This window comes from Pseudochaenichthys georgianus, chromosome 17, assembly GCF_902827115.2.
Source record: "Pseudochaenichthys georgianus chromosome 17, fPseGeo1.2, whole genome shotgun sequence".
Lineage (NCBI taxonomy): Eukaryota > Metazoa > Chordata > Actinopteri > Perciformes > Channichthyidae > Pseudochaenichthys > Pseudochaenichthys georgianus.
Genome location: NC_047519.1, coordinates 20,828,616 through 20,935,181, shown reverse-complemented (window position 1 = coordinate 20,935,181; position 106,566 = coordinate 20,828,616). Strand labels below are relative to the sequence as shown.

The window sequence follows — 106,566 nt, the reverse complement described above, 5'->3', positions numbered from 1 at the left end:
AACCCTGCATTCTTGAAACGCAATGCCCTAATAGGACAGTAGGGTATAATGAGTTCTTTAAGGTAAGATGGCGCCTGCCCATTAAGGGCTTTGTAGGCGAGAAGAAGAATTTTAAATTATATCCTGTGTTCTATAGGGAGCCAGTGTAAGGCAGCCAGAACAGGAGTAATGTGGTCCCTTTTCCTTACTCTGGTTAGTACACGAGCTGCAGCATTTTGAATCAGCTGAAGCGACTTGACTGACTTCTTAGTACACCCTGATAATAAGGAGTTACAATAATCCAGCCTTGAAGTAACAAATGCATGGACTAGTTTCTCTGCATCGTTTTGAGGCAAGATATGCCTGATTTTTGAAATGTTACGTAGATGGAAGTAGACGGTCCTTGAAATTGATTTTATGTGGGCGTTAAAGGATAAATCCTGATCAAATATAACACCAAGATTCCTTACAGTCTCACTGGAGGCCAAATTAATGTCATCCATAGTTAGTATATCTTTAGATAATTTGTTTCGTAGATTCTTCGGGCCAAGTACAATAACTTCAGTTTTGGTCGTGTTTAACATCAAAAAATGTAAGGTCATCCACGTTTTTAAGTCCTTGAGGCAGTCTTGAATTTTATTTAGATGATTAATTTCATCAGGCTTGATTGATAAATATTGTTGAGTATCATCCGCATAACAATGAAAGTTTACAGAATGATTCCTTATAATATTGCCTAACGGAAGCATATATAATGTGAACAAAATAGGTCCGAGCACTGAACCCTGTGGCACTCCATGGCTAACTTTGGTTTGCGTGGAAGATTCATCGTTAACACGTACAAACTGAGAGCGTTCAGGTAGATAGGACCTAAACCAGCCTAAAGCAGTTCCCTGTATGCCAACTAAGTGCTCTAGTCTTTGCAATAAGATATCATGGTCGATAGTATCAAATGCAGCACTGAGATCGAGCAAAACAAGAATAGAGACAAGTCCCTTGTCTGAGGCTATTAGAATGTCATTTGTGACTTTAACCAGAGCTGTCTCTGTGCTATGATGTGTTCTAAAGCCAGAGTGAAAATCTTCAAATAAATCATTGTTTTTTTAAGTAATCAACTGTTTTGCGACCGCTTTCTCAAGAATTTTTGAGAGGAAAGGAAGATTAGAAATAGGTCTATAGTTGGCTAAAACCTCTGGATCGAGGTTGTGCTTTTTAAGAAGCGGTTTTATCACTGCTACTTTGAATGATTGTGGAACATAGCCTGATAATAAAGACATATTCATAATATTTAATAAAGAAGTGCTAATTAATGGAAAAACTTCCTTCAACAGCTTAGTTGGAATTGGGTCTAACATGCACGTTGATGGTTTAGAAGAGAGCATCATTGAATGTAATTGTTCAAGGTTTATGGCTGAAAAGCATTCTAGTTTACTATCTAGTGTAATATTAGAACTTACGTTTCTGGGAGCTGTTGATAACACTATACTGGTCAAAGGCAAGAGGTCATTAATTTTGTGTCTAAGAGTAACAATTTTATCGTTAAAAAAGCACATAAAATCATTACTACTGAGTGCTATGGGAATAGAAGGCTCAATCGAGCTGTGGCTCTCTGTCAGCCTGGCTACAGTGCTGAAAAGAAATCTTGCATTATTCTTATTCTCATCTATTAATGAAGAGTAGTAGGCTGCTCTCGCTTTACGCAGTGCTTTCTTATATTCATTGAGAGTAATATGCCAAATTAAACGAGATTCTTCAAGTTTAGTGGAACACCATATCCTTTCAAGTTGTCTCGACTTTTGCTTTATTTTGCGGGTTTCGGCATTATGCCATGGAGCTAATCTATGTTGTTTTATTTTCTTCTTTTTCAAAGGAGCAACAGAGTCTAATTTTATTCGCAGCGCATCTATAGCACTATCAACAACATGATCAATTTGGGGTGGTGTACATTTTGTATAAGTTTCCTCCCTTACATGCAGACATGCTATCGAGTTTAGTATTGGTGGAATCTCTTCCACGAGCGAGAGCGAGAGCTGTGTCCGGGTCCTCGGCAGTAAGTCGGACCCATTTCCGGTGAGGGTTGGCCTCCGCCAGGGCTGCGCTTTGTCACCAATCCTGTTTGTAATATACATGGATCGGATTTCGAGGCGTAGTCGTGGGGGAGGGGGTCTGCAGTTCGGTGGACTAAGGATTGCACCACTGCTTTTTGCAGATGATGTGGTTCTTATGGCTTCATCGGTCTGCGACCTTCAGCACTCACTGGATCGGTTCGCAACCGAGTGTGAAGCGGCTGGGATGAGGATCAGCACCTCCAAATCTGAGGCCATGGTTCTCAGCAGGAAACCGATGGACTGTCCACTCCAAGTAGGGAATGAGTCCTTACCCCAAGTGAAGGAGTTCAAGTATCTCGGGGTCTTGTTCGCGAGTGAGGGAACAATGGAGCGTGAGATGGGCCGGAGAATCGGAGCAGCGGGAGCGGTACTGCAGTCGCTTTACCGCACCGTTGTGACGAAAAGGGAGCTGAGCCAGAAGGCAAAGCTCTCTGTCTACCGGGCAATTTTCGTTCCTACCCTCACCTATGGTCATGAAGGATGGGTCATGACCGAAAGAACGAGATCGCGGATACAAGCGGCCGAGATGGGTTTTCTCCGCCGGGTGGCTGGTGTCTCCCTTAGGGATAAGGTGAGAAGTTCGGTCATCCGGGAGGGACTCGGAGTTGAGCCGCTCCTCCTTCGCGTCGAAAGGAGCCAGTTGAGGTGGTTCGGGCACCTAGTTAGGATGCCACCTGGGCGCCTCCCTAGGGAGGTGTTCCAGGCACGTCCAGCTGGGAAGAGACCAAGGGGTAGACCTAGGACCAGGTGGAGGGATTATATCTCTTCGCTGGCCTGGGAGCGCCTTGGGATCCCCCAGTCAGAGCTGGTTGATGTCGCCAGGGAAAAGAAAGTTTGGGGCTCTCTGCTGGAACTGCTACCCCCGCGACCCGACCACGGATAAGCGGGAGAAGATGGATGGATGGATGGATGGATGGAATCTCTTCCTTAAATTTGGCTATAGCACTAACAGATAGGTTTCTGCTGCAAGAGTTTTTGACTAATGCTTTGTAGTCTCGTAATAGTACTTCAAAAGTTACTAAGAAATGGTCGGATAAAGCAGGATTATGCGGTTCGACTAATAGTTGCTCAATTTCAATACCATAAGTCAGAACAAGGTCGAGAGTGTGATTATAGCAGTGGGTTGGTTTATTTACACTCTGACAGAAACCAACAGAATCTAATATAGAGTTAAATGCAACAGTAAGGCTATTTTTATCATCGTCAACATGAATATTAAAGTCACCTACGATAATTACTTTATCTGTTTTAAGAACCAAAGTTGATAAAAACTCAGAGAATTCTGATAATAATTCTGAATAAGGACCTGGTGCACGATACACTGTAACAAATAAGATTGGCTGCAAAGTTTTCCAGGTCGGATGCGTAAGACTAAAAACGAGACTTTCAAAGGAGGTATAATTTAATTTTGGTTTAGTATTGATAAGTAAACTTGAGTCAAAGATTGCTGCAACTCCACCTCCTCGGCCCGTGCCTCGAGCAATATGAGTGTTGATAGGGCTGGGTGGAGTGGCCTCATTTATGCTGACCTATTCTTCATGTCTCAACCAAGTTTCAGTGAGACAGCATATATCAATATTATAATCTGATATTAAATCATTTACCAATATTGCTTTAGATGCTAGAGATCTTATATTTAAGAGACCACATTTAATCTTCCTGTTTTGTTGCACTGTAGTAGTTGTTACATTTACTTTTATTAGGTTATTATGTATGACACCTCTATTAGGTTTTACCTTAAATTGTCCTTGGGCAGACACACACACCGTTAATATTGGGTATTTTATTGGGTTCGGGATTCCTATGGATGACTGCCTAGGAGAGAGCGCAGAGAAGCGTGTAAGACTGCGACTCCGCCTCCTGGTCTCAACTCCAGTTTGTCATGGATTAAGTCCACAAAGCCCTGAAATGTTTGCCAAAATTAGATCTGCACCTTCCAAAGTAGGATGCATGCCGTCTCTCTTAATCAGACCAGGTTTTCCCCAGAAGGTTGTCCAATTATTTACGAAGCCCACATTGTTTGCTGGGCACCACCAAGACAACCAGCGCTGAAATGATGACATGCGGCTATACATGTCATCATTGATCAGATTGGGGAGGGGACCAGAGAAGATTACGGTGTCCGACATTGTTTTAGCATAACTACACACCGACTCCACATTAAGTTTGGTGCATTCTGATTGGCGTAAACGAACATCATTACCACCGACGTGAATAACAATCCTACTGTATTTACGTTTATTTTTAGCCAGCAGTTTAAGATGCGCCTCAACGTCGCCCGCTCTGGGCTACGTTGAGGCCTGGGTTCTCATTTGAAATACCACGCCTTTGGCCTTTATTACTTTCTTCCTCAGGGACAATCATAACTGAACAAGGAGCAGTTGTAAATAGATTGAAAACAACCATTTTAAAATAACACAGGCCTTAAAAAAAATATTCAAGTACTCCGCACTCTGGTTTCTGATTCACTGAATACTTTGTCTCTAACAACATAGAAGCATGAATTCAACCCAGTCGTCCTGCAGCAGACAGATCTGACATCTTTGGCCCCAGCTATTGTTCTCACTGGCCTTAAAGCATCGAAGTGCAATTGAAAGTCTCTCAGGCAGCATGAAGCTGCCATCTGGTCATGTCAAATGTTAAATTAAATAATCCTGCTTTTGGACAGATTTAGCCCTTTGAAACTGAGGAGGCATTTAATTGTGGAAAAATAACAAATCTTTGGTGCAGGGTTTTCTACTCCCTTTGTGCCGACCTCAGGCTTGCTGTCACTGAGTCCTTGTGTCCATTACAGGACAGGGTTAGGAAGTACAGCACAGACTGTGGATCTTCCCAAAAAGATCACAGAACCCTGATATAGTTTATCTGACCGAGGTCCTTCTTACTGAGTTCAGATGGATTAGAAGCTGAAAGAACAGTTTGTTGAGTGCTATATAGTTTCCAACTCTAACGAGGGAGCCTGTGGACATGAACACTTCAGAAGTCGTTTGAGGCTGTGCTTTAGACCTGTGCCTCACCATTATTCTGTGTTCAGCTCATTAGAGTACATGGCTTTGAGGCACTCATCCCTCAGATATGTGTAATCATTTATTCCCTGTCGTTTGAACTGATCAGGTAGTACAGTTTAAAAGACTTATTTCTCCGGCCGAATCTCCACCTGCTCCCAATCTGTGGCATTAGAGGCCATGAACACGGTGCATTATCCTGCTGGAGGTATCCAAGTAAACTCTCGCCTTACAACCCTATTTGAAGCACACAGTCATCAACAATACATATATACAATACAATATTATACTTAATAGCATTCAAATCATGCTCAATTTTCATTAATGGGCGTAGGTTGTACATAGAGTTAAAGAAGTAACCCCAACAATACTGAACTATTGAAGCAAACTTAAAATAGATCCATGTTGTGAAAAATTATTGCTCCACACACATACATGCCTCTTTCCCCCAATCATTCACTGTTCAGTTTTAATGAGCCTCAGCCCCTCAGTTCCCTGCTGTGAGCCTGCTAAGACCTGTCGACTGTGATGTGATGCACATTCAGACCGGCTCTTCTGCGTAACACTGTTGTAACACTGTTATTTTAATTACTGTCGCTTGTAAAAAATCCTTTGTATCAAACTATATTACAGCACATTAGTATTTACGCAGAATCCCGTCAGGATGTGTGTTACGGATGCCGTTTGTCTGCTCATTAATCTGCCTGTGAGTGTTTTCAGCTGTGTGTGTGTTCATGTAAATGAGCTGTGTGGTTGCGCCAACATCATTGGCTGCTCATCTCCCGGTCCGCCTCTGAAGATGGGGATTGGATTGACGGCGTCCAATCGCAGCGCACAGCCGGCGCACACCTGCTGGGGAGGAGTATAAAGGCTGAGCAGGACAACACTCTGGAGGCTCTGTATTGTGTGACAGACGCCTCAACCCTCTCATTGTGACAAAGCCTTCCTCCTGTGATTCTGTAGACTGACTAGCAGTGTGTATTCTGTAGGGTTCTGTGCGAGCACACTGGTTAGCAGTGTGTCGTGGTATTCTGTGTTTAGTGTAGGGTTTGTGTGTGTGTGTTGCGTAGATCCAGGTTGCTTAGCTCCTGTAGACCCGCACCAGCTGTGTTTGCTCACAGTCCCATTTTGTTATTGTTTGTTCCACTTTAGAAGTGAGGTATTTTCTTTCTTTGGTATAGTACTGGGCTACTCTCTTTTGGAGACCCTTTTGTGAACAAGTGACACTGACAGCTTGACCCGTTGTTGGGCCAAGCTGTTTGTGTGCAACGTTTTGCTCAGTTTGCCGTTACCAATAAAACCACCGGTAACCAATACCAATTACAAACTGGTCGTGTCGTTTCCCTTTCTTACCCCGAGCAAAGAGGGAACGTAACAATGTGTTTGTTCCGCTGCCTTTAAAGTTTCATATTGAGTCTATAGGCATGAATGCAAAAGCTGCCATGAAAATGTTTAAGTCAAAGCCCTATTACATATGCATGCCCCAGGTTTGATGAACGCTTTGTAAAAAGTCAAAGTTCAGCCTGGCCAACACACAGACATATCTTCAGTCAAATCCTCATTGCTATCACCAGTAACGTAGGACAGGCGCATTATTTTGTGAAAGAAAACATACAGAGACGTCCCATTATAGCAGTTAGCAGAGATGGCTCCACTGCTGTGAGGATTTTGAAGTTTGTCCTTTTTCTATTTTACACCTTCGTAGTGTCACAGTAAGTCCGCCGGCAGATCAGTTTCTGCAGATTCTCCCTCAGCAACACACATGCTAATTGAGAAGTAGATTAGTCTAAGGCTTGCAAGTTTATAGAAGCTCAGGTTTGAAAACGCACATATATATATATATATTCATCTCAGATGTCTGTCAGTGTAGTATGATGAAGCTGACACAAAGCAAGTTGATGTACAGACAGAGACATGAAGATAAGGGTGGTGATTTGGACGGTGTAAGGACTCATTCACAGAGCAGGTCATTAGACTCCATGCGTGCGTTTAAGTTTAAGCTGTTGTGTTTGCTGGTGATTATATATTTGTCTTTTACATCTGGTGAGACAAAGTGCCTTAATGGACTGATGCATATTCAGCACCAGACATGCATGTTTACTGCAGTGATCATCTACAACACAAACACCTGTGGCCCATTGTACTGTCGTAGCTTCTTATATGAATGATTTTGCAAAAAGGAAACTTTTGTTTTTCTGGTATTTGGGTTGAAAGGAACAGAAGGATGTCTGATATTCTTCCCATGGACATTGGCTCTGAGGAGACAGTGAGTTTGATTATCATGTCCCGTCACAATGCAGGAAAGGATAACGGAATCGTATAACTACCCAAGTGTATAGAAGTGTACCTCTGATGATGATTGGGTTTTATAACACACTCATTATCTCAAATGAACAAATGCACACCATCTGAATTTCCTTTAAAACATTGGTTTACAACTGCAACTAGTCCACTTTTGTTTGCCAGAACACAACAAACAGCCAATATACACAAAGGGTTATACAGCAGGATCGGTACAACTTTACAATAAGACTACCTGGCAGGGTTTACCACACATAGACTATACTTGGGCGGGCCGCCCAGGTATATTAACGGCCGCCCAAGTAAATTTCGCGACCCATTTCGTTTTTTTGTTGTTTTCAATTATTTAGTTTTTTATTTAGTTTTTTATTCGTCCGTGCCCACGACGCCATCTGTGATCGATTAACTTGTGGACAATGATCCCTCGCTCTACGCCTCCTGTACCCAGTCCAGGACTGGCCATCGGGAGGACCGGGGGGTTTCCCGATGGCCTGGCCTGTTAAGTGGCCTGCCTCACACAGGGTGACTGGCTGTCTACATGATGTGGCCTGCCGACATGGCCACTGTCATACAAATCATAAATCAAAGCCCTTGATTGGTCTCTGTGTGTCATTCAAGCTTGGGATAACCTCAGCTCAGGTGAGGTAAAGGACTCTCTTGAGTGTTTAGAACTTTAGATAGTTAACTTAGTCTAAGTTCTCAGTGGGTCTCAAACGGTTTGGTCACCATTTATGTAAACACATATTTCCATTTGAGAGGGTAGTGATTAGTAAAATATACATGAATAAAAAATAAAAAGTTAACTAATAACTAGGTGAAAAAAGGCAAGATACACTTTTAAAACTTGTTGAGAGCTAAAACTAGTCTTTGCTGCTGCCTCAAAGAGGAGCAGGGGGGAGAGGAGGGAGAGGCTGATTCAGGAGCACAGACACACTCACAATTATAAATGAACCAAAAATAAAAGTTTCAGTGTCTTTTCATATTGGAAATGGTATGTTATTGGTTATGGCCATGATTTTATGATTATTGAAATGTATACAGTTCTGTTTCATATAGGTGTTTCCATAGATCTAGTCTCTTTATTTTCCCTTAAAAGTGCACCAGATTGATGCATTTAACTCCAAAATTTAAAAACAAATCTTACCGGGGGAGCATGCCCCCGGACCCCCCCGGAGGATTTGAGGTCCACCCCCACTTAGAATCACATTGATAGGTTCCTAAATATATTTACCTTTTTTTTTTTAAAATAGTAACCCATGTCCATATGTTTATTTGTGGGTAGTAGATTTAAACTATAGGGCTATCACTATGGGCCCTGCCTGTACCTGTTCGCTCTGCCGTCTGGTAACAAACGACCAAGAGAAAGGTTAATGTTAATGTTGTTGCACGCCACCTCAACCCGCTACCTACCACCACCCCCCAAGTATATTTCAGATCTGTGGGAAACACTGTACCTTATAAAGGATTCATAAAGAGTTTATAATTAGGTTATTAATTAGTTTGTAAACACTTTATTAATCATTAAGAACCATTTATAAACCAGTTCTAACATAGTTTTCATACATCAACACAGGCTCACTATTTGGCAAGATGACTAAGCTTTATATTGGCACTAGCTTACTTCGTCATCTTCATCAGCCAGCATCCTTGGTATCTGTTGGTCACTGAGTTGATTCCCCCCCTTCCATCTTGATGTTTCTTGCCATCTCTTTATAAGTTACTACCATTTATAATTTGTTTAAGTTATATTAAGCCTTAACGTTTTGCATACATTAGGGCGTGGTCACATTGAGTGATAGGTATGTCCAGCGATCTGCTAGCAGCTCTGTGATGCTACAGGGGCTCAACCAGCTCAACTCATCCGAGGAACATAACTTGAACTCGGCCGTGTTTGTTGTGCTGGTGCTATTCTTCATGCTTATATCGGACTATTGTGACTCGCTCTGTGGTTAAAACAGACGGTGCATGAATACGGTTTTGCGGTAAGTGAAATTCGAGTACTTTATTTATGTGTTGCTTATGTTTTTAGTCAGCTAACGTTAATGAATGACTTGGGTTAGCATTTAAGCAAGTGGTAGCTACATATGTGCTAACGATGCTAATTGTAGCCTCCAAGGTAAAACGTAATAGAGAAGTGTTAAGTGGGATAATACTGTAGAATAAACGGCTTCTGTTTGAGTTTGGTAAAATAAGGTCATCCTTGTAAGTTAGAGATATATTTTATTTGGTATGTAACTTTATGCATTGCTAAGGTTAATTTAAATTCGCTATGATCAATTATAGACAAGCTAACGTCAAAGTAGTGTTGAAGAGCGGCCTAGTGTATGTGAAATTAACCTCACAATAAGATGTGTGTATATTACAAATAATAATGTCATATTTCAAGATGATTACTTAGATATTACAAATATGGTTGGTTGAGCTGGAGTTCATTATTGAGCATACACTTTAATGAAACCTTGTTCTTTTTATTAATTGTATTACCAAATTAGTATCAAATAAATAGTAAGCATTGGTAATACCAATGCCGATAAAGTAAACTATTTTAGTATTTGTGTCAAGACTGTGCTTTCTTGTACAAGAGAATAAAAAACAATTAAAAAATCAATATGGACCATTACTGTATAATTATCCTTAAATTATGTTATACAATGCACCTAATAAAGTATGGCATTTTGAAACATAATGTGCAACAATTTTTACTGTAATTTGTGTGCATTTTGTTGTTAACTAAGATGATGTTGTGATTTATTTTTTGTTAGTATGCACGTGGACGCTTTGGACATACCTGGAGACGGAATAAATGGGTCTTCGGAATGATGGGAGTTAAAGACAAAAGGCGGAGACTAGTGTTGAAACTAGTGGAGAAACCATCAAGAGGCCACCTTGTCCTTCTGATTAGACGCCATGTTAAGTCAGGAAGTAGCATGAGTGGAGGGCATACAGGAGAGTGCTGAGTAACATGGGGTACAACTACTACACCATAAACCACAGCAGGTGGTTTGTGAACCCCCAGACAGCAGTCATATCTAACATATAGAAAGAGCTTGGTCGACCGTCAAAGGACATGTCCGTAGACTGAGAGGAAACCGTACAGAGGGTTTGTTGGAGGAACACCTCAAGGTTCTTGAATGGTCATCTTGGCTTGGCTCTGCTCACCCTTATGGACTGCTTGGACGCTTGTTCAAGGATATACACAAAGCCTTTTCCAGTACCATTATGTCTGAGAAAAGCTTTTATGTTTAAATATGTGTATCAGTCATACTAAATATTCATCTTTCTTTTCTTTGATTCTTCATGTGTGAATAAAATGTTTTGCTTGGCTCTTTTGCATCTTACTTTGCATTTCATGAGAAAAATGTGTATTTGGTCAGCGTGAATGTTATAACTCATTCATAAATGGAGATGTGTATTAAACTTAAAAACAACACATGACCCTTTCAGTAGTTATAAACGTTAGTGACTCATCAATAGATGGTAATGTGTTTTACACTTTACAATAAGGCTCCCTTTTGGCAGTTATAAACGTTAATAAGTCATTCATAAATGGTCATAAGAGATGCCAAGAAACATCAAGATGGAAGGGAGGGAATCAACTCAGTGAACAGATACCAAGGATGCCTGCTGATGAAGAAGACGAAGTAAGCTAAGTAGCCCATATAAGGCTTAGCAGTACAGATAAATGTTGGCTCACTATTTGGCAAGCAACCGGTCACAGTTGACCCCGTTATCTCACGTCTTGTAAAAGCTTATTAATGATTTGTAAAGTGTTCACAACCTAATTAATAAATGAATTACAAACTATTCGTAAATCCTTTATAAGGGTAGTCTTATTGTAAAGTATGCAATATCCCGTATGCCCTTTTTACTCTGGACTCGCTAATATCGAAGCATCGGAGCAGCCCCGCCCCCCTGAGGAGCGATGCGTCCAGAGCCCATGTGAAAAAATCATCTTCCAGACTGTTAATATTGTTACTGCTTTTACTCTCTGGTAACGTTAACATTAACCCTGGTCCTGAGTGTTTCTCTGCTTCCCTGCATCATTTGCCAACTCCGAAAGAGTTTAGCTGTAGGCAAGGATTGGGTTTTCTGCATGTTAATGCTAGAAGCCTAGTGCCTAAATTAGATGTTTTCAAGACCTGGTTTTTAGTTGCTAAGCCTGATATTGTTGTAGTTTCTGAAACCTGGTTAAAACCATCTGTCACTGATACTGTTATTCACATTGATGGATATAATGTATTCAGAGCAGATCGTAAGGGCAGAGCTGGTGGTGTTGCAATATACACTGCTGAGAAACTACAGTGCTCAGTCCTTCACTCAATTTCAATTCCAAGGCAATTTGAGTTTCTAGCAGTCCAAATAACTATAGCAAATGCTCCTCTCACTGTTATTGGCTGTTATAGGCCTCCATCGGCCATCATGGATGCAACTACTAGCCTTACTGAATTGTTGTCTACGTTTTCTTCTGAAATCATATTATTGGGTGATTTAAATTAGGACTGGTTGAGTGATAAATCTTCACAGTTTAAGCAGGTTTGCGATTCTTTGAACTTAACTCAGCTTATTGATAGTCCCACTAGAATAAACCCTGCCAAACCCAATAACGATACCCTTATAGATGTCATTCTAACAAATGCAGCTCATTAGTATGTGTCTGTTGGTGTTTTTCCTAATGATATCAGCGACCCTTGCCCTATTGCTTGCGTTAGGAGCACTAAGTTGCCCAAAGCCAAGGGCCTTATTGTGCTCAGGCGCTGCTTCAAACACTTCTCTGAGCAGGCTTTCCTTCACGATCTGGTGGAGGTTAAATGGCACTTCATATCGTTAATTCCATCTGTCGATGTTGCCGTCCAATTTTTTATTGATCACTTTTTATCGATTATTAATAGACATGCCCCCCTTAGAAAATTCAGAGTCAAGAATAGGAACACTCCATGGTTTACTAGAGAACTATCGGATCTAATTCATGATCGAAATAAGCAATGGTCCTTAGCTAGAAAGTCTAACACTAGTGATGACTGGCTTCTTTTTCGTGTCATCAGAAATAAATGTTCAGCCTTTATTAAAAAAGCTAAAGCTGATTACTATCTGAGCTTAACCACTGATTATTTTAATGACCATTCTAAGTTCTGGAAAACAATTAAATCACTTCAGAACAAGAAGGTTTCTAGTTTCCCAAAAAAACTGAAGGTCAGTGATTCTTTTATTTCAGATTCAGATGGTATGGCTAATGCTTTCAATGCTCACTTCAAAAAGGCTGGTCACATTTTTGATGAGCAAAGTCATGACTCTCTAAATGGTCGTACTCACAGCCCTAGTCAAGAGATGAACTCCCCTGTTTTTGATTTAGCTTATTTCTCGGTCTCTGAAGTCTTACAGGGTTTGCACTCAATTGATCCTAAAAAGTCTGCCGGGCCTGACGGCCTCGACCCGTTCTTTTTAAAAATTGCAGCTCAGATTATAGCACAACCAGTAACTGATATTTTTAATCTCTCCCTGTCCACTCACACACTGCCAGCTGTGTGGAAGCAAGCTCTGGTATCGCCCCTCTTGAAAGCTGGTGATCCCACAGAGTTAAATAACTATCGTCCTATCTCAAATCTTTCTGCGTTATCAAAGATTCTTGAGTCCCTAGTTTCTACTCAGCTAAAACTTTTTTTAAATTCACACAACATCCTTAACCCTATGCAATCTGGATTCAGATCAAAGCACAGTACTGTGACTGCCAGTCTGAAAGTCTTAGACGATATTAAGGCTGCTTTGGATAACAAATCTGTATGTGTTGCATTGTTTATTGACCTGGCCAAAGCATTTGACACTGTAGATCACCACATTATGTCTAATGTTATGTTGATGTCTCGTTTCGGTCATAAGGCCATTTGCTGGTTTCAGAGTTATCTAACCGACCGTACTCAATGCGTCAGGTTGGGTAGTACCGTCTCTGACCCTGTCACCTTGAAGAAGGGAGTTCCACAGGGCTCTATTTTGGGGCCTTTGCTCTTTTTATTATATGTAAACAATATTTGTAATCAGATGCAATTTTCTACCTATCATATGTATGCTGATGACACTATTGTATATTCACGTGCTCCTTCTCTGGATATGGCCGTTTCCAATCTAAAATCTGACTTTATCACGCTGCAGCATGCACTTCTTGATTCCAAACTGCTTTTGAACAGTAAAAAAACCAAAGCAATGCTTTTTGCTCTCAAGTCAGCGTCCTCTTGCCTCTCCATTGACACCCTTGATGGCGTCTCTGTTGAGTTTGTCGATACCTACAAATATCTGGGCTTTTGGTTGGACAGTAATCTCAACTTCAAACACCATATTGAAGTTCTAACTAAGAAATTGAAATTCACTCTTGGCTTCCTTTACAGACTTAAATGTTGTTTTTCAACTTCATCCCGTAAACGGTTGGTCTCTGGCTTATTCCTGTCCCAGCTGGACTACGGTGATACCATTTATAGATTTGCCTGTCCCACTGTTTTGGCCAAACTTGACCCACTCTACCATGCTGCGCTGCGTTATATATCAAATGCACCCTATAGGACTCATCATTGCAAACTTTATAGCCTAACTGGATGGTCCTCACGCATAGTAGGATGCAGCATTGGTTTTTATTAATGTATAAAGCCATTTTAGGTAAGCTTCCACTGTACATATGTGCCAGATTTGCTCCAGTTTGTGACTCTTACAACCTCAGATCCAGCGCCTGGATACGGTTCCAGGTTCCTGCTGTGCGGACTGAGGCTGGGAAAAGGAGTCTTTTTTATTATGGTCCTTGGTCTTGGAATGACCTTCAATCACACCTCAAACTGAGGGCACTTGTCTCAATAGTATGTTTTAGATTGAAGTTGTCTGAAGTCCTTACCACCAGCTGCTCTTGCAGTAATAAGTAGTGCACCTTTCTTACTGTCCTAATGTGCACAATGTAGTGACTGCTTTTTTGTCTTTTGTTTTCTTAGTTATGTTCTTTGTATTTTATATGTTTGTGTTATGTGTTATGTGTTATGTGTAACGTTGCTGCCTTCTTGGCCAGGTCAGCATTGCAAATGAGATTCTATCTCAATGCTTTTATCTGGTTAAATAAAGGTTAAATAAAAAAATTAAAAAAGTGGTACCGCAGGATCTTAATGTGTGGATTGTGAAAACATATGTTTTAAGATAGAAAATAACAGTAAAGGGACTTTTTCCATTAGAGTAAAATGCCTTGTTCCCGAGATAAAACAATTTCCTAGAAACGCCCAGAGCGATAATGGTCAATTTGCAGCCATAAATACACAGTCTCTAGAGAAGGTAAACACTTCTGTACCATGAAAGAAGTAATACAAATGCTATGGTTATTGTTGGGTTTAGATTTAACCTCAATTTCCCTCAGGTCTATGAGGCTAAGATAAGATGTACTAAGTTATTCAGACCACGAGATGTTCTATTGATAGATGTTTTGAGAAGTATCAAGGTATCTTTAAAGGATAGATCCGTAGGGAAAAGATCTGAAGTGCATGATTTAAATTAGAATGCGCAACACACCTCATTATAGGCTATATTTATAACAGTGTGTTCCCGATCTCACCTCAAACACATTAACTTCACATACTGTGTATTAGTATGTTTACTTTTAGGGCATGTTGTTTGACAAGAAATAATAAAAAAAAAACACTCCAAATGAGGTCTGCACCACGTAATGTTTTTTTATTGTCATTGTGGTGTCCCCTTGTGCAATAAATGCATCAGGAAAGACTGCACTTTGGACTCAGGAATTTCAAAAGTGAGCAAGAGAGTCATTGTTTCACTTTAAAATGTAAAATTTTACTTTTAAGACAAAAAAGGGTTCAAGAAACAGCAGTGTTCTTTTCTTTAACCTTTCTTTCTTGTTGTATTTTAGCCGTAAACTGAAAGGAATGCGGAACTCAGGACACTGAAATATCTGTTCATTTATCGCAAGTAATATCATAACTGTGATATTCAACATTATATTCCATACCTCCTCATATAAAGCCATCTTTTTATCTTAAACACAATCTCCTAGCTAAACTTGCTCCATGAGGATGTCAACTTTTGAGCCTTCAGCTAAGGAGTCAGTTTCACATTTCTGTTCGTCGTAGATGAAAGGGTGGGGGGGGGGTTTGTATAAAAAATGGGATTAAAAAAAACTACAGTCCAAGAGAAGTCTTTGTTTGAGAGGGTGTTAAGTGAACAGAACCTCTGTCCTTTGAAGCGGATCAAACCGAGCACCCTCGGTTGTAGAGTTTATTTCTGGACTGTTTGTGTTGTGAGGAAAAGTACCTGAGGCTATTTTCTTCACTTATCTCCCCCGGAGGGTCCGCTCTCTCCCTCTTTACCAAGACCGCCTCCTCCTTAACACTCCCATCGTCTGCCAATGCCGTTGTGTCTCTGTTCCTCTCCTCCTTTTTCAGGCACTTTTTCAACTTTCTCTTTGCTGTGACTGCACGTGGTGGTTTGACGTCGACGGAGGACTCATCGGGGTCTCCGGAGCACTCGCAGATTGTTGGACCCTCCCACTTTGGGATGTCCAGGCCCAGCAGCTCCATCAGCTGTTTCATGACCTCGTCTACGTAGTTGTGGATGAGCAGGTGCGCCTGCTTGTGCTACGAGACAGAAAATCATGAGCAAGTTAGCAAGAAGAAGCCGGACATCAACATATTACAGACATTATCAACATATTACAGACATTATCATTCCCCCTCATCAATAAAATGATCGCACAATACCTGAACCATTATGTTAGTAAGAACCAGTGCTTTACCATCCATGAAACAAGTACAAGTGCAGTGAAAACAAATAAATGAAAATAAATAAAGAGGTGCTGCTAGAGTTCTGGTGTTGCTTGTATTAAGGGGGAACATTTTTCTTCGAATGTATCAGTTTTCAGCTGTAGTCTTGATTTTTGCTTTCATTTGTGCCTTCATATATATGCATCAGTTGGTGAGGCTTGATTGAGACTCACATGTTTTGTGCGCTGCAGGTTGACAATGACCAGTTTCCCTCCTTTGCGTTTTGTGATGAGTGGAAGGTCTCCGCTGGGTTTGATCTGCAGGGAGGTGCCGAGCGTCAGAGCCAGGTCCGCGTGTCTGCAGACAGCAGAGAAATACGTCACATGCTGTTCACATTTTTTATTTGCCTGGTATTCATGGTTGTGCGTTGAGGAATACGCTGAGTTTCCAATGCTGGGAGAAATGTTTATTATTGAGTAAAACGTACATTTAAAGGGTTTAATGTCCTAATTTTGAATGTATTGTTACATATATTATCATTATATTTAAGTTACAGCTCTAAGCATCAGTTTGGAAAAAATAAAGCTTTCTGGCAACATTGGAATAAACGAAAAATAGTCTGTTTTGAAACATTGAGAAACAGGAGGGAAACAATATCATTAAAAAGGTAGTTTAGGTGTTTTAAAGTGGGGTTGTATAAAGTACTTATCCATCAGTGTGTTTCCTATGGTAGATGGTGGACGGCAGGACCCCTTTTCAGAGAAACAGACAGGAATACCGGAAAAAAACAAAACAATGTACTGCTGTGGATGGGGGCTGCACGTTATTAAAGCACGTAAAACCATCAAAATCAAATTTTGTGCATGCTATATTTGATATCCTTTAAACCCTTGTCATCAGACGGCCCTTCTCGGATAGGAAACTGAAGTAGCTACAAATGCTCGTGCCAAATCCAGACTCCATTGACAGAAACAGAACAATATGCTTGCAGGAGATGAGGGTCTATTGCTACCTCTATTGGTTTGTTTGTGTGGAAAAACAGAGACTATATACAGGGGTGCACATAACTTTTTTGCCCTGGTTCTCAAAGGAGCACCTGGAGATGTTGCTTGGTGCTCATCCTTAAAATGAAATAAACCGTAACTTTTGAGGGGGACTTGACTTTATTTGCCAGACACACGGCACTGAACACACGTGCAGAGGTGAACACAGAACACACATGCAGAGGTGAACACAAGACAACATTAGCACGACCAGTAATCCTACAAGCTGTCATCACTACCCTCCTGACTGTTCTCCTCACTGTCTTCCTCTCTGTCAGACATGGTAGCTGATGATAGGCCTACTACTTTCTCTCTGGTTGAGTCTGCGATTAGCTGCTGGTTTTGGGTCGAAAGTCTCTGTTGTCATCTTAGACAAGTGGATGTAATCAAATAACTATGTGAACATAACCAATAACCTACCATAGCCAATAACAAATGAATGTAACTTATTTTATTTATGTTGTTATATCTTATTTTACCTTAACATTTATTTATGCATTTTTTTTTTATCTCTCCAGTTTTAAAGGATATTTTTGGTTACTGTCCTATAGTATACATTGGAATGATTTCACACCTGTTTATCCCAATAATTATAAAGGATTGCCTTGGAAATATGTGTTTACATCAATTGTGATCAAACTGTTTGAACTTAGACTAAAGTGAACTATCTAAACACTCAAGAGTCCTTTACCTCACTGAGCTGTAGTATCAGCCTCTCAGTCTGACTGGAGAGGACTCTCCCTCCACATTATTGTAGAAACATCTTCTTCTTATATCCGTTAAAGCAGCTAGCACCAGATTCTAATAACAACAGCGCCGGTACCGGGCGGTGCGCCCTTCTCTCTCTCTCTCTCCCTCGCTCACTCGCACGTTGGCTGTGAGCTGCGGGCGCCAGATAAGCCAACATCCCCCATTTTCATCACTTACAGCGCCCATCGTACAGGGCAAATGAAATGTGTAACCGGGGTGAAAAGGGTGTTACATTTACTTAATTATGAATGTTGTTACATCAAGACCGAAAATTAGGATGAGCCCCAACGGTCAAAAATATTTTTTTCCCTCCCAGAACTGCCAGCGCAGCGCCTCCACAGATCTGGCGCCCTAGGCGAACATCTATAACGCCAGTGCTACGTGCCGACCCTGAGTTCATATGCAACTCGCAAATATCTTTTTCTCTCTCTCCTCTTCTCCCTTCCTCTCTCTCAATGTTGGTACGCAAATGCGCCTTTTTTCAAATGACCCGGTGCTCTTTTTTTGGCGGAGGTGCGCATGAGCACCAGTTATGTGCAGCCCTGACTATATAGCCTCTTGACTGCCAGGCACCTTATTTTAGGTGGGCCATTTTCCGGTTGATAATTCCTATTTTTCTCCAGTTCCTGTCCACAACAGTACATTGCTTAGCTTCCTGCAGTAACTCCCATCCGTTATATACTGACTGTTACGGCCCGTCCACACTACAGCTTCGACAGCGGTTTCCAACGCGTCTGCCCATTCACTTTGAATGGGGTGACGTCACGTTGCCTCACTTTTCGCCGAACTGAATTGTGGGTAGCATAGCGGTCCGTCTCCGCCGTCTCCGGCTGCAGAAGTTGAACAAGACGCCGGAGTAGCCACCGCCAGCCAATCAAATCCCGTTTCTGAAAATCTGACAGCTCAAGCCCTAGCCAATCAAACCGCGTCTAAACTGGGAGAGATATCCCGCCGGAGAACCGCAGTGACCCGTCCTAAAACCCGGATGTAAACTCCTTCCGGTTCCTTAGTCAAAAACGCAATGCAATTTCTCCATAGGATTTTGGAAAATAGCTCGAAATAAGGTCTGTGGTTGACACACATTTAAGAGACGGATCACGTTTTGTTCAGCCGGATAATATCCACATGTCTATCCTACTTTTATAATTTTTGAATCATAAATCTAGTCGCCAGAAGCAAAATGCTAACGTTATGCTATAAACGAACTACAAAAAAGTACAGCAGCAGGGTCGCACGACTTCAACGTCACACCAACTTTAGATCGTTTCAACTGACTTTTGCGCGCTTGCATATTTTAACAAAGCTTTTCATTTGAGCCACACTGAATTTCACTAGAAGTCATGGCTGTGTCAATTACCAGTCTGATATCGTTTTACAAAGATGACAAGAAGAGTGTAGATAGAGGAGAGAACCACTACAAGTCAGGACACGTACAGCAGTGCAGCCTAGATGAAGGTGTGCTTACCGGTGTTGTCAGGGCTAGCATGAGAGACAATTTATAGAGTGTCGGTGAGTAGTGATAGCAAGAGTACCGTTAACCTAGAGTTAATTTATTCACATTAGTGACATTAATTCCCATCAACAAATCCATTTTATGTGTCACATGAAATCTTTATTACAAATATTACACACCAGAAAACACAGAAATATCCATGAAATAAACATACAGTAGGCTATAAACAATTAAAGGGATAATTGGGAAGGCATTACAAATGTAAATATATTTTAAATAATAAAACAATCCCACCACCACAGGTATCTACAGGAGAAGAGGGAATTCTCTCCACAAAATGTGAATGCCCAGGTGGAGAATGGAAATGCAGTCATGCAGTTGCATTAGCCATCTTTGCCATCCACAATTTCAGCTGCACTGAGACCCCCTGTCAGTGGAAGAAGCCAAAGGCAGCTAAACGTACGCATTCAGTGGAGGAGCCATTTCCTCCAACCAATAACTCACTCAACCCGCTGACAAGAGAGCCCACCTCCGAAGATCGTGACTGGCTAAGGGACAGACTCGGGGGCAGGTTCTCAGGAATTTCTTGGCTTCTCTCCCCGAGCCAGAAGAGGAACACTACAGCTTGGAAACACTTACTGTTCCTGAAATTATCAAATATGTTGGGCATCAAGGACGTGAGGCAATGGTGGCAAGCATGGCATTGTCTGAGGAGCAACAGAGGGCAATTCAGGTGGCTACCACTGGTCAGCGAACCAACCCAAACTGGCATTTGTTCAGGAAAGGAAGGTTGACTGCCAGCAACTTTGGAGCTGTCCTGAGGTCAAAGCGTATGACTGCTTCCCTTATTGCCAGGGTGCTAGGGCAACAACAGACCCTTGATGGGGTTTTGTCTGTACAGTGGGGGACTATGAATGAATGTGAGGGTGTCAGGGCATTCACCACTGCAACCCAGATGCAGGTCCATGAGTCAGGTTTGTGGCTCTCCCAATCAGGAGTGTTGGGGGCATCTCCAGATGGTCTGGTAGGGTCTTCCGCTGTGCTGGAGGTAAAGTGTCCCTACGGAGCCAGGGAAATGACAATTAGTGAAGCATTGTAAATCAAGGGCTTCTGTGTCAGTAAGGAGGGAGAAACATTCAGCCTGCGTGAGGAACATCCTTACTGGCAACAAGTGCAAGGTCAGCTTCACCTCACTGCAAGAGAGACTTGCTACTTTGTGGTCTGGACTACGAAAGACAGTGTCATCATCCCGAGATGACAATTGGCAGCCTAACCTGTTGGCTCTTGAGGACTTTTTCAAGGCCCTCATGCTTCCAAAGCTGGCACTGCCGGAATAATCACCTTTGTCACTGTTGTGGTTATTTTCTGAAAAAGACAGAAAAACAAAAAGGCATATTAATTTACTTGTTCTGAGTTCAGAGAGCACTGCTGTTAAAATTAAAAAAAAAAATCTTCAGGATGTTATGGTTCCCCTTTGAAGATCTTTCTTGTAGCTGCTGCGATCCTTGTTTCAGTCGTTCATATGTTCGATGAAAAAGATCATAAATCTATTATTTTCAAATATAGTAATTGCGATAAGCTTTGTAGCCTGTGCTTCGCTGTGTGTCAGTTGGCCATGACAGAGGAATGGGGGAATGTTGACAGTGACTCCTTCAGGAAGAATGTTCTGGATTAAGAATCCCTTGTCAGCCAATATCAGATCTCCAGGTTTGAAATGCTGAAGAACACCAGAATCCCGTACTATTTCTTTGTCACTTGTTGATCCTGGGTATAGTTTGCTTCAGTATGTGATCACAGCATTTGGTGCTACCCCCAGCAGTAGTTTGAAGGAGTGCATGTCACGGTAAGCAGAGTAGGTCTCTTTCTGGATATCCATTTGCTTGGGGATAGCGATTTTGATGTCCGTACAATCCACTATCATTCTGCAGTTTTGGATGTGCCGAAATGAAGAAGGCAAGCTGGTTTTATTTTTCTCCCGGCTGGGAACAGTACTCATTATGTCCTTAAAAAGTAATTTATGGAGAACCTCTATAAATGTTACAATCACATTTCTGACAGTGCTTTCACTGCAGTGAAAGAGTGCAGCCAGATGAAGGTGTGTGTAATTATGACGCAGTTTCATGAGGGTCATGAAAACTTGGTCTTCAAGACTCAGTGATTTGGGGAACCAACCTTCTGGGTATGTAATGGAACCCTAAAAACGAGCAACATACTCACACACAGCACTGAATGTGTCTCTATCTAGCAATCCTGTCTCCATCCGAAGAACCTTTTCACTCAGCTGAGAGGCAGAATACTTGTCACGGCAGTAACTCTGCTTTGCCTTAGACTCCTCTAGCTGGATCTCTAGCTGCATTATGTGTCTTTGCTGAGATTGAAGTTTTTCTTCTACCGTGGTTGCTTGCTCCTCGGCATTCTCAGATAGTGGTTGAGGATCTTCATTAGCAGCCGCCTGTGTTGATGGACCTGCTTCCTCCTCAGTCATTAGACACGCAGCTTCTTCCTCCATTCTATCAATTATCCCTCTCAGACAGTAGGAATGCTCTTCTACATTCTGTGCTTTAAAGGAAACAGGCCTTTTTCTCTTTTGTAAAAGAAAATGACAGCTGCAGATGCGGGAACTGGCATTGGGCTTCCTGTCAGCTCGTCTGTTGGGAAGATATAAAATATTAGTTTCATGGAAGTCACACCGTCACATATAAGAGCATTAAGAGTAAGACATACAGTACATAGGCTAAAACAAAACATCTAAAGATGCACTTTGATAAGTCTCGTGAACATTTTCACTATTTTGACATTTGTATAGATCAAAATTGAACTAAAATAAATAAATGGTAGATTAATCCATATTGAAAATAGGTGTCAGCTGCTACACTAATTATAATAGTTAGATTTCTTAATTAAGATAATATATTACTTTATTGATCCCAATTTGGGAAATGTTTGTGTTGCAGCAGCATAAAAAGAAAATATAAGTTATTATATATACAAAAGTATGTGAGGGATGGAATATTAAATTGAATATAAATGTAAAATGTACATGTGATTTTACGTCCAAGAGAAACTATGGAGCAGAGAGTTCTCTGCCAGGCAGAGGTGATTTGTTATTAGTTCAATATGTCAAACTGATTTCCCTGACTACAATCTTTAGTTACATGGTGAAACGTTATGCTGCTTATACTAATTAGACTTATCATATAAGCGACACAGGTTTTTAATAGGATGTATTCATTATCTTTACTTATGTTGTGGTCTTTTCAGCAGCGCCATCTCTAAAACAGCGATACAGTCACTACCCATCATTTAAATTTCACAGTGACATGGACAAAAATGTAACGTCAGCTTACCTCATAGCACGAATCCAGACTCTCCTTTGGAAAACATTGGCCGGGAAACGATAGAACGAGCACGTTTCATGCGAAGACCTGTGGCTGCAACCCGGAGCAAAGAAAAAAACCATTGCGTAGCTAACTAGTAGCGCTAGCTTTAGCTAACGTTAGCTAACGAAACAAACTGCCGAGTAAACTTGGAAAACACTGGTAATTAATTATTCTATAATTTGTAAAACTACGGTGTTAAAAAAAAAATACAGATTCTAATGGTCAGATATAGATATACAGATACTAGAGATACTATAGGCAGGTACTTTCTTTCAAGCAGAACACGGGGGAAAACAAACTTAGCTGGAGTGTTTACGTGTTCGGCGTAATGACGTACAACGGCCTCGACAATTTCTGTAGTCCTATTCAGCCACTCGGTAACAACCATCGTTTTTCAGACACGTAAACTCTTCAAAAATCACCAGTGGGGTCACTGCTGATGTATTTAATGTCGTAGAACAAAACGTGATTTATCTCTTAAATTTGTGTCAACCACAGACCTTATTTCGAGCTATTTTCCAAAACCCTATGGAGAAAATGCATTGCTTTTTGACGAAGGAACCGGAAGTGCTAAAAATGCTAACTTACTTCCGTGTTTTAGGACGCGTCACTGCGGTTCTTTGTATGTCCGGGGCGGGACATTCATGTGATTGGTTGTTGGTCGCGGTGCTCGAATAAAATCCCCAAGCTTCAGACACGCCCAGCTCCAAGCTTATTTTGAAGCTGTAGTGTGGACGGGCTGTTACGGCCCGTCCACACTACAGCGTCGACGGGCCGTTACGGCCCGTCCACACTACAGCGTCGACGGGCCGTTACGGCCCGTCCACACTACAGCGTCGACGGGCCGTTACGGCCCGTCCACACTACAGCGTCGACGGGCCGTTACGGCCCGTCCACACTACAGCGTCGACGGGCCGTTACGGCCCGTCCACACTACAGCGTCGACAACTCCAATCTGCCCATTCACTTTGAATGGGGTGACGTCACGTTGCCTCGCTTTTTCGCCGAACTGAATTGTGGGTAGCATAGCGGTCCGTCTCTGCCGTCTCCAGCGTCAGAAGTTGAACAATGTTCTGACGCCGGAGACACCGGAGTAGCCAGCGCCAGCCAATCAAATCCAGTTTCGGAAAATCTGACAGCTCAAGCCGTAGCCAATCAAACCGCGTCTAAGCTGGGAGAGATATCCCGCCGTTCATTTCTATTATTTCAAAAAAAGTTGGAGGAGAAACTAATTATCGCCATAGCAAATCACCCGGTTTTGTATGACCAGACCCTCTTCACCTACCGGGATACAAACCGGAGGAACCAGGCATGGAGGGAGGTGGCAGAGAGAGTGGGTGAAACTGGTAGGTTTTCGCCTGTTTGGAGAGTTTATATATATATATATATTGCTCCCATAAAATCCCCAGAGTTTTTTGCTTTGTATGTCGGGGGCGGGAGATTCATGTGATTGGTTGTTGGTCGTGTTGCTTGAATAAAATCCCCAAGCTACAGACACGCCCAGCTCCAAGCTTTTTTTGAAGCTGTAGTGTGGACGCTCCGTTAGAGCCAGTATTTTGTTTTTATAAGAAAGGCCACCTAATTGTGACGTCTGTAGTCAACACACTATAAAAGACTACAATTCCCACGGCGCCTCCTCTAAACTGACAGCGATGGGCAACCTGCTAGAAAGACGCCATCGAGGCACACTTTTTAACCGTCCAATTATCCTTTAAGTTATCAAGTTATATAAGCCTTATCAAGAAAGAAAGAATACCTAGTTGTTTGTTATTTTATTTGAGTTTTGCCTATTTGTTTTGAATATTGTAAAGGCCGCTTTTCTTTGTTGCATGTGTAAAAGTTTGTTATTTTATTTTTGAGCAAACTCATAATATCATCCAAACCATCGGAGGCCAAGCAACTCTTCAACTCTAAGTAATATAAAGGAAAGAAAACAAGTTAAAAATGTCTGTTTAAGGCGTCTAGTGGCTTGAGAAAAAACAAGGAAGTAAGCCACGACATTGACTATGGATAAGTACCTCATAGAACCCCACTTCAACACATCTGAACTATCCCCTTTTAGCAGGCTGTGAATAATTTGCATGTCAGGACAGTTGACAGTAAAGCCACTCAGAAAGCAATTAGATCCCACATATTATTTCCCACGTTGGATCTGTGACTTGTACTATTTGTCCGACAATGAAACATGGGTGTCTAAGGAAATCAGGATAGATAAGAGTCTGTGTTGTGGGTCATCATGACAAAAAATTAAAATAAAGAAACACGGTAATAAAGAAACGACTGAGCACAAATTGCTGCAATTTGGTCCGACTCCCCCACCTGCTGGCATCTTCTGCTTTGTCCAGGTCTCTGTCCGGAAGAGCATCCTCCCAGTCCAGGATAGTGCTTATCAGCTTCCCTCTAGTAAAGAAGAATACACATACGGTCATACTAAGGAAAGGATCGTGGTTCAATATTTCCAAATGCACTGAAACACGTGTTACCTGCAGGCTCTGAGTCCTCTGGATCGAACCACATCACAGTAACGTCCCGTTGGCTTCAGTCCCATCACACCTATCACTTTGTCTCTGACATACTGCCTGTAAAACCAAGACTCCTATAGGTTACTTCTTTGTTCAGCTTTAGTAGTTACAGTTTAGAATTAAAGTTTGCCTGAAAGCACCATTGTCCATTTATTAATATGAGTATTTCAATCAGTTAGCACCACCACTTGGTGTTGCTTTAGCCATTTCCTGCACATTTAAACAAAAAAAAGAATAACACTAGACATCCAAAGACACTTGACTTGCCTAATTCAAAAAATGGAAAAACAACACAGTAACACATGTCACTGAAGAGCAGCTGCTGAGCGATTAGCTGCTGACTTCATCTATGATTCACCGCAAAGGTAACTTATTCCAATAATAACTGAAGACTGAGTAGGGGAGTGGAGGAAAATGAAGTCACAGCATGTGTGTGTGTGTGTGTGTGTGTGTGTGTGTGTGTGTGTGTGTGTGTGTGTGTGTGTGTGTGTGTGTGTGTGTGTGTGTGTGTGTGTGTGTGTGTGTGTGTGTGTGTGTGTACACATACCTGCCACACTTCTCACACTCCTCCACAAACATGTTTCCATGGAGCTCCGATAGCTTATCCCTGCCAGAGAAAATAAAATCAAACACAAAACCAGAAAAATCACTTTAAAAAAGTTCAGACTATTTCAGAATTCCTCAGTTCATTTCTGCTTTCAAATGTCTGCTTTACACACAGAGCCAACCAGTTTACTTTCCCAGTCTCAATGATTTCCTCAGAGAAATAGCATTTCAATGCCTGGCCTCGTCTACATAGAATAATGCAAGATTTCTTTTCAACACTGTAGCCAGGCTGACAGAGAGCCACAGCTCGATTGAGCCTTCTATTCCCATAGCACTCAGTAGTAATGATTTTATGTGCTTTTTTAATGGTAAAATTGTTACTCTTAGAAACAAAATTAATGACCTCTTGCCTGGTCAAAGGACCAACTGGTCAAAGGACCAGTATAGTGTTATCAACAGCTCCCGGAAACGTAAGTTCTAATATTACACTAGATAGTAAACTAGAATACTTTTCAGCCATTATCCTTGAACAATTAAATTCAATGATTCTCTCTTCTAAACCATCAAGGTGCATGTTAGACCCAATTCCAACTAAGCTGTTGAAGGAAGTTTTTCCATTAATTAGCACTTCTTTATTAAATATTATGAATATGTTTTTATTATCAGGCTATGTTCCACAATCATTCAAAGTAGCAGTGATAAAACCTCTTCTCAAAAAGCACAACCTCGATCCAGAGGTTTTGGCCAACTATAGACCTATTTCTAAACTTCCTTTCCTCTCAAAAATTATTGAGAAAGCGGTCGCAAAACAGCTGTGTGATTACTTAAAAAACAATGATTTATTTGAAGATTTTCACTCTGGCTTTAGAACACATCATAGCACAGAGACAGCTCTGGTTAAAGTCACAAATGACATGCTAATAGCCTCAGACAAGGGACTTGTCTCTATTCTTGTTTTGCTCGATCTCAGTGCTGCATTTGATACTATCGACCATGATATCTTATTGCAAAGACTAGAGCACTTAGTTGGCATACAGGGAACTGCTTTAGGCTGGTTTAGGTCCTATCTATCTGAACACTCTCAGTTTGTACGTGTCAACGATGAATCTTCTACGCAAACCAAAGTTAGCCATGGAGTGCCACAGGGTTCAGTGCTCAGACCTATTTTGTTCACATTATATATGCTTCCATTAGGCAATATTATAAGGAATCATTCTGTAAACTTTCATTGTTATGCTGATGATACTCAACAATATTTATCAATCAAGACTGATGAAATTAATCATCTAAATAAAATTCAAGACTGCCTCAAGGACTTAAAAACGTGGATGACCTTACATTTTTTGATGTTAAACACGACCAAAACTGAAGTTATTGTACTTGGCCCGAAGAATCTACGAAACAAATTATCTAAAGATATACTAACTATGGATGACATTAATTTGGCCTCCAGTGAGACTGTAAGGAATCTTGGTGTTATATTTGATCAGGATTTATCCTTTAACGCCCACATAAAATCAATTCCAAGGACCGCCTACTTCCATCTACGTAACATTGCAAAATCAGGCATAGCTTGCCTCAAAACGATGCAGAGAAACTAGTCCATGCATTTGTTACTTCAAGGCTGGATTATTGTAACTCCTTATTATCAGGGTGTACTAAGAAGTCAGTCAAGTCGCTTCAGCTGATTCAAAATGCTGCAGCTCGTGTACTAACCAGAGTAAGGAAAAGGGACCACATTACTCCTGTTCTGGCTGCCTTACACTGGCTCCCTATAGAACACAGGATAGAATTTAAAATTCTTCTTCTCGCTTACAAAGCCCTTAATGGGCAGGCGCCATCTTACCTTAAAGAACTCATTATACCCTACTGTCCTACTAGGGCATTGCGTTCCAAGAATGCAGGGTTGTTGGTTGTTCCTAGAATCTCTAAAAGTACAATGGAAGCCAGAGCCTTTTCTTATCAAGCTCCACATTTGTGGAATCAGCTTCCAGTTTGTGTTCGGGCGGCAAACACCCTATCCGTTTTTAAGAGTGAGCTTAAGACCTTCCTTTTTGATAAAGCTTATAGTTAGGGCTGATTAGATTCAGCCCCTAGTTTTGCTGGTATAAGCTTAGTTTGTCGGGGGACATCTTACTTCTTCCTTCTCTCTGTCTGTACCTGTGTACTCTCCTGTTCCGATTAACCCAGCTTCCCCACATTTCTTTCTTTTTGGTGTCTATATAGGCCGGGATCCGGAGTCATGGATGATCCTGCGGTCCTGTGTCCTGGATCGCGAGCCCTGGATCATGAGTCGTGGCTGTGGTCCTGGATCATTGGTCCTGGATGGATATCCTCGTGGATTCATCTTCCTATTATACACACATGCATTTCCAAACATTTGGACTACCTATGTTGCAAATGTATTATCTTTTCAATTTACACACGGCATCTATTGCACGTCTGTCCGTCCTGGGAGAGGGATCCCTCCTCTGTTGCTCTCCCTGAGGTGTCTCCCATTTTTCCCTTTAAACTGTGGGTTTTCTCCAGAAGTATTTCCTTGTACGATGTGAGGGTCTCTAAGGACAGAGGGTGTCGTATTGTCATACTGATATTCTGTGCACACTGTGAAGACCACTGAGACAAATGTAACATTTGTGATACTGGGCTATATAAATAAACATTGATTGATTGATTGATTGATTGATTGGTCTACCCCAGGGGTATTCAACTAAAATTCAACGATTCAGTTAGAGAAAATCTCCCCATGCAAAGGTCCGGAACATCAAAATGTCTAAGTTGCTTTATGAATTAGTGTGATATTGAAGTAGCCTGTAGCTTTATCAACGTCTGCATGTAATCAACAACTGACTGCCAATCAAACAAAGAAAGTACAATTAAAAAACAACAATATTTATAGTCAATTAACATTGAACTATAGTATACAGATATACAGTAAATACTGTGGATATGTGTAATGTTCCTCTCGGGCTGCATTTACAAATAAAATAGAGAAAATAAATAAAATAGCTTTTGAAAATATGTGCATCTTAAAGTGCTTCATTTTAGATAAATAAAATAAAGTGTAGCAGCAGCTTGAGTTTCCCTTTTTCTCTGTTAACCGTTTCACATCATGACTTAACAGTTTCAGACGATTATAGAACAATATCAGGCTTTACACATCATAACAATTGAACCATTTTAAAGTTTCTCTTTCTTTCCCTCTTATATTGCAGTCCCTCACTCACTTTTTTTAAATTCAGTGCGAGAATTGAGCTGGAGCTTGTCCTGCCAGGAGTTTGTAAATCTGGGCTGACATGGAGTCAGGGCCATTCTCATAGACATGCAGGTGCTCATTGGTTACAGTGATGCAAACACAGGTATGGTGAAAAAAGAGAAAACTATTCGAAGCAGAAAAAAACAGCGTAATATACCATCTGATAAAGGCCTGTGCTATAATGCTTCAATTAACTGGCTATTCTTTATAATATACTCAGATCAATAGGAGACAGAGATGTTAAGTTATAAATCAAGGGTTTTTATTATTATTTGGGTGGGGAACCTTTTTCCTATACATTTTTACAACATACTCCGAGGGTCATACAAATGATTGAACTCAACCACTGCTTAAAAAAAGTAAACTCACAGCCCATTCATTTGGCCTTTCTTTCATGCTGTGCAAAGAAAAAGCAACCTCTTAATCCAGATATCTCACCATGACTCATGTATGCATGCACGTGCACGGTGTGGCGTGTCCACCAAAACAGAAAGATATGGACACAAGATGTGTGCAAATGTATTTAGTATCCTATCCATGTGAACATGATTTAAGTGGGGGGGACCTAACCTCCTCTAGGGGGGTCCGGGGGCATGAAGCATCAATCTGGTGCACTTTGAGAGCAACATGAAGAGATCTATGGACACAAAGTTTCAACACCCATATGAAACAGAACTGTAAGCAGATTTTTCTTTTTGGATATTTTACAAATCACTCCCCTTTTAAACTCTATTCTTGTTGTTTTTAACAACTTTTTTGTTACTGTCATATAGTATTTTATACCTGTTTTTCATTTAGTCTCATTAATAACTATAATGATCATATCAAGGTGTGCCTTAACCTCACTGAGCTGAGGTTATTTGAGCCTCTCAGGAGAGAGCTCTCTTCCACCTGGTTGTAGAAAAGCTCTTTAAATTCGTTAGCATAGCTAGCTAACCAGATGCTAATAACAACAGATCGCCACTGTGCTTACAACTAAAGACACAGCCACGCAAACACTGCGGCATGTGTAGCTACGGCTCCTTATGGTACTGCAATATTTGAAGAGCTGGAGCGGCGTTCCGGTGTTCTCTGTCAGCACTCCTTTCAGACGAGACATATATCACGTGAAGACACGTTACGCTCGTGTTGTGTTTAAGTAACCTGTCCTTGGCCAGGAAAAACAGGTACCCCCAAAACGAAAACTCTTCGGTTCTCCACGAATTACACAAGTCATCCAAATCAGCTTTAAAAAAGTGGGAGGTGCCGAAAAATCCCCTATTAATGTATTGATTATAGCTCCGGGTCCGTATAGGTCGGCGTCTGGGTCCGGATCGCCTGTTGCCGACCCCTGGTCTACCCTGACTGATAGAGGGAAGAGGAAGAAATGCAAGACTTCCAATAAGAGACAAGGCTGGGCTATGTGCTGAATGTGAAGATTGGATTCTTGTCCCTGGGTTAGTCCAAGTCTGTTTGGATGAACCTGAGTCAGATCAAAGAGTTTCTATTATACTGAGCATTAGTAGTTAAGAGTAGTGATGGCGAGATTAAGCCTTATGAAGCTTTGAAGCTTTCCAGCCAATTGGTTCGCAAAAGGGTTCATCTCATGAGGCTTCATCATGGGCTTCATTTGAACACAAACCCCCCTGTTGGTCAAAGTGTGTAAAACAGGCAGATTGGACATCTCAACAGTGTGCTCTATCTCATACCGAGTTCCCAATGAGTAAAGCCTTAGAATAACTCTAAACAACGAACATAAAATCCTATTTTCATGTTAACAATATTGTATTTATTCCAGTTGAATGATTGTGATTGAAAAGCCTAAGGAGGCTGGTAAACATTGCAAAGAGGGATTTGTATTCCTTAATAATATTCATAAACGTAACCATGTTGTAGCCGGAGAAAGGCTAAACCATATCAAAGAATACATTTATTAACTACATTATCTCATTTAGCTGTAGCTTTTATAAACAACAACAAATACGTATTGGGCAGTCATTGAACCAGAGACCCTGAGTCAACTGCTTTCCAGCTGAGCCACAGCACACACATTAAATCTTCCTGAAAACATTGACACATATGTATTCCTGTATTTATTCATTTATTTGTTTATGTTTTTATTCCTACATTTATGTATGCTTGCATCCATTTATAGGCTACTTATTGACATGTTCCAACCTATGTAAGTGAGGGTCTCTCTTGATTCCATCGTGTCACCGGGCCCGGGACAGGAAGGATAATGTGATTCTTATTATACATCCATGGGTATTATGAGTGTTGTGGTTCAACGGTTCAACCGATCTGAATCGCTTCCTGAAGCAGTCACGTGGTATCGACAGGCAGCGAGGCTTTGTTTGTCATTGATGACGTCACTGGCCCAAAACGATACAAGCCTCGATACATGCTTCACAAAAAGCTTCGGGGACTACTCGACACACGCTCCGAGGCCTCGGCGCAATACGTAACATCACTAGTTAAGAGACTTTGGGTCCCCTGAAAGGCACTATATACATTTAAGTTATTATTATCATTATTAAGCAGTGTTTAAAGATCTGGCGCTGTTACAACTGTTATCACAAAGCAGCAGCTTCATATTTAAATAAAAAATGTGTCACACTCCAACATTTAACAAACCAGCATGAAACAATATGGTTAGCTCAAACTTACTCTAATGTGGCCAATTAACGTTGAGGAATTCACTGCATTTTCTGACACATTGCATTTCCTCTAAATAAGTATATCACGTCCACTTGTCATTTGTTCATCCCCTCTCCACTCACTCAGCTGCAACTCCATCCAACATGTTACATGTATGAGCAAACGGAGGACCTTTTTTGACATTTGCTGCAGGTATGCTGTAAACCAGAAGACCCCCTGACTCTGCAGCCCCCCTGTACGCTGCTCTTTAGTTACTTTGAGATAATTGTTTTGGTTTTAACAATCTTTAATGTTTTTGCAGCTTAAGAGCTATATATTTCCTTCAGGAATGAATAAGGTGGACACAGACATGTACAGAAACAAAGTCATGCTAATGTTGCCTGGTGTCTGCTGGGTGGCTATCTCAACGTATGTGATGTGATGTGTTGTGGCTGCAATGACTCAATCAACAGAAAATGTATCAAAAGCTATTTTGAAAATTGGATTAAAGTAAAAAATGTGATGGTTCTAGCATCTCAGAATTGATTAATTATTTGTATTCCCTGGCTCACTATGGGTTTTTGACTATTGGTGAGAAAAAACAATTGTAATGACACAAGCTTTTGTTCCAGTGAATAGAAAATGGCAATTTCCAAGGTTATTCGGCTTCCAACATGAGGGGGATTTTTCTTTCGCACTTTGAGTGCTACTAGACGCTTTGGGAATTATCTGTGAAATCATGCATTGCTAGCTACTCAGTGTGTAAAATGCTTTATGTGTAACCATCATGCTGCAGAACAGAATTACCTCGGGAAGCCTGATCGAGCATGAAGTCCGTCCACATTCTGGCTGATGAGATACTTTAGGTAGCCGGCCCTCTGAAGCCCCAGCAGGGCCAGGTGAGTCAAGCTGGGCCGGGCCTCTTCGAAGGTGGTGTCAAAGTGAGGTGACTCACCATTTTGCTCCAGTGTCCACACCCCCTTTGGACCCCTGAAAGAGAAAATATGATTGAAGTAATGACTGACAGGAGTTATAATCAGGAGTTGACAGGCGGTAATGCAGTGGGTGGGCTGCAAGCATTTCATGTCCCAGCTGGTGTGTGGGTTTCTTTTCAAGGCTGAAGTGAGTGTTAGGTGGATATATTCTGCAAGTTTTGTCCACGAAACTGAGAAACAGCTGCCACATGCTGCACGTCTGAGACCATTGGAAATATGACCCAAAAAAAAACTATGTATAAAGATTATCCTACAACAAATAATATAGATTATATGTAGAATAAATAAAATTCTACAAAAACATCCTTATGAGCATTTTTATAAAATTGTCTAAATTGAATAATGTTAAATACAAACACTGGCTGCTAGCTGGCTCGCTGTTTTTCCCACATGCCCCACCCCGGAACCTGCGGTCTTCAGACTCTGGCCCCCCGCACCAACCTGTGAGCCTTCGGGGATGCAGAGCCTTCAGTATGGCAGCCCCCACTCTCTGGAGCTGCGGAGATCCACAACATCCCCACGCTTTACGCCTTCATAAGGGCCCTCAAGTCGCATCTGTCTGCCAAGGACTTTGGCCCCAAATCTATTTGTTGTTTTGTCTGTCTAACTGTTCGTCTGACTGCCTTTTTGTTTTTGTTATGTTTGTTTATACTCCTGTTCTTCCTTGTAAAGCGACCTTGGGTCTCATGAAAGGCGCCATTAAAAATCTAAGTTATTATTATTATTATTACTGACAGGTTTTCAGTGTATAAAATGTATAAAGCCCTGTTCTTTTAGCCCACCAATTAGCTAAGAGTGTCTGAATGATGAATAAACATGGCAGTACTGCTGCTGTGTAACACCCGAACAGTTGCCATGTTATTTTCATAGTTAGCTCATAAAAACACGGATGCACAACATCTTCATCTCTCAACACTACTGATTATATGGCCCAATTCCAAATCACACCCTACCCACTCCCACTCCCACTCCCACTCCCACTCCGTGACGTAGTGAACTCCGTGGAGTGACACTCGCAGCTCAATGAGGCTCCCTCCTGTCAGATGGAGGGAGTAAATACAGCGGCAAGCTTTGGAGCCAACTCCCCTCTCTCCGGCAAAAACAGGAAATGCCGTAACTGTATGTAACAACGGTTTCAAATCAGCATCTCTTGGACAAAAAATTAAATTAATAACTCAGATAAAACTCCAAACATCTTTAATTTTTTGTAAAGCTCTTTTAGTTTTAAACCTGATGTTTATAAGCTTCTTAGTTTTTGCAACATTCTGTAAATATACACAACTTTATAATAAAATGCACACATTTACCTTTTTCTAGACTAAACACAGCTATGGTCCTAAATTAAAAAAATATGAGGTTATCATGGGGTTGTTAACATCGCAGTTGATCAGTGGATGTGGTGGATGTTTGCTGGAACTACTTGTAAACAGCGTGTTTCCTGACGGACACACACAGCGTTGAGTCCAGGTTGAGTCCGGTCAGGTAGAGACCGGTCTCAAGTCAGCACCGATGCAGACTCGCTGTTTGAGGGCTTGATAGCCCACTCCCCCTCCACACTTGTTGGTTTGGAACAGCACTTAATGTGGCGGACCCTCCGCGCGAACGCGCAAACGGAGGGGTAGTGTGTGTAGGGGGTGGATTGTAATTGGGCCTATGATTCACACTGCTCCCTCAGCCAAGACTAGTTCAAACCATAGGGTTCTAACATTTACAGAAGGAGTTGTACGCCATCTATTACGCTCTTATCACCATGAGAAGATGCTGCAGGACATGAAAGCCACAGGATCTGTGAAGCCAAGATATATATCAACACCAGTAGCGAACCGTCAGGGCCTTCAAGGTATTCAGAGAATACCCTGGAACACTCAGATAAAACAAACAAAAAAATCGATTTAATTATATAAATAAAATGTATATAAAATGAATAAATGCGAATGGTATCTGTGTTGTTGATCTGTAATATTACAGTGTTACATTGATTTGTTTGTCCTTCTCTGACCATGCACTAAACCTTTCAGTGGTTTTGTGTTAGAAAAGAAAGCAACCAATCAGATCTTGTTCTGGGTCTCTGGGTAGAATATCCTTCAACCAAGGTATTCTATATCCTTGATTGAATGCCCTGGCCGTTGCACTGAATGAGAGCGTACGTTTAGACTGACAGTTTGATCAATCATATATCGACTTGTAGCCAATGGGCGTATTCTTTCAGAGTTTCCCTCGGTTCCAGGGTACTCTAGAAGGCCTGCTAGTTAACTGGCTCGAGGCAGAGGATCTAGATGAATGCGACGAAGCAATTCATGCCGTTTTATTGTTTTTAAAGTTCAAATGGCAAGTGCAACAGGTGAAGATGAAGTTGTTGCGGAATTGTTGTGAGTACCCTTTTCAAGACGACAATTCGATCAGTGAAAAGACGGACATTATAACGCCGGGGGGGGGGGGGGTGGCGGCGGCGGGGGGTGTGTGTCTACAGAAGATCCAGTTGTGATAGACACGGTTCGCCACTGATAGACACACGTTTTGGTGTCGTTAATAATGCATGAACCTGAGGCGCTCAGTTTCTCTCTTGCTAGAGAAAATGTGTGTGTGTGTGTTAGTCAGCATTGGGAATATAATTTGTGACAGTGGGCCCCATGTGTACATAGAGATATTGGCTTTAATGGTATTGCCTTCCAAGGTCATTTCTTGCTGACTGACAGGCAACCAAACCAATATTAATAGGTCAGGTCTTTACGGGGGAAGTTCTCCAGTTGTGCATATATGAATTCTGACTAGAAGATTCCACCAGAATGAACTCAATTAATGAGTCAAAGGTTCTTCATTTTAAATAAGTGCAAAAGCTCAGCTGGCAAAACAAATTATTTCACTATAATGGAAGACCACAATTTGATTTATTTAAGCATGTGTGGTTGTTTACAAAGAGCTGAATACAACAAATAATAAGCAAGCACTGCCCTCAACTGCTTATACAGTAGTACTGCAAGAAAAGAGCAGGAGCTTAAGTCGAAAGGTCTATATTATACCGTCCAGAAATGGAGAAAATAGAGAAAATATTAAAGTGTTTTTGTATTAGTGGCATAATGTTGGTGGTTGTCCACATTTTCCCCCCAGGATCGTAATGTTTTCTAATCAATTTACCAACTAATTAAGTCACAATAAAATAAATATTGAAGGTTAATACACACACAAATATATAGGGTCATATACAAATTAACAGAAATAAACTGTATGGCCTGCAAACACTACTGTATATGGGCACACATAAGCAAGAGTGTGCTAGATGTTCAAACCAGTCCTGTAACAAGTTGATTAGGAGCTTTTAAACAAAAAAGAAACTTAAACTTGACTTGGGACTGTGAGAGGTCACTGTGCAGAGAGATAAAATCAGTGTGTGTCTGTGATAAAGGGCTATAGATGCTCTGATGACTCTGTGCCTCACCTGAAGTCGGGGATGCCTGTTGAGGTGCTGATTCCTGCTCCAGAGTGGACCACCAGGTACTGAGAGTCTCTGATCAGCTGAGCGAGGGTCTCCACATTCGCCTTGAGCTGCTCAGGACTATCAAACACCTGCAACAGAACAGGAAACAGTTGGCAGATACTGACACAATCAAATATCATAATATGTTTGTAACAATACCTAAATATCAAGAGTACTTAAGAATGACAAGGGGTTGATAAGGGATGCTTTTCATACAGTAATGTTGTATCACCGGGGTAAGTGGTATTGTCTAATGTGGGTATGATAGCCCTTTCTCCCAATTAACCCTGAAGCCAAACATGAAACACATAAACATGGTATGTGTCAATATTATGCAACTTTTCAATAAAGAAACATTTCACAAGGTAGCAATAACAAACGTTCTAATTAATATGTTGTCTGTCTTTGGGAATTCCTTTGTTGTAATCTGGACATTTTAAATGCTGAGTGTGTTGTGGTGTTGCTTTCTGTTATTAGCTAACATTACCGTACATTTCGTAACATTTGTACATGAGTAAACATAGGAATGTATAACTGTCTTGTCATGGAGGATTTTTACATTGGCGTTTAGCTTTTACGATGTATTTTCTATTATTTGTAATTGAACTGAACCTAAAAAAGCGTCCTCTTCTGCTAAACTGCTAGCAGTAGATAAGCTAACAAACACAACCCAGCGTTAGCTCATGGTCGTTATTTTTTACCTCAGGAAGTCCGCAAACACCTTTGTCTGCGTACGGCGAGAGCCCAGCAGCATAATTCACAGACATTGCTGTTGTTGGTAACGTTGCTTGACTCTATTGTATTGCTTTTAGAAAACTGTTCAAGTAGGCTCCAAGGCGGTTCTTCAGTTGTGGTGTTGAACTGACGTCATCTCTTAGCGACGATATGTTCACAACAAGGATTTCCCATGGGATTTCCCCTGATCCAATCAGTCCAGCTAGTACAGGCCTGTCGGACGAAGCCAGTCCAACAGACCCTGGATATATTTGGCCCAATTCCCTCCGTTTGCGACCCTTATAAAAAAAGTTTCATTTTGATAAGGGGGGACCCTTATCAAAAGGTACATTTATTATAAAGGGGGACCCTTATCAAAAATGAATTAGATTTCAGAGATTCCTGTGTGAGAGAAATGAAGCACTGTCTTCGCCAATCCCTTTTAAATCAATCGTTGAATGTTAAAATAAAGGTTCCAAAATCACATTGGTTTCTCATACTGGTTTTTTCTCTGTCCTAAACGGCTTGTTGAAGCTCGTCCTGCCCCCACCCCCACCTATGAGCCCACTGTGCTCTGATTGGTCAGCTCGCCCACTCTGTTCTGATGAGTCCACCACCGTCCAACGAGGCGTTCTGGGGCAGCACAGACAGGTATTTTTTGTGTTAGAGTTTTACTCACTACAGGGTGTACTTTGAGGGTTTGTGACTTTGCAGACCCTTTAAATGCAAAAAAAGCTACATAACACACAAGGGGATGGGTAATAACCGGAAAAGCATGACATGGGACCTTTAAGAGAGTTAATGTTAGAGGTAGGCTACAACTAATCCAAATAAAGCAATAAATAAGCAAATTTTTCCCAATAAATCTTTATTTTCCAGTTTTAAATAGTCGAAAAGAAAAAATATACACAGGTGAATAAAACAATACGGTGTTCACCTATACAGCTACATGTGCATATCAGTTATGGTTCCTGCTGAAGCTTTAAACCAAATCTGAAGACCACCTAAAAGAGGGAAATTGTATAGTTTTTTTTTTATATGTAATTCACTATCCTGAGAAATTCAGTATGAACTTTAAGTAAATTAAACAATCAATATTGCTGATGAAAAAATACACACAGAGACCCATGCACTCTAAAAATCATATCAATACTACTCTCAGCTGAAACAAAGAATAGAAATAATAATTGAACATGGCAGCCTTTTTTCTCTTACAGCACACTTCCGGGGGTGAAAAGCATTTTGAAATGTGAATGATACTGCAACAACAGCTTTTGACAAACACATTTCCTACATATGCTTTTTTTGCCAATCAAACCTAATAATTTCATCACATAAATATATCTCAAGCAAAGGTTTTGCAGCCATAATGTCTAAACAAAGTAAAGAGACTACAATAACAAAGCCTGCAAGAGAGCAAAGACAGGAATACAACAGATAGTCAGAAAATGTTTTGGGCTTTCTTTTACACTGCTTTAAGTCTTTGGCTCCCTCTGGCCTCTTCGAGAGAAAACCTGAAGAGAAATACAATTCAGATCAGTAATTAGTTATGCCCCCCCCCCTCTGAAAAACGTCCCTTAACGACTTTTAAATCTGAGCTACATTAAATAACATAACCCCACACTCAAAATGACACAGAAACACATCCAACAGTAACCAGGAGAAACACAGCAAAATATCAATTTCTTGTTACCAAAACTGTTCACATCAGGATTTGACCAACTGACGCCAGCCGGTCCTCCAGATACAGAGTTCTGTGGGATCTCAGTTAACTCGACTATTTCTTTTCACCAAGCTGATAACGGATAGTGACGTAGGTAAACAACCCGTAGGTAAACAACCCGTAGGTAAAAGGGACAAAAAGCTTCTGATGATGTTCTGGCATGCTCAAGAAACATCGCTCTGTGACATCCCCTCGGATTGAAGCGCAACAAGATTGGGGAAACTCAGAAATATATTTTTTTAATGGATTTGCAGTAGATCATTCGGTACAAAAATGCTGCTTGAAGTCCTCAATCTTCAGTCAGTCACTGAGACCAACTACTGCTGAGCAACAATCACTTACAATTAGGGAAATAAAGATATACGAGAGAAGTGACAGGCTGAGCAAAGTTTGGAAGTGTTTGCAGTTGCACCAGTGCAAATGTTGCTATTGTTAAAAGTGGTATTAACCCCACAATACTTTATATTATACATGGGACTAAACAACTCAATAGGATTAAGTGATATTCTCTCAAAATAAGGTTTTAGGTGATGATGGAAATTCATAATATCTGAAGAACTTGGTGACTTTTGTGCTGGTGCAAATTCTACCAGGTCTGACCCTTCCACAACGGTGCAACGATTTACGCCTCAGAAAATAATTCAAAGGCTCAGGAAAAACTGCTCTTTTCATTGGTTTAGAAGTGGGAAGCTTCAAATCTTTCTCGGTTGAATGTGGACCGAGAATTTCTGGCAACCCTGACAGAAAAAACGGGTAGCGTATCTCAGCTAAATTGAGGATGCGGCCCAAAAAGCACGTCACGACTCCTCGTTTCCCGAGTCATCTTCGTCGTAGCAGCAGTCTCCGTCCTCGCCCTCCACATCGTCGTCGTCATAGTAATAGTCATAGAAGAGGTCAGAGCCTTCGTCGGGGGCCGGGACGCGTGTGCGGACGCAGTACTCGGCCAGCGTGGTGGGCACCTTCACACCGTCACGCTCTGCTTCTGCCTTGGTGGCCAATACCTGTTTCCTGAGCGGGAAGTAAAATAATATATACTGTAAAGATGATTGACACTTGAAGAGAAGGAAGGAATTTAGTCAGCTCTTGTGATAAAAGCGTTGTGAATGACGATGATAAGGTACGTCTGTTTACCTGATGATCTCTTGATATTCTCTGTCCTTGCCTTTGCTGTCTCTCCATTTGCGGTACATGACGGAGGCGTCCACATTAGCGGGAGAGAAGGTGTTGGGTTCATTCAGCAGCGAGATCACACTCAGCAAAATTGTCCTGGAAGTGAAAACAAATGTGAGTAAAAAAAATACATCATCCAGAAATTAATGATGTAGTAATTTGAACCAATATTATAGCATTATATAAAGGATTGATCTTTTTTCTGACTGAGTAAGAATTTTAGGGCTTCCATTATTGTACATTGTTTACTTTTAGGCAGTGAAGGTGAAATTCCTGATAGAGGCTTTTTATAATTGTTTTGCTTCATTCATTATTTGGAAGAACAGTGCGCGGACACAAATCTACCATAAAGTACTTATGGAGTTGTAATGCCTCCACATTGTGTAAGTCCACTTATATTTCACAACACACCAACATAAAAAGGGAGGTACCTAACGTATGCACTGACCAAAAACAGATCACATTACACAATGTTTAATACCACGATATGTATTCAACGTCGGAAGAGACTCCACTGAAGACAAATGTCATGTGCTAAGGGTATGAGTCAGGTCAATCAGTGAAGTGGTTGAGAGAAGACAAGGAAGGGAGGATCCCAGAAAGGAGAGACATTTGAAAAGAGGTAATGGGGGAGGTACTAACCGGACATTCTGGGTGGGATTCCACCTCTCTGAAGGCAACTCTCCGCTCTGCGGGTCATCCACTGGAGGGTGCAATATAGAAATACACACATCTCCATTCTAAAATCAGAGGAAATAAACTCATTTTATTATAAGATGCATCATTCGTCAACAGAGAGATGTTAAATATAGTGATCAAGTACATGAAATGGCATCACATTTGATTGTAAAACAGAATCAGGGTGTGTGATAAGTCACCTCATAGATGTTGGGGTGCCACATCTTGGTGAGGAAGCGGAAGGCAGGTGGAGAGTACGGGTAGTCGATGGGAAACTTGATCCGAGCCTGAGAGGGATACACAGCAGGTCATTTACATGTAACAATGCACAGTATCACTACAATATAACGCATGATCTGTTGGTAAATCATAGATGTTTCAGGTGCTAAATTCAAAACAAAAACTTTTATTATTAAAAAGGTTTTATTGCTGTTGTTGGTAAATCATTTAAAAAGGTTTCAACTGCTGAAGGTCTTCCTTGGGGCTAAAAACTGAAATAATGGCAGTTGTCAATACAGGTTTTTTTCTTCTTTTTAAGAGTTCCTTCCGCATTTTAACTTGGGGCTGCTGTCATGGATGTGGGGAAGTTATATTTTGTTTGTAGATTTATCTATAAAGTTGTATTATTTTAACAATTCCTACTGTAAGTGTTTATGTGCTATATGTAAATGTTTTAATGACCTGTTCATTCGACAAAGACAATGTTCCACGTTGGTGGACAATTCTTACCTTAAAATACCCCCCTTCATAATGAGTGTTTGGGGGTCCGAAAATTGCCACTTCCCAGTTGTACATATCAGCCTCGTCCACCAGTGTGATTTTGAATCCCTCCACAGGCTCCTCCTGAAGGCTCTTCATCTCCAACATGAGTGCTTTCTGTGAACTAGCTACATGACAGTGGTCGTGTTGTGCCATACCGGAATAGATTGCGGGCCTGTGGTAAAATCTGAAGTCAACAGCTCACTGCTGTGTTTACACGAACACGGCTGAGTTGGTCAACAACCCACTGACAAGGGAAGGAAAAAAAACACTAGGTTGTTTTCGATGTTCGCAGACAATGAAACAGGCCAAAGCAGACGGGTTGCGCTGTCAAACAAAGGTTGCGTTGATGTTTCCTCAAATAAGATGAATTATTCACCAATGTCATTACCCTGGATTTGGTGAAATGACCAAACCATTGTGGCTGAGCAGCGCCTCTTTAGTTGATCTACCTGGAAGCGCAGCCACGGATATAAGCCGTAAATCTACTGGTAGCTGCTGGCTAATGTAAACCAGCTAACAAGCTGTGCTTTACGGAGCAGCTGAAGACGAGTTTACCGAGTGTGCGAGTAGGTAACACTCGTCACCAGAGCCAGATTAAAAAAGAAAACAAAATTCTTGCTCTGAAATGCGAGGAAACAAAGATGTTACTGGCATCAGTAAGAAATGCCGTTAATATCGCCCAGACAGCTGGGTAAAGAAGAATGTTTCTGAAAGGAGTCTCCTCTCCCCTTCACACAGGCAATGGCGCTCTGTGTTGTCTGGGATTTGTAGTCCACGAACCATCTGTAAACATCACTTCTAACCGTTAAAGCAAACAATAAGACACACAAGGACGTGGTACAATTCTTGTTTATATGAATACAAAATGAACCAGGGGTGATTGGATGAGCAATGACAGTTTTAGTTTAAACGATTAATTTAAGAGTGAATTAGGACAACTACATTTGCCAGTTGACTGACGTCACGAAAACGCGAATGTTGTTTGTGTTTCTGAAAAGCAGCTTTGACCTAATTTTAATGTCACTGTATTTTAACAATGTATTACATGTAAATTATGTTAAATATATTTAAGATGTCCCATGTAACATAACATTTAAATTAGATCATTTGTATTAATTTATACTTTATTTTCTCAAGCTATGCTCATGACGTCTAGAATGTGCGCCATTATTTTTTAGAAAGACCCCTTCACATGGCTACCTACTGCCAGATCAAATCATTTTAAAACCAGACAATTTACCGCAATTTTATGATGACTGTAAGTGAGAGAATCAGACACATATGTCCATGTAGTTAATTGAATGTTTAAAAAATACTCTATACTACTACGCTGTGAGGAGAGCAAATGGTTTTCTTTGTTACCTCTTATTTATGCGACAGAGCACACTCCAGACCCCGCATGGACGGAAAGTTCGTGATGGGTTCGAAATCACGACGTCGGTCCCGCTCAAGGTCCAAAAGCCCAAGCAGAGACCGACGAAATAGATCCAGAGTGAGCCGGTCCCACACACCGGAGGGAAGGAGAGGCCGCAGTCGGTCTGTGGAAACAAAAAGAACCGCGCGAGGACGGGGCCGCTCGGGCAGCAGGAACTCCAGCGATGGCTCTCCAGGTCGGCGTCGGCCTCAAAACAGGGACTGTCCAGGTGGCGACAGGAGCAGCTCGGAGGGCGACAGGAGGAGAGGACCAGCAAACAAGACCAGGAGCAAGTCGAGAGGTCGATCGTCAAGGTAACCAACGTTACTGTTATAATCGAGCCGTAACACTTGTTGGACGCTAAACACACATGCAAACCAGCCAACACTTTGTGACGACATTACCTCATACAAAAGTGAGTTGAATTAGTGCTGCCCGTGTTAATCAAATAAGTATTTGTTTGAATGGCAAATAAATTAACCTGAGCCAATCTATGTACGCATGGCATTTATTGCACGTCTATCCGTCCTCTGTGGCTCAGGGGTTTCCTTTATTTCCCCCCAGTTAAATGTGATTTTTTTTCTGGGGGGGAAGTTTTTCAGTGTGGCCTGCAAGGGTCTACGGATAGAGGATGTCATATGCCCCTGAGAAAAATGTGTAAATTGGGCTGTAAAAAAACCCATTTTGATTTGATGTTTCCCACTGTGTTATTGGTACTTTAAAAGTTATGCAAATCAACAGGCGTATTATTATTACACTCTGACATGTATACAGATATCATTGTGCAATTAACTTGCAATTGCATCTGGATCTAGGTTTTAAAAGTGTTTAGAGAAAAACCAACACTAATTCACAAGTCTGCTGTTTAATTTCAACCCACTCACATTCGCAAGAGTAAAAAAAACACAAAATATAGTCCTTCTCTCCAACACATTATGGATCATCCACTAGCCAAAATGTACTTAATCCCTTTTTCTTTCTCAGTTCTGATTCAGGCAATTCCAAAGTGAGGAAGCAGGAAAAAGAAATGGAGAATCGCAGAGGAACATCCCGAGAAAAAAGGAGGGAAAGGTCCCAGTCCAGCTCTGACTCCCATGAGGAAAGCAGTGACAGAGAAAGGAGAAGACAGAGTAGTCCAGAGAGAGGGAGTCCAGCCAGAGACAGAAGAATGAAAGCGCCAGACAGAGATAGGGAAAGAAAAGGAGACAAAGACAAAAGCCTAGAGTGCAAGAAGAAGAGTGAAGACAGAGAGCCAGGGAAGAGTAAGAGTAGCAAGGGTAAAAGAGAAAAAGGGAGGCAGCGCTCCAGTTCACCTGACTCGTCTGATAGCTCAGGGTCTGATCGTGGAGGCCGTGTAATCAGAGAAAAGGAGGATAAGAAAAAACAGACAGAGATGATGAAGGCTCTGGAGACACCAGAGGAGAAGAGAGCCAGGAGACTGTTGAAGAAGGAAGCAAAGGAGAAGAAAAGGAGAGAAAAGATGGGCTGGAGTGAAGAGTACATGGGCTACACCAACGCAGACAATCCCTTTGGGGACAACAACCTATTGGGCACATTCAAATGGCAGAAGGTGAGTTAGAGAGAAGATTTGAACGGCATGGAAGGAGATTTCAAATGTAGCTTCCAGTCCACCTTGCTCTGAGTATTGTAACTCAAGTTTTGTGTTTCTTTCAGGCATTGGATAAGAAAGGCATTGGCCATCTGGGAGATAAAGACCTTAAAGACAGAAACAAATGTATTCAGGAGGAGAATCGCAGAGAGCTGCAAAAGGTATGAGCTGTGGAGTATTTATTTGATGGCACTATATTGTTGAGTGTTGAATATCAGCCATTTTCTTATTTATACAAACTTTGTGTATACAGGTAAAGCAGCTGCGTCTGGAGCGGGAGCGAGAAAAGGCCATGAGAGAGACGGAGCTGGAGATGCTGCAGAGAGAGAAGGAGGCCGAGCATTTCAAAACCTGGGCCGAGCAGGAGGACAACTTCCATCTGCACCAGGCCAAACTGAGGTCAGTGTGCACACAATATACCGTATATCCCTTTTTGATAGTGCAGGGTGTTTTTGTCATGGTTCTGTTTGTTTGCACACTTACAGTTAAGTTGCTCCCACAAACTGATCATTAATAGGAAAATGATATTCACTGTCCAGGTCCAAGATCAGAATCCGAGATGGTCGAGCCAAGCCTATCGACCTTTTGGCGAAGTACATCAGTGCAGAAGATGACGATCTCGCGGTTGAGATGCACGAGCCCTACACCTTTCTCAACGGGCTCACGGTCACAGACATGGATGACCTGCTGGAGGACATTAAGGTGAGTGGTTATGGGTCTATTCCAGTGAAAAAGTTTAGTTAAAAAAACATGTCTGATTGCACGTGATGCTTTTATAGGGAGAGCTAATTATTAGTTGATTCAACAAAAAAATTATCGCCACCTTTTTTTATAATTGTCAAATTAATACTTGGCAGATGTTTTTTTTCCATAATCAGATATATTAGCTGCATATTTTCTGTTTCAAATCATATTGATAACGAATATTTGGGGGTTTGAAAGGACAAAACAAGATGTTTAAAGACGTCAGATTCATCATAGTATCCCTGAGTTATATATTTCCTTGCTGTCTTTTTACTTTATCTGCCACTGAGGGGTGCCAAAACATTTTAGACATCCAATCTGACTTTTACAGTTGAATGTAACTTTTAACTAAGTGGAAAATGATTTGTCAATACAAAATGTGTCGCAATACAGACTCAGCATGATGAGTTTAAACAATAAACCCCCCCAAAGGGTAAATGGAATGTTCTAGCTCACGCAGATGACCCTAAAAATGGCTCACAGGCCATGTTTTAATAGAAGCTTCAACTTTTTAAAAGAGCTCCATCTTTGTAATAACTGAGTGTTTTTGTGCCGGCAGGTGTACATGGAGTTGGAGCAAGGGAAGAACGTGGACTTCTGGAGAGACATGACGACCATCACTGAGGACGAGATCAGCAAACTGAGAAAACTGGAGGCCTCTGGGAAAGGACCAGGTACAGAATAATCCCTGCTTTACTGTGACATGTAAAGTTACATTTCCAGCAGTGTTTTTATGACTAAATCAGGGGTCGGCAACCTTTTTGATATGAAGTGCAATTATTAAAATAAAATCTGATTGATTTTTGCACACTTATTCCTAGTGTGCCACTGGTTACGGTGCCGCGTGCCACTAAATAATTCAACTCATAGCTGTCTCTGATTTGTATGTACTAGAAGCCCAACAACATTTATTTGACCTTTTTATCTTCAATGCAATCTTTTTGAATTCTCAGGTGATCGTCGTGAAGGCATCAACACAGCTGTGACCATTGATGTCCAGACGGTGTTCAAAGGAAAGACCTACAGCCAGCTGCAGGCGCTGCACCTGAACATCGAGACCAAGATTCGGGCAGGAGGGTCAAATCTTGATATCGGTTACTGGGAGAGTCTGCTGCAGCAAGTCAGAGTCTATCTGGCCAGAGCAAGGTACACATTTCTGCTGTTGTACTTGCATTATAAATTCTAAGGACAGCTCATTATCGGAATAAACAGTGGAGAAAATGTAAATATTCTATTGTGTGTCATAGATTGAGAGAGCGACATCAGGATGTTCTGCGCCAGAAGCTGTTCAAGCTGAAACAGGAACAGGGGGTGGAAAGTGAACCTTTGTTCCCCATCATCAAAGAGGAGGCGAGGAGTGGTGATGAGTAAGTTATATTGAAACAACACATGATACACATCCTGATTCCCTGGGGACATGAAGGCTTAGGTAACCTGGGCTTTAACTTTCACTTATAACTGTTCATTCTCGCTTCTGTGTTTAAAAAAAAAAGGGAGCCTTCATCCTCCACCAAAAATAAAAAAAGAGACACCGAAGGGGATGACGAGGAGGCAGGTCCTTCAACATCTGGTGCGGGCAAACCAAATGAGGAAGGAGGAGAAGAGGGCGACAAGAAAGACGAAGAGAAGGAGGGCGAGGTAGTGGAGGCCGTGCTGACGGAGGAGGATTTGATCCAGCAGAGCCAGTCGGAGTACGACTCGGGCCGCTACAGTCCCACGCTGCTCACGTCCTCCGAGCTGCCGCTGGACTCGCACACCACCACCGCAGAAGAGGACACAGCCAGGCTGGAGCTAGCACGCCAACAACAGCTACAAGTCACAGGTATGAGATTATTAACACACAGGGCACTAATGCCTGCAGAAGATGTAGCAGCCCCTACCATTTTTGCTGCACAAAATATGTTATATGCAGAGGTGGGAAGTAGTGGAGTACAAATACTTCGTTACTGTACTCAAGTACATTTGTCTGGTATCAGTACTTTACTCCACTACTTATTTTTCTGACGACTTGTTACTTTTACTTTTTTTTTACTTTTAACACAAATACCTGTACTTTCTACCTCTTACCTCTTCCTATTTCCAAACAGGCTCATTACTTTAGTTTTAATCTGTGTTTGGTGGCGTGATCATTATTATTTAGAGCAGGGGTTCTCAAAGTGCGGGCCAATGGCGGCCCTCGGAAATGTTTCTGGCGGCCCGCGATAGTTAAAGGTGGGGTAGGTAAGTTTGAGAAACCGGCTCGAGATCGCTAGAATTTGAAAATACACAACCGGAGAAAATCTGCCACTTCCTTATAGAGCCCCTCCTCCAACACACACGAACGTGCACATGACCAATGAGGGCACGAGATAAGTTTGTGCCCCGATGGAAGGCTGACAGGCAGGTAGGCTATCCAATCGATTGGTTGTACTTTTTACAGTATTACGGCTTCTACAGATGAATTATTTTTTGTCAAAGCACTTAAGATATTCATTGCTATAGGGATGTTAAGAGCATTCCATGGAATATAACAAAAAGTGTATCTCGAGCCGGTTTCTGAAACTTACCTACCCCACCTTTAATGTGACACGCTGAAATGCATGCGTTATATTTTAATCCTCCATGGTTGTATCTAGTAAGAATTAGAATGGAATTTAAGAATGGTAAAACTGCGCCCCCTGGGTTGTCATTCCTAAATTATGAATGACAGCTTGTGGAAAGTTTGCTATGCTACTGGTTGCATGGCAACTAGGCATCTCGCGAGTTGCAGTAATTGGTTAGTACAATAAAGAAAGGATTTGTTTTGGAATTATTTTGTGTTCCGTTTTTTCTTGGGCGGCCCTCAATCCAATATTGGGTATCTAAATTGGCCCTCACTCATCAAAACTTTGAGAACCCCTGATTTAGAGTAATTGCATGCCTATTAGGGGTGTAACGGTATCCGTATTCGTCCCGTACCGTCACGGTTCGGCACATGCAGTCACACGACGAATACGCCTTTTTTTTTACGAGTGGGAAAAAAGTCTGTCCTTCAGGGCAGCATCCACTACACTATTTATAATCCAGGGGGCGGTATTGCGCCTAAAAGCTGTTTGCCAGCTGCCCTTAAACAACAAATGAAGAACAAGAAGAAACACAACAACAAAACGAACTAAATACAAGAAGAAGAAAAGTTAGTATGGCGATTTCAGATAACACACAGGAGCTAGAACCCACCTGCTTCTTTTAAATCAGCTGTGTGGGAACATTTCGGGTTCCCTGTGGACTACAATAACGATGAAGTGTGCGAGTGGTGGATCCGAGGGGGCGGTGTGTCGGCGTTGTTCGATAGCGGTGCGGTATGCTAATGGGAACACACGCCAAACATGCTACATCATATCAGAAGGCATCACCCAGATTTGCCAATCACCGGAGCCCGGCAAAAGACAACAGCAGTTCAACAGCTGATCCCCGCTGTTTGTAAGAGGCCAATAGACATGAAAGCCGTGAAACCAAAATAAATAACGGAAGCTTTTGGCATATGTTTTTCAACGACTTTGCGCTCTTGAAACACTTTCTTATTATTTATGATGTAAGACATTCTTTTTAGTTTTACAGTTTGATGAAACCTTTTTGTTTGACATCAGCCATTATAGATAATATGGCCATCTGAATGTGTGTGGTACTGTTTATGGTTTGTTTTTAACTGTTTAATACAGTTAATTATTCAAAATGTCAGAGTTCCTTATTTTGAGACTGAAACTTGCACTACTAATAAATAAACAAAATAAATAAATAAATAACAACAAACCTGGAATTATGCATTTGGGACTTTTTTTTTGCTTTTTCTTGTTGTACCGAACCGTGACCCCCAAACCGAGGTACGAACCGAACCGTGACTTCTGTGAACCGTTACACCCCTAGTGCCTATTGATTTTAACACGATCCGTGTATCTATCATTTCCTGGTCTTCTCTAAAGAAGAGAGGAAAGGAAGTGTACTTTTGCTATCTCTGGTTATATGTATTGTTTCTCCCCACTTATGGTTGCTTCTTTGACTTCTCCATCAGGTGATGCCGTTGAGACCGCCGAAGACCTCTTCATCCGTCGCGCCAGACAGGGCATGGGCAACGACGAGGCCCAGTTCAGCGTGGAGTTCCCCGTCACAGGGAAGATGTACCTGTGGGCGGACAAATACCGTCCCAGGAAACCACGCTTCTTCAACAGGGTCCACACAGGCTTCGAGTGGAACAAATACAATCAGACCCATTACGACTTCGACAACCCTCCGCCCAAGATCGTGCAGGGTTACAAGTTCAACATCTTCTACCCGGACCTGATCGACAAGCGCTCCACCCCGCAGTACTTCCTTGAGCCCAGTCCCGACAACAAGGACTTTGGGATCCTAAGGTTCCACGCCGGCCCTCCATACGAGGACATTGCCTTCAAAATTGTCAACAGGGAGTGGGAGTACTCACATCGACACGGTTTCCGCTGTCAGTTCGCCAATGGGATCTTCCAGTTGTGGTTCCACTTCAAGAGGTACCGCTACAGGAGATAGAGACCACACAGAGGGACGGACCAAGACCCCAGTCGCTGGGTTTTAAGCATAGACGCTATATTATGTAGGCTGTGCAGTCAATGTGGCTATTTTCTATTGTTTTTGGTTGCTCTCACTAAGAGCAGTTTGTCGGAGCTACATTAGTCTGTACTGTTGTCTGAAATGTAAGTTGTAACGTAATCAAAATTACACAATAAAGATTTTTTCCCTTTCTTACTCTTTGCAAGCTGCCACGTTTTAATGTTTTCTCCGTCGTGAACACCAATTTTAAACATTTCATTTGAGAGTTAAGAAATGGAATATTTGAAACTAGGTCAGTCTTCAGAAAGACGAGATGTACATACACGAAAGGACAAAGATGATTCATAACGGCAGGCATCTTCCACATCTGTTCTTCACATTCTTTGCAAGCCCAGTCTTGTTGAAAACTAATAAACATTGTCTATATTTAAATACACTGGAACAACACAAGAACCAGGTAGAAACGTTTTAATACAATAAAAGAAAACTATGGCAGCTAGTGGTAAAATGAAAATGGCTCATTTTAAATGATTTTACATTCCCTGTGAAAATCTAAACAATTTTTACAAGATATGCTAAATCTATGAAAGGTATTAAACAATTAGTAGGAAGCTAAAACACTTAAATGTACACACAATTAAACAAAAAGCAGAAATTCAAATGTCTCAAACATGTACAAAAGTTTCAATCCCTTGGGAATGTTTTATAGTCCCATAAATTGAGATTTCTCTCAAACATAAGAGCTGAACTCGAATCCAGTAGTTCTGCCTCTTAACAAATAGTTTGCGTTATTCTTGTTCATTTCTCAAACTTTAGTTGCGCAGGATGGAACATTTAATTTGCTTGTCATTTTTAATTTTCGTACTCGTCATCAATATACTGCAGAGAATCTTTGGGGTCCTCATTCTCCCCAGCGGCCTCCCCTCCAGTGTGGTTATTTCTTCCGTTGTTTGTTCCAGACACCAGGGGCTTGCCCTCTGCCGGTACGGGCCCCGGTGCGTCCTGGTAGGTCACTCTGGAGTTCAGCCCCCCCTGCTCGGGGGTCTCTTGGGATTGCTCTGTATTCTTCTTTCTGCAGTTCCGGGGCAGCGGTAGATGGCCTTTGTAAAAGTTCCAAGCCAAAAGGGCAAGAAGAGAAACTACAAGGAGCCCGACTACGACCTGCAGTCCAGCCACAGAGGGGCCTTTAGTCTGAGCCTGGGGAGACCCTGTGTCCCCCGGGTCAGACAGGGCTGTAGCCTGGTACTCTGCCACGGTGCTCGTGTACTGGTCAGCTTTGGAGAGCTCCACAGACAGGCAGCGGTACCGACCACTGTCGGACTCTGTGGCGTTCAGGATCAACAGTCCGTCCTGTAGAACCTGAATGCGAGCTGAAGGGGTCAGAGGCCGGCCGGCCCGCTCCCAGCTGGTCTTTGCCAAGTTGGAGGGAGGAAGGCAACGGAGATTCAGGTTTCCCCCGTGCCAGAAGGACCTATTCATAGGTTTCACAGGATCTGAAAATAAAACAGGTCCTTCACTTACACACAATTTCAATTTACCAATCCACAATACACCTCAATTATTGTTATTTAAAGGATTAAAATTGGCAGCAATTCATATTTTTGTTCTGGTTTGATTTGGCCACACCCTCTTTACTGTAGGTGACTGTTAATGCCTCCTACGATACTGGGGGCATTAAAACACATTTGAATAGAGGAGTTGGTAATTAAAAATTCTATATTTGCTCTCCAAAAACGCAAAACAGTTACAGATGTTTTGCATACACATTATTGATGATCAATAGTAGAAACATAATGCATTTACTGTGACTTCTAGATTATAAAAGTAAACTTGTATTTTAGCTGTACATTCTTTTGAATGTGAAGCTGTATTATTGGGAAAATGTTTGGTTTGCATTAGCTGTGCCTTAATACAGCAGTTCTTCCAGGAAAGTCGCAACAGGCATCCACTTCTTAATAATATCAATATTTCTATTACAGTGGTAGTGTACACTAACTCACCAGCATCAGGGCAGAGAGAGGCATCTCCTTGTTTCACACTTTGGATTATTTCTCTAAAGCAGAGGATACAAGAATGACCATTTCGTTTTGAGAGACCAGATATCGACATTGCATGTACTTCATGTTGGGAAAGATGCCTACCCTTTCACATCAGAAAGGACGACACATTTCCCATCAGCTTTGTCCCAGCCGCAGTATGGGTCTCTGGCTAGAACACAGTCCATGCAGGATAGGGACCTCCAGCAGGAGGCCAGCGGTATCTGTGCTGCCCCCGAGTCTGAGCCCGCATAGAGCTGACCCTGTACACAGTGAGACATCACACAGAAACACAGAGCCATCACACTGATGTTGGTGCTTTACCGTCATATACAATAAACACACACATTCAATTATTTAAAAGAAGCAAACCATTTATAGTGGCTACGAAAGAGTTTTAAATTACCGTGACGTGAGAGAATTTCAGAGTCTTGATTGGCTCTGGAGGCTGGAAGAGTTGCACTTCCTCTATGATGAACATCTCGTCATCGTAGTTCACTGCTTTCAGCATTGTGCCTTCCTCTTTTTAATAAGGAATATAGAAATATGCTTTATTTATATACTGACACATATGACCTGACACTTATCACTGTTGTGATGATATCAAAAGCTGCAGAGGGAAATAAAGAAAGGAAGTGGCTGTCAGCTGAACTGAGACCCCCACCTGTGCCTATGAACATGACATGGTACTTCTCTCCGTCTGCGGCCTGCACTTGGTTGACTATGATGCGTGTGAATGTGGCTCCCCTTCGCACCAGAACAGGCTTCTCCCCTATTGGCTGGATAGCTTGGTCCATGAGGGGCCTATCTTTGATAAATTGAAGGGTCCGGTCTGGGAGGTCCAGAGTCTGATTTATGCCCGCTTTACGAGCCTCATTGTCTATGCACTGGCGAGGGACGAGGAGAAGGAAAGAGAAAAGAGAGAACAACGGAGTCAGAATACAAAAGGAATCAGTTTCCTGCTGGGACACTTGTAAAAAAAAAAGAGTTGCCTTTTGAGTTTTGCCTTTGTTTCTAACACACGCACACGCGCACACACACACGTTGAATTCTGGGCAGACTCACAGCTCCGGGCCGAGGGACGGGGACATCTCCGCTGTACATCACCCACTTAACAAAAGAGGTTTCTACGGGGACTGGGGTCTTGTACTTCCCCTCCGCAAACACTTTACTGATGTCTGACACGCGGTACGCACACACTGCAGACAGGTCTGATGTATCCCTGAAACACACACAGAAATGTGAGCCAAGTGGTGTGCCAAAGCCCATTAAAGAGAAAGAAACCCTGCTCCCTCAAACACAAACACGTTTGTTGATTCAAACGTACGACTGGGGTGTGAAGATGGCATAGAACAAACAGTCCTTCCAGTGCTGCTGCGGGTCACACAAGCGGTAAGTGTCCTGGATAATATACGGCAGCTGAGACTCCAACACGGGACAGTCCATCCTGGCCTTCAGGAAGGATGTCCATTTTTTCTGCAAGGTCCTCAGACCTCCAAGATCCCCCTGTGAGCACAGACAAAACCTTGTAATGCCACATTGACAAGTGGAAATACACAAAGAGAAACGGGATGCACAATCAAGCAGCGGAATGGCCGGACTGAGAGCCACTGAGGAAGTGCTGTTTATATGTTACGGTCGTTTTGGGAAATGGACCTGCGACAAATAATAAGTGCATGCACGCTAAACTCTTTTTCACCTTGCAGACCCGGGCCACGCGGGAAACCACCAGTTTGTTGTAGCAGTCGCACTCCACAGCGGACTCACTGAAGAACAGGTAGACCTTGTCATCATCTCCCTCCTCACTCAGATCACTCTCTGGCATCTGAGCCATGGAAACAAAGGTGGGCTCTGGTATTGAAAGAAGAAAAGAACAGCAACTTTGACTGAGCTACTAAGAAATCATCACGATGAGACTGCTCACCTCAGAGCAGGAGTGTACTGTAGGAGTTAGCTTATTTTTTGGTTTAGTTTTAGTCCTGTGTCAAATGTCCCTTTTAGTTTTTCTTATTACATTCAGTCAACTGTTTTGTATGCCTCCTTAGTTGACTTAAAGGCCATTGTACTCTGTAGAATATATAATCAGTCAAATAGCCGAAGTTTGACCTTGTGTCTTCCTCCCAAGCTACTGTACCTTGCTGGAATTGTTTACTTTAACTTAAGTAGGTAAGTTAGGCCTAGTGCCTGTGACTGTACTATTGATTTAGTCCTCATATGGCAGCTACACAGGAAACAGAACTGCTGGAAAAAAGAATAGTCAACAATAAGTAATCACTGCAAAATATAGTCAAAGTTACTCTATAAAGACGTTGTTGTATTGTTGTCATTGTCTTGTCTGAGTCATGGAAATAAAAGGGTTGTTGACCAGACAGTAAAGCATTTGCATGAACGCCATCTTCAACATTATATAGGATAGGATCATATGTTACCATGAAGCCAGGAGCTCTTGAACTCAGTGCGTATGGAGACAGGGGAGCTGCGCGCCAGCACGGGTTCAGAGCCCAGGAAGTTCATTGAAGTGGCCGAGAATAAGTTGTTTTCTGGCAAGTGGAAAAAGAGATACAAAAAATAATAAAAATCCAGCTTTACGAATTAATCATTCATCCTCGATTTCTTAATATATATAACCGCTACTCACCAACCATGATGGAGGCATATCTCTGAAAAGGATCAAATGGACACTTCCCTTTGCCATCTTCTGCTTTCTTCTCTAGAGTCAGCTTTCCATCTGTGTAGGACTGCAGAGACAATCACAGAGACACTGAAACTCACAAAGTCTTAAAGTTCTATAGTTATGTTGCACAAATTGACGAGAATAGTGATGAATAAACTATACAGCATCAATGTATGCAGTGTTCAATAATATACATGTAGATGAGCAAGTACACATCTCACCATGTAATCACACTCAGGATCAAAAGCATTGGTTCCACACACATACATCCTGTTATCCTCCGTCTGGTGCAGGATCCTGATGTAGTTCATGCACTCTGTCTGTAAAGGCATTCAAAGAGCAATGACTACACCTTCTAAAAACATTTAAAATAGAAAAAGCTAAAACGGGACCCACCTCAGGGTCTTTTCCTTTGTTTCTGCATTCGTCTCTTTGCTGTTGTGTCACTTCCCATTTAACCTGAAAGAGTGAAAACACCATGTTGTTTTAAATGTTTCCGTTTTTCAAGGTTAATTGTTTTATGATTGGTATCACAGTGATGAAGAAGCACTCTGATATATTACTTGATAAGTGAAAGTAGTAATACTGCATTGTAAAATAAATTATGTAACAAGTTAAAGTCTGCAGTCCAAAAGCAACAAAAGTAAAAGTGCTTATTATGCAGAATGGCCCATTTTAGGATATTATATAATATGAATTATGAATAATGATTATTAATTAAATCATATGTACATTACTTTATGCTGCAGCTCTTAGCAAGGAATTCAAGGTGGCAAAGAATAAATACAATATTTTTCCATAATAATACATTACTTGATTATTACATTACATTGCATTTACAATTATACTTTGTTATGAATCTGAAGCTGCAAAATAACTAAAAAATACAATTATCCAAAATGGGTTGATTTAGTTGTTAGGAAGCTACAACTGTGGAGAATAAGTAAACATGTCCTTGCAAATGTAACTGAAGTAGTATAACAAACGTAAATCAGCCATTAACTTCCAGTAACACTCGTTGGTTTAAGTATGTGTCGAGTTAGGGCTTCATTCAGAGCAGAGAACTTGGCACAACACAAAAATGTGCTAGCCCTGGGCCAAGAAACTCAGATAAGAAATGTTACGACTAATGCTAACAGAATTATTTGAATGACGTTGGCATCATCAGTGTTCTTACTGAAGCAAGTTTCTTGGTGATGTCTTTCAGGTCAAGAGCATACACTGCCTCCCTGGCCCCGAGCAATAGCAGGTCCAGATCTTCTCTCAGCAGCATGGTGGAGTAGTTGAACACTCCCTCCTCATGAAACAGGTGAGCGTTGGCCACTAGACACAGAACATGACTGATTAACTTTGGCAAACACCAGTGATTCAACCCTTCATGAGTAAACCCAATGTTACTCAAACTATATGAGCCAACACAAGCCGACACATTGTGAGCCAACATTAAGCAAGACAGCAAGCAACACTCACTATGGGAGGGCACGGATTTGCGAGGGACACAGTCCAGGGGAGAGTCTTCTTCTAGCGTCAAGGCCAGGGGCAGCAGCCAAAAGACACAGAGGGCCAGCGGCGGATGCATGGCTCTTTTGTTCAAACTAAGAGGAATTTAGGCTTTATTGTTTCCTAAACGGTCACTCATACAGGGGCAAAGACAGCGAGTGGCATCTATGACGTGATGAGGTCTGTGCTGACTGAAGGGCACCGGCCCCTTTACTGGCCCCGCTCAGCAGGCTGTCCATGATGAGATGGATGGCACAGACCAAAGAAACAAAGCCGAGCAGGACTGAAAGAGACAAGGTTGTATGGATATCACAATCAATTCACTGGACCTGAGACCCGACAGAAAAGAAGGTTAAATATGTATACCAAAACATGTGGAAAAAACATCAACCTGTGGAGAGAAATGGGCCTAAACACAAGTTGGAGAAAACAAAGCAAAAGAGTAGAGGAATAGCCAGAAAGAGCAGAGTGAGCTAAAGTCAGCACGGCAGTAAATCTGTCAGTGCCATAGTGATGTTAATGCAGGGCCATGAAAGGCATTCAGCAGGGTGCAGGGATGTCAAATGCAGCTCTCCTGCTGCACCAAACACAAGCACACACAAAAAGAGATTCACAGAGAGGGCCAAAGTCTGTGCAGATGAGTGGAAATCTTGCAAAAAAAAGTGGTTCATTCGCACACACAGGAAACATGTTGGTTTGCATCATCACCACCGCTTAACCCAGTTAAGTCTGCAAACAGAGTAACATTTAGCCTGGGCTTGCTTCTCCTTTAATTACAGACACAGCTGTTGTTTTGGGTGATTTTTTCCAGCAGTTTTACTACAACCTGCAGTGGGAGTGTAGGTGATTCTTTCCTAAGAGAGGTGTGCTGTTGTGCACTGATGAGCTGCGGCATGTCAGAGAATGCAGCCCTGATAAGATGTTTCACATATTTGGCCCTTGCCTTGGTTCAAAACCAACTTCTCTCAACGCACGCACGCACGCACACACACACACACACACACACACACACACACACACACACACACACACACACACACACACACACACACACACACACACACACACACACACACACACACACACACACACACACACACACACACACACACACACACACACACACACACACACACACACACACACACACACACACACACACACACACACACACACACACACACACACACACACACACACACACACACACACACACACACACACACACACACAGTCAGAGGAAGCCAGTGAGTTGCTTCGATATTTTTTTGAAGAGAATGTGTTATTTAATGTCAGTTTTACAACATGTAATACCGTTTTAAGGAAACTGGCACCAGCGCAATCTGAAGCAGGTTAACCGTCAACATTTCAAAGTTAATCACTTACCTGCTCACTGACACGCCCAAAAATGCCGAGGTTTGCATTTAAATAGTTCCAACACCTGTTCAAACGTTATTTCTAATCCTTTAACTCTTACTTGATTAACAGTCAAAGTATCTGGTACTTTGTATAAACGGAGAAGTGTATTATGTCCCCCACACGTTGCTGCTGCTGCTGCTGCTGCCTAAGTACGCTGAGATGTAAAACACTGATTCGCTGTAGCTTGCAACTTCCTTTAAAACGTCTGCACCGACTGCAGGTTCACCTTTTCTCTAAAACTTCAGACTGCAGCAGAAAAAAGCGACTCTCTAAACTCTTTCTCGGTCGGGTCCTCTCAAAGTCACAGCAGTCATCCGTTATTGTAGAGACACTCACATCCCGCGGTGAGGAGGGTTGAATGGCTGCTGCTGCCCCGGTTGGCCACAGGTTGTTTCTTTTCACTCCCTCCTAACTGCCGTTGAGGCGGCGTTAGGCGCGGATCTCAGATCTGATTAAGTTGAAAATATACTTTGGTCTGATGCAGGACACATAACTGATTCAAGATGGGCGAGGTTTTAAGATACATGTAGAATTCCCGGAGGGTGTTCAAACATGGAGTGATGGAGTAACATTTCTCAGTGGTGTGGGACTGTCTGTCCTGCAGGGGGTCCTCCTATCATCGGATAGAATGGATACATTAATTGTTATTTTTCTTTTATAACCATATCCTTTATAATAATGTTGCATGTGCAGTGACATATACATATATAGTCTTATACTACTTTTTATTTTACATAATAATAGGCCTACTTATTTATGAAATATTAATTGGAGTAGGCAACAGATTTAGAAGTTATATGTGGTTGATAAAACAGAATCTTCATGTCAATCTTTAAAAAACCGTTGCGAATGTTCCTACACATTTTTTCTGGTCTTCTATATTTCTGTGATGGACTGATAGCTTTGACTTATTCTAACATTATCCAATTTCCTTATTCTCCTGTTGGCACTCTTGGTTTTCAATCAATGACTGGATCAACCTCTGACATTCTTCAGTAAACCAAAAAGTGGTGCACTGTTGATAAAGCATAAGCTATTGATTCACAAAAAGGACACATCTCATCCATGCAAAAAACATTTAATGCACTTGATATCTAACAAACACTATTCTTTGATAGTGATCAAGTAGACACAACACATCATGTACAAACATACAAGAAAATGTTCATTTTAAGAGGACACTTATTGATCACAGTTTGCCACAAATATTCACGGACTTCAAATATACTTGCAAATTGACATAATGTCAATGTAGAAATACATGTTATTGTTTAAGCTCCTTCAGACCTGTAATAAATTGTAATTGCATTATTAAAGGTAGAGAGGTAGGGCATGGCAAAAATATTGTGATAAAGCCAAAAGTCTTTGTTGGGTTTGGACTGTAACATAACAAAAATGTACTTCATATCCAAACACTGTGCTTTTTTAGTTTCTGCCGATTGAGTTAAAAGATATTCCACTAGAGGGCAACGTCATATTAGTACAGTAAATAGATTTTCTTGAGAAAGTATTGAAATCATCTGGAATTTCCATTCATAGCACCATACAGTAGCACAAACACATTGGCAGAGAATAAGGAAACACTTTAAAATAAGCACTAACAGTATGGTTAAAGTTGAGTCATTGATGAGCCACAACAGTGTCACTGAATCAACAATACATTAATGGTTGCTTATATATCACAAATAGCACTCATGAGCAGCAGGCAGAGATTGTGCAGTTTTCTGGCCAGCTGTTTTCTGTATTCAGACAATATCTTTTTTCAGGCATGTTTCATATGACGAGGTGAGGGAACAGAATTACTGAACTGAAACCTGATTATGCCTGGCTTATTTGACTTTCAGACCAGATAAAGAGTCTCAGGTCAGAGTTTGTTGTTCCGGTGTTGATCTCGGCAGTCTTAGGTTTGTTTGTGTTCTTAGTCTTCAGTGGTGCAGCAGTCACATCAGAGGCTCAGACAGGGGCTCAGACGAGAAAACATCAGGCTCAGTAGGTGGTCCGGTTTGTGTCAGTGCTTCTCTTTTTTTTTCTTTCGCTGCCAGTCATATTGAGTCAGTGTGGGCTGTATTCTGAAGGGAAATCATTTGTTGTGGCACTATTATTTTTGCTCAGATGCAGTTTGTAAACAGCTTTTTGCAAGTGGACAAAGCACCAGTGGATTGTTACCCCAACCAAGGCATTTTATGAACCTAATCCAATGTTTTCTAGGCAATCTTGCTCTTAACAAGCCAACTAAAGTCCATGTAATCAGTCCAACGTTTTGTATCTCCCTTAGAGAAAGTGGCAATATTTATAGTCCCTTGTCTTCCACCTAGAAGGCACAGGATAAATACATAGCTGCGGTAAGAAGGGTTTTGGCACTGAAGATTGAGTATGCGGTGACAGAAGGTTGTTCCTCATGATGAGTCAATCACTCCTGACTGGCTCGTCTCTTCTCCAGCTTCATTTTGAGTTCCTCATTGAAAGCTGTGGAAAAGACAGAAGATATGGCAGGTTTAGGTACTTTTTTTGTACAGTATATCTATTTGTTTTTAGCAGGTCTGCAACGAACATAAATGACCATACATTTCCATATTTGAGTGCTGGAAAACAGCACAATTTCTTCAAATACCTGGCAATTACCTTTCTGCCTAATGAATTCAGCTCTAGCTCTTAGATAACTACATGTAATTGCATGATTAACTGTATTGCTCCTCAGATATTGAATGTGATATTCTTTTGTTTTTAACTGTAAATCAGGATGGACTGCAGCAGGTTGGCTCTTCGTTGTCTACTCACTCTGTGCGAGAGGTGAAGGGGAGAGGATGAGTCTTCTCATTGGGTTGGTGGGCGAGGCCGGCACTGATGAGGTCAGGATACGGCGGTCTGGGGCGGGTGACCTGTTCAGGGGGCTGCTAGGCCAGCGATCTGCACCAGAAGAAAAGCAAGGATGAATACTTCTGTCAGTCTGCGAGTGTCTGCATGTTGTTTTTTGTGACCGAGACAAACCTTGTTTTGGAGGCAGGGCAGGAGCCTTTGGCAGGGGGCTGGAGGGGGCAGTGTGGAGGATCCTTTCTCCATTCTCATCATTGGCAGAAACATATGCTGATGACACAAACAGAATAAAAGGTGGTCAGCCTCTTTAAATACTCGTAATAAAGTGCTAACAAAGACAACAAATGAATCTTGAGAATTTCTTTGTGCTGCATGTTTTCCTCACTGATATTTTCTTCGTAAGGCTCCTCCAGGAGGAAAGGCTGCAGAGTTCCTGCCGTCTTCTCTACCAGAGCGTCGATGACCTCGTGAAGGGTAGCACAGGGAATCTGGAAAAGGGAATCCATTTTATTATACACCTAAAGCTGCTGGTATATGTCAAAGCTGTTTTTATTGAGTCTGAAACATTGCCGATTGCTATCATCTCAAAGCATGTTCTATATTAACTCCTGGCAGTTGCCATTTCCCAAACAATCCTCTTAAAAATTGAGAGAGAAAATTCAGGATAGTAGCTATATTTACTTTTGAAAAATTCACAGTGGTCAGTGATCCAATATGTCGTTTTTGTATTTGTACTAATACAACTAAGCAGATTTTGGCCAGGTATTAGCCATGATATAACTGATCCACATTGTTATTATACAAAAATGTGTTCATGGAGTGATTCACATTACATAAGTCAAGCGTTGGACAGAAGTCCCGTAAAAAAAACAATGAAAATACAATAAAACATTAAAAACTGAATAATAAGGTAAGTAAATAAAAACATGATTAGGACAAAAGAATTTTATTTTAAGAAATTTAAGATTTGAAGTGTATGTGTTTAATACACTCACAGGATTTTCTACATCAATGATGTAACCACCTTGGTCCCTCTGAGTCACACGGTAATGTCTGAACACTGACCTGGGGCAAAAGAGAGAAACACACAAATCTTGTAACATTTGCAGTACATAACTCTGATATTTAAAGCCATGGTGCTCAGATGTTCAGCAGGGGTTTACCCATTGAGGTCCTGGCGAGTCGTGACAGCCAATGAGCACCCGTCTCTTCCTGGACGGAGCAGCATGTTGCCACAGTCTGGGTGTCTCTCTAAAAGGACTTCCGCCTCTGTTCGAGACACCGGTCGGAAACACCTGCATGCCACAAACAAACACAAAAAAAAATGGGCATATAGTCACACATTAAAGCTACTATCCTCTCAAGGAGAACTCACGGTGGGATCTCCCCTACTAAAGGCACGGAGAGGGGTGAGGGAGGAGCGCGTGAGGGAGGAGCGCGTGTGGGGGTGCGGGTTCTCCTCCTGGATCTTTCTTTGTCCACCACCTCCTTCAGCATCTGCAGCTGGCCAGGCAGCAACGTGAGATAGGATGGTACATTCAGCTGTGATTGGAAAGAGGAGAGAATATTTTAAAGATGGCACAAGAGAGAGATAAATTGATGCAGGTGTACAAAAGATGAATAATTACATCTACAACGGAGTAGAGGAAACCTTTCCACAGCTCCCTTGATTCCAAGTTAGGGGCCTGAAAGAGACAATAGCATTGTTACACCTCGTAAAACGTATTTTAATGTCAGTGATTTGGTGTGTTAAATAGTATTACTGTGATTTTGGTCTCTCCGTCCTTCATGCGCAGGATGAGTCTGGCTGCCTCCAGGTTTCTGTCCCGGCTGCAGTCGTCCTTCAGGGACACAAACCCACTGAGGTCCAGCTTCTCCACAAACTGTAACACACATAGAAGCATACATCAGTTTCAACACACTATGATGCACAAACAACAGTGTCCACAGTCTGAAACTCACATGGCTGTCCTTGGCGTTATTGAAGAAATACAAAGAATTCCCGCACAGACAGGTCCACAGCCGCCTGGATGCCTGTCACACAAAGACACAAGCAGAGATGTGAAAAGCTGTTTTTGTGTGTAATGGATATTTCCCTTTTTATCACCCCCCATTTCCTGTCCCAAGAGATGAATAGGAAGTGAGTCACAGCTGCTGTCAATCTGTGGCTATAGATCAGAGCAATACCCTGCACCTGAGCCAGGCTCACATTACATGTCTATATTGCATTAAAATGAGCCTAATGAGAGGGAAGAGCCTAGGGGGAGGGTATCCCATTCTGTATGTATCACTTTATATATCTATAACAACATGCACAAGAGAAACAATTTTACTGTGTACAACTTTCTATTTGAGATAGTAAAAATGAACCTAATGGATCAGGCTGTCAGAATATGGTAAAATAAATCAGCATTACATGGTAGGTGAAATTATAGGAAGACATACCCAGAGAAACAGATGAGTAATTAAGATAACGCCGCTAATCGTTCAAACGATTTCAATGAAATGCAATGTTTTGACAGCAGCCATGTTTACACGATTCATGCGTCTAGATTCGATCATAATTCGCTGCATGTCAGATTGTTGCCAAATCATATTTAGCAGCACAACAAACGCCATGTCAAGAATCCCCACCAGCAGTGCAGTCTCGCCTCGCCCATTCTACACCGGGAGGAAGTTGACAGCTCTCTGTGAATGGGGGATCAGCCGGTGTCATACTGACCACCGCTATCCTCAGCATGCACAGGAAACAACATGGCACTGCGCCGGGCGACCCTACCTTCTCCTTCGGTCCTCGCTTTTCCAGGTATCCTTCGTAGTAGCAGGGCGGGAGCTGCGCCCGGGGTCCCCCTGGCCCGGAGCGCTGCCTGACGGGTGCAGCCGCCATGAGTGTCGCTGGCTGGGCACCGATCGAGGACAAAGGGGCGCTGGGTAATTCGGGGAGTGACACGCCTTCCCCGATGAGATAGAACCGTGGCAATAATCCAACAGCTGGCTACTGTGCCCTGCTGTGTGCGGGGATCATGCAGACGGGTGGAAGTGCAGATTAGAAATGGGATGGTTGGGGGATAAATGTCTAAAGTAGATATGTCTATTGAGTGAAAATGAGCAGTTGAGCATATATGGATGGATAGATTTAAATGTAGGCCTATAAATGAGACAATCCTAATCCTTTCTGCATCAGCCATCATACTTTATTATAAATCATATCAATCTAAAATGTCCAATTCAGTAGAAGGGCTACAGACACACTGGTCGCAAAATTACTTAATATTTATTTGAAGAAGCAAATGAAGATCATCCATTGCCTTTTACATAACAACAAAAATATACAATACATAGAAGATTACATTTAGTACAGAGGTAATCCATACATCCTAAAAAATAATCCAGGATAATCCAATTTTAGTCTCCCCATAGCATCACAGTTACAAAAGTAAGGCATTGAGTAAAACACAGGAGCTGTAATGAAGACACACGCAGAGCAGTTACATTTTTACAAAGTTCCATTACGATTGTGCACATTCAAATAAAGCCTTAAAGTCCAATAATACTTAATTCAGCAATATTGCAAAGACACTTATGGTTATGGATGCAATACAGCCATCATATAGAATGTAGTGTTGCAATAAATGTCAGCTGCAGCGTTCAGACAACTATTTCAGATGTGACAGCAGCAGCACACAAAAATTGATCTTAGTCCTTTGTTCCACAACATTATTCATTGTCAAAATTATACAGGATGCATAATAGCTCCACCTGAACCCCTGACCCTCTACCCCCCCTCTCAAACTCCAGGCTTTTCATTTTGTGTAATGAGGCATGTAAACCCACACCTGAACCACACGGTTACTACCCAGCACAGCCGAAGACCCCGGCCCTATACTTAACAAGAATAACATAGGAGAGATACAAACATAACATTTAAGAGGCACATATTATGATAACAATGAGAAGATTATTCCAGGAGTGGACCAGGAGACTCCAGAGGCACAAAGGGATTGAGTTGGGGCAGATAATGAGAAAGGAGGCAGGGGTAAAGGGGCAGGTGGTGAATAAAGGCCAGTGGGGGAGGAAGGGCATAATCCACTGCTGTGTGCCCTTCCCCGCTGAAAAGACCTGTCTGTTCCGCTCCCGGTCTGAACAGAGATGGGAGAGATGAGTGGGGCATGGGGCGGTCTAACAAGGGGATCATGACAAGAGGAGAAAGTTGGTATTTAAGTGAACAGCACAAACCCTCACAGTCTATAGTCAGTTTATAAAAGACTTAATTGAAACTGAAACCGGTCATTGTGTATAGGCCTTCCTCATTATTACTATATTCTTTACACAACAGTTCGGAGATAGTTATGGAGCATTTTCTGGCAGGTCTAGTGCACAGTTTCAACAGAGGCAGGTCCAAAAATACCCGAAACACAACACATCAGATTAATTTTCATGCTCCAAATTATAGGTTAGAGTAGTAAAGCCAAGTTTACCCCAGCACTTTGGAGAAAACAAATCAAAGACTGAAAATACATCGACAAACAGTTGGATAAAAGCCCACAACACATTGTGAGCGACACTGCCAGCAGTATCAATACAGCCTGAGAAAATTAAGCTGAAGGGCACTTATGGCTTTTGTGTAATGCTGAGTCATGTTACATGGTTGTGAGTTTCACTGGAATGGAAACAAATGTCTTTACAACATGTCAAATCAATTTAAAACCCGATGTTTGCAAATAAAAATCTCGAACATTTAACAAAATTATGCAGCATTGCGCGCATGAGGTTGTTTCAATTTTATTTGCATGTCAAACAGTCTCAACCAACGTGGGCATCAGCTGTAAGAGACAGTGGAGTGCAGTGAGGAACTCTGGATACATTAAATCAATAACAACGTGGCAACAGTTGGTGTTATAAAACTAGGCATATTTATGGTCGCCCTCCAGCTCTTTACAATCGACTACATAACCACTTATTTTGGTCTTGAATATATATGTGTTTGTAAAAATGTCAGTTTCTCTGATCAGCAGGGGGCAAGAATGAAAACATGTGCTATAAAGCAGTCAGTCAATGTTACCGGCTGACTGATATCAGCTATTTTTCAAGTTTTATATATGTTTTCAAGAAACGTTTTCGCCCTCATACAGACATGCCCCCTAAAAAAAGGATCTGGTCAAATATTGTTTTGGTTTGTTTTGTATCTGGCAAAAGATAATAGAGGTTGTGTGACAGCGCCAGTAGCTAAGAATGATCTCTCGGTCCACTAGATGGCAGTAAAGGATAGTCATACACACCAACAGAAGGCAAGCAGTCCTCCTTACTTACAAAACTTAAGCCTGAAGGCAGTGAGAACTGGGAGTGTAGCTAATAGTGTTTGGAAGAATGCATGCGTATACATGTCAGTATAAACAGTACATAAAACAAGAAATGTAGTCTTGTAAATATAAAGTAGGTTAAGAATGAAAGAATAAAGTTGCACGTGTTTGAAACGGCTGCACGTCATTACAGATGTCTTTCTTGTCTCGATCTTTCTTCATCAGTCCCGGTAATGGAGGTGTAGTGTACAAAGTGCACAGGTGCATTGAGAGTGAATGTAAATACTTAAGATATTGTAAAGGCAGTCACCCAATAGTTAAGCTGTCACTAAAAATCCCTCTTTCCTTACTATTACAACTAAATGTTGACATCATCTGACAGAATACAAAAAAAGCTCTATACTCAATAACTCCTAGGTACATATAAGGTCTTTATCTTGAGATGGTTATGCGATTACTACAATAAAGAGAAAATATCGTTTGTTTTTTTGCAAGTTTGAAATCACTACCTCTGCCACTATTCACCCTCTCCGTTCTGTAGTTCTCATCTTGCCTGGCTGTTTTCAGTGTGGCAGAGGCACCACCACTTCCACGTAGTTGTTGGGGAAGAATCCAGATTTGCCGCGAATGGCTCCCTCGAACCAGTTCTCATCGATTTGACTGACCAAGGTGATGATGTCGCCCTCGTGGAAGCCCAGCTCGCCTTCGTTCTCTGGCTCAAAGTCATACAGGGCTTTACAACAAGGCTCAGCTGCACAGAAAGAGAGACAAAGGTGGGGATTAAAGGAAGGAGAAACAACTAATAAGGTCATGTCATTAACTTCCCTTCAATTAGATTAGTATTTCCTGTGTCACCAGTATGTTTTCCAGAATGACTGAGGAATAAAACAAGTTATGAGTTAGTCAGCAGTGAGGTAAAGGAGAATTGTTCTGAACCTTAAGATTGAAATCAATGTCATGACAGCCAAACTAATTTATTCCAAATATAACTTTTATCAAGTCTAAGTCAGAGGCTTAGATTAACCCTGACTATATCTGTATAGTGAGGAATGTAATGATTTTTCTTGAGGTTCAGAAGCTTCATCAGTTATTAGACAGGCATACATACAGATACAATTCAGCCAAACCGTGACTGCAGGTAGAAAAACGATAACATTTTAGATTTAACTGACAACTTTGATTAACTACTGCAATCACTGATCACTTAAAACGCAAGTTGTTTGCTGACAATTATATGCATCTGCAGCCTTGGACAGACAGTTATAATCACACACAACAACCCCTGTTTTGTCCTGGGACCTGACAGACTGGATCCATTAAACACCATTCAGTTATGTTAGTCCGATCCTTGAACATGACGCAGACATGCAGACACCTCTGCGCCACAGAGATGGGCTCCAGTGTGAGTGAGAGTAGTGAAGCTTTCCCTGTAGGTGACACGTTATCTTTTCTCACTCACGCGCTCTGCTCTTGACGGAGGTTCTTTGGAAGGCTGGACCTGGATATTGTGCTGGGGCTGGTTAATGTCGCAGAAGGAAAGACACATCAGTCTTAAGAATGAGATTGACTTGCACACATGCCTTCTTGGGAGTAGGCTAGGGATGCATACCGGTATCCAGTATTACCGAAATACCGGTTACTGGTGGCTACGGTATACCGTACCGAAATCAGATCTGGTTTCGATACTTTTTTTAAAAAATTTAAAATTAATTTGAAAAGTGAGTCTGTGGCCCGTGATGGTGGGTGTTATTAATTAGATTGCATAATCATTTTTCTTCATATTTTATGTATTTTTCATTGTTTGTTCAATACCAGAAAGGTAAAAGTCCCACAAATGAACTGTGATGGGATTTGTTTTCTCTCACCAGTGAAGGGAAATGTTGATTTTAAAGATGAGATTTGTTTGTTTGTGCAATGCCGAGATCTCATGACCTTTATTCTATTATGTATTTGTTCTCTAGTCGAATCTCAGGTTTAACATTAATTATAACGGTGCTATAACGGTCTGTTTGCATTGACAAGATGTGCTATTCACGAGGCACACTTGATGTGTCATATTTTTTATGTATTTTTCATTGTTTGTTCAGTACTAAAAAGGTCCAAGAAGTCCCACAATTGAATTTAATATTCATTTGACATGTTAACTATATCGTAAAGCGCTTCATGGGAGTAATTGTGGGATGATACATTTTCAAAGTATCACGATATGTATCGGTTGAGTATCGATATCGTTCAGTGGTATCGGTATCGTAAAAAAGTCAACGATATGCATCCCTAGAGTAGGCCTTGTGCACATATACACACGCACTCAAGCACACTCTCACAACATATTTAAAAGTGAGTTTACCTGGAGAGTAGGCTGGAGGGGTTGATGCAGCTGGTGTGTATGCTCCGTTAGAGTTCTCCACCTCTCCATAGTCATACACTGGTCTGGGTTTGGGTGCGTATTCGCGCCTTGGACGAGCCTGAGCGTCAGTCACCCTGCACACAATCAGAAAGAAAACACATCACCAATACAGATAGTAAATTAGCAGAATCAAAACAAATCTACTCTATTTATTATTTAGTAAAGATCGTTTTTCATTTCTGTAATAAGGGAAAAGTCAATAATAATTCATCAGTAACATTAACTGCTTATTCATTTTTATTTCACATTAAATGGTCCTGAATCTTCACATGTCACAAGCCAGAGGACACGGCCTCGACATACATAAGGCATGATGTACTGTTCAAATAGTCACGCCACTGACCTTTCTCTCAGCTTGTCAGAAAGCTCCTCGAGGACCTCCGCCGCCTGTTTGTGGTACTGCAGCAGAGACTCCACAAAAGAAGACAGCTGACTCACCTGCTCCACCTACAAGCAGACACAATCTATTGTAGAACAAGGCCTAACACACAAACAGCAGTGGTCCTTAAAAACAGTTCTTACACATTAGCCGTTTCTATTCTCTCATCATTCTATTTGTTTGTCATTACAGCTGTTGTTTATCAGAATTACTTCCCTCTTGTAAATCTCATTATAGAATGTGTTGAAATGGTAAACACTAAGCAAAACCAGTTTGACAAGCTCAAACTTCTGCAAGTGGAAAAGAACAAGACATGTCACCTGACACATACTGTTCTTAAAAAGAGGTAACACATGGTTTGCTAGCTGAGAGGCTGTAGGAATAAAGCATGGAGCCAGAATGTATATTATAGCAGGTACTCAATGGACAAAATACCGAACAGTTTACATTTTACGATTGTTCAGATATTGTGTTTCATAAAGTTATAATAGTGATTCTTAGGGGCAATTGAATCAGAAGGCATATTAAATACAATAAATCTATTATGGATTACTGACACTGGTCATGTTTTCTTTGCCTACTTTACAAACCAGGTTATTGTAGTGTTTGCATCATTTTATAAACAACTCGAGTAGCTTTTAATGTGCTGTCTGCATTGTAACAAAGGTCAGTGTCTGCGTTACTCACATCTGTTTCCAGCAGGTTGTGCATGGAGCCTTCTGCCATCTCTTTGGACTCGTGGAACTTCTCCAGAGCCACCTTGAGCTCTTCATCTGGGATTCTACCTTGACGTTTCTTTTTATAATCATAGTCGAGACGGCGGCCCTCGAGCTTCTTCAGGTGGTGCTGAGGGGCGGAAAGAGTTGGGATTGGGAGGATGAAGTATCACCAAGCAGCAAACTCTGGGGAACAGCCGGGAAGCCAATACGGAAGTGCCACACACTGCAGTTCATACATGGGCCGCTAGGGACTGGCTGCAGAAAGGAGCAATTTCCATCGACCCCCATGTTAAAATGCCCAACTTTACAGCAGAAAAAAACATGTTTCTACCCATGGATGCAATAAATATTATGATCGATATAGTTAGATTCCACCTTCATGATTATGAATCTGTGAGTGAATTGTTTTCTAACACGACCCTTTTATTTATATTAGGTCTTAAAGTTTTTGCATAAATTAGGGCGTGGTCACGTTGATGGACACGTACATGCCTTACTGTCAGCTAACAGCAACTTGTCCACTCTGCTAGGCTACAACCATAGAGGCTACAACGTTAGTTAGTCATAGTACTGTACTTGACCCTTTAGCTTTAGCCGTGTTCGTGGTGATTGTGCCTTTTAGGGAACATTGTTACAAATACCAGACAATTAAAATGTCGTGCTGTGCGCTTGAATGTACCAACAGAACTTCCAAGAAGTCTAAAATGATAATATTATACATGTTAACCCCGTTCGCAGGTGTTTGTGTGCTTGGTAGCTTAGCTTGTTATTTATTAGCCAGCTAAGGACGTAACCCTTTATGCATACATACACATTTTAGTTTATGATTCAGCCTTGGGTAAGACTTTTATAGTCTATGGCTATGACGCCCATAATGCTAAACGGGAGCAAATGTTAATAGGGGACCCAATTATCCCAGTGGTGGCCGCCAGAGCTAACGGAGCCGCAGGGGGCGAGCTCCAGCCGGCATCCCGGAGCTAGCCCACTGCGGCTCCGTTAGGTCCGGGCGGTGGAGTCCGTCTTTTCTAAACGTGTGAATGACAAGCATTAAGAATAACAAAATATAGCTAATTCTCTTGCAGATTGTCTCATTTGGTTATGAATGTAACGTTTATATAGGGGAACTACACTGTTAGCAGTAACTTGGTATGCATGTATTTCATGTTAGCTTAGCTTCTTAGCCTGAGCTAGCTCTGTTTACTTCCAGTTCGGAGGCAGCAGGTCCCGCCTCGGCTCCGCCTCTTTGCCCTTATTTGGAGAAGGCGGGATTAGACTCTGACGTCACAGTCGAGCCGTTAGTGGCCGACTCCGCCTACTAAGGGCTTCACGGCAACTCTGCAGAATCCTATGGGTGACGTCACGGACACTACGTCCATTTATATATACAGTCTATGAGTATCACATGAAGATCCAAGTATTTTCATGTTCAAATTGCATGATTTAAACATGTGAATTTAATTAAACCCTTATGTACCAGGACAGTAAATATGTGTTTGACTATTGCAGACTGCAGAGCTTATTGTTCACTGCCTGGCCTGTACAGGAAGCATACCAAATATTAGACTCTACCTGAATGTCCTTGATATCCTTCTCAGCGACTGCCTGTAGCGGGTCAAGGAAGTTCTGTTTCACATCAATATCCAGAGAGTCTTTGACCTCGGCCATCCTCTTCATTGACTCCCCAATGTCTACTAGAGCTCCACCTGTACGTTCACACACACAGGCATTATTGAGAGAAGCACATAAATAAATAATCATTGGCACTATACTAAACAGATTAATGGTCAAACCCTGAACGAACATACACCATAACATACATATTGTGTCCACCCTATATTTCATCCTCTAACTGCCTCTGTTCTTACCAAAGTTGGTGTCTTCGCCCATGTCCCGTCCATACTTAGTCATGCACTCCCCCAGGAGGCCCTCAGGCTGGGGGTATCCCGGACTCTTGACCTGCCCGCGCATTTTGGACACCGTATTGAGCATGGTAAGCTTAGCTCTTGTTGCGGGGTTGGGCTGGAGGTACTCTGTTGTTTTATTGATGACTTCAATCACAGCTTTGCTGGTAACATCGGATTTCTGGTGGTACAGGATAGTGACAGACAATAATCGATATGCCCAGATGTATGCCCTTATGAATTTGCGACACAACTTTTAGTAAAACAAAAGAAAATATAGTTATTCTACATGTTTCTTAAAGATATATTTTTAAATGTATGTAAGTTACCCTCTCGAGGTCCCTGAAGTCTTCATCCAGTTTGGTTCCCTCTGCACCTCCAACCTTCTCACTCACCAGCTGTGAAAACAGAGATTCAAAAGACATGAATACTTTCCTTATTGTGTACGGTACAAATATTGTTTCATATTTTTTAATACATATTACAATATTGTTAATATATTACCATATTTCACTGCATTTCCTATTGGAATGCCAATTACAGAACATAACATCAATGAGCTGATGAAGGATAAGAACAGATATCTAAATATTTTCTGTCATTTACTGATTTGTTTTAACAATGATGATAAAGTATGAAGGCCATAGTATATTTTTGACAGATATGAACACTAGGGGCCCCTAAGGGTCATAGAGGGGTGCCAAGGTTTTAGGGGATATTGAATAGATCCTTATTTTCCAGGCCTGGTTAACACAGTTCTCAAATTCCAAGCCATACCCATGTTTTCCGTTAACGGAGGAACCTCAACTCCTCTCTACTGGGAGTCTGCATTCCATAAAGAATTCTGCTAAGGGTTTTCACTTGTTGCCCAATCAGGTAAGCACACACATTGCAGTTTCCTACACTACAACCACATCCATAGCTTTTACTAAACACACACCATACATTTATCTTCCTCTCAATTCATATCCTGACTCACACAAGGCACTCTATTTCTCCCTCAGAGCAACAAACCTTAAAATCCAGTGCACTTGACTGGCAGGCAAAACAGAGACAGTGCAGGGCTCGACATTAAGGATGGCCCGATGGCCCCGGGCCATCTAGCATTTAGCTCGGGCAATGAAGCCTCACCTGCTGGTTGCCCGATCGGGCAATCTATTATGCCAGTATCATGCAGCTCACGGATCCAGTAATGAGTGACCCGACAGTAAAACTAAACACATCTATAACTAGTTTAGGTAGTTTGAGAAGTAATTAAAATAGCTACGTGTGATATTCTAATCTGAAGTGTGTGTTTTGTCCGCTCACCGCTGCATGTGATTATGCAGAGCTGCGTGTCGACTCGTCAGCAGCAGCAGCAGCAGCTGATCTCTCTCTCCCGTCAGATTAGACTTCACTCGCGTTTATGTCCATATCGATCAGATCCAGCTAGTTCTAGCTAATGATATGACTACCTGCTTATTAAAAGACACCTAAACAATAAGCATCGCTATGCAACTGGGTGAGGCCACAAAGTATAGCGCAGCATTATGCATTTGTTTACATGCCCACCGGAACCCTGAGGCATTACCAACAGATCAACGCACAATCAACCCATACAGGACATCTCTTTCTCCACATTAAGTGACATTAGAGTTGACTATTCTTGTCTGTCACATAAATGGCGCAACTGAATACTACCCGGACAATGAATCGAATGCTCCACATTTTCGCGGGAATTTCAGTTTGTTACGGATTCTGATGCTGAATACATAATGATCAAATAATTTAAAGTCAGAGTGTATTACAATGTTTCTTAGTCCACCAAAGCAAGGTGAACAACCTGGAAAGAAGAGAAAGACTAAGCTGCAGCCCCCCCCCCCCCGAAAAAAGAGAATCAAAGTCATAGGTATGTGCCCAATAATATTTTCTTCAAAGTAAATATTCAATATTTTTTCTTCAAAAGTAAATATTTTCTTCATAAGTACATATGGGCATAACATGTTTTAATAGATCATTTTTTTATGGTGGTACAGAGACAGGAATATAATTTCACATTTGTTATGATATAAATGATTTTTTATGGTGGTCCAGAGACAGGGATTATAATTTGACATTTTGTATGTGTTTGCAGATGTGCTCATCAAGCACCTGGAGAAAAGATTCCAAGATCTCCAGAAAGGGAGTGTCCCTTCAAAATGTTCCATCTTCAACCCCAGTCAGTGGCCCTCTGACAGACAGAGGGCCATTGAGTCGTTGAATCAGCAAACACAAACAAGAAGAAGTGAAATTAAGAATAAAATTGAAATTGTACAATATAATATTGTGGTGGTTCATCTTATAATTCTAGAGAATGCACCAGACAGCATCTAAGACCTGCAGGTCCCCCAAACCTTTAGTGTGTCATTTCGTCCACGCGCATTTTTCAGGGCCATCTCTATTGAACTCAGGGCCATCTGTAAATTAGCTTAGATGGCCCACAGGGCCATCTCCCAAAATCCTTAATGTCATGCCCTGCAGTGTGTTTTCGCATTTGGTTCAACTTTGTGCAGCTGTCGGCACCATACTGCACACAAGACTATGACCAGATGGATCAATCTATCTCTTCAGTTTATACAATGCACAGGCTTGGTAAAGTTATTTTGTAGGAAACAGTCAGTGGTTCTTAAAAAGCCCAAAGCACTGATTCCCAATTGATTCATGGGCGATAATTCAGCCCCACATGTTCCCAAATGATGAAGTCTAATAAACAGCATTTTAATTGCAATGAATGAATCTCTTGGTCCCAGATGTTAATTTGTGCCATGTAGAAACACACTTTCAGCAACCCATCTGGCTTTATAATTGCCAGCAGAGGATTTTGTCCTCCATGACTAATAAACCTGCCGATCCTGGTCTTACTATGCAATGTAATCTATCTTGAAAAACTTGTGTTTCGATTGTAGTTTTAGGAGAGGGGTTAAACAAATGAAACCCATTTAATAAAAAGCATTTGCGTTTAGTCTCGTCTCTTGTTGACAAAAGCAAAACACAAAAGAAACTAACATCTCTATTCCACTTTATTTTAAACTATTTGTATTTTAAATGTCTGAAGACACTGCTGCTTCTGTAACGAAATCATTTCCAAAATTGGGATCAATAAAGTGTCCATCTATCTATCCATCCATCTATAACATGATGCAGAACATTAGGAAACAGCAGGTGCAAGCACCATGTGTACAATGTCAGCTTTATATGTTTGGTTGGCTATTTAGCTGAAGATTATTTAAAATTATTTATAAAATCCAGTTTTTTTTAATGGTGGTATGACTTTGAGTAACTAAGGCAACTAACTTACAGAATGGATTATACCTGTTATAAGACCCTGTTTATTTGAATGACATCTGTCTAGTTAGCATAATGACTAAAGTTGGTTTCTACTGGAAGCTGGTTTAGGCAGAGTATTCAGATAACTAAGATTCCATTACACACCCATTGAGAAAGGAGGTGTCACCAACCAGTCACATAATGCCAAAGCAAGGACCTGTTGCAAGGCAAGTGTCATCAAAACATAGGCCATCGGTTTTGCAGGCTATGTGTCATTGAGCTTCATGTTTGTAGTGGTGTGTTTATAGTTTAACTGTCTTGAGAGCCAACAGCTATATTTTTTTAACAGGTAGGATGAGTGCAACTTCCATATTTAACGCACAAGGAAACCCAGATCAATTACTACAAGATTATCAGACTACTGTGAACGTCTGTACACATCATGGAGGCAGTCAGACGTTTGGCAAGTCACTCCCATTTTAATACATTTGACTTGCTTCTCTTAGTTTAAAATTGGCCTGGGGCCTCATTTATAACGCCGTGCGTAGGATTCACGTGGGAAGGTTGCTTACGTAGTAGAAATCCAAAAAATAGGTACAGAAATGTTCCAACATTTTCCGACTCACCAAACATTGCGTACCGGCGAGGAAAGTGCGTACAGCACTTCCTACGCCGGTTTCCCTTTATAAATCACAATCGACTCGAAATGCGGTGCAGCTTTTGCGGGCTTCACGTAACGCCCAGATTTACCTATAAATAGTCAAAGAAACGCCCATTCATTCATTCTGACTGACTGCATGAAGAAGATCGCAGGAAATGACGACAGAACAGCTAAAAAATACATCTCACACCGTGCAAGATTTTGGTTATTTTGGGGAGGTTGAGATAAATCATATTGTTTGGTGGATGCCGTTTGAACCAGAGTAGCAGCATGGAGGTCGGATCGTCACCAAAATAAATAAATAAGTGGTCCGAAAAAGGTTAATGACAAAAAAAATACACGTAGCCTTCCTCAGGCAGTGTGTTTGTACCGGGGACAGGAGACACCCCCTTGATGAGAAACTGTAAGAAATGATCGGGGAATCCCTCCGGAGTGGAGTCATGACGGATCTGAATTATGTTTTTGTATTTGGTGGTTTGTGTCCCAGCTGTCGATCAGCTGTGCGCAGCGTCTCCGCTGCAGCCTGTGCATCTCAACCCCCCCCCCCCCCCCCCGCAGCAATCCACCGGTTAAAGGAAATACAACTATGTGTTGTGTTATATTAGCTGTACAATTGACCACATATGGTGTTCTTAGTTTCCGTCTCCTGTGTTTTACGAGCGACTTATCAAGTCTTGGCAGACCCGGTTCTACGGGGGTGCATAAGGGTGCATTGCACCCTCAGTTGAGTCGTTATGCACCCTCATTTGAAAAATGAAAAGTAAAATAAATGAAAAGTGAAAAAAATGAAAAGTGAAAAATAATAAATAATAACAATAATAATAATAGTAGTAATAATAATAATAAGAATATAGTTGAAATAAAATAAATTGTAATTGTGGTTAAATAACATTGTCTGCTGCATTTATTTGGTCAATTTAAACGGTAAGTAACGTTATTATGTCAGGTGCGTTCGTCATCTGCAAGGTGCTTACACAGCAGTCAATGATGGACATCAGAAAATGGTTAAAACAACCAGCCCTTATCGCCAGCAGTAACACTGCATCTACTGCAGGTAATAACAGTTCAGATCATGGGGACATTACGTTACCCGCGGCCACTGTCGTGGACACTAACGCCCGCCTCGCCCATGGAGGCAGAGCAGCCGCAGCTTTCTTCGCTGCCCCAAACACCGCCACCCCTCAGCGGCCCGCAAGTGCCAGAGGACCTCGGCAAAACAGAGCCTGACAGGTATATTTAAAAAAAAAGTGCCCAACTCACCTGTACAGTGGGGTAAGGTGCTCATTTTGCAGCTCATGGTCTCAAAACAGAGATTGGCTGGAATATTCATGTGAAAAAGATGCCATCTTCTGCTATGCATGTAGACATTTCGGTTCAAGTATGTCAGATGCCTTCACCACAACTGGCTACAACAACTGGCGCCATGCTCTTATAGGCTACGTGATAAGGGACTGGGAAGGCATGAATCAAGCAAAGAGCACATAGATCCATAGATCTCTTAATTTTGCTCTCAAAGTGCACCAGATTGATGCTTTGAACTTCAATATTTAAAAGAAAATCTTCCCGGGGGAGCATGCCCCCAGACCCCCCTAGAGGAGGTGAGGACCCTCCTAGAGGAGGTTAGGTCCACTCCAATAGCACTTTACAACTGCACCCTCTCTAATCTCAGATGCACCCTGAGTCATTTTGTTCTGGAACCGGGCCTGAGTCTTGGCAAACGGCATAAAACACGATTAAACGTGATAGTATATAACCATGCTCGTAACCTATAGAAATGCAAAACGGCGTCAGTTTAGACGTAATTCTGTCCTCCTGCTTACCGCATCATTTATGAGAAAACATTTCATAACATTAACACAACATATTCGAGGTGGTTTTAAATAACATTTCCGTATTTATTTATTTCTCCAAGTTATGTTTTTGTGTGCACTGAGGAGTCTCAAACAGGCGTTTGTTAAATCATTTTAAGATTGGCTTTAATCAATGTTTGAAAATGAATTCTTCATATATGACAAATGAGAGGTAACATTTTATTTATGGTATTATTTCCACATATTTCTCTCCATTCTTCCTTCTGCCAACGGTGTTGCAGTTTCTCGTCTCTCCCGTTGTTGTGCTTAGTGCGTACGCATGGGTTAGAGCAGGGATCACCAACTACATTTGTCCAAGGGCCGAAATGTAACCAATAGACAGTCACTATCGCGGGCCAGCGATTTTTATATAGCCCAGAATTTTATAAATAGTATTCAGATTACTTTTGGAATACTTTCTTTTTCCATAACAGATGGGTATGTTTTGGTGCACAGGAGACACTTATTTGACTGTTTTCATGGCTTATCAAGAACTCAAACACAACATCTTGTGCGGCTTTCACACCAGCGCTTTTCAGTTTCTAGCTCCGAGCGGGAGCTTTTCTGGTTCAGCTCCGGTTTCCCTTTTCAGCTCCCGCTCTGTTCACACCGCCCACTGGCGCCCCAGAGCTGCCCCTGCCGTCACCGTTTACATCGCTGATTTGCTCCCCAACGGCACCCATTACGGCGCTCACAACAACAACGTCGGGTCGATGATCGTGTTGCTTTTAATCACACAAAGCCAGAATAAATTGAATAACGACTTCTCCAACCTTATACTTTGCTCCAGAGTGCCGTGGTTCATTGTTTATTAATGTTTTTCTGCAGCATTTACCGACCACCGCTCTAAAGTATTCACTGTCCGACTCACACAAGCAGCTGATGCATATCCCCAGTTCCCCTTAGCCTAAGTGAATGTGTGTCAGTCTGAATTGACACTGTTTGGTATCACAACGCTGTTATGAAAGTTTCTCTGGTATAAAACGGGTGATGTTGGCATAGCAACCAAAGCTAAACTGACTACTTGCGTCCGATAGCTGCAATAATACAAAACAACACGTCTGCCTCTCTCCACAATGATCGATAACAGTGAATGGATAGTCAAAGTAAGGTACAAATAAACAGAATCACACGAAGCCTGGTTAGTGTTGCCCGACTTTATAAAGTGTGTTTATAGGCACTACTGCTTGTAGGCAGGCATAACAGTCGACCCATGGGAGGTGGGTTTAGTTTCCTGCATGCCTCGACGTAACGGAGACGTAAGCGACGTCGCCTCTTAGCTCCAAAGCTCTTGCCTCTGGACCGACAATTTTTTGGAGCTGGAAATGAAGCGGATTCCGGAGCTAAGAGCCGGCGCCGCTGCGGTGTGAACAGGAAAACCCGGCGCTTTTCAGGCTCTTGCTCCGAGCCGGAGCTGAAAAGGCGCTGGTGTAAAAGGGGCAACAGTGTCATTCTGGACAGCTCTCATCTGCACCCCACATAAAAAACATCACCCGGACTGCATTCTTTGTACTGTCTTAAAACCTTTCCTTGGAATATGTTATCAATTGTAAGGTGTCCTTGGGTGCTTTGAAAGGCGCCCCTAAATAGAATGAATTATCATTATTATTTATTATCTGAAACGATGTAATAACTTTTAAAACTTTTTCCAGTCACTTGCCCCATGCATTCAGCAACAGCAGGCTTTGATTTCATCCTGTTATTAAATGTCATCATTTCGACAATAAAGAAATGCTACATAAATGTTATCTTGCACATTTTATCTAACCATCTCCGTTTCTAACTTTCAATATATTTTAAAAGAGATCTCTCTCTCTCATCTGCGTGCGGGGGCGGGGCCTCACAGACACGCTGCATCTCTCTCGCTCACAGACATGCTGCAGCGCTGTGCAGTGTGCACACAGTTCTGCCGGTAATGAATATTAAATGTTGTGAGGAAACTTTTCCACCAATAATTCCAATAAGTATTCCAAAATGTATTCACTTCAGGTTTACGAAAGTAACTGTAATCAGATTACTCGTTTTTCAAATGTAACGCCAGCTGAATACAGTTAGCCTACTTGATTTTTGTATTCTGATTACGTAACGCCGTTACATGTATTCCGTTACAACCCAACCCTGCTTCTAGGCTACTGTCCCGCAGCTCCAGCCTCTCTGTTGGACTCTGTCGCAGGGGGCTACTGCTGTGGTGCGGAGCGCATTAACCAGACTCTTCACAACGAAGGATCACTTCTTCTTCAGGGGAGGGAAGGTTTCGCAGTACGCAGTCTACTGTCCCGCAGCTGCTGCCTCTCTGTTGGACTCCGGTACTGCTGTTGGACTCCGGTACCTTACGGCCCGTCCACACAGCGGCGTGCGCTGACGCTTGCCGGCGGGCGTGTCTGACACTCGACCAACAACCAATCACATGAATCTCCCGCCCCTGACACACAAGCAGCGGTTTGATTGGCTAGAGCTTGTACTGGCATATGATTCGATTGGCTGACGCCTCGCCGAGGCGTCAAAAGTTGAACATTGCTCAACTTTTTCAGCGAGCCACGCCAGCTACGCTCCACGTCGCTTCCCACGATGCATTTCGGCTAAAAGTGACGTCACCCCATTCAAAGTGAATGGGGAAGCGTCAACGCACGCCGCTGTGTGGACGGGCCGTTACTCACGAGACGTTGTAAACAAAGAAATGGGTGGGGGGCGAACGCAGTAACCTCTCCGCCAACGCCACAGTCACCCCGTCGTGCGGGCCAGATGAGAATGTCTGGCGGGCCGGAAGTGGCCCGCGGGCTGCCAGTTGGTGGTCACTGGGTTAGAGTTTGCGTGGAGGACCGCACATTTTCCCGTCAAGTTAGTATTTTATAAATCGCAAACATAGCGTAGAAACTGGCGTACGCCATTTTTTGAGCGTATATCCCTTTATAAATGAGGCCCCTGATATCAGTGTTGACTTTTGCTTTCAGTTTTTCATGTGTGAGCACATGGAAACTGTAAGGTTCATATTGCAAATGAGAAAAAAGTATGGCATTTAGATTATAGCAAATAATCCCTGTGCCTGCATGACTTTATGGATCTGTTTTATGTTAGAGATGAATAATTGACTCTATGTTATGCCTTGTCTTTGATAAATCCGAATAAAAGAAATGTAAAGATAAATAAATATACATGAAAAAAATCTCAATATAAAGGCTTATGTCATGAGATTAAACATGGCTCAAATGTCAGCTCAGTTCTATTGTTGGAAACATAGGGGACACTTAAAGCTGAGTGATGACAGAAACACGTGTTGTGAGATTTGAGCCATAATATCACCACAACAAATTGAGTATTTTGTCATGTGTTTTTGAAAACATGATGTAATCCAAGAGATAGCAAACATGAACATTACTTTGAGGTATTACAATTTAAGTGACAGAGATACTGGTAAACCAACCCAAACTAAATAAAAAACACGATGAATCCACCAACAACCGTAAAAAGTATCTTCCTCAGACCAGAGACTCATCCTTCCAATGCCTGATTTATTTTAGTCGGTCACAGCATTAGCCTGTAGGCATACTTAAACGTTGGATACGGGAGAAAGACTAAAAGTTGGACTAAATGTGGCTTGAAACTCGTTTATCAACTATTAAAGTTGACTAAGTTTACCATGTTTAATGTTATGCAACGCTCTACAAAAGTATTGCTTCATTATCGTTACAATACGTTAGGGCAGAACAACGACAAACTAAGCAAACTACAAAAATGCATTTTTAACGTTAGTATCAGTCAGTGTTAAGGTAACTAGCTAACGTTACGTTACAAACGTCAAAGTCTTATCGCTCTAACGTTATACTGACATACGTTAAGACTAGAGTTAACGTTGACGTAACCTGTGAGCAAAAACACATTTGACAGTTGTTGAAGAGTTTAATAACAATATAACTAGAAGTATACGAGTCCACAAGTTAAACCGTTTTATAAAGGTTACGTATATAAATCCAAAAGCAAATAAATCATATTTAACCAAGTAGGCCCGCCAATTACATAAAAGTAACGACAGTTAGCTATCGTTAGCTTAGCTACCAGTTAATGTTTGTTTTAAACAAAAAAAAAATCGCCCTTTTACCTGGCTTGCTTTGTAAAATTGCTTCTTAAATCCCGCGACGGACATCTTGCACCGTCAGTGTTGTCACCTGGACCTAGCCGGGGAACTAATATTTTCTGTGAGTTTGTACTTTACAGGATCCAGAAAGCAGCCGAGCTACACGTCTTCAAACTTTGCACCGTGGATGTGAAACTTGCTAGGCAACCACAATTTCCTGGCCAAGCTTCATGTGGGAGGATCTGGGGAGGATCCGTCCTGGTGGATAAAATGGGTCAACACACACACATTCTACCGAATTAGTACAAAGTGCGGTCCCACAACAAGAAAAACGATTTAACAAAACAATTAAGTATTCAGACATAGAGATATTTACTAAGAATATGTTATGGTCTATTTAAACACAAGGCATTCAATTAGATAGTGATAAGCTTAATATATACAAAAACATCATTTATAGGGTACTTTATATTGGGAAGTAGCTGTCCCCAACCCTGACATCTAAATTTCAATTTCTTTAAATAACACAGTGGTAAATCCCATAGTTTTGAAATAAATGTGTTTTAAAGTTTGAAAATAAGTGTGTTACTTTAAAGGTCTCTTATTATACTATTGTTAGGCATATATTATAGGTCTCAGATATATAAAAAAACATGTCTGAAGTGTTTTGCTCAAAATACCAAACAGATCACCCATTCTAGCCTCATTCCCCTCTATTTCAGCCTATTACTAAAGTGCTGATTCTGGGTCAGTAACTTCAAACATTCACACTTCAACATAAGGCATGTTATGAGTTAAGATTAAGCAATAAGGTTGAGGGAATATGATACAACCTTGAGAACAAAATACTGTGGTCACTACCGAAACACTGGATGTTTTGTAAATAATTTAAGTATATTGACTAATCAACTAAAATTATATGATACTGATTGGTTTAATGTATGTTCAATTTCAACAATCATCAACTCTGGAATCAATATGATAAGTATTATGCATTTTTACAAAGAAAGTTTGCATTATGGTTTTTATGAATTGTATAAATTGAACTTTTAAATTTGATAAAAAAAATTGAATTGCATTGATTTAATTGTGAAAACCCTCAAGAAATATTTGTTAAAATACTATTTAGAGAAGGGAAGGTAAAACAATCTTAACAGGTTAATATAATACTTTTTTACTACAGTGTATTTACTATGTTTCGGTAGTGACCATTTTTGGTCTGAAAATACGATAAACTACATAAAATGTAGTGTTAGTTATTAAGTTCATCTCGTTTACAAGGTAAACTTGTACCTCAGGTTCAATTCTATTTAATTTGTGATATGGAGAAATGCATACAATTATATCATATTATATTATATCAAGTTGCAACCAGATAATGGTTTATTTTAATAAATTACAATGATCAATATTTTAAAAGAAACATTGGAGATCATTTTTTTGTCAATTGAATAATTAACTTAATGTTGCATTTGTAAGGTTATGGCATGTAATGAATACAGTGTGTATACTTTACAAATGCTAATCTGTGATTCAAATCATGGTCATTTACATTTGAAGGATCATAAAATGAGATCATTGATTGAAGACTGATTAGACTGATAACTCAACAGTATGCAAGTCCTGTCAAACATGCAAATCGACAATCAAAGTCAAATAAGACTTAATGACACATTTTCAAAATCATTTTTTTTTTTTATTACTTTCTTAAAACCACATATAATGTATCCCATTGGACAACAATATATATCAAGCTGAGTAACTGAGTTACTTTTTGACTAGTAATATACCTCTTGTACATGTTGTCATACAGGCAAAGAAAAGGGAGACAAACGACTATTTTTTGTTTGTGACTTTCTCCAAAACAATTGATCACAGACTTTGCAAGACAAAAAATGTAGACAGATAAAAATGGGGAATAAAAGACTGTCAAATAACTGAAAATCACAGCAAAAAGGACAATTAAACCCTAATAATCAATTAATCTTAAAGTTACATATTTATTTGCAGGGTTCTTGTTTACTCCTATGTTTTGTAAATTGGATTTCACAATATTAGGATAAAAGGGAAAGGCTTTGTGAGCAAGATTCACAAAAATAGAATTTACATCCACAGTGATTAGGGTTAAGGGTCTCATCTTAGGTGCAAAGGTGTGAGGATATCAAGGCTAAAAGACAACACTGGTAATAAAGCGACAGCTAGAGACCACAGCTAGCAACCTGAGCGGCAGATCCTCACTCTGTTCAAGAATTTCACATCAACCCGAGTAAGACATCATCATCATCCATAACAACTTTCAGAGAGCGTGTTATTTATGTACGTGAAAAATGGAAACACTTGGGGGACCATATATGACCGATACGATAAAACAGATTGGCTTAAAATAATGAAATCTTCAAGGGGGCAGCTGTTAGCTCTGTCTGGCCTTAGATTAGTGTCCAGTGAGGAAGGGGAAAAGTGTAAGTGCTTGGTGTTTGGACAAGTGTTGGGATAGGGACAAAGTGAGAGGAACAGCAAATGTACAACATACTACAGTTGCTCCAACCAGCAAGGATGGTTTATGATACATTTTATGGATGAGTGAAAGACAATTATACTACACCGACTGTACAGACTGCTGGTTAGAAACAGCTGAGCAGACCCTGTGTATCCCATTGTATTATACAGTTCGTAAAGTCATCCTTTGCCTTGTCCTTAGTGTCCTTGTTTGTCCTGTTGTCTCTTCAGGCAGGGCAGAAAGACAAAGGCAATGATTTTCTTCACCTTTGTTTGCCCCCCCTGCTGTGTTGCATTTGCCACAAATGTCCACCCCGTTGCTTGCGTGATGACCGCGACTAACCCAGCTGGATTTCGCCATCAGGGCAAGAGGGGATTGTTGCTATGGAAACCTGAGATCACTGTCAGGAACATGAGAAGTCCGGAAAACGATTTGAGTCCGTATATCGGCTTTCCTGAAATATCCATTTTCTCTCTTCTTCGTCTTACTAAGCATCTTTCTCTCTAAACTGAACTCACACATTCCAACTCTCTCAATATACTTATATAGTCATCTATTTACATCTCATTTAAAATATTTGTTATAAATGTGTATATAAATTAATTAAAGATAATTTCATCTTTTCCTGTCTCTAAGTGGCATTTACAAGGAAAGGGGTGAGTGGGATTGAGGTTTCTCATTGCATTACATGAGCTTACAAAAAGGCAGCACCAAATGCTGTCTACATGTGTGTGTGAAGCTGATGATTAAAAGAGATCAGCCTGAGCCGTGAATCATATCTGTGTGTTTCTTTTTATATCAGACAAAAAGAGTCATGATCTTGGTCCCTAAGTGATGGTCAGTACAAGGATATTGTCTGTAAGAATACGCAGGCACACCATATTGACAGAGATGTAATATTAGTGAGACCTATGGATCAACACGACTCATACCTTGTGTAAAACCCTGCATTAAAGTGGCAGGGTTGTACATTCACTGTTGTTGGGTTCTTACTCTGTGCACTGGTGCTTATTGATGAGGTACATTAATAAAAGGTTAGGTGACCCACAGTGGATCTGATGTTAAATAAGTGTCAGAGCTTGGAGCTGTATCATGCTTTATGGGCTTTTATTATTACGATGCCCATCCGCTTGTTGTTAATGCTACAATATGCAGAGACCATAAGCATGTGTGGTCTGTAGTGTAAGGTGCTTTGCCTGCTGGGAAAGTGGAGGACTACTTTGGGATCATGGGAGACGGAGTATTTAGTCCTGGATTGTCTCTAAACTGCTGGTTGCTGAGCTTTCTTTATCCTTCTCTGTCCCTCCTTTTTTCGTTTCCCTACCTCTTCATACACTCTCTACATCTCTCCTGTTTTTTCTGTCTAGCTGTTGGTGGAGTCAGGCAGAGTCATATCGCTGCCAAACACTTCCCGGTACAGTGGTGGAAAACTGAAGGCGGTCTCGGGGTGGACCAAGCGGAAAAATTCCAGTTTATCCGCATGGAGGTTACAGATTGACTTCATTATGGGCAGCTTGGACACCATCTGTGGGGACAGAAGATATACAAAGGTAAGTCACTGTACGTGTGTCTTCATGTGCGTACATTTGTATGTGTTTGAGAATAATTGAAACTGCTTGTCTTTACCTTGTCCAGTTTCTCCTCAAAAGCCCCACTCTTGTGTAGACTGTGCTGCAGAGCCAGGTAGACCATCTCCTGGAGTTTCTGAACCTTTTGGCCTTCTGTTAGCCAGGGTCGATCTGCAGAAAAGAAAATAGGCATCCATTAACATACAGTTATGTTCTCCTTTAGTAGTCTTAATCCACATTGTCAGGCAATCTGTGTTCTGTGTAAGCACAATATGACAACTCAATCAAATGGAAATTGTAAAAATTGTAAATATTCCTACACAATTCCCCAAACATGTAAAACACTTGATTTAGTTTGATAATAAGTTAAATTAGCCCTATCTTCACACTACACATTGCTGCTTACATAAATGTATCTATGATGATATTCCAATAATATAACATATAGAAAGAGATGAATGGAAAAATAATATTTACCAGGAGATAGCAGCACGGCAGCACTGAACAAAGCCATCTCTTCGTCAGACAGCTGTAGACGACAGAGTCCTTTTCCCAGGTCAAACACTGCGCTGACCAGGTCATCACAACCTGCATAGACAGGAAATAAATACATTAATTGTCAGAATTAAAAGCTTGAAGACGTACTCCTGTTTAATTGAAGTAACTGATCTTGGACCTTAGAGATACCTTGGATGATTTACAGGTTTGCTATATATGGTAATTGTAAGCCTTATTGGCTTGGAAGGGTAACTATGGTTCTTCCATGGTGGCAAAGTTATATAACGAAATTCCGATCCGATTGTTTTCACCAGCTCACAGCGAATCTGACAAAACTATCTTTTAAAATTACAGAATTTGTTTTTTTCCCACTAGTCTGCATGGTTAAACAGATCTGGTGGTACTAAAGAGTCAACACAGAAATAGGAAACCAACATCAAGCTGGAGGCTTTCCATTACATCTCTTCAAAGCCAGATCTGGCTGGTGACAGGACAGTACTGTCTTATAAGGTAATCAAGAACAATTACCAAAGTTAAGTCATTTAAGATAATTGGATGGTGTCCCTGTCAATTATGTGAATGCATCTGATCCTCACCAAGTGCTTTGAAGAACTGAGCCGGGGCTAACTTTCCGTTGAAGAAAATGGAGCTGTTGTTTACGTTGAAAGCTCGGCACATACGTATCAGCAGGACCTCAAGACAGCCTGAAAGGTTAGACACAGGAGGAGACAGAGAGAGAGGGAGAAAGAATAGGAAGGGGGGGGGGGCAGGAAGGGGCCAAAATGCTCCAACATGCACGAAACACAACAAAATTATAATAATAATAATAATCCAGATTAGTGCACATTTATGAACAGATAAACAAATCAACAGGATACCATGGATATCCACATTTATTTTTTTAAGTTCAAAATATTTAAATAGATTTAACGCATTGTCAAATATATGTATTTTATGTTATAGATACATATGTGTTGATCAGATTAAGAAAGACAATGTCATGTCATGAATGAATGTTGTTTTCCCAGTAGGGCATGTGTAATTTATTACAATAAAGAAATGGATGGCAAAAAAGGCAAAGGTAGAGGGTTGGAGAAAAAAACAGGAAGGAAATCAAGTTAGCAAGTTTCAGACACGGTTTACTTTTCAATAATTAACTATGTAAATAAAGTATTTGAGATGTGAGCAATGTTAGATTGTGCACTGACCTGCTTTCAGTAATATTATCTGATCATTCTGGCACAAGTCCATGAAGCCAGCAATGCGTTTGGCAAACTCTACTACATACTGGATGGCATTGGTGATGTGGTGGGAACACTGCTGCCACATCCACTCCGCTGACTGGAAAAAGTGACACAAAAAAGAGTGTTACTAGTCTATTGAAAACACTGCAGTGTTCAACCTCAGATCAGGCTAAAAAAAAATTCTGTGTTTATGTGTGAGACTTTAAAAAATATCAGCACAGTGAGCTAAATTAAGTCAGTTTAAAAGTGCATATTTAGATCCGATATAATATCTTAACACTAATACACTAATCCATAGCAAAACACTCTACATCTCTCCTGTAGTCCAGAGCAACAGAAGACCTTACACACTCAGGGTTAAAAGCGTGAATCACGTACCTTGTTTTGGAAAGCACGTGTTTCTTCAGGCGCGTATTGTACCCAGGTGAATCTCTTCATGTCTTCAGCGCTGTGCTGACACGTCTCCAAGTGGGACTTAACAATACTCTGAGTGATGCGCTCTGTCAAAACACAAAAGAACATACACAGGTAAACAACAGTGTTTCCTCACTCAGGTTGTTTGTGATGGCAGCAGGTTTTATATGTAATATGAGTGGTGTTATTTGCACAACCACAGATCATGGAAACCTGATGCTTTGCACTGTTCTGCTCTCACTTCTGGCACAGATGCCCGGACAAGATAAAGTGTTAAGGCTCATCAACTCATTTTACATCCGCAGCTGTTTGGCTCTCTTCCACCTCCTGCACTTATAAAACCCACCCGTCACAATATTTACTCATTGCTTTGTTGAGAGGTCCCTAGAGCTCTATTAAAGCCTCCATGCAATGGTTTGGTGATGCCAACAACCATAAAGAAGTAAAATAAAAATATATATTCTTCCTCAAGGCCTCCTAAAAATGCTGAGCTTTTCTTATCACCACACCATCATCCCTTCATCTGTCCCTGTTTCGATCTGATACAGATCTTACTTTCTGTTTTGCTGCACTATCCATCTGTAGTGTATCATTCTGGTTCTACCTGCTTATAACAGGGTTCTTACGATCATTAAAAACCTGGAAAATTCAAAACGCTAATTCCAGGCCCCGGAAAAGTTATGGAAAACAATATTTTCCCCAAAGTTTTAGAAAAGTCATGGAAATGTAACTAAAGTGGCATCAAATATAATTTATATTTTATCTAATCGCCAAAATAGTAATACTATAATGATAATAAATACTGTATCGTATAGTAATGAAACGTAAAATGGTATTTAACTGACGAGGTATTTTGCTCGTGAGAGATTTGAGTTGCTTTAGCTGTAGAAGCTAGTAAGCCTACTATTTGATTTGTTTTAGGTAGGCACAACATGTTTCATATGCAGACCTTATTTTCCTGTTCCATGTTAAAATAAAACATTTTCAGTGGTACCACTGAGAAAGAGTAATTTGTTTGGTCATGGAAAATTAGGTAAAGGTCATGGAGAAGTCATGGAAAGGTCATTGAAAATCATTGGTGAAAAAGTGTATGAACCCTGTTATAAGAGATGTCCTAAAACCTAATCTTTGTGGGGGTTTTCTTTACAATTGTTTTGTTTTAAATTACATCTGCCCGCATCTTAATTTACTGTACATTTGGAAATAAAAACATATAATGGCCTGGCAGCACAAGAGTTACTATATTTGAATAGAATTACAGTGCATGCAACATGTTCATATCAATCCTTCTTTAAACATTGTTCTTTGTTCAGTGAGTGATTTAATGTGAAACAGACAGTTTCACATTTTCATTAAAAGCAAAGACCAAGAAAATACATAAAACTAAAATGGGACAAAACATAAAAAGTTGAACCTCACAGATAATTGCCTCTCTTGCCTTGTCTCTCATCAATTATTTATTGAAGACCTAGTTTGTCTTTATTTAAGTACATAGAGTTTTAGTTATTGTCATACACTCAACACTCTGAGACTCTGTGTTTGCAGAAAGCGATTAAAATAAAGAGGAAATAGTTGTCCTTTATCATGTCAGTACTTACCGAGTTCTGTTATTGAGCAGTCATTAGGCAGATGGTCCAGCAGTGCATGTGTGTGAGGATGCAGAATCTGGATCCCGTTGCTGTCGGCCCCGTCCAGCATAGTCTGCTGCGGGGAATTCTGATTGGACAAGGATGGGGAGGAGGAGGAAGAGGAAGAGGAAGATGAGGAAGAGGTGTTCCCCGCACTGGCTCCACCGCCGATCAGTTCCATGCTGCAGTAGTCGCTGGCCTCCTCGGGGGTCAGCGGCAGGTCGAACAGGTCCGGCAGCGTTGCGATGTCGTCCAGGTCACTGAGGGTGGAGCTGGAGCCCCCGCTGCTGTAGGACCGGCTCAGACTCTCCTTGCCCCCCTCCCTACCACAGACACCGTCCTCTTTGTGTAAGGACAGAGCTGTAGCACCACCGCCTGCAGTGCCCAAAGCCTCCTGGGCCTTCTGGTGTTTCTGCACCTCAGCGTAGAGACTGTCACGCTGCTTCTTGGACATACGACCAAACTTGACAGCTATAGAGATAAAATGCGTTTTATTATAGTAGATAAACACAAAAACAAAAAAATACTTTTTTTGGCAGAGTTTTTGCAACCAAAATACATTTCACCTCGATAGCCGTCAGCTCAATCAAATTAAAACGTTTTATTTTTGTACTTCTGCCACCTTGTGTTTTTTTTCTTAAAGCTACAGAACAGGTTAACATGTGGCAAGCCTTGTCAGGGTAGTGATTGTGAATTCTCCTGGTATAAGCTTTTAATTAAAAAGGAACACATGTACTGGGATTGCCAGAGAAAAAAATATATTAAATGTTGCAGTAAATAAATGAGTTTAAGGCTGAATCACATGGTAAAAGGAGGTGTGTAAAGAGGATGCAGTGTGTGGTTTTTGTTTTTACCATCTCTGCTCATGCCTAAGGCCAGACACTTCTGCAGGCGGCAGTGCTGGCAGCGGTTACGGTTAGTTCGGTCGATCAGGCAGTTCCTCTGGCGGGAACAAGAGTACATGGCATTGTTCTGCTGGCTGCGACGGAAAAAACCCTAGGACACACAAACACACATGCATACAAAAACATTAAATGACAAGCACATTTTAAATGAATAAACAGGTTTGTTTAATTTATGTTTGGTAGCCAGGTTTACTCTGTGTTTCCTCCTCACCTTGCAGCCTTCGCAGGTGATGACGCCATAGTGGATACCTGAGGACTTGTCCCCACATATCTTACAGGGGATGACCTCGATCTGAGCTGCAGGACCAACCAAAACATTGAAAGAAGAGGTCAGATTCGGGTACAATTCAAAACTAGAGATAAGAAAATAAGTCAACATCTGCTTTGCGAAGTTCAGTGGTAACAGCTATTGCTTATTTGATATTGTTGAGACATACTGGGAACTGTTGCCAAAAGACGGTTCAAATCTAAACACTAACTTAACATTGGGTAACATGATACATTATTTTAGACATAACAATTTTACAGAAGGCCATATTTTACATTGATTTAGCACCACTTGTTATCAAACGTTTTTTGATAGTAAACACATGCTAAAGCTGCACACTTACTTCCACTTAAACCTGTTTTTAAACGTTTGTTGAAAGTGCTGATGAAAAAGTAAGCCAGCCATATTCCAGGCTTGAGTTGTGTTCCTTTATGTTGTGACATTTCCCCAGAGTTAAACAATGGCCAAAATGTGCTCCTTTGCATCTTCTTTAAAACAGTCACCCATGTAATAATAATAATACATGGGATTACATTTTGTATAGCATTTTTTTTAATACTCAAAGACACTTAAACGCTATAACGCTATAACTCTGAGCACTATTATAAGACTATCTCTTTGCCTCCAGCTGATGCAAATGTAGCGGATTTTAACAATCTATTTTTCTGTGAGTTTTTACAGGCAATGTTAGAAAGGTTTAGACATGTTGAACATTTTGAATACAGTCTGTGGTCCCAGGTCAGTCCTTCTGGTTAAAACACGCTCATTAGTAGCTATGGTGAAACTGTAGATCCAATAAAAATGGGTGCCGTCTATAATTTGGACGCCTTTAGCATAATTCTGCCTTCAGAACTTTACCGTAAAAATTGTTTGAAAAATGATTAACACACTTGGAAAACAAACAGAGACAAATCCTGTACTTTGCACCAGAGTGTGGTAATCAATGACAAAAAACATTACTTGCAATAGGTCCAGTGAGTGAGCAACAATGTGGCATCAATAAAGTCATGTATGTTTATTACTTTTATTACTGATGCAGACAAACTGTCTCACAACAAGCAGTACAGGAGAAGATAACTTGCCATGAAATATGTTTGTCTGCACCCTTTGTGTGGCCCCAATGAAGGAACAAAGTACACAAACAGATAGTGAATCACATGACGCCTGCACACAGGACATACAGTATACACAAAATACTCTTTTCTTGTCCAAAGAGAAAAACAACACCGGCTTACATCATCAGATAGTTGTTGCTCAGCCCTGCAGAGTACAATCTTTGACCAATTTACAAACATGTATGGAAAAACACTTGAGCAGGAATTGTTGCACCCTTAGGTACAGGAAAACACAACTTTCCACTTTTCCTCGATAATGACAGTCAGCTGTCTCCTCTCTAAAACTGTTGCCGAAAAAACTCCAACCGATCAGAGCAGCTACGGGCATGCAATGGAAAAATATCTCCCTCCCTTTCTCTCTTTTACTCATGTTCCCCTACCACCTTTCCTTCCTCACAACAGTCATGGAGCAGGCTTACTCAAGCAACACTGATGCCCCGCCCCTCCTCAGTCTCTCTCTCTTTCCCATTGGCTGAGCGCCGTTCACAGCCAGGTTGGTATTGGCTGAGTCATCTGTCACTACAGCCTGTCAGCCCATGTGGACATTCTGTCCCACTGACACACTTTCCCACTGCAGGGGGAGAGGGAGGAGGGCAGAGAGCACCATCCTGACTCGCCACCGACCAGTTTTAAGGTGGAGCCAAACAATGCTCAGACTTCCTCGTAAAACATTCCCCTGAAGGCTCGTAGATTGCATCAGAAAACTGGCCATGTAACATAACAACAAGATATGCCAAGAGGGTTTAGAGAAACCGCACTTACCAGTTTGATTACACACCTCACTCATCACTCAAAATGTTTTGTCATATGGAGTGATTACTATGCAGATATTAAACCCTGTACTGCTCTATTAATGAGAAAGCATTTGATTTGATGGTAGGAGCTCATACTGTAACCGACAACAATCCAGTCAAAGCAGACAACATCTGAACTTGAATGTCAGCAATTCAGCCCTCGCGCCAGACTTTGACATTGAGCCTGTGCTTAAACCCAATCTATTTCTGTCCTGTGAGCCAGAATTACACAGATGCCGCCCCCCCATCGTTGTTGCTGCAAACACACATCCATGCTTTCTCACTCCTATTTTCTGACATGCTAGGTATCGAGAGAAAGTCATATATTTATATCCTTTATTTTTCCATTATTGAATGTGATGGTCTGTAACTGCCTGGTTAATGAAAAATACCAGCCCTTTAAACCAATCACCTACATACGTACTACCAAATATTAGCAACGTCATAAAAGACTTGTATCACTGACACAATAGAGAAAAGAAAAGCGATGGCTACAGATAATAACTTTGATTTACTCAATTCAATATTTTATGAAACATTTGAAAATAGTGAAAAATGCCCTTAACCTTAGACCAACTGTCAAAAACCCAACACTATTCTGTTGTTTTGTATACACAGTAAGACTCATATATGCATCAGGAGCTGGAACAAGTGTATTTTATGCATTATTTCTTAAAAAGTTACTTATTTTTTGTCAATTTACCAAACGATAAGTTAAATCATTTCATTTTGACAGAAAACACCACTGTAATGAGATAAACCCAGTGATATTGAATGTACTCAAAATATATAACAAATTCAACCACTATTACATTTACCTTTAATTATTACTGACCAGCGCTGAACAAAAATTATTAGACATGATCTGAAGCTCTCTAAAGAGTCTGCATACCAAAAACAGAAATCCTAATCCTGAATTTTTCTACCATGATAATAGGGCTGTCCCGAATACCATTTTTCGGGCTCCGGATATTCGGTAGTAATCAGCAGCAAATATTCGGCCCGCACGCGGGGGGGTGCGTAGTAATCGACAGCGAACCACTTCGACACGTGTATTTCGGTGTATTCACTGCATTCATTTAGTTATTCTACACAGTAGGCTATTGTTGTTTTATAGTTATTTGTTAATGTATATAACCCAATTTGTGTTCTTTGAAATTGAAAAGTATATTGCATTGTGTTTGTTACTTTCGTTGCAGTTGTATATGTCTTAAGTGTAATTTGGCTTGGCTTCCTATTTTGTATGGACATGCTTTTATTTTGAAGGAGAGTTAGCGCTGTTGACAGGAAGTTGTTGTTGCTATGGAAACAATGTGGCAGAAATTAACGGAAAAATGGTAATATCTACATATAAAGACGGAGAAAGTAAACGGTAACGTTTATGGTTAAGTGTTAGCACCCCCCGAAGAGGCACAAGCTCTTACGTTGATATTGGAGTTTTCAATAAATTCAATTTGGCAGCCGCAGTGCTCGAATATCCGAATAACGAAATTGAAACCCGAATAGTACTCCAACGAAGGAATATTCGGATATTCGGGTAAAGTCCTACATGATAAACAAAGGCTGCACGCAGGACTTAACATTTTTCACACACTAACACTCCCGAGTCCAAAAATGTTAGCGTGAAATGTAATAAATTGCTGAAAATGACGCCAGATGCAAACAAAGAATGGTGTTAGAGCAGACTGCACATCCAAGCCTTTTCACAAAGAAAACTTGGAACAGACATTTAACACTTCGGCTACAAATAAATGTGATAAAAGGCTAATTCAGTATTGAAGGGATAGATAGAGGTACAGACAAATTACTGAGTTTTTGCTTTCGGCTGTTCACTTCCTGGAATTTCATATGAACCACAAACAACCAATAATCCTCCAGCAGGAGCCCCCTGGCTTGTAGGCCTACTTAGTCAGAATGACAGTGTTTCAATATATTTAAACACTGACCCTCCACATGTTCACAAACATCATGTCTCTGTATTTTAAACGTACAATCTGTTTTAACCCAAGTACTGGCAGTTCACTTATTTAGCAAGTCACAATAACATGCAGACTACAACTAAATGCCCGTTGAGCATCAGAGTGATGGAAGGCTCTATGGGAGCTTGTGTTCTTTTAATTATTTCCATTACCTCAGCATAAGAATGACTGATGGCACAAGAAGATACGCTCAGTAGGAGGTGAGGGGCCTGGTGCTTGAGTTCTTCACTCATTAGCAAAGCTGAAGCACTTGTTGTGTCATGCCTCACAGTTGGGTGTAAATTAACAGTGCAGCACAGAGCCGTAACACAACAAATCCACTGTGGTTGCCCTTGTTGTCTCTTCCATCTTTTGAAATCATGTTTACGGGAATGTTTTTCAGATTATATGATTTCCAAAACATGTGTTTGCAAAGCCTCAAGGCCTCAGAGAAGAACCTGAGGAGATCAGTATTCTTACATGGGGAAACAAGCCCCTGTTTGTTTTCACACCCTGTGCTTGTTTCTATGAAGTGTCTTACTGATTACACTTGACACAGCCCCATTCTCTAATACGCAGCTTTCACTAAATAATTAGATGTTACTGTCTAAGGATGATCCTACTTGACAAACAAAACGGATGAGACTTCACTCTCAAAATGCTTATAAACAACCTGGCTGCTTGGCTGCTGGTGCACTCAAATCAAGAGGCTCTATTTTAAAAGATGCTAATACCAGAGGAGGCCAGGCTGAGGCACACTAAGGGGGGATTAACAGAGCAACAAATTCCATAGGCCTCTTCTACCCACCGTCAGTGTGTGTGTATCTTATGCTATTTCACTATGTCTTCATGGAATACATATTAAGAAATGCTGCAGTAGCGCTATCTTGTATCACAGGAGGTGTCAGATATGACAACAGGACATACATTAAAGCCAAAAGTTGTCGCAATTACTATTTAGACAACTGGTTCTTATACCAAATGTTTGTATGCATGTTCAAACTGGAAAACAAATGCTGACGTGCTTTTCTAGTGAGGATATGGCAGGTTGGGTGACTAACACACATTTTCAGTGCAGTGAGCTAAGGGTTGTGCTTTGTTTACATTTGGATATCCTGCCAGAATTGGATCCTCCCTTCATGAGAGGCCCCCTCAGCTTCTTCGTCCCTCCCTTAAAACAAAATCCATCTCTGTCCTCCCCTGCCAAAAAAAACTTTTTGCAGCTGTTCTGCACAACAAAAGATTGTAATGTAAGACAAGGAAACCAAAGGATTAGTTTAATTGTAACATAGGTCTTTGTTTGCAACTAAAATTGCTGCATGAATGTGTGTTTTGATAAAAACTGTGATATGTTTACAGCAAGATCTGTCTTTCTGGTAGACAACACAAAACAAATAATAATGTCACCCAGGCTATGTAATGCTGAGAAATATTTGCCTTTTTCACTTAAGGGCTATTGAAAAAACATAGTTCAAACAATAGGAATCAGATGGCTGTATGTATGTAAACAACTTTTCTCTGCTGCCCTCGGCCTCTACCCAAGTTCATCCTCGGCCTGTGTCATGGAGCCACAAACTGAAGGCCGAGCGTGCGGCTGTGCCCGCACATGGAGCTGCACGCCCGGCGGCACGGCAGTTCCCACAGCTTCCCCCCCTCCCGCCGCTGCCTATGCTGTATAACGGTGGGTGACATAACTAGGTCAGTGGAACAGCCAGATCCTTCTCCCTCTGCTCACTCACACGGTCAGCCATGCTGGCACAGCCATCACATCACAACAACATCACACCACTACTCCAACACTGCTCACATGCATGTTGTAAAGTCCAAGCTACAAGGGGAAAGTTAGCAGGAATCCTCACAATTTTTTCATTTTTAAAAACATATTTAAATGTAAAAATAATCACTAAATAAGACGTTTGCATGATAGTAAATACCAGTACATGACTTAATACATTAATGTGAATGTTTGCAGAATTTCACAAGATTTTAAATTCAATTGAAACCTGATAAACTCGAATAACGTCTCTATTACATAATTGCAGTTTTGGTTAATAACAATCTTCTCTCATACCCCTCCCTCTCCTTATTACATAACTCCTAACATGTATGTCCAAGCAACATTTACAGAAAGCCCAGATGAGATATGACTCAGATTTCCTCAAAAACAGACACATTTGGCACCGCCATGATGCATAAAATAAACAATTGCCATGAACAATTAAAGTAGCCCATTGGCCTGCTTTCACCACAAACAGACCTAATAGATTATGACAACTGAAATCATCTGCTTGAGACATTTATCCTAATTGAACAATATGCCTCCTGCTGTTTATCATTGCATGCTGAACTTCAGCGTGGAGCATGCAGCCTGGGGCTCTGTGCAGCCATAATCCAGTCATGAGGGATTAATGCGCAATGGGAGAAAAACAAGCGCACTCATATCCCAGTGAGCACACATTTGGCCGTTCAAGACCCACGAACCCCCCACTGTGATCTTCACCAAGTTCAACTGGACAGATTTAATGCGAAAAACTATCAACTTACCTCTCATTTTGATGTTTTTCTTTCTCTTGGCAGAACGGTGTAAAAACCCGGCTACATGTGGTTAATGTAGGCGACACGGTCGAGCAGATTAAGCCGCTGGAGCCAGAGTGAACTGGCTTCGTAAATTAATTTCGCCCCGGCTGCAGACAGCCTTCGTAAAGCACGACCAAACGAATACTGGGAAAAAAAACTACCCGAAACTCCTCTCCCCTATCGCTCGGTCAAGTCCGAGCGAAATAAAAGAGTGCAGAAAGTCGCTACGGATTGCATCGTAACCTCTCGGTGCATCGGCCTAGATATTTAGCTAAACTTTTCTGACATAATAGTCCCACTGTCACAGTGGACGACCGGTGATCGGACCCCCCCTCTGCGCTCTGATTCTCCGCCTGCTTTCCTCTACCCTGCTAACCTACTTTCTCCAAGCGTGGTGGACTCTCCCATGATCTCACCGCCGACAGATCCTCTCGCAGCTCTCGCGGGATCGCGCCGTCGGGGGCGAGTTTAAGGCGGCTAAGCAAATGATTGACGAGTGCTCTGTTGTCATGAGAAATAATTATGATCCCTACCAGGAATGTAATTAAACCTGCAATCAGTTCTGCTTTAAGAGACATTCATATATGCTCTCATCTCACTCACACCTGACTTAGATGTGGCAAATAAACCTTTGAGATCTAATAATGTTAGCAAATTAGATAGAAGAAGCTATAGGAAACTTGCTCTTTGAAAGCTTACACCTTGTAGACCTATTTTATTCATTGCACTCATTCCCAACCTGAGGGAAGATACCTGGAGGTTGGTGGAGTATGCAGTTAAAAAAAACGTATAAGCTAAAAGAAAGCAGTTCTAAGTAGTATATCAGGGAGAAAAACAAAACTACACAAACATAATCTCCAACTATTACTTATACATAAGTAATTATTCAGGCAAAAAGGTCAGAACATGATATTATCAGCCTCTCAAATATGGAGATTTCCTGCTTTTCTTGGTTCTTTTTAAACTCAATATCTTTGGATATTGGAATGACAACATTTGAAAACATGACTTGGAGAAACTGGAATGGATATTTATTTTCCTATTATCTGACATTTCAGAGACCAGTCTTTATCTAGAATATGATAAGCAAACATGTTGATAATGGAAGTAATCGTTATTCAAATATCTATTTTCCCCAATAAACGAGAACACACATACATTTTATTCGGTGGCAACATAAATACTGTGTAGAGTTGCTGTAGCGTCTCAGTTTCATTTCCTGGACCTGTAAAATATTCATTGAGCCATTGTACTCAAATGAGCTTTGGTCATGTTATGAAAATATGCCTTGCTGCTCTCCCAATGATTGCTCTCTACCGTTAAATGTAGTTTATACAGTGACAGTGCACAGTTTTATCCATTGTAGTCTGGTTCCTGTTGGTACATTTCATTTATGCACTACACTTGCAGGAACATATCACAGGAATAGAGCTACTTATTTCTATCTCAGTATTATGTCATCCACAAATACCAAATGTGTTATTTTTGCTTGTACATTTTTCTTGAACATTTGAATGGGTGAGACATTACAGACAGTGTGTGATAGTGGGGGCTGGCTGATGAAGAGGTGGATGATTACTCAGGTGTGGGGGGTAGCTGTCGGGGCGGCTTTGTGATGCAATACTCTGATAGCGGTGTAATGAAACAGCATCAAGGCAGAGATTACTCAATCTAGGTTAGTGGAGCAGTCGGGCACCTTCAGCCAATCGCTTTTATTTATACACTTCATCAGATTGATTTTTTTATTCATGCATACGTGCTTAAATCCTTACGTTTCTTCCTTCCTGCACAGCTTTTTCCTATCAGACGTTTGTGTCTGCAGTTTTTCCCTCTCTCGCGCCCCGTGCACATCTCTTCTAAAGCCCCTCTGTTCTATGTCTCCCTTGACAACGGCAATGACACTTTGACCTTAGCTCTTACGTAATTGCTGTGCAGCTCTGTTAGACAGCAGAAGAAGGGAAAAGAGAGAGGGAGTGGGAGAACAGCATCGGCATAGCTTCGGCATGGCAGACATTTTGTTGCCCAATGATAAAGCAAGAGGTGAAAGAAGAAGGCAAGGAAGAAAAAGAGCTTATAGATGGAGAAGGATTTTGGAAGGTTGCCAGCAGCAGCATAACAGGATGGGAGAGCAGACGGGGGGGGATATTTACATCATAGACTCTGTAACAACAAGCAAATCTGCAGCTCACAAACAAGGAGCAAAAATATCCCCATTGCCTCGAGTCAGAAAACTAAACACAGTGGTTTGAACTGACAGCCCTGGTGCAAGTAATAGGCATGAATTATTTCTGTCCAGAGAAGGGTTGTGAGATATTTCCAGTTCACACCTTTCAGGATTATTCACATCCCTCTCAAATAAAGTGTATTGCAACAGAGTATCTTATTAAAAAATGCAACCAACTCTCTTTGATTACTGTGCATTAGAAAATGTGGGATGCAAGGTACAGCTATGGGTAATAATAGTGACATTTGTAGCAGCTACCTTGACCAGTCACATACAATATGTCTGTATTTAGTGAACTGATTTTCAGCACCCACATGACTCCTCCAACACTTTGAATGTCAGGCGAGCGGGTACTTTGTTGTTGTGCAGAGGGCCCTTGTTGTGAGGAACGGCATAAGGTTTCTCCTGACTCAGATCAAAGCCCGTGTAGCCTTGTGACTCCCCGGGTTGAATTTTAAGGCCTCGCTCACATCAAAGAGTCTTTGTGGGGATGAGGGACCAACTGTAACTGATTATCTGCACATGGTTTGAGTGGGGCCCCATGGCCAATCTCTCTGCTCGAGCAGCATCAACTCCTTACATTCCAGTCTATCATCTCATGCACACATTGTAAAACACTTGCATGCATTTTTATGGGAACATCTGTAATTTAATCATACATGACATTCACCACATCCTGTCTTTTATTTCATAATTTGTTCTCATTTGTAACCACAAACAGTCAAACACACACATGTACTCGACTGTGCCAGTGAGTTTGCTTGGATTATTTCAGGCTACTGCCATCCACTGAGCTGTAATCCCTCACTCCCTTTTCCCTCATTCGATTAATCTCCATGTTTTCTCTTCTCTGGAGGCACCATTAATCCCTCTCTCCCCCTCCCCGCAGCCCCTGCTCTGAAATATGGAGCTGTGAGCTGTACGGCGTCACTAGGTCAGTGTGTCAGATGGAGTACACACATTTTCCCCTCCTGTCACAATGTAGTCATCCTCCTCCACTCAACTCCACTGTGCATCCCTGCCAATCTCCATATTTTCTGTGTCTCACCCCAGGCTCTTTTTTCCCCCTTCTTTTTGTTATCTTCCCAGATCATGTTACCACTCTACACTGTAGCACATCTGTTTCTTTTATTCTCTTGGTTTCTTCTTATCAGTTTAATTTTTCATACACGGTGCAAATTTGATAAAGCGTGCAGAATAAATAGAATGAGTTCAGTCTCGGGACATTAGATACAGATTTATCGCAGCACTCACACCCCCCTCTCTCAGGCATTACAGAAAAAGAAAATGTATTCTTGCTGCATTATACCTAGTCACAATACGGATAATGAGCTATTGTTAAGTCTAATCATATTTGTACAGTTAAACATTTGGACTTACACATCAATAAACATTAACACCTGTTTTGGTGGTTTAGCACAACCTGCACGGAAGTTAAACTTGAATTTAGCTCAAACCTAAACAGTGACAACAAATGCAAATCGTTTTCACATCATAATCTGTCAGATATACATGTTTAACCTGAACCCAAGCTCTGAGCACTGCAATGCAACTAATAAAGATTTCCTGGGGATTTCCCGGGCCTCTAAATTAGGTGAGAAATTGGATCCTAAATAAACACACACACTTTTTTTCTTCCAAATTCAGAACAGTTTGGGTGACTTCGACATTTATATATTTAGTTATTCTTTGAGCTCTTTTCACTTGTTGGCTTATACTTACTTCCTTGGAACAATATAAACAAACACAATTTGAATAGGAACCATTGACAGTTGTTAAATTGTTTGGTTACTCTCAATAAAGCGTCTAGACCTACACAGATAAAGAAGATTAGCTAAGCTAAGTGTAAGAGTCTTCTTAAATAACATTATATATTTTTTATTTTTTATTGTAATATGTCATTAGTCATTAGTGTTTTTTTTAAACCAAAATACTTAAAATGTGGTTTTCAGTTTTCAGAGGCATAAGGTTTTGGTTTTTTTGGGTTTTTTTTAAGTTTATTGAACATGTCAGAAACAAAAACATACAACAATAATATATATATATATATATATATATATATATTCTCTTTTTTTCCTTTTTTCTCTCTCTATAATAACAACAACAAAAAACAATAATAATTCTCAGATAGTCTCTGGGCAAGGGGCAAGAAGAAGCTTACAAAAAACTTTTCTGGTCCTACCCCCTCTAGCATATATTTTTCTTAGAAATAAAACATTAGGTCATCGTCATCAGCGACATGTTTGTCTTGTTAATTTGTTTGCTATATATAGGTTAATCTATAGCTATAAATAAACAAATACACAGTAACTGCATGAACTAAGATACCTTATGACAGGGATGGGCAACTTTGATGGTGGTGGGGGCCACATCATTGATGTACTGGCCACCAGGGGGCCACAGATTCACTTGGAACACACACACACACAAATTCCATGTGTTGTATCTAATTATTAACAAATATACTAAGTCTGACATCTTCATTGACATTTTACAATCAAAGGGAACATCCCCAAAAAATGGGAACATCCTCTAATAAACTCACTAAAAAAATATCAGTTCACAGACATTTTATTTCATTTTTACAAGTGGAATACAACTATTTTAAACTATTGGAAAGCACGGAAAATGTGTGTGTATTGAGATTAACCATTAGATGACATAAACATGAAGTCATGAACACTAACACATTAGTTGTCTAACTTGAACCTAAAACACTTGAAGCCAGTCTCTGCATTCCCCTTATTCCACAATAAGGGAAATGTCAACACAGACACCTGTCAGCCCGCACTCTGCTGTTCCTCAGCACCACTCCCCCTCCCTCCCGCTGAAATTATGAATGAAAAGCGTAGTAATCATAGATAACACGGCAGGGTCCGTGACAGTTTGTTTTCATCTGATTTCAAATAAACAAAGTCTTGGTTTTTAGAATATTAAACTTGTTTCGCCAAATTCAGATGATAAAAACAACTTTTAAGCTTGTAAAGGCATAATTACAAGAGGCAATTTAACGTCACAGCAGGCATAACAACAGCCGGTGTTTCTTGTGAGGGTTTCCCCGGGAAACAAACACAATACACACAAATGCGTCACAGATTATTTCGCGGTATTTGAAATCATCTACGCAGCTCGCGACGTAACTAGGAGTCTAGTGGACGGTATCAGTACTACAATTACGTTGTTTATAAATTAATCTGAGGGCCGCAAAAAGAGGAAGTGGGGGCCGCCATTTGCCCATCCCTGCTTTATGATGTATATTTTTGTAAGAAAATGCCTGTTTTCTGTACACAAAAGTACAATGACTCCTCAGACCTTCACAGTGGAACCATCACAATTCATAACAACATGCACATTCCTGTACAAGGGCGCTCTAAATTAAGAACTGGATAGGGGAAATATGGTTCTTCTCTATTTGCCCTGTACTCACATGCAACCCTCTATATAGGAGCTCACTTCTCTAAACATCCACAACACATTTAGTCTTTAACCATGTTGCTAAATTCAGTTTGCACGTCTTCATGGAAATGTTCTTCATGGCTGTTTGAGTTTGTTAAAGACATGCACACATGTGTTTACATATCTATAGTATGTCCAGACTTGTCTTGACAAACACAGTCAGCAGTAAATCCCTCTCTGTCAGTCACTGTCTCCCTTTTATTTCCCCTCACCCTTCTACGAGCTCTTTGTTTCTCGCTAAGCAGGTTCAACATCCACATCCACAGTCACTTGAAAAGAAGGGAGTAGGCCTACTCTGAGTGATAGCACATTCACATTACAGAGCCTCTATTTAGTTAATACCCAACCCTCTGATTACACATTAGCGAAACAAAATACACTCATGATTAATTTAAGGTGTGAACATGTTTTAATCAAAAATGATACAGCACTCTTGTTTATTAAATGCCTTTACTCTCAGTGTCGAGAAAATAAACTGCGCAGCTTTTGTCTATGTCAACATTCAAATAGGAATCTGATGCAAATACAAACATGTGCCATGTAAAGACGTGGTGAGAGTAAAAGGAGGTTGCCAGAGCAACTGGGCTGTGGTTATCACCAGTGTGGTCAATGTTTTGCCATGTGAGCATGACCTATTTTCACACAATTGGATGAGACCACATGCAATCACACATGCACTATCACATGCAATCACACATGCACTATCACATGCAATCACACATGCACTATCACATGCAATCACACGTGCAATAACACATGGTTTAACATGATATTTTCCTTCACTCTACTGTAAATAAGCCCAGGGAGGTGCAATAAATTATTCCAGAGTCCTGCACATTTTATTTAACATGCGGCTACTTCCGCATCTGTCTTGTACCACCTTGCGTTCTCCATCTTTGGCTTGATGACCAACGTTTTTTGTGCACGATCTGCAAGGCACTACTGGACCCCTAAATGTCTTATCTCACTGCTCTTTCACCCTCCCATATTCCCTTGAATCCTCTATTCCCTTTCACTATAATGCAAGCCCAGAGCCCTTTTTTTGTGATCCTCCCTCAATGATGTAAGCAAGGAAGGATGGAATTGCTTAATAATCATTTTGTTGAGCAACCCCTATTCTTACATGAGACATCAGTTCAAAAACTCTGAACAATGTTTACATTTTTGTTTTATTGTGCAGCCTTGGTTTGGTTTTTGAAGGAGTTGAATCACATTCACTTCCCAGCATCTTGCTTTGTGTTCAGCACATGCAATACACAGTGCATCCTGTATCTCACCTCAGGTAGTTGTTCATTTAGATAACCATGGTTGAGCTTTAGTTAATATAATGTATAACTGCCCAGATGACTCATCGCAACACAGACAGCATAAACAGAGACATCCAGTGTTGGGATTGTGGTATAACAGGCTGGGTTTATGTATGTTTTTAACATCGACCTTTCGTGATTTTGAGTCACATGATGTCTTTCATGGGGTTCAAGAACAGCAGATGGATGCAATTATTGTTGTCTTATTAACTCTGACACAGAAACACACACACACACACACACACACACACACACACACACACACACACACACACACACACACACACACACACACACACACACACACACACACACACACACACACACACACACACACACACACACACACACACACACACACACACACACACACACACACACACACACACACACACACGCACGCACGCACACACACACACACACACACACACACACACACACACACACACACACACACACACACACACACACACACACACACACACACACACACACACACACACAAACAACCTTTTCAGAGCACGCTCCTGCACAGTAACACTGACACACTTTCTGAGGTCTGCACTACTGCCCCTTCAAATGTGCCCGATCACAGATTGAGAACCCACACAAAGCTAATGCAACACCAGAACATTAAGTAATGCTCCATCACAACAAAAAAAGTTGGACCAAATCATTAAAACTCTGGCCAATGAACAGATCCATATGGTGCAGCTGATTCATTCAACTTCTCTGGCATCTGTAAAGAAAAAAAAGTGCAAGCTGTTTTACGCCAATATGTTTTTTTCCTTGATGCTGATTTAGGAGGATGCATCACTGTCATCAATGAAGGCTGTGTTGTGTTTTTGAGAGTCTCGAGGTAATACAAGAGAAACTGTGAGAGTCTGCATTGCGTCACAGCAGAGGAAAACAGATAGAGAAGAGACCGAGAGCACTTCTTCACTGACCTAGTTAAAGCAATGGAACCCCCCACCCCCCCTCCCGTCCACCAACCTACATCTCTAATGATATGTAAAGGGGAACTTTCATACAGTACTAGACGGGGGGAAGAATACAGGAAGGCAGGAAAAGGAAGATAACCCAGTGGATAGAGAGACAGGCCCCCTGCTTGACAGCCAGACGAGAGTCAAGGAAAATGAGATCTATAAGACTCACAAGCAAATATATCAACAAGGATACACACGAGCCGGGGAGATCTGGGAAATAACTTTGCGAAAACAATATAAGCCTGAAGGGATTCAAAACAAATTAATGATAACAAAAGGCCACTTCATATCCTGTGTAATATTAGATTTCTGTTTTTATTTTCAGAGAATAGCATCTTTCAAGTATAAACAGATTTGAATAAAATCAGAGTATCGCTAAGAAGGCAATTACTGCGAAAACATAGTAATTCCTAATAAAACACTTTATAACAAGATGCTATTTAACATGTCCTTGCTTTTCAGGGTTTTAAGTAAAATACATTCTAATGGCCATTGCAATTTAAAATGTGTTGGGATTAACGGATAAATATACTGAATACATTATAAATATTTCTCATAATTATGCCACTGTTTCCCCAGTTTTGCTTTAACACTAAATGTCAAAGACAGCTACACCTGACCTCCAGTCTTTTTCTAATAGGATGATTGTTTCCCCTTTTTGGCTTTAAATATTCCCAATTTCAGTTTGCATGTTGCAGTCTTATGGAAAAAGCTGAAACTTTCCTGAAGCCAAACCGTCTTAACTCAAAAATATGTTTAACTGTATACAGTATAAAAGAAAAGTAAAACTTCAGACTGAAAACCTTTCTGCTTTGTCATCTGTTTTTGTTTTGTGTATTCTCAACTGTTCCATTCAGCCAGTCCAAAACTATTTCCAAATCAGATTCTTTAGATTTCCATTTCCCCTCGTTCAATCGTTCCCCATTTGTTTCTTTCCGTCAGTCCTTTCCTTCCCTTGTGAATGCACTTTCAGCTCTGCATCTGCATTTTGATGCCGAAGTCTTTCCTTTAACAAGAAGACAGACACTGGGATTATTCTTATCTCTGCTCTTTGCTCCCCTGGGCTAACTCATGAGGATGTGAAAACACTTTGGTGGTTTAAGTTTTTGATAACAATTTACACAACCAAAACTTGATTTTGGTCTATTCCTACTTTTAAACCAGTACTCTTTTTTTTTTTTAATATTAAAGAATTATTTAAAGAAAGTAGAACACTAGACCTTTAATATGCCATGTTGTCCTCCTTTACCAACAACACCATCCTATTATTACTCTTTAATTATATTCATGTCTTACTAATAAAGCTGACCTTTTCCACTGAACATCCAAGGCCACAAAACAGAGGAAGCCTTTGTAAACAATGTTGCCAAAAGCCATATTCCAAATACTGTTTTAAATGTCCTTTTCATTTTTTAAACAACTCTGTTTTTATTTTTTCGCAACCATGACCTCATTATTCGTCCTAGCTGAAAGCCTCTTTTGCTAATCATTATCTATACTTCAGTGCTTGAATACAAGCCCAGTGTTGGACCCATGCTGTACAAAAGATTATGATGCAGGCAATGATTCATCACCGTAATCTTGTTAAAATGTGGCCAGGGTTCAAGAAGATTATTGAGGACAAGGACTTTTGGAAAGTCTTTCATTATCCAATTTCCACTCTTTCTTTCTCCTGATACAAAGTATATAATACTGAACTACAATATGACATTAGTTAGGGATTTTGTCTCAGCTTATTCACGTTGGTGAATACATACCCTCTGCCACAAACAAGTGAATCACACCAGAAAACAAGCACAGACAAACAAGCCTGTATCTGCTGTAAGACCTAACTGTAAGCAATAACAAAGCAGTTATAGCAATCATTGTGCAGTGTATGGCTTGTGTGTGTGTGTGTGTGTGTGTGTGTGTGTGTGTGTATGTGTGCGCGCGCGTGTGTGTGTGTGTGCGCGTGTGTGTGTGTGTGTGTGTGTGTGTGTGTGTGACAAACAGTGGCTTGCGTCCAAGCTTCAAACCGTCTGTCGGAATGGATTGAAACACTTTGATGAGGACATGTTGAAAAAATACCTCATGTACACAGAGCAGATGTGCCAGAACTGCTTGAAGGCAAAGTAGACCTGTAGATGTCTTGATGATTTCTCAATCTTTTTTAATTATGTTTGTCATATGGATTTTCAGAAACGTATTAACAAAGGTTTGTGGCTGTGGCTCTTTGATTGTGACTGTCAGTTGTTGACAAGTTTATCGGGAAAAAAAGAGGCTAATTCTGCTTTTAAGTTGATATGTGAGAATTGAAAATAATGTATGAGACACACATTTTTCAAGTCCCATTACCATTAAGGTTTGATGTCTTTTCTGCGGAAATGATTGAACCATCCCTCCCAAAAAGCTGTTCGACAATAGAGAGGTTATGCTCTCAATCCAGCATGGCTGATATCTATGTTTCAATTTATTTTCCCTGTCTGTCATAGTCAGGTTCTTGGCCTCCCACTCTCACCTCAACCACAGTGTGACCTTGTTTTTTTCTGCTCAACACCTTTGCTGAAAGTTACCACTGAGGTTTGCAGATTTAAAAGTATAAATACAAGGATAG

General features: G+C 41.1%; 7 protein-coding genes across 10 annotated transcripts; 1 reads left to right on the top strand and 6 right to left on the bottom strand.

The window, feature by feature from the left end:
• Positions 1–15,059: 15,059 nt before the first annotated feature.
• sirt6 (sirtuin 6) lies at positions 15,060–37,061 on the bottom strand. The gene is made up of 8 exons (XM_034103599.2): positions 36,866–37,061; positions 36,126–36,253; positions 32,502–32,684; positions 25,824–25,883; positions 25,238–25,333; positions 25,074–25,154; positions 16,362–16,485; positions 15,060–16,002 (listed from the first exon to the last, which is right to left on the bottom strand). Exons 1-8 carry the CDS (start codon positions 36,929–36,931, stop codon positions 15,616–15,618), a joined length of 1,125 nt encoding a protein of 374 aa, XP_033959490.1. The 5' UTR covers positions 36,932–37,061; the 3' UTR covers positions 15,060–15,615.
• Positions 37,062–37,735: 674 nt separating this feature from the next.
• Positions 37,736–41,959, bottom strand: cdc34b (cell division cycle 34 homolog (S. cerevisiae) b). Its single transcript, XM_034104578.2, has 5 exons — positions 41,179–41,959; positions 40,650–40,736; positions 40,414–40,511; positions 39,733–39,867; positions 37,736–39,609 (listed from the first exon to the last, which is right to left on the bottom strand). The coding sequence occupies exons 1-5, from the start codon at positions 41,362–41,364 to the stop codon at positions 39,399–39,401; spliced, it is 717 nt and encodes a 238-aa protein (XP_033960469.1). The 5' UTR covers positions 41,365–41,959; the 3' UTR covers positions 37,736–39,398.
• A 612-nt stretch (positions 41,960–42,571) lies between these two features.
• cactin lies at positions 42,572–49,712 on the top strand. Its single transcript, XM_034103873.2, has 10 exons — positions 42,572–42,939; positions 43,610–44,195; positions 44,300–44,395; positions 44,488–44,633; positions 44,774–44,936; positions 45,538–45,652; positions 45,932–46,124; positions 46,226–46,345; positions 46,472–46,800; positions 49,006–49,712. Exons 1-10 carry the CDS (start codon positions 42,611–42,613, stop codon positions 49,494–49,496), a joined length of 2,568 nt encoding a protein of 855 aa, XP_033959764.1. The 5' UTR covers positions 42,572–42,610; the 3' UTR covers positions 49,497–49,712.
• An 18-nt stretch (positions 49,713–49,730) lies between these two features.
• Positions 49,731–57,584, bottom strand: sema4e (semaphorin 4e). 2 transcript variants are annotated; one of them, XM_034103876.2, is made up of 15 exons: positions 57,483–57,584; positions 55,698–56,010; positions 55,405–55,550; positions 54,624–54,686; positions 54,449–54,547; positions 54,192–54,291; positions 53,983–54,093; positions 53,253–53,404; positions 52,881–53,059; positions 52,619–52,775; positions 52,218–52,440; positions 51,960–52,075; positions 51,659–51,816; positions 51,518–51,570; positions 49,731–51,010 (listed from the first exon to the last, which is right to left on the bottom strand). In XM_034103876.2, exons 2-15 carry the CDS (start codon positions 55,804–55,806, stop codon positions 50,370–50,372), a joined length of 2,307 nt encoding a protein of 768 aa, XP_033959767.1. In that variant the 5' UTR covers positions 55,807–56,010; positions 57,483–57,584; the 3' UTR covers positions 49,731–50,369. The 2 variants fall into 2 exon arrangements, with proteins under 2 accessions (XP_033959767.1, XP_033959765.1); XM_034103874.2 differs by having other exon boundaries at positions 57,114–57,560.
• A 624-nt stretch (positions 57,585–58,208) lies between these two features.
• On the bottom strand, positions 58,209–62,847 carry stap2a (signal transducing adaptor family member 2a). Its single transcript, XM_034103877.1, has 11 exons — positions 62,740–62,847; positions 61,923–61,994; positions 61,724–61,843; positions 61,589–61,645; positions 61,336–61,502; positions 61,124–61,255; positions 60,956–61,025; positions 60,346–60,448; positions 60,135–60,230; positions 59,925–60,053; positions 58,209–59,612 (listed from the first exon to the last, which is right to left on the bottom strand). The coding sequence occupies exons 1-11, from the start codon at positions 62,845–62,847 to the stop codon at positions 59,557–59,559; spliced, it is 1,110 nt and encodes a 369-aa protein (XP_033959768.1). The 3' UTR covers positions 58,209–59,556.
• Positions 62,848–63,215: 368 nt separating this feature from the next.
• Positions 63,216–80,790, bottom strand: LOC117462163 (endophilin-A2-like). Of its 3 annotated transcripts, XR_004553805.2 has the most exons (10): positions 80,559–80,790; positions 70,996–71,064; positions 70,631–70,847; positions 70,335–70,468; positions 68,734–68,892; positions 68,011–68,114; positions 67,608–67,741; positions 66,720–66,776; positions 65,770–66,011; positions 63,216–64,139 (listed from the first exon to the last, which is right to left on the bottom strand). XR_004553805.2 is itself a non-coding variant. In XM_034104250.2 (9 exons), the coding sequence occupies exons 1-9, from the start codon at positions 80,601–80,603 to the stop codon at positions 65,824–65,826; spliced, it is 1,107 nt and encodes a 368-aa protein (XP_033960141.1). In that variant the 5' UTR covers positions 80,604–80,789; the 3' UTR covers positions 63,216–65,823. The 3 variants fall into 3 exon arrangements, 2 of the variants coding, with proteins under 2 accessions (XP_033960141.1, XP_033960142.1); XM_034104250.2 differs by having other exon boundaries at positions 63,216–66,011; positions 80,559–80,789; XM_034104251.2 differs by lacking the exon at positions 66,720–66,776 and having other exon boundaries at positions 63,216–66,011; positions 80,559–80,788.
• Positions 80,791–82,217: 1,427 nt separating this feature from the next.
• On the bottom strand, positions 82,218–96,417 carry LOC117462180 (nuclear receptor ROR-beta-like). Its single transcript, XM_034104274.1, has 10 exons — positions 95,968–96,417; positions 89,500–89,585; positions 89,238–89,379; positions 88,354–88,854; positions 86,720–86,841; positions 86,306–86,438; positions 85,694–85,801; positions 85,077–85,187; positions 84,658–84,770; positions 82,218–84,556 (listed from the first exon to the last, which is right to left on the bottom strand). The coding sequence occupies exons 1-10, from the start codon at positions 95,972–95,974 to the stop codon at positions 84,395–84,397; spliced, it is 1,485 nt and encodes a 494-aa protein (XP_033960165.1). The 5' UTR covers positions 95,975–96,417; the 3' UTR covers positions 82,218–84,394.
• Between the last annotated feature and the right edge of the window lie 10,149 nt (positions 96,418–106,566).

Coding starts and splice junctions, on each gene's coding strand:
- sirt6 (XM_034103599.2), bottom strand. CDS start 36,931: ATGTCTGTGAATTATGCTGCTGGGCTCTCGCCGTACGCAGACAAAGGT. Junction 25,884..32,501: donor GCTCGATCAGGCTTCCCGAG/GTAATTCTGTTC, acceptor TTTCTCTGGCAG/GGATAAGCTATCGGAGCTCC. Junction 16,486..25,073: donor AAAGCAGAAGATGCCAGCAG/GTGGGGGAGTCG, acceptor TGCTGTCTGCAG/ACACGCGGACCTGGCTCTGA.
- cdc34b (XM_034104578.2), bottom strand. CDS start 41,364: ATGGCACAACACGACCACTGTCATGTAGCTAGTTCACAGAAAGCACTC. Junction 40,737..41,178: donor ATGAAGGGGGGTATTTTAAG/GTAAGAATTGTC, acceptor TATCCCTCTCAG/GCTCGGATCAAGTTTCCCAT. Junction 40,512..40,649: donor GGCACCCCAACATCTATGAG/GTGACTTATCAC, acceptor CTCTGATTTTAG/AATGGAGATGTGTGTATTTC.
- cactin (XM_034103873.2), top strand. CDS start 42,611: ATGGACGGAAAGTTCGTGATGGGTTCGAAATCACGACGTCGGTCCCGC. Junction 42,940..43,609: donor TCGAGAGGTCGATCGTCAAG/GTAACCAACGTT, acceptor TTTCTTTCTCAG/TTCTGATTCAGGCAATTCCA. Junction 45,653..45,931: donor GGCCTCTGGGAAAGGACCAG/GTACAGAATAAT, acceptor TTGAATTCTCAG/GTGATCGTCGTGAAGGCATC.
- sema4e (XM_034103876.2), bottom strand. CDS start 55,806: ATGCATCCGCCGCTGGCCCTCTGTGTCTTTTGGCTGCTGCCCCTGGCC. Junction 53,060..53,252: donor GCGTGGCCCGGGTCTGCAAG/GTGAAAAAGAGT, acceptor CTGTGCTCACAG/GGGGATCTTGGAGGTCTGAG. Junction 51,817..51,959: donor TGAAATTCTCTCACGTCACG/GTAATTTAAAAC, acceptor CACTGTGTACAG/GGTCAGCTCTATGCGGGCTC.
- stap2a (XM_034103877.1), bottom strand. CDS start 62,847: ATGGCGGCTGCACCCGTCAGGCAGCGCTCCGGGCCAGGGGGACCCCGG. Junction 61,503..61,588: donor TCCTCTACTCCGTTGTAGAT/GTAATTATTCAT, acceptor TTCCAATCACAG/CTGAATGTACCATCCTATCT. Junction 61,026..61,123: donor ACTCGCCAGGACCTCAATGG/GTAAACCCCTGC, acceptor CTTTTGCCCCAG/GTCAGTGTTCAGACATTACC.
- LOC117462163 (XM_034104250.2), bottom strand. CDS start 80,603: ATGTCCGTCGCGGGATTTAAGAAGCAATTTTACAAAGCAAGCCAG. Junction 71,065..80,558: donor AATTTTACAAAGCAAGCCAG/GTAAAAGGGCGA, acceptor CTGTTTTCACAG/CTGGTGAGTGAGAAGGTTGG. Junction 66,012..66,719: donor CTCCGTCAAGAGCAGAGCGC/GTGAGTGAGAAA, acceptor CTTTCTGTGCAG/CTGAGCCTTGTTGTAAAGCC.
- LOC117462180 (XM_034104274.1), bottom strand. Junction 86,842..88,353: donor CTGCTCAATAACAGAACTCG/GTAAGTACTGAC, acceptor GTGTTTTGACAG/AGCGCATCACTCAGAGTATT. Junction 86,439..86,719: donor CACGTGCTTTCCAAAACAAG/GTACGTGATTCA, acceptor CACTTTTTCCAG/TCAGCGGAGTGGATGTGGCA.